The following is a 144,179-nucleotide window of genomic DNA, read 5'->3' as shown; positions in this document are numbered from 1 at the left end:
TGCAGATTCCAAACGAGGTTTGGAACACACGCCGGCATCTCCATCTTGGCTTTTTCTAGAAATTGGTCCATTTCATTTTTTGGAGCCATAATTCAATGGGGGAGCCCACTACTATATATATATATATATATATATATATATATATATATAGGCAGTAAAAACAGTGGCTCAGTACCCCAGATAATGTCCCATTAGACGAAACGCGTCGGGAAGGATAGATGATGCCACTGTTACTGCCTCTTTGTAAAGCGCTTGAATTTTCATCACAAATGTGAGTGTTATTCCCTTTTTAATAAAAGAGCTGAGTTTTTAATAGAATTACGCTATGTGCCCTTCTATTTCTTTCCTCTTTGGCAATTAAATCAAGGATTTCTGGAGTCCACTGCTGTGGAATGCTGTCATTTTCTAAGCTCGATTGACCCAGTGGGTACATTCCCATCTGTGTCCAATCGTTTTGGTAAGCCTCTTTATTTATCCACGGTGGAGGATCATCACCTACTGAATAATAACATACCACGTTCCCACTGGTTGATTCACTCCACTAGTTTTCTTCTTGGAGCTACTTTGGACTTTATATGATTGTGGACTCTTTATAATTTAGTTCCTTTTTGACACTTTTTTCAGATTTTTGATTGTCACATTATTATATGTCACATTATTATATGCAATATAAGTTTTGATTATATTTTGTAATTATGTTGGTCACTATTGATAAGTGATTTTATATGAGCGCTGCACTTGTTTACTTTCAGGCCAGCAGCACTGCATGGAGGGGCCGCAAGAGAAGGTTCGGGGGGGCACTAAAGGGGGGTGCAGGGGGGTTCATATAACTATTTTTAGGCTGTGCCTGCCGTGCAATTGAAGAGGCAGAGGAGAAAAGCTGGCATCAGAGCCACAGAGGATTGGTGTTTGGGGGGGGGGGGGGGGGGCAGGGGGAATACATTGCAGCTTCGGGAAAAAAATGTAAACAAACAAATGTGTGAAACGATAGAAATTAAAAAATAAAGAAAAAATTGCTAGATCAAGAGCTGATCTTGGTCAGTGACAGGATTATTGTTAGGGTCAAGATCAAACGCTTAGATTGTAAGGGCCTTTAGGGCAGGGACTGATGTGAATGTATAATAAAAGGATATAAAGCGCTGCATAAATTACGTACCTGTATGAGAATAAGAAAGGTGGGACGTCAAATGAGGCTATTGATTTGTGGGGGTAATATAATTAGAAAATTTATTTAATTGGCATATTGAGTCTGACAATACATAACAATGATGCACATAGTAGAAAAGGTTTAAAATGTATACACACACATACATGGTATTGACCTCATGAACACATTACATATACATATCAAAGGGACGGCATAAAAAATTGACAAGAGATTTAATATGGCTAAAATTAATTATTGCAAATTCATATATGTACATGTCATCTAAATGGCACTATGCAGTGTAATGAATGGTAAGAAACACAGTATGATCATTTGGTTGTAGATAATGTTGATTCCTATTCCAAACTCAATTCCTATCAGTAGGAATGAGAATGCATCCTAAAATCCAGACGCATTTCGTGGATAATGCTATTCTTCAGGGGCATATGTATGCGACTCTATATAAGACAACAAAACATGAGTAGACCAGTATGAGCAAATGTTATACCCCCTCAATAGAGAGAATGTGTACAAGAAAAAAAGGAGAGAGTTACTCACTGTACTTACATCTGGAAAATGGGGGACGAGGAATCAGAAGTTGTCCCAAATGTCTGTACCAGGAGCTGTGGAAGGAGGCCGCAGGAGAGCGACCGGGTGCACAAAATATCATCCCCAAGGAAAACGAAAGGCAAAAATACAGGTGGTGATTAGGGATGAGCATAACACCCCCCCCCCCCCGCACCAGAACTTTCGAACGGACCTAAAATTCGTGCAAACTTTAGAATCCCATTGAAGTCTATGGGACTCGAATGTTCATAATAAAAAGTGCTAATTGTAATGGCTAATATGCAAGATATTGTCCTAAAAAGGGGTTGGGGACCTGGCTCCTGCCCCAGGGGACATGGGTCAATGCCTAAAATGTTTTTAAAAACTGCAGTTTTTAAGGAGCACTGATTTTAATGACGATTAAAGTGAAAAAAAAAGTGAAATATTCCTTTAAATATCGTGCCTGGGGGGGTGTCTATAGTATGCCTGTGAAGTGCCACGTGTTTCCCGTGTTTAGAACAGTCCCTGCACAAAATTACATTTAACGGAAAAAAGTAATTTAAAACTGCTTGCGGTTTTAATGTAATATCTGGTTCCGGCAATATGGATGAAAATCATTGAGAAAAATGGCATAGGTAGCCCCCCCTGCCCATTACCAGCCCCTTTGGATCTTGTACAGATATTAAGGGGAACCCCGTACCCATATTAAAAAAGGAAAGGCGTGGGGCCCCCAGGCCCTATATACTCAGAACAGGAGTATACAGGCGGTGCAAACAAGACAGGGACTGTGTAGGTTTGTTGTGTTAAGTAGAATCTGTTTGTAATTTTGAACTGGTACATTTTTAAAGTGTAGCTCCAGTCAAAAAATCTATTTTTAAGCTTTTTGGAAAACATAGGGAAGGGTTATCACCCCTGTATAATTTGTTTGGCCGTCCGTCTTTTTTCATCTCACTTCCTGTTGTTTCCTTCCATTTGCAAGTAGGAGACGTTTGTAAGTTGGATGTTTGAAAGTAGGGGCCTGCCCTATAGGCTCTGCAGAAATTTGTGCCTAAGGTGTTGGTGTTGCCACAACACTGTAAGCCCTCAAAGTGACTCTTGGTAGGCGCTGGAGAGCCCTGCTGTGAACAATTATATCAAGAATTGTAATACATGCCATTGTTGAACAGTGGTAGAAAAATAGGGCCTTTGGTGGTTGTGGTGCTGGTGCCACAACACTGTAAGTCCTCACAGTTACTCTCGGTGGGCGCAGGAACAAGCCCTGCTGTGAAATATTATATCAATAATTGTAATTACATGTCCCTGTTAAACAGAGGCTGAAAAATTGGGCCTTAGGCACTGTTTGCTGTTGCCACAACACTGCAACCTCTCCCAGATACTCTAGTCGGAGTGCAGGAATGAGCCCTGCTGCAAAGCATTGCATCAAAAATTGTAATTACACGCCCCTGTTAAACAGGGGCTGAAAAATTGGGCTGGTGGTGTCACCCAAATATCAGCGGAGGAGGAAAAGGATAGACAGTCAACATAACAGGACAGTCACTCAGCATCAGCATAGGCAGTCTTGAAGGGATGTGATATTTAAAAAAAAAATTATTCGGTTACATCAGGTTCAGGTGCTTGGTAGCTGGTGGTGATCCAAGACTGATTCATCTTTATGAAGGTCAGTCGATCAACCAAGTCGGTGAACAGGCGCACCCTGTGATCGGTTACAAAGCCACTAGCAACACTGAAGGTGCATTCCGAAAGAACGCTGGATGCAGGACAGGCCAGTAGCTCAATTGCATACTGTGCAAGCTCTGGCCAGTGATCCATCCTCAAGACCCAGTAAGCCAAAGGATTTTCGGTGGGAAAGGTGTCCAAGTCTGACCTTGCTCCTAGGTATTCTTGCACCATGTAAATCAGACGCTGGAAATGGTTGCTGGAGGCTGCGGACTATAAAATTGTCTGAACGCATCGGTCAGACGGCCACCTTCTCCACCGCTCCTTCTGACTGATGCCTCAGCAACATGTTGTTCTGGACCAGGAGTCTGTATCCTCCCAGTCTCTGTGAACGCATTGCACCGACCTTTCTGCAAGGCCTCCCAGAGATGTCACATCCTCTGCTCCCTCTGCACGGCAAGATATCCGCAACCTTACCCTTGTACCGTGGATCAAGGAGATCCCTCTCCTTGATCCGAAGAATACGAGGATCCTTCTGCAGGATTTGCAGGATCAGGGAGGCCATGCAGCGTAGGTGAGCTGAGGCATTCGGTCCGGAGTCCTCTGGGTCACTAAGGACAACATGATCCTCAGCCACCTCCTCCCAGCCACGTACAAGTCCACGGGTTTCTCTGGACTGTAAATCATCCCTACAAGACTGCTGCTGCTGATGCTGAGTGCCAGGCTCCCCCTCCATGCTGACACAATCCTTCTCCTCCTCCTCCTCTTCCTGTGTGATGGGTGGGACAGCAGGAACACTGTCTGGATAAAGGGGGCCTTGAGAGGCAAGGAAGTCCTCCTCTTCCTGTCTCTGTTCTGCCTCAAGTGCCCTGTCCATTATTCCACGCAGCGTATGCTCCAACAGGTGGACAAGAAGTACAGTGTCACTGATGCATGCACTGTCACTGCTCACCATCCTTGTGGCCTCCTCAAACGGTGACAGGACAGTGCATGCATCCCTGATCATGCCCCACTGGCGTGGTGAGAAAAAACTGAGCTCCCCTGACCCTGTCCTGGTCCAGTAGTCGCACAGGTACTCTGCTTGATGGCCCTCTGCTGCGTGTGCAGCTGCTGCAGCATGGCCAACGTTGAGTTCCACCTGGTGGGCATGTCACATATAAGGCGGTTCTTGGGCAGGTTCAACTCCTTTTGGAGCTCAGCCAGCTGAGCACAGGCATTAAATGATCTGTGGAAATGCACACAGACTTTCCTGGCCTGCTTCAGGACATCCTGTAAGCCCGGGTACCTGCCCAAGAACCGCTGCACCACCAGGTTAAGGACGTGAGCCACACAGGGCACATGGGTCAGTTGTCCCTGTCGGAGGGCGGAGAGGAGGTTGGTGCCATTGTCGCAAACCACCAATCCTGGCTTAAGCTGGTGTGGCGTCAACCACCTCTCGTCCTGCCCCTGCAGAGCTGACAAAATATCTGCCCCAGTGTGGCTCCTGTCCCCCAAACAAACCAGCGCAAGCACGGCATGGCATCATTTTGCCTGCGTACTTGCGTAGCCCCTTGAACGCCTACAGAGCACCACTGGTTCCGAGGACAGAGCACTGGAAGAGGCCATGGAGGAAGAAGAGGAGGGGGTGGAGGAGAGAGGTGTGTCACAACCACTAGTAGCATTTTAGAGGTGTGGTGGTGGAACAACCTCCAACACTACTGTACCTTGTCCTGCATCCTTCCCAGCTGCCAGAAGCGTGACCCAATGGGCCGTGAAAGACAGGTAACGTCCTTGTCCATGCCTGCTGAACCATGAGTCAGTGGTAATATGCACCTTACCGCTGACTGCCTTGTCCAGCGAGGCAAGGACATTGCCTTCCACATGCTGGTAGAGAGCCGGAATCGCCTTCCGTGAGAAAAAGTGGCGTTTAGGGACCTGCCATTGAGGAACCGCACATTGCACAAACTCATGGAAGGGGGCAGAGTCTACCAACTGAAAAGGTAGCAGTTGAAGTGCTAGCAATTTAGCCAAGCTAGCATTCATGCTGGGCATGTGGATGGCTGGGAGTGAACTTCTTTCTACGGTCCAGCAGCTGGGGCAGGGACATTTGCCTGCTACAATCGGACGTGGGTGTACTGCTAATTCTACACCTTCATTCCTCTCAGTGCAGGTTTCAGAGAGAACTGAAGGTCTAGTGGGGTTGGAGATCCCAGCTGATGAGGAGCAAGGAGAGGTCCGCTTTGTTCTTTGGTGTGGGTCTTTGAGGTACGCTTGCCAACGAGCTGCATGGCAGGTCAACATGTGGTGCCCAAGTGGCTGATGTTTTTGGCCACGCGAGATACGCTTGAGACATATGTTGCAACTAGCAGTGGTGCGATCTGATGCACTCGTCTCAAAAAAGGCCCACACCAAAGAACTTTTAGAATAACGCGCAGAGGCAGCGCCCTGCACAGGCGGAGCTCTGCCCCTAAGCTGGCCCCCGGAGGGCATCCTGCCTCGTTGGACATGTGTCTCCTCCTCCTCTCTCCTACCAGGCACCCACGTGGAGTCAGTGCCCTCATCATCCCCTCCCTCTTCATCGCTGGAGCAAACCTGGCAGTATGCTGCAGCTTGTGGAACATGACTGCCAGATTGCTGTCCTTCTTGAGCATCCCCTCTCTCTGCACTAACGCTACTGCCTTCCTCTAGCTGAGTATCATCATCAGAGCCTACAAAACACTGGGCATCCTCCTGGAGCATGTACCCAACACTGTGCTCAAAGAGTTTAGGGGTGGGTCTAGGGAAGGAGTCACTGATGATGACATTGAGACGAGGGAAGACGATGCGTTAGCAGCTGCTTTGCTAGTACCCTGAGCCTGGGTGAGAGAGGATGAGGATAGTGAAGGGGGCTTGGTCACCCACTCTACCAAGTCTTCTGCATGATGCAGCTCAACACATCCAGCTGCCGAAAATAAGGACAAGCGTGTCCCATGGCCACGTGCTGATGATGACGATGCACCGCGTCCACGACCAGCACTGTTGTCTCTAGACACAGAGCCTGCTTGCCCTCTTTTATCGGCTCGTGCCTGTCTGCCTCTCCTTGTTGGCCTTCCAGACATGGTAATGGCCTGAAGGGAGATGGGAAAACCAGCAATTGGGTAGTGTATATTGTGCTGGAGGCACACAACACCCACTAACTCCTGCAGATGCCTTTATTATAGAACAGGAATTAAAGGGTAGATACCGGTGTATACTGTGCTGTGCTGGAGGCACACAACACCAACTAATTCCTGCAGATGGCAGATTGCTCAATTAGAGAAGAGCTATATAGGTGGATAATGGTGTATACTGCGGTCAGGGCACACAGACAACACCCACAATCTCCTACAGCTGACTGAAAGCTCTATTATAGAAGAGCAATATAGCTAGCTATATAGGTGGATATAATGGTGCATACTGCGGTCAGGGCACGCAGACAACACCCACAATCTCCTACAACTGGCTGAAAGCTCTATTACAGAAGAGCAATATAGCTAGCTATATAGGTGGATATAATGGTGTATACTACGGTCAGGGCACGCAGACAACACCCACAATCTCCTACAGCTGACTGAAAGGTCTATTACAGAAGAGCGATATAGCTAGTTATATAGGTGGATATAATGGTGTATACTGCGGTCAGGGCACGCAGACAACACCCACAATCTCCTACAGCTGACTGAAAGTTCTATTACAGAATTGCGATATAGCTAGCTATATAGGTGGATATAATGGTGTATACTGCGGTCAGGGCACGCAGACAACACCCACAATCTCCTACAGCTGACTGAAAGCTCTATTACAGAAGAGCGATATAGCTAGCTATATAGGTGGATATAATGGTGTATACTGCGGTCAGGGCACGCAGACAACACCCACAATCTCCCACAGCTGACTGAAGGTCTATTACAGAAGAGCAATATAGCTAGCTATATAGGTGGATATAATGGTGTATACTGCGGTCAGGGCACGCAGACAACACCCACAATCTCCTACAGCTGACTGAAAGCTCTATTACAGAAGAGCAATATAGCTAGCTATATAGGTGGATATAATGGTGTATACTGCGGTCAGGGCACGCAGACAACACCCACAATCTCCTACAACTGACTGAAAGCTCTATTACAGAAGAGCAATATAGCTACGGTAGCTATATAGGTGGATATAATGGTGTATACTGCGGTCAGGGCACGCAGACAACACCCACAATTTCCTGCAGATTGCTAAAAGCTCAATTACAGAAGAGCAAGAACGCTAAATCGGCCGATAACGAACGGTGTATACTGTGTTGAAGGTACACAGAGAACACCCACTAACTCTTACAGACGCCAACACACTACACAAGGCCGCCGCGCTGGCGGCCTTATATAGTGTGGGGTGTGTACTACACAGCGTGAGCTAAGATTGGCCACAGGCATCCCGTGACCAATCACGGCTCTCCTCGCTGCCAGTGCTGTGATTTGCCAAGCATGAGGAGTCACAGTGCATGCTTGGCCAATCATGAGCTAGCAATGCACTGCGATGGCGCAGTGCATTGTGGGCCGTGAGTGGCACACGAATTTGGCGCAAACGGCTCATAACGTTCAGTATTTGCCGAACAGCCGACATTCGAGTCGAACGTATGTTCGACTCGAACATCAAGCTCATCCCTACCTACAACCTTTGGAATTACTTTAGCCTGGGTCCATACTGCTGCGGTTCAGACACAGCATGCAATTTGCACAGGAATCGAAGTTACATGCGGTGTCTCTGGGGTGCGATTGAGCCATGAATTTGTATGGCTCAAATGGCACCGCAATCGCACCAAACTGGTGCAGGACCCTTTTTTTATTGCCACCAGAATCGGATTGCACGGGTGTTGGATTCTTCAAAACGTTTGTGGGGTTTTGTTAACACTCCACAGTTGGTTTGCATAGAAGGGATGCGATTTAGATGCCGTGCCGAATCCGCAGGAAATTTTCTGTGAATTCGCAGCACATCTAGGGTGAACCTAGGCTTAATTGAACAAGACAAAGTTAGAAGGTGATTGGCTACCATGCATAGCTGCACCACATTTTGAGTGCTCCAAATTAGTAAATCTTCCCTATGCTAGCATTCATTTGCCTAATGTTCCAATTTAAGGAGGAAATGAAGATCTTAATTCAGTCCAGCACTTGGTGTAGCTGTAGCTTGTCCCTCCCGTTCCTCGAGCAATAAGTCTCATTGAGCAGTGAATGGCTTTGCTGGTCATGTCTACCAGGAAGAATACGCTGAATCATGTTCCATAGACAGAAAGAAAGAAACACATGAAGCTTTTATTACACAGCTTAGACTGCTGCGTGTGGAATGTTTACAGGGGGCCTCGTGCAAGAAAAAAAAATAAAAAAAATAAGTATCTTTGGAGCTCAATGCCAAAAATAGTATTGTGTACTGTGAGGCCACTGGGCAGATTTTATAATGAAAGGAGCATTGCGTTTTGGAAAGTCAGATAGAGGACCCCAGAAATTCACAGATAGTCATGACCAAGGTACCTCGGATGTAATGAAAAATCCCTTATACCACTAACTGCTAAACAACCCCCACCCCTTTTACCCCAACTAAAAATTACCAAAAAAACATGACACAAATGGAGTAAAATTGGCCATCTCAGCCCCTTTATTAAAAACAATAACAAACATTCCTTAACCACTTCAGCCCCGGAAGGATTTTCCCCCTTCCTGACCAGAGCACTTTTTGCGATTTGGCACTGCGTTGCTTTAACTGACAACTATGCGGTCGTTCAACCTTGTATCCAAACAAAACTGACGTCCTTTTTTTCTCAGAAATAGAGCTTTCTTTTGGTGGTACTTGATCACCTCTGCGGTTTTTTATTTTTTGCGCTATAAACAAAAAAAGAGCGACAATTCTGAAAAAAAGGCATTATTTTTTACTTTTTGCTACAATAAATATCCCCCAAAAATTTAATTAAAACAAATTTTCCCTCAGTTTAGGCCAATACGTATTCTTCTACATATTTTTGGTAAAAAAAAAAAAAAATCGCAATAAGCGTATATAGATTGGTTTGCGCTAAATTTATAGTGTCTACAAAATAGGGTATAGTTTTATAGCATTTTTATTTATTTTTTTATTAATAATGGTGGCGATCTGCAATTTTTATCATGACTGCGACATTATGGTGGACACATCGGACAATTCTGACACATTTTTGGGACCATTGGCATTAATACAGCGATCAGTGCAATAAAAATACATTGATTACGGTAAAAATGTCACTGGCGAGGAAGAGGTTAACACTAGGGGGCAATCAAGGGGGTAATTGTGTTCCCTAATGTGTGTTCTAACTGAAGGAGGGAGGGGACTGAATAGGGGAGATGACAGATCGCTTTTCATACTCTGTATGAACAGACGATCTGTCACTTCTCCCCCTCAGAGAACTGGGAGCGCTGTGTTTACACACAGAACTTCCGATTCTCGCCATTTTACGAGCGATCGGGAGATCAGCATTACAGTGCAGCAAAGGATGAAATAAAACTGAAAACAAGATTTTTATTTAAAAATAGCAATTGTTTATGATATAGTGTTTTAGCAAACTTAAAGTGGTTGTAAAGGCATAGCATGCAAAACCTCCTGCATGCAGCTCCCCCCTATACTTACCGAAGCCCGATCTCAATCCAGGGATGTGCAAGAGAGCAAAAGCTCTGAGGCTCTCGCCCTCCTCATTGGCTCATAGACAGCCAGTGACGAGGGAGCGGGGGGTGGGACAGAGCCACCACTCTTTGTCTCTTATGGACACACAGAGCGGGCCTTAGGAGCGAGCATGCATGAGTGGAGATGGGGTGCCCAGACTGTTGGAAGGGGGACCCAAAAAGGGGAGGTTGCTCTGTGCAAAACCAAGTATAACATGTTTGTTATTTTAATTTAAAAAATATAGCTTTTACAATCACTTTAATATAATTTAGTGTTCATATTTACAGGACTTTACAATGTAAAGTCCAAACATATAATTTATTGTGGCTTTCCAGTCCTTGGACTGGCTGAATAGGTACACTTTAAAGAGTTATTAAACCCTAACATTTTAATATCTGTGACAGCAGCTGACCTCAGTACTTTCCTCCTTAAACTGAATTTCAGACTTTTGTTTGAATGGTTACATTGGTTCAGCTTGGACAATGTAACTATGAATATGTCATACCAGTGGGATCCCTCTAGATCAGGGGTATCCAAACTTTTCAAACAAATAGCCAGTTAACTGTCCTCAGGCTTTAGCCCTTGTACACATGGTCGGAGATTCCGTCAGAATGTGTCCGATCGGAGCGTTTTGTCGGATATTCCGACTGTGTGTGGTCTGCATCGGACTGTTTCCGTCGGAATATCCGTCGGACCAAATTTTCCAACTTGCCGGAAATATTTTCCGTCAAAATGCTCCGATCAGACATACTCCGATCATGTGTAGCCTACTCCGACGGACGTGCACACAGGCTCACAATCCAATTCGGACACGGAAGCGCTCGTTTAGGTAAAACTACTGCTCGTAATCGATATAGCACATTCGTCACGCTGCAATGTTAAAAATTCTTTCATGAAGCGCATTCTCTTGTTCTTTACAATGCTGCAAGAAGGAACTTCTTTTGATGCTCATAGTCACACACACTTCTTCTGAACGTATTTCATGACTCTTTTTTAACCATTTCGGCAATACAATTTTTGAATTCGTCACATCTACACAATTTTATTTATTTTTTTTTTTTTTGGCTGCATTTTTTTATTTTATTTCCCTAAACATCTAATTTTTTGACAGTTTGCTCATCTTTCCATTTTTTGGGGTGTGTTTTGTGTGTAAACTTACCACAACAACCTTATTATATTTTTTAGATTTTCTTTTTTAATCTACAGGAGGTTGTTTAGTGTTGGTACCCCTTGTTATTCATTTCACTTTTTTTTGGGGAAATGTACCTGCCTGCTCACAACTAAACTGGCCTTTTGGAAGGAAAACACATACGCAAGTATTTCATCAAACAAAAAATACCTTTATTTAGGTCTCAATAAAATAAAAAGCGGAACGCAGCGCTGGAGAAACTTGTTACTTTGGTGCAGCCTTTGGCCCCCAGGGCAGACATGAACTAATTCAAAAAAAGAAAAATTGATGGCCTGAGGAGTACATATCTCAGGGAGAGAAGTCTGGTCCAGAAGACCTAGAGATCAGGATAATCAGATGCCATCTATGTCCCCAGGATGTGGTTCTTCAAGAGGCTGCATCTTCTGGCAGACCAGACTGAACCCAGGCCATCACTCTCTCGTCTTCCTTAGGCACTTCCCACCAGGCATCCTTCGAGGCTGTGGCTGGGCTCCTGTAGTTGGGGCAGGAGGAGGAGAAGGAGGGCGTTGGTCGACCTCCTGGCTGCCACTTGCCACAGCCTCCCCCCGACTGAGGTCTTCCTGTGTATGAAAATGGGACATAGTTTTACTTTTTTGCTCATCAATCACACCATTTTTAGCTCATGACTGTTGCAAATTGAATGTTACCAAATAGACCAGACTATCATTCTGAGCCCAGCATTTTTTATTCTCTTCCCAATCATTTTTGGTCACTACTGTCTATTGATATGTAAACCACTTTGTTAAATCACAACTTACTGATCAATAAGAACATCTAGTTAACATCATTAAATGTACCATAAGAAATATGTTCAACAGTGCAATACCTGTCTCAAGCTGGGCCCCTCCACATGTTGCTGCTTGGAAGGCCCAGGTTGGTCGTTGGAAGCCTCAGCTGGGGGTGAAGGATGCCTTGAAGGAAGACTGAAGAGTGGTGGCCTGGGTACCCCCTGGTCTACCAGAAAATGCAGCCTCTGGAAGAAAACCATCCTGGGGTAATAAACTGCATCTGGATCTCCTGATCTCAAGGACTCCAGGTGCTTCTTTCTCTGGCCCCAATTTTCCTATTCACATAGGCCATGTCTGCCATGTGGACCATGATCCGCACCAAAGAGAGAAGTTTCTCCAGCGCTGCCTTCCTCTTTCTTCTGTCGTAATAAAACTGGTTGTTGATCTGCTACAGGCAGGGCATCTCCTTGTACAGTTCGAGGAATAACCCCATAAAATTGGGGTTTTGGAATGGATCCATCTTATCTGCAAGACACAACACAAACCCTAAAATACTAATAATGCCATGAAAAACCCTCCTAATCTTGTCCCAACATCGGCCTAGATAGAAGCAGTCTAGTCTAGTGATGCACCAAGTTCAAAATGTTACCTTTGTTTGCACGATCGTCGCGTCCGCGCCTTACTCTGTTCCCAGATCGTACGGACGACACACGCGTGTTGCGTTTTATATACAGTGCGCATGCGTGAAACTCCGCCCGCCCCTGACATTCTTTCTAGACTATTCCCCGCCCCTTCGGTTTCGGTGCAGTGGGGAGAGCACATGGCGGAGAGAACGCAGGTGCGCAATCACAGTTCCACTAACGAGGAGGAGGGTGAGGAAAGCCGGAGCCTGAAACGTCCCGATCCAGGAAGAGAAGATTTAAGGCCTCAAATATGTCTTTTGGAGAGATGTTGGAGATGGTGGACATATTGAACAGGACTGACTATGATGGGAAGTATGGACCTTACCCAAACCCAAATATCAGAAAGGCCAAGATCATGACTAAAGTTGTGAAGAGTCTTCAAAAGAATTTTGGGGTGTGCCGATCCAAGGATCAAATGAGGAAACGCTGGTCAGACCTGAAATGGAGGGAGCACGATCAGTACAGAAGGATCAAGCGAGTTCTTCAAAAAAGTAAGTAGTTGTCGTGTGTTCATATTATTATTATTGCTTGCATACTGCTCCATGTGCTTTGATTTCATGTTGTGCATTTTGAAATGGCCACTTTCAAGTTCATGGTTTCATTAGTTCGTAGGAAACATCGTTCTGCAGGGAAGTATTCTAGCTGAACAAAGTGTCCATAATAATGTTCTCACCTTAGAGCTCAGCCCAAAAAATCTTTTCATGTGACAACACTGAAGAAATTACACTTTGCTACAATATAAAGTAGCGAGTATACAGCTTGTATAACAGTGTAAATTTCCTGTCCCCTCAAAATAACTCAACACACAGCCATTAATGTCTAAACCGCTGGTAACAAAAGTGAGTACACCCCTAAGTGAAAATGTTCAAATTGGGCTCAAAGTGTCAATATTTTGTGTGGTCACCATTATTTTTCAGCGCTGCCTTAATAGGGCATGTGGTCTGGTATGGTTCAGGAGGGGCGGCATGCTCAGATAAGGGTCTGATATGGATTATGGGGGGGGGGGGACCTCACACTGTTTTTTTTATTTTGGCTTGGGGGGTCCCTCCGAATCCATACTAGACCCGAAGGACCTGGTATGGACCTGGGGGAGGTAACCCCGCACCTTTTTTTTTTTTGCATATTGTTTTGCTGGCAATTTTTTTTTTTTTTTATTCAGCTTTCAGCGGGGAACCCCACTGACAGCTGAGGACTCATCAGTTGTTAGGGACATGGCAGCTGGCTTCCCGGACCCCTCCTTAGAAACCAGCTTTATACAGTGTGTTTTACGGTGCTTTTAAAGAGAACATTTTTTTTAAATGCACAATGCATGAAAACTGCATGTAAAAACGCATAAAAAATGTGGGTTTAAAAACGCAAAATGCACTGAAAAACATGCATGAAAAACGCATTAAACACAGCCACATAGATGTGAACCTAGACTTATGCTCACAGCCGATTTTTACAGGTACAAATGGATGTGCACATAGACCCAGAAGCACAGGTTCTGCATCGTGGTCCATGCACCTGTCAAACTCAGTCCATACAGCCGATGCACACACATTCACTTTCTATGGGCTGCAGGCATACAGCTCAGTGGTAATAAGCAAATGGCTCTGCACATTGTACAGGGTGAATGAGCCCTTTAATTTTAACAAGCCGTATTAAAAAGACTCTATTCCTTTTTTAAGTTTATTTTTTATTTTTATAAAACACACATCCATTTTCTAATACACTCATGTGAACCTGCCCTTTAAGCACCCTTGGGTTCCAGTGTGTGGAGATTAAAGCGGAGGTCCACCCTAAAGTGGACCTTCCGCTCATCGGAACCCTCCCCCCCTCCGGCGCCACAATTGGCACCTTTCAGGGGGGAGGGGGGTGCAGATACCTGTACAGTACAGGTATCTGCACCCACTTCCGGGATAGCTCTCTGCGGAAAGGGGCGTAGATTACGCCCCTTTCCGCAAGTGCCCGCCCCTTTCCGCAAGTGCCCCGCTGCCTGCTGGGAAACACACAGATCCCAGAGGCAGCGGGGACCGTCCTTATTGCGCAGCGCGACTCACGCATGCGCAGTAGGGAACCGGGAAATGAAGCCGAAAGGCTCCATTTCCTGATTCCCATACCCAAGATGACGGCGGCAGCACCCGAGAGACGATCTAGAGATCGGCTTCGGGTGCCGACATCGTGGGCGCGCTGGACAGGTAAGTGTCACTATTTTAAAAGTCAGCAGCTGCAGTATTTGTAGCTGCTGGCTTTTAAAAAAAAAAAAAACGCGAAGTCCCGGCGGACTCCCGCTTTAACACACATCTTAAAGTGGTGTTGCCACCAAAAAATAAAAAATAGTTTACAATTCTTAAAAAAAAAAAATAATTGGAAAAAAACATTTTTTTACTCACCTCTAAATGCCTGTTGCTAGGGGGTCCCTTGTAGTCTGCCTTCTTCAATGCCCGGGCTGGTGACATCCCTTCCCCTCGCGCCGCACAGTCATCTGGGACCTGTTACGTGTCCCAGATGACTGTGCGGCATATCACGGCGCCCTGCGCTGCTCGTGCATGTGCAGTTGGTGCCCGGCTGTGGCCTCATAGTAAGAATGATGGCGCCGCAAGCGGAGCGGGGAGTGGGGGGGGGCTTTGTTCGCCGCATCGCTGGACCCTGGGACAGGTAACTGTCCGATTATTAAAAGTCAGTAGCTGCAGTATTTGTAGATGCTGACTTTTTTTTTTTTTTTAGGGGGCACCCCACTTTAAAGTGCATGTAAATGCGATTCATGAAATTTGACCTAGGCATATCTAGCTGAAGTGTTTACTTATCTCTCTCCAAGGCCCCTTTCACACTGGGGTGGGAGCGACGTCGGCGGTAAAGCGGCACTATTTTTACCGCCGCTTTACCGTCATTTTAGCGGCGGTATGTGGCCACTAGCGGAGCAGTTTTAACCCCCGCTAGTGGCCGAAAAAGGGTTAAAACCGCCCGCAAAGCGTTGCTGCCCCATTGATTTCAATGGGTAGGAGAGGTTTAGGAGCGGTGAATACACCGCTCCTTCACCGCCCCAAAGATGCGGCTAGCAGGACTTTTTTCACCATCCTGCTAGCGCACTGCTCCAATGTGAAAGCCCTCCGGCTTTCACACTGGAGTGAAAGGGGCCAGATTTTTTCATGCGCTATATAGGTGCTATTTTTAGTGCTGTATCGCCTGAAAAACGCCCCAGTGTGAAAGGGGCCTAAGTCCCGAGTCTTTCTGCTTCTCCATTCTTCTGTTATCAACATGATAACTTCTGACAAGTTCTCTGACAACCAAGATAAAACCAGCCTGAAATTTTGTGTCAAGGTGGGTGCTACAAATAGTTTGGCAGAGAGCTGGTTTATTCACAGCACAGCTCTGCACATTCCTTCCTTCTTCTGCCTATGTGGAGTGGAGGTGTGTGCCTTTCCTCCAATCAGCTGCCACACAGTGTATGCCAAGAATTGATTCCCAGTGCTGAACAGAAAGAGAAAATCTCTAACACAATTTTCACTTTCCAAAGAATATAGCAAGTATATACATGTAAAACTTATGTAGGGGGATTTGTTTCATCCCTGTGTATCATCTGATTCTGATTCTGTTCACTTCACTGGGTCTATGTGAGGGTTTACCACCACTAAGTTCACATCTATGCGCTGCGATAATCCATGCACCAAAGTAGCACCAAAGAAGTGCATATGCCTTAAGTTATCATGCATTGTGACATGCTGCAAGGTGTGACGAGGTACTGTTAAGAATGAATGGCACCACAGTGCATCAACGTGAAAAACCTACGTCTCCATGGGCTGTGGGAATGCACAGAAGGAGCTGAAATATAACAAGTTTTGCAAATTCTTGGTAATAGCTTGCTGTATACACCACTTATATCAGACTAACTGCTGCTAATCAAGGCCTTTGTAGTCTGGATTAAAGCGGAGTTCCGACATTTTATATATATATATATATATATATATATATATATATATATATATATTATATTTCATAAGTTAATAACATTACCATTTAACACTCACGTTTTTTGAGCAATTCGTCCAACGATGTCACGTTTAATAGAAAAAAAGAACGTATATACTGTAACTGCTTGCTGGCCGTTGTCATATTGCTTGTGGGCATGTGAAGCCCACAAGTATTTATTTCCGGGATACGGTGCAGCTGAGCGAGCAGCATGCACCGCCCTGTTCTTGCGCATGCGCAGTATTGCGCCGTAAAGTATACATGTTACCATAACAACGAGCGGCGTTGTCGGATGTGCCTGCCCTGTTTTTATGGCAACCTAGCCCTCGGCACAGCCCACTGACTCCTGGAAAATGATGACACACATCTCCCAGGAGCAGGCAAGGGAAGTGACGTAAGGAGCCGAGGTGAGGAAGGGGAAGATTTCAAGGGACCACATAGCAACAGGCAAGAAAAGGTAAGTAAAAAAAAAAAAGTTTCTCCAAATGTTTTTTTTTAACCACTTCCGCCCGCCGTATGCAGAATGGCATCCGGGAAGTGGTTCTGTTATCCTGACTGGGCGTCATATGACGTCCAGCAGGATAACATGCCGGCGATCGCGAGTGCGCCATGTCAGTCTGACACCCCGCATCTCTGATCATGATAAGAAGCCTCTGTCGGAGGCCTCTGACGTGATCAGCTGTGACAAATCACAGCTGATCATTGCGAGAACCAGGAAGTTCCGGTAACGCCATTCCTCAGTTTGCGCTGACTGGGAGAGCCGATCAGCAGCTCTCGCTGTCGGGGGGGGGGGGGTGTCTTTGCTGATAATCAGCACATTGATTATGAGTACAGACCCTTCAAATGTAACAATCACCTGCCAATCAGTGCCCAGAAGTGCCCCAACAATAAAGTGTGCCAGTGCCCACCACAGTGCCAATCACTGCCCAGCAGTAACACCTGTCAATACATATCAGTACCTAATCATCAGTGCCACCTGTCAGTGCCAATCAGTACTGCCTATCAGTGCCGCCTGTCAGTGCCCATCAGTGACGCCTGTCAGTGCCCATCAGTGACGCCTGTCAGTGCCCATCAGTGACGCCTGTCAGTGCCCATCAGTGACGCCTGTCAGTGCCCATCAGTGCTGCATATCAGTGCCGCCTATTGGTGCCCATCAGTGCTGCATATCATTGCCGCCTATCAGTGCCCATCAATTCTACATATCAGTGCCTCCTCATCAGTGCCAACTCATCAGTGCCGCCTCATCAGTGCCTGTTAGTTAGTGAAAATTTTATGAAATTTTTTTTTATGAAAAAGACCAAAACTTTTTTCAAAAGTTTTGGCCTTTTTAGTTTGTTTAGTAAAAAATAAAAACCACAGAGGTGATCAAATACCACCAAAAGAAAGCTCTATTTGTGGGAAGAAAATTATAAAAATTTAGTTTGGGTACAGTGTTGCATGACCGTGCAATTGTCATTCAAAGTGTGACAGTGCTGAAAGCTGAAAATTGTCATGGGCAGGAAGGGGCGTAAGTGCCTGGTATTGAAGTGGTTAATATTATTTCCTGCACAGGTATGATTTTTTTTTTTTTTTATGGGTGGAACTCCAGGGAGCATTTTGGCAAGGCTGCAGTCAACTGAGCTGGGATGAGCAGTGCAGCTGCAGTAAGTCAGATATTAAATAGCAGATTAGCAAGGATGTTGTAGGAACAACCTGAAATGGCAGACATGGATACACTAGTGGATATGTCAGAGACAGGTATACCTCCAAATCAGTGGCCTTTTACAGAGAAGAAGGATTCAATTGGACTTCCTGCTCCTATTGAACATCAGAAAGAAAGGAGGATCACTGACATGGGTAGATAACTTTGATACTTCTACAATTTTTGATAAATCAAATGCCGATGTTACATTAGCTCATCACATTAAACGGTTTGTACGCTGCAGATTTATGGTGTGACAAAGGAAGAGCGCTGTATCTCTATTTAATGCTAATCTGATATAAACTTGAGTAAACATTTAAGCAAATCATGGTTAGGGATGAGATCAGGCGTGTTTGCATGCTCCATGTGCAGAGCCTGCCAGGAAGTCGGCACAGCGCTGCGCTAATCACAGGCAGTGAGACATTTCCCGATCTCTGCAGCCGCACATTGGGGGAATGTCTCACTGCCTGTGATTAGTGCAGCGCTGCGCCGACTTCCTGACGGGCTCTGCATGTGGAGCATGCAAACACGCCTGAGCTCACCCTTAATCAAGGTGTGTATCAATACTTGGGACCTTACCTTAGCAAGGCCCCATTCACACTTGCAGGCAGTCTGAGTCCAGGGCTGATCGGTCTCAGGCAATCGCTCTATGATTAGTTGCAGGAGCTGTCAGCCTCCCATCGCTTTCAATGGGGCTGCTGCCTGTCGCTAGGGATGAGCTCCAGCGTGTTTGCACACTCCACGTGCAGAGCCTGCTAGGAAGTCGGCACGGCCCTGCGCTGATCACAGGCAATGAGACATTTTCCCGATCTCTGCAGCTGCACATCGGGAAAATTCTCATTGCCTGTGATAAGTGCAGCGCTGTACCGACTTCCTGGTGGGCTCTGCATGTGGAGTGTGCGAACACGCCAGAGCTCATCCCTACCTGACGCTAATCTAACCCCCACTGGGTCTCTCGCATGTAATCGCTAACGACTCCTTTTGCAAGTGTGAATAGGGCCTTAAAGGGGCTGTAAAGGTAAAAAAAAATTTTCACCTTAATGCATTCTACCTGCGGGAGGAAGCAGAGACAGCCGCCGAGGGACCCCAGAAGAGCAGGTTTGGGGCCACTCTGTGCAAAACGAGCTGCACAGTGGAGGTAAGTATAACATGTTTGTTAATTAAAAAATAAATAAAATAAATTTAAAGCGGAGGTCCACCCTAAAATGGACCTCCGCTCATCGGAATCCCCCCCCCCCCTCCGGCGCCACAATTGGCACCTTTCAGGGGGGAGGGGGGTGCAGTTACCTGGATAATCCAGGTAACTGCACCCACTTCCGGGATAGCTGTCTGCAGAAAGGGGCGTAGATTACGCCCCTTTCCGCAACTGCCCGCCCCTTTGCGCAAGTGCCCCGCTGCCTGATCCCAGAGGCAGCGGGGACCGTCCGGATTGCGCCGTGCGGCTCGCGCATGCGCAGTAGGGAACCGGGAAATGAAGCCGAAAGGTTCCATTTCCTGATTCCCATACCCAAGATGGCGGCGGCAGGACCCGACAGACGACCTAGCGATCGGCTTCGGGTGCCGACATCGCGGGCGCGCTGGACAGGTAAGTGTCACTATTTTAAAAGTCAGCAGCTGCAGTATTTGTAGCTGCTGGCTTTTAAAAAAAAAAAAAAAAAACGCGGAGTCCCGGTGGACCCCCGCTTTAACTTTACAATCCCTTTAAGCCTAGCACACACAGGCTGAATGTCGGGCGGCATCAGCCTGTTCAAAAGAAACCGGCTGACGTTTGGCCTGTGTGAACTGTAGCTGGTCTGACAAAAGTCGGGCATTCGACTGACTTCTGTTGAAGGGGTATGACCAAAAAAGGTCTGCCGATTGGCATTCGATCAGCACTCTCAGCCAATGGCTGAGAGTACTGACTGGTGTGTTCTGACAGAACACAATAGCTCAGCAGGGGAAGATTGCTATACTAGCAACGTGTTGTTAGTACAGCAGCTCCTCCGCACGTAACTTTACTGGAATGCATTAATAATGCACTGGAACCTACCTACATGCATCATATACTCACAGGACCCCAGTACAGTTAAAAAAAGAAGAAAGAAAGCATCTGGAAAGCGTCAAAAATGCGTATGAAGGAACAGATCTGGAGGTTGTTTATGTAGTGTGAACTAGCCCTATTAGTGTGTACCTGGCTTTACTCTTTAAGTAACCTACAGGGCATTTAAACTCCCCTCCTGCCCGGACCAATTTTCAGGTTTTGCCGCTCTCACACTTTGACAATTACTCAGTCATGCAACACTGTATCCAAATGAATTTTTTGTCCACCTTTCTTTTTTTTTCCCCACAAATAGAGCTTTCTTTTGGTGGTATTTGATCACCTGTGGGTTTTTTATTTTTTGCGCTATAAATGAAAGACAAAATTTTTAAAAAACAAAACAAACGCGTTTTTATTTGTTTCCGTGATAAAATTTAGCAAATTATTTTTCTTCATACATTTTGGCCACAATTTATACTGCTACATATCTTTGGTAAAAATAACCCAAATTAGTGGATATTATTTGGTCTTTGTGAAAGTTAGAGAGTCTATAACCTGTTGTGCAAATCATAAAAAATTGATCACACCGGATGTACTGGTAGCCTATCACATTTCTTGCGACCCAAACCAGGAAAGTACAAATATCCCCCAAATGACCCCTTTTTTGAAAGTAGACATTCCAAGGTATTCGGTAAGAGGCATGCTGAGCTTTTTGATATAGTCGATGAAGGTGCCTGCATTGGTGTTAATATTAGTTTTGTTTAGGGGTTGGTAGCCTCATCCTCGTTAATTATGTCACAGAAAAAGGCAGGAGAATTAACACAGATTACTCCTAGTGTGTTGCCGTGTCATACCAGTGGAATTGAGGACTGTCTTGATACCACAGATAGAACAAATTGAGATAAAAATTACAACAATTTTATTTAGAAAAAAAATTCAACATTAAAAACAGTTAACTACTTTCTGACCGCCGGCTGTCAAATAACGGCCAGGCGGGGGACCTATTGTGGCGGGAGGCCGTCATATGACGGCCTCCCGTTTAAACAGGGAATGCGCGCGATCGTGCATGCGCATTCCCTGTTTCTTCTGTGGCGGCGTGTCACGGAGATACTGCTCGCCACCGAAGGGGGTGAACAGCCATTGGTTATGGCTGTTTACCACGTGATCACAGATGGTCCCACCCCCACTGTGCATGGCGCATGCGTGCGATCGCAAGTGTGCTGCGTGTGCACGTCCGTGGCGGCGTGTTCCCCGGGAGCACTGCTCGTCACCAACGCTGGTAAACAGCCATTGGCCGGCTGTTTACCCACGTGATCGGCTGTGATCCTTTCACAGCCGATCACTTAAATGTAAACAAACCGCTGTAACGAGATGTTATCGGGTTCTCCTCCTCACACACCGATCGTGTGTGAGGTGGAGATTGCGCCTACAGTGTACACCAATCACACTGATTGCCCCCCCCCCCCCAATAAAGAGGACCTGTCACTACCCCTCATAGTACCTGTCAATCACAGTCCATCAGAGTACCTGTCACAGTCCATCAGAGTATTTGAGTACCTGTCACCAGGCCATCAGAGTACCCGAGTACCTGTTTGCAGCCCATGTCTCATAGAATATACGTTGGGGTGTTTGCTTTCCAAAATGGAGTAATTTTGTGGGTAATTTCACTGTCCTGGTGGATCAGGACCTTCAAAAGTGTGATGGGTAGGAATGAAACGAGATGTGTCATTTATGCTCCTAGAACGCCTGAACGTACTACTTCAATGTTCGGCCTCTCTATGTGACCAGGCTGTGTAAAAGTCCTACACATGTGGTATCGCCATACTCGGGAGGAGTAGCAAAATGTGTTTTGGGGTGTAATTTTTGCTATATACATGCTATGTGTTAGAAATATCTTATAAATTGACAACTTTGTGTTAAAAAAAAAATGCGTTTTCATTTTTTTCCACTTGTTCCAAAAACTTGAACCGTTCAAAAGACTCATTATGCCTCACAGATTATACGTTGGGGTGTTTGCTTTCCAAAATGGGGTCATTTTATGGGAAATTATATTGTCCTGGTACTCCAGGGCCTTCAAAATTGTAATAGGTGGTTGAGAAATGAGAGGTGTCATTTTTGCTCGTAGAACGTCTGAAGGTACTACATCAATGTTGGTGCTCTGTATGTGGCTGGGCTGTGTAAAAGCCTCACACATATGGTATCGCCGTGCTCGGGAAGAGTAGCAGAATGTATTTTGGGGTGTAATTTGTTGTATGCATATGCTGTGTGTGAGAAATGACCTGATAATATGACAATTTTGTAAATAACCATGGTACTTACTTAATACCTTGGAATGTCTACTTTGTAAAAAGGGGTCATTTGGGGGGTATTTGTACTTTCCTGACTTGTTAGTGTCTCAAGAAATGAGATACACCTGATGTACTGAAGGACTGATCAGATGTGATAAATTTTCAGCGATTGGCACCATAGTTTGTAGACTCTATAACTTTCACAAAGACCAAATAATATACACTAATGTGGGTTATTTTTACCAAAGTTATGTAGCAGTATAAATTTTGGCCAAAATGTATGAAATTACTAATTAGCAAAAATTTATGACAGAAACAAAGAAAAAGGAATTTTTTTTTTCACAAAATTTACGTTTTATTTATAGCACAAAAAATAAAAAACCCACTAGTGATTAAATCCCATTAAAAGAGAGCTCTATTTGTGTGGAAAAAAGGACGCAAGTTTCATATGGGTACAGTGTTGCATGACTGAGTAATTGTCATTCAAACTGTGAGAGCGCTGAAAATTGGTCTGGTCAGGAAGGGGGTGTAAGTGCACTGTATTGAGGTGGTTAATAACCAGCCATTATGCAATTTATTGGAAAGACGAAATTGTATTATTGTGTCCAGCCCCCTATTTTAAAGGAGCCAGTGATCCAAAAATGTATGCCCAAGTTGATGACAATTTTTTCTCAAGTCATCTTCCAGGACGGCACACCTGCGAGATGAGAGGCTCTTCCCTACAGGAAACACAATCAATCGACAGCTGTTTTAAGTCCCCACCCTTCCCCTTGATCCTCAGTTTTTGATTGTGTTTCCCCCTACACAGCGAAACTGTTTGTTTTTTTCCAAATGACCCGAAGCCTGGGGCTGGTGGTCTCCCCCTGGGAGCCGGACCACAAGCTTGGGAAGCCTCTGGGTCTGGTAGGATATTCTTGTCCTTCCTGGGGGGTTCCCCTATCTTTTCCTCAGGGGGGGCAGCAGAAATTGGAAGAGCCCCGCTGAGAGCTGAAGGACCCTGGGTACAGTGGTGTACCCAGAATTTCAGGGGCCATTATCCTGTCTCCCCCTCCTTACCTGTACAGGTGGCTGTTCAGACGGGGGTGCTGGCCATCGGTTCTTTCCAGGGGGATCGTGTCCCCGACTCCTGGGTCCCCGGTAGCTGGCGTGGGCTGCCGGAGAGGGCGTGTCAACAAGCACCCGCGTCATTTTCAAACTTCGGGAAAATGGCGGCGGCGTTCTTACCCAGGAGGGAAGGCTGAGAGTCAGTAGGAGCAGGCGCCCACATCCTCCTTTCGCTAGAGCGAGGAGGCACCAGTTTACTACGGTGGATGTCTGCCTTAACCACCTCAGATGGGAATGAGGAACGGAAGGCATTGCCCCCCCCCCCCCATGTATATAGACTGACTGGTACAGTGCAGGACACAGCCTAACCTGGCACCTCCCTATGGGGACAGCAGTTGGGGGGGGGGGGGGGGAGCTTTTTGGCGGCTATCCTCCTTGCGTGTGGACCATAAGGATGGAAAAGCAAGCCCGCTGGCTGTGGCAAAAAGAGGAAGACGACAGCGGTGAGTACTTTCCTTTTGCCTTGGGAATTTAGCTGCAAAATCCCCAATTCCAGCCAGAGGGTTTCTGGGCATTTGAGATCTCCCCTGGGGTCTGGATTCAAATAGCCCTTAAGCTTCTGCTAAAATCACCAGCTGCAGCTCCCTCTTACATCAGAGAAGTTGTATGGTGGACAGGTGGTGCAGAGGAACGAGTGTGCCTAAACCACCTCAGATGGGAAAGAGGTAGGTAGGCCATTGCTCCCCCTTCCCTGTGTATATACTGACTGGTGCAGTGCAGAACCTGGGGTCGGGATACAAATAGCGCAGACGCCACTGCTAAAACCACCAGCCACAGCTCCCTCTTACAGCAGAGACACTGTGGTTATCGCAAGCAGTAGGTTGCCAGCCTCTCCCTACATGCCCAGTTGTGGTACATTAGTAGGGATGAATATAGCATACAGAGGGGACCTGGTAGTACAGGCCAGGTATACCACTGAACAAGTTATTAATTGGGCAGTGGTTGGTGGATTCAGAAGCTCCCCTGGTCAGCAGGTGCACTAGGTTACCTGCCCTATTAACCCAGCTGCTAGGAATCTGAAGTTGCTTCACAATGTTTAAAAGCTGACCTAACATTCAAGGATGGGCAGAGACCAAGCTACTGTGTGGCACAGTAGGGGTTCCCTTGTGACAGATCCTCCTTTTGGGGGTTGCTTGCTATAGTTAACTTTCATAAGCTCCAACCTCCCAGTCCACCTTTACACTGTGGTTATATTATAGTGTAGGAGGTAAGAAGAAACTTTTTTTTTATTGGTTTGGGCTACAATCCACTCAGTGGCAGATCTAAAGGCGATTCACCATAGATCGCTTCCTACATCCTTTTAATTGAGGATTTTCTGTGCAAACCTATGCAAGAGCTACATAATTGCTTGTTTGAAGCCTGCAAATGGCTATTTACCCCCCAGGCTAAATTGGTACCCACCTCTTCTAGAGGCTGTCTTAAATTGGTCTCTAGGGCTGGGCTCATTGAGACTTTAGTTGCTAATCAGCACCACCTGGGTTTGAGCTGGCTAGCGTTTGCTCAGTCTATGGAGGTAAGGTAGGACAACAACTAGTAATAGTAGGGTGTCCAACTATTTTAGGATTTGTTCCTTCACTGGTGGTGAGGTTTAGTATCTACAGCCCAGGCTATGCCTATGAAATAAATTGCCTGTTGGTTATTTCATAAAGGGATAGACCATGACTCCTCATTGGCTGCACACCAGTAGATCTCAGTAGTGAAAGTTTGTCCTTGCTGGGATGTTTTTGTGGCACAGCAGAAATACACATTGAGATTTGTGACATCTCTGCTCATAAGGGCTATATTGCTGTACAGCAGAAATGCACTGCACTGAAGCTTGTTTGCTGTCCTTTATATCCTAAAGGTACTGCTTTGTTTGGCTACAGATCAGAAAAATACAACAGTGAAGGTGGTCTGTACTTTCTGGTTTTGTGCTGCACAGCAGAAATGCACATCATTGAGTCTGGTGACATCTCTGCTCATAATGGTTATATTGCTGCACATCAGACATACACAAGATTGAGGTCTGTCTGTGGGGCTTTGTGTCCTGTTTTACTGCCTTGTTGGTTACTTATCAGAAAGGCAGCAGTGAAGTCTGATGGTCCTGATTTGAGTGATGTTGTGCTGATTCAGACAGTGCTATTAACGGCAATGGCTGCCGAGTTTAAACATGCGATTTGACATGTTGAGTCGCATGACAAATCATTTCAATATGGATGTGCTATCTCTATTCAGTGTTTTATTGTTGCACATCAGACATATACAGGATTAAGGTCTGTGAGGTTTTGTGTCCTGTATTACTGCCTTATCAGAAAGGCAGCAGTGAAAATTGATGGTTCGAATTTGTTGGGCTACATAGCAGAAATACAAATTGAACCCCTGCCAGGTGTAGTACATATACTGCCTTTGGTAATCCGTGTAGCACCACAAAGTGGTGTTGTGCTGATTTTAGCCATGCGATTTGACATGTTGAGTCGCAAGGCCAAATCGCTTCAATATGGATGTGCTATCTCTATTCAGAATTGTTATATTGTTGCACATCAGACATATACAAGATTGAAGGTTGTCTGTCCTTTATGTCTTGCATATACTGCCTTATTGGCTGCATATCAGAAAGGACACAGCAGTGAACGTTGCTTGTCTTTTTTCTGATTTTGTTTTTGCTGCTCAGCTGAGAGACACATTGAGGATGGTGGCATCTCTGCTCAGTATTGGTATATTGCTACACATCAGACATACACAAAGATTGAATGTTTGTGTCCTGTATGTCCTATATTTACTGCCTTATCGTTTGTATATCAGGTACAGCAGTGAGTAGTGTTTCTCATGGATCTACCTTTCTGCATCTTAGGGATACACAGCAGGGGTTTGTTGGCTGCAATCCTCCAGGGAGTCACAGCATTGGGGACCCCTTACTTGTTCGACCTGAAAATTGCTATTTTTTTCCCTGCGACCTGTGTAATTTTGAGGTCTGTGGATCCAGGAATCAGGGACTGCTGGAGTCGCACAGACACAAATGGTACCCATTGGAAGCCATAGTATATGACTTCTCGTGCGTCTTGCAGTCCCAAGTCGCAGGTTGGGTCGCACGGGTGTGGGAACCCTAAATGTATCTGTCCCTTCTGATTGAGGTTTTGCTACACAGCAGGAATACTCATCATGGCGTTATTGTTTTATTTTGCAGCAGACCAGAAAGATTGCAGCTGTAAAGGCTGTCTGTCTTTTTCCTCAGTGTCTGCTTTTATGTTGTTGCACAGCAGAAATACTCAAGATTGAAGCTTGTTGGTGCTTTCTGTTTCAGAAAAACACAATGCTGCAGGTTGCTTGTGTCCTTTCTCAGTGTTGGTTCTATCTGAACTACATTACAGAAGGGCATGACAGAAAGGATTGTCTTGTGTTCCATATTTTACCCTGTGGCATAGCAGAAATGCACAACACGGGAGTTGGTGCTCATATTGATCTTATAACTGTATTTGGTGGTTTGTCAGAAATCCACAACATAGAAGTTTGGATCTTTCTGTCTTTATGTTTATAGCCTTGTTTTGCTGTACATAGGTAAAACACAACAGTAAAGGGGGTTCCTGTCCTGTGTGTGTGTGTGTGTGTGTGTGTGTGTGTATATAGTCACCTGGTTGTGTCCAGGATGGGAAATGTGTGCCCTAGATTCAGGCTTTATGCAGACTTTTACAATTAGAGGGGAAGAGTTAATGAGCCCAGCTGAAGTAAGTGGGCTCATTAAGACCTCTACAAAAAACCCCAGCATGCTTAGGGAGATGCTCCATCCTGGAACCAGTTTTGTGTTTGTATAGACTGGGGAGTGTGATACCTGTTCTGTGCGGTGAGTTAACGCCTGTGTGGCAAACCTCTACAACAGAGACAGGGACTGGTGCAGCACAAGGCTGCACTCAGTTGTTAGACAGGGAGTCTAAGTGTGTAATTAGAGGTCAAGCTGACCAGGATTTATTTTCATGTTTTATTTTGGTTTGGCTGTTATATGTTTCACTGCATGTAGCATAAATAAACTGCATCTTTTGTTTTTTTGCACCTACAACGCTGTCTGCTGTGCCTAATTTTGTGTTGTGAACCCATCCAGGGGGTCACTCATACCCGCTGCCGAGCTAACCCCCTCACTATATATATATATATATATATATATATATATATATATATATATATATATATATATATATATATATATATATATATATATATATATATATATATATATATATATATATTATATCGCAGTTATGACCTAGCTAGCTGCACCAAAGAAATACGCAGCATTTAGGGTTTGCTTGTGTCTTAATGTTTTTACGTCTTGGCAGCACATCAGAAAACCAGACTGTGAGGACTGTTTGTCTACATTGAGGTTCAGATTTGGGTCTCTTCCCATATTTGATATATTGGTTTAGCTAGTCACACTTAGGCACACAACATTGTTGTCTATGCTTGTGTCCTTTCTGTCTAAATCTATTGTGCCGTGCCCACAATCTATGATCATTCTATTTGTGATATTAATAATACATGTATCACCTTTTTGTATTTCAGCCTTCTTCTTTTCCATGGAGGGGCCAGGAGTTCGGGCTGCAGATGCCACATGTCAGAAAACCTCGACCCCCCTTACATTCAGGGATGCCAGAACCATTTCCTAGGGTTGAAGCCCTGTAGGGTTATGGGACACTGGAGGAAGGGGATAATGAATCGCCCTGTTTAGTAAGAACTTGGAGAGTTCTGTTCAGAGGAGTATTAGGGCCTGAGGATGAAGTATAAAGATGTATACCGATCGAATAGGTTTCGGCTCGGTGCATGGCCTTCATTTCGCCCTTTTAGCAAAACTAGACGTAGCAATATGGGTAGTCTACTCCTGCTAGGGACTTTAATCTCCTGAAGTAGGCTCTCAGGCGTAAGTAAGGACATAGTTTGGGCATGCCTTAAATCCAGGGTTCAAGCTTCTGTTAATCTATTTCCCTTAAGTAGGCTTTCCTTTAGTCTTTTGCTGACATAAAGATAAAAAGGAACAAAAAAAAAATTGTCTGTCGGGGCCCCCCCTTTTTTGCAGTTTTATTTCCCTCAACAAGGTAGTGTTAAGACAGGCCCTCTTATTGATTAATGTAGTGTCCTTGTCTTACACAGGTCTCTTATTTATCTTTTTAGTGGTTTTAAGTAGCACCTACAGTCACAATAGGCCATGGTTCTTAGATGTGTGAGATAGGCAACATTGCTAACCTACAAGTTTAACATGTTTTCTGATTCCATCTTTAAGAGCCCATTTCACCTAGATACTGGATCCAAAGCGGAAAAGGCAGGGACATCTGTGGAGCAGACCTGCAGATCAGCCGTTTGATCCAGCTAAGATGCCTTCATCAAGCATATGGAGTGGAGGTAAAGCTCACTGCAGAACCAAGGTTCGCCAAGAGGGTCTTGCAGTGGCCCCACCCTAAGGTAGGCCTGAGGTACTTGTTTATCCTCTCAGGTGTGCCGTCCTGGAAGATGACTTGAGAAAGGTACCAGTTACTTACCGGTAACTGTCTTTCTGGGAAATCTTCCAGGACGGCAGGCCTACTTCCCGCCCGTTGGAGGAGGGAAAATTCTAGAACACTAGAAGGTGAGTACCTATGAGGAATGATTTCCCTTGTGAACCTGGTTCAGGAGTTACTTCTCTACAAACTGAGGATCAAGGGGAAGGGTGGGGACTTAAAACAGCTGTCGATTGATTGTGTTTCCTGTAGGGAGGAGCCTCTCATCTCTCAGGTGTGCCGTCCTGGAAGATTTCCCAGAAAGACACTTACCGGTAAGTAACTGGTACCTTTCTCAACTATTTTTGCGACTCATTCGCTTCTTCGGGAGATCTCAGGGCGCATCTGGAGTTAAAAAGATAACCTCTCATGATTAGAAATATACAAAACTGAGTTACAGTAAAAATTTACACTATTCAATATGAGGAGCATTATTTGTGATGGTAACAATTGATAAATGAAAACATGGCTTACCAACGGGGTCTCCAAGAGCGCATAAGGTACGGGTGGCTCCCTAACATAGAAAGGGTTTGCCACCCCAGGGGCGGACACGGGAGGCGCATTTAAAGAGCAGAGTAGGCTGTAAGAACATAATAATATATATATATATGAACGTCCACAACTATGGGTTCCACCCACATGTGTGGCAAATATATACATTTAGGTCACAACGGCCGTTGAGGGAGGTTAACCAGGTGAGAGGGGAAGGAAGGAGGGGAGAAGTGGGGGGGGGGGGGAGGAGAACAGGGAGTTGGAGAAGGGGGGGGGGGGGAAGAAAGGAAGGAGGGATAGGAGAAAAGGGGGAGGGGAAGAGGGAGAAAGAAGGGGGAAGGAGGAGGAAAGAGTATCAGGTATTGAAATAAGATTGCAAAGAAAAATGTATAAGTAATTTATAAATAACCATAATAATCCAAAGTGCTATAATCATAATTAAGGGGAATGGTGAGAAAAAAAGTTAAAATGAAGGGGGACTGAAATCGCAGTGTTAAGATAAGAAACACCTACCCTGATCGGCAGTAGTGACTAACATAAGTTAACCAATCCAAGAGGACCGTTCCGATAATCCACACCAAGTCAGCAAGGACAGTTAGGCAATGATAGCCCTATTAAGGTTGTTAGTACAGAATCTTCGAGTTAGTAACTTTATCTCTCAGCTATCCTTATGGGGCATAGAGAGTGTAATGATAGAAGTATATCCATGTCAGAAGGCGCCTTTACCTATGTCTGTGGAGATCGCTTGCGTGGTCCCCCGGTTGGGAACCTACTCTGAACGGGCAGTCTGAAAGATGCCCTTTTAGAGCCTCCAACATGGCGTACGTCACCCACTAATGGCGGTGACGTCGCCGGGTCCGCTGCTCCTAGTGTGCATGTCTCAAAAATTGACTGCGCGCACCAGCTTCTGGTAACCATGGGAACATCCCTGGGCTGGAAGCCCAGACGGGTCCTCCCCTAATCAGGGGGAGGAACTCCGTTCTGATGGAGAGGCGCATGTCCGCCCCTGGGAGATTAACTCCTAGTGCCTGTGAGCTGCTAGTGGACAATCCGATGTTGGCCATGCCAGGTGAATTTATACAAATACATTTCTTAAACAGATACAATGTTTACAAGGAATAGTATGGTATTCTAGGTAATAATTCACAAAGTATTAACTAAAATCTCACCAAGGGTACTGAAGGAGTAATCTATGACAAATCAAAAACGAATTAAAAATAGCAAAACAAATAAAGCACAGTTCCACAGATTGGGCATAGCGGCCTTTATAATCGGGCACTTTTAATCCCCGCTAATGCCTGAAAAGGGGTTAAATGCACCCGCAAAGCGCTGCTGCCCATTGACTTCAATGTGCTGGGGCGCTGTTGGAGTGGTGTATACACCGCTCCTACAGCACCTCAAAGATGCAGCTTGCAGGACCTTTTTTGGCATCCTGCCAGTGCACCGATTCAGTGTGAAAGCACTTTCACACTGGAGTGAGAGGAGAGGCTCTTTATAGGCACTATTTTTAGTGCTAGAGTGCCTATAAAGCACCTCAGTGTGAAAGCAGCCTTACTTGCCTTTGTCTCTTCTGCATTAAAGTTACCTACCTTCCTGTCTGCCACTGTACATGCGCAGCTCACTGTATAAATTCGGAAATACTGAAGCTGATGGAACTCCCACGCATTTGCGGGAGTGATGTCTTTCCCGGGCTGGCGATCGAGACCTGGAAGCCAGCCACTCATGTCATCCTGGAGCTCCCCACCAGCCACTAACACATCGTTAGATCCCAGGTGAGTATAGTTTTGCTTTAAAATATAACAAAGTCCTCATTCACATTGAAGCGATTTGTTGTGCAAAGCCACAGCCTATTCCAGGCAATGGCACAGTTCCAATTGGTGCGATGCTGACTTTGTGGGAGCACACTGGTTTTGCAAAAGTATTTCCTGCACTACTTTTGCCTGTTTCGGGTGCGACTTTCATAAACACCTGTGCATGAAACCGCACAGTTCAGATAAAGTGGCAAGATTTCAAAGTCGACTTCAATGTGAATGAGGGCAAAAGCCAAAACGTTTTTTTGTTTAGGAAAGAGTGCTGAGGAATTAGAACCCCTGTCAGGTTTGTATTGCTATCTGTGCTCCATTTTAAGGAGATTCACCCTATCTATTTGTCCTGTTTACTATTATCATGGAAAGTAAAATTAAATCCTAGATTTTGAGTTGTCCCCCAAAAAGTAATAGAGAGGAAATCTCTTGGAGAAACACTCTGTCACTGGCACCCCCACACCTCTGGCCACATACGGTACTGCAAAGACCAAGCAGTGGCTGTGGAACGGATTATCCTGCGTTTCCATTATTTCCTATGGGGGAAACTCGCTTTGATATACGAGTGCTTTGCATTACAAGCATTCTTCTGGAACGAATTATGCTCGTAATCCAAGGTATTACTGTGTGTATCTATATATAGATCTAATTATATTTCTCGAATAGTCTTCCAGGGCAGCATCCGAGAGAGAGGCTCCTCCCTGAGACAGGAAACTCATTAGTCCACTATTATACATTTTTTAGCCTTGCCTGCATGCCTCAGTAGTTTTGTGTTTGCTTCGGACCCACAGGAGCTGCAAAACGTTTATTATTTTTCAAGTCTCTGTGCTTTTTGCAGGAGACTCCCTGTACATAATCCCATTCAGCCCAGCGGGCCTTTGGAGGGCGAGCAGGGGCAGCAATTTGAGCAAATCGCTCTGCCTGAGGTTTCACCCCTACATAGGGGTCTGCAACAATTCCCCCCCCCCCCAGCTGAAACTGATGCCATTGCCTTTTTCCCCCGGATGCCGCTCTCTCCACTGGTGGAGGCCACGTGTCTCCCCCTGCCAGCCCACCTGACCACCATACTACCGCGAACAGCACTCTCTACCGCTGGTCCACCCGCCTGCCTGCCGCCACACCACCCCGAACGGCGGCCGCTGCACTCTGCAGTCTTTCCCGGCTTATCTTCCGCATGGGGGCTCCACAGCATGTACCTTTTTACAGCCATTTTTGCGAAGGCTGAAAGCATTCTAAGAAAAACAATAGATTGGGGCACTTCTGGTGACGTCGCTCCTGGTAGGTGACACGAATTTAAAAAAAAAGACAAAAATCAGCGGAAGTCCCACTCCCTAATGGAAAGCCAGGAAGGAGGACACCAGCAGAAGTGCCATGTGCAGGTATGTCCGCCAACCTGCATGGGTTCAGCTGGGGGTGGGGTCGGAGCTCAGGCAGGAAGCGGTTAAAGAGGTCCCTCTATGCAGAGGACCTTGATGGCTAACCATGTCTGACGCTTCTCCACTCGGCCCTGCAGATCCTGCAAGCCAGGACAGCTCCAAGGTAAGCCAGAGTACTCTCTTTTCCTCACTACAAACTTGTCTATTTACATACAGTTTGGCAAACCGCCTACCTCACAGGGCCCTTTGTGCTTGATTTCGGGCAAGGACCCCAGAGGAAAGAAAAGTGGCAACAAAGCATGCGCTTCTTGCTGCCACCGTTTTTCCTCCTGACTGGAAAAAAACCTTTATGCCAAAAATGCATAGACAAGATGGTGGCCAAAGAATTGCAAGGTTACCTTCAAAGACCTGCTCAGCTCTTTCAAAAAAAAAATAAAGAGCACCACTCTGCTTAGCAATTGAGAAATTAGACACTGGCAAGTGCTAGTCAAACCAGTACCTCATATACCAGCGGGACATGTGTGGGGAGCAGGCAGAGCGGCAAAAGCAAGAAGAAGATTCTGAGGAAGGCCTATGCTCAGACTGAGGAAGAAGATCCGGCATCAGAGGGTAACTTGTTCCCCTCAGAAGATAGGGACAGTCTTCTAAAAGCTATAGCATATACGTAGAGAGCAAAAAGCTGCAGAGCTTACCCTACATGACAAAATGTATAAAGGACTGCAGCCCATGAAACCTAGAAAGTTTCCTGAACAGCTCTTTAAAGACATTGTCAAAAAAGAGTGGTAAGAACCAGAGAAAAAAACTCTTGCAGATATCCATTTGCAGAGGCAAATGCCAAGGCCTGGGCTAAATGCCCCAAGTAGATGACTCTTTAGCAAGAAATGCAAACAAATCCGACTTGGCTTTTGACGATGTGGGTACCTTAAGCGACCCCCATGGATAAGAAAATAGAAGCCCTTCTGAAGAGGGCCTGGGAAGAAGGGGTGGCAAACCTGAATCCAGCGATGGCTTCCACCTACATAGGTTGGTCACTTTCCAGTAATTCTTGTAGCTGGGTCAACCAAACAAGAGAAGAATTAATAAGCACCATCCCCACACTGACCAGAGTGGCAGCTTTTCTAGTGGATGCCTCTGATGAAACCATGAGAGTATCTTCAAGGGCCACAGCTCTAGTGAACTCAACCTGAAGAACCTTGTGGCTGAAGTCATGGGAAGATTATATCTCTTCCAAGCACAGACTATGTGGAATCCCATTCACAGGAGATCTGCTATTCAGGCCTGACCTAGAAAAGGTGCTAGACAGGACCGCAGCAAAAAACAAGGGGTTCCCCCAAACCAAAAAGAAGCTGGGGAAGGTGCCCTTTCGGCAATTCTAAAAATACAACAAGCCTGGAGCAAAAAAGCACTGGGGACAGCAAAACAGAAATTCATCCTCAAGCCTCCTAACCCAAAGAACAAAAAACAATGACAGTTTTCGGGTGGGGGGTGGGCTAGCATCTTTTGTCCACCAGTGGAGGAAGGCATCGGGAAAAGGATTCATCCACTGCACCATAGTGGAAGGCCGCGCAATAGAATTTTCCGGCCGCCCCCAACCCAAGTACTTAGTAACCATTCTATCAAAGGACAAAGATCGGGCAAAGGCCTTTCTAAAGTCCCTGGAAAACCTACTAAATCGGTAAGTGATTCACCATGTCTCTCCAGAAAGAGGAGAAAACGGGATTCTATTTGCATATCGTTGCAAAAAAAAAACGTCAGGCAAGCTAAGGCTCATACTGAACCTCAAGCCACTCAACAGAAGAATAAAATGCAAAAAATTCAGGACGGAGTCTATCTATTCAGTCAGAAATATTCTACCACAAGGAACATTCATGGCCACTATAGACCTACAGGATGCCTACCTACATGTCATCAAAAATTCCTGAGGTTTGCAATTCGGGAACCTGCAACCACTCCACACCTCCAATATATGACTCTCCCTCTCGGCATCTCTTCTGGGCCCAGGATCTTCTCAAACAAAATGGCAGAAGCTCTATAGGGCTTAAATCAACAAGGCGTGATATCATACATAGACTACCTACTGTTCTTTGTGGATTAAGCAAAGACCCTAGAGACCGACCTGCACACAAGTATGTCCTATCTAAAAAAACAAAAAAAAAAAAAACCTGGGGTGGATAGTAAATACAGAAATCACAGCTGACCCCAAGCCAGAGAGTAGTGAACTTGGGCTATGTACTGGACTCCAGATTAACCAACAGAGGCAAAAAAAGAAAAAAATCACACAGTCAATAGCCTCTCTAATGTGGACCAACTCTATCACGATCAGGCAAGGAATGGCAGTGCTAGGACGGATGCCGTCTTCAATCCCAGCCATCTCCTGGGAGCAGATTCACAAGAGAACTATACTGAATTATAGTGTGTCACAGTGGGATGGCAACCACTCATCCCTAGACACATCCATTGCTGTTCCGAATGAGGTCAGACGCTCCAGTGGTGGCTCAATCCGCTCCGATACATCGAAGGGTGGAGATGGGCTCAATCAAACCCTGTCAGGATTACCACAGATGCCAGCACCCTAGGTTGGGGAGCAAATGGGAAATGGCACTCCAAATGGTCTCAAGCCTCCTTGCACATGAGGGAGCTAAAAGCCGTGGAAGAGGCACTAAAAGCCTTCTAACCAGTGATACAGGGGAGAGACCTAAGGGTTCAATCAGACAATGGCATGACAGAGGAATGCCTAAACAGGCAAGGGGGAACAACATCCCAAAGCTTGATGAGGCTGATGGAAGCAATTCTGCTGTGGGCAGAAACAAACGCAAGATCAAGATCGGGCATCCACCTGAAAGGAAGTTCTTTTCACTAGATTCCCACAGATGGTAACAGCGGAATAGATGCATTCAGCCAAAGCTGGGGGAGGCAGTTGTATTATGCATTCCCTCCAACCTGCCATAATGCCAAGAGTGATTCAAATAAGGCAGAGGCAGCAACAGTGATACTTGTAGCACCGTACTGGCCCCAAAGAGCATGGTTCAGCCACTTGAAGAACCTCAGCATCCAGCCACAGCTGACACTGCCAGAGATCTTGCAGATCTCTTATCACAGGGACCAGTCAACCATCCGAACCAGACTCTTGAAGCTTTTGGCTTGGTTAGTGAAATACTACAAAACAAAGGGCTATCGGACAGTGTGATCAATGCCATCCTAGACACCAGGAAACCCGTGACTAGAGCAATCTATGAGAAAGCGAGGAAAGTTTGTCTCCTGGAATAAAAACGAACAGATTCTCAACAGAGGGATGATCCCGATGATTTTGGATTTCCTACAGGAAGGAGCAGACAAGAACATCTCTCGGAGCCCACTTAAGGTACAAGTGGCAGCACCCTCCTCCTTTTATGGACACCAGACTAGCAGAGGATCCGCTGATAAAGTGATTCCTATTCTCACTAAACAGAGTTAGACCTGCAAAAGTTTACAGAACTCCAACATGGGATATTTCCACAGTGCTCCGGGGGTTTCTCTATCTCCCCCATTCGAACCATTGGAAGACCGCTCAGACAAGAATCTTACTCTAAAAACTGCACTTCTAGTGGCCCTAGTATCGGCCAGAAGAGTGAGCAAAATCCAAGCGCTTTCCATGATGGAACCATACTGCCTGATGCAGATGAAGTAATCCTCTCATCAGACCTATCTTTTTTTACCAAAAGTCTCTTCAGCATTCCATAGGACCCAATATGTCATCCCATCGCTTCCAAAATCTATGGTCAGCAAGAAGAGAGATTCGTCCTCTGTGCAAGAGCCAATAAAGGAAAACGGGCATCGAAAAAGATGATCAGCAAATGGATAAGAATTGTCATACAGACGGTCTATGAGGCACAAAACTTCATCCATCCAAGTGGGATCGGCACACATGCAACCAGAGCCTAGGCAACTTCGGTCACAGAGAAAGTGGGGGGAAACTCCCGAGCAGATCTGCAGGGTGGTGACATGGTCGAGCTTCAGTACCTTCTGCAAGGCACTACCATATAGACCAGATGTCCGGCCAAGACCAGGCATTGGGTCGCAAGGTGCTCATTCTTTATCTCTACCCTAGTAAGTATTGCTTGATACATCCTCTTGGATGCTGCCCTGGAAGACGATTTGAGAAAACAGCCAGGTAACCTGTCTTTTTCTAAGAAGTCTTCCAGGGCAGCACTAGTTCCTATCCTAAAGAGATTAATACCAGGTATAGTGGGGAAGCTTTAGCTTACGGAGCGTTCCTTTGGTGCTTTAATATAACTGAGGCATGCAGGTAAGGCTAACAAATTTTATAATGGTGGACTAATGTGTTTCCTATTTTAGGGAAGAGGAGCCTATCTCTCTGCTGCTGCCCTGGAAGACTTCTTAGAAAAATAGTTATTAGGTACCTAACTCTGTTTTTATTAATTTCTTTTACTTATGTACATCTTGTTTATAGCTTCAGTGACGTTTTCCAGAAAAGTCTTGTTAGAAAAACTGCATTCAAAATATTCCCAGAAACCCTGGAATGAAACTATTAAGCTTGTCCGCTACTGTATGGTAAGAGCCCACCTTTCATTATAGTAATTTAAAGTGCACTACAATGGAATGAATTCACCAAAAGTTGAAAGTTGCGTAGGTGCCCATTAGAATTCCATTGGAATAATGCACCTTTTGCCAGTGCTCAAGCCCAATTCACATACCTATCAGACAGCTACATGAATCTGTCAGTGCTGGGCATTGAGGTACTCGACAGTCCTTTAATGCCGCCACACTCCTCACACTGACGCGTGATTGGCCGAGAATTTTTGTGGTGCAGTGGCCAGAGTTTGAGAGACCAGTTTTCTGCCAGACCTGCCTGGCAGTGGATTGACAGAGCATAGCAGCGGACGGGTCCATATTGGATATTCAGTCCGATATCCGGTCTTTTGACTTGCCTACTGCCATGCGCTGTCCATTAAAAGTAAAGTGGACCTTATGTGAAACTAGGCTCTCAGTGATGCAAGTCATTTCCAAAATATGGACAATACTGTATTTGGGTCACATACATGACATCTTCCTAGCATATGTATGCCCCACTCTGAGCACTGGCACAAATCCATACACCAGCTCAAAGCTGATCTTAACTACTAATCTGGTGGTAATGTTTTAAAACGTGGTCACTGCCATAGTGACAGGTTCTTAAAGTATGTATGCATGTGTTGCACCACTGCAGAATGCAACCGATTCATATTAAGGTACACTCTTAATTCGAATGCAGCTCACAGCAGGGGTTCAGTGCATCCTTGTTCTCTGTTTCAGGGAAAAATCAGGCCCATCATGCCTTGACCGGGAATCGATCCTGGGGCCTGGTGTTCTTGGGTTGGTACCCTACTGCCTGAGCCACTAGGGAACTTCTGTGTAGAGCCCTTGTTGTTCCCTGCTCCTAGATTGTGGACCCTGGCTCCACCCAGTGACCAGCTGTAGGCATTCACCTGATCTAGTGACCGCTAAAACATCACTTCCCCTTCCTGTCTTTGCCCTAGTATAGGTCCTGGTTGTTAACATGCTGCAGTTCTGGTTGCTGACGTCTGCCAGTTTTTTGACTACGCTTCTTGGACTACTCTGTTGGATTTTGCTTTGTTGTTGCCGACCTTTCCTCTTGGACTACTCCTTTTTGCATTTACACTGATCGTGGTTGCTGCCTGTTCCCGAAACCTTTTCCTGGTATACCCCCTGGATTACTGCCTTGGTTTGCTGACTTCACTCTCTACTAACTGTGAGTTGCTTGTTTGGTGCTCCTTGATATAGTCTGTTTGCACCTTCTATTGTGGTCCCTTGATACTGGCTGCAGGATCTTAACCGTCCATCCCACCTGATACTGGAACAACAAGACTACCGGTCAGGAAACCGGGGTGATGGTTGGAATCTCCCAGCAGACATGACATTACACTAGGGCCAGATGGACCACAGCGAGATGGTGCAGGCAGACGCTCTTCAGGGATAATTTTTGGGAGAGCAGGCCAGCTGTGTGCAATCATTGGAGTAGAAACTAGGTGATATCATGGCTATGTTATCCCCTTTGTCTACAGCACATGGGTCCAGTCATGCTGCACCTAGGGGCTGGGGCTAGGGAACCTGTTGTCGTGTCTAAACCCCTCCCGGTTCTCCCGCCCCTTCTGATTGCAGGGGGTTTCTCAACCACTGCTGGTTGCATTTTAGAAATCAACCTTTAGTGTTTTGTCTCTGCTCAAGCCAAGGTGACTTTTTATTACTATTCTCTTGCTAAAAGGGCAGATCATTGACCTGGATGTCACCATTTCTTCTTGAGAAAGCGAGTCTCCTGTACTTATTACTCCACTTTCATGAAGATATTTGATGTTAAAGCAAGGGTGTCTGTGGCTGAGTCCAGTATTCTCCATTTACATCAGGGTAAACACACGGTAGCATCCTATGCCATATAATTTCACACACTAGCAGCAGAGACCACCTGGGATAATTGCGCTCTAAAGGCTTCATTCCGCAGAGGGCTAGTGGAACGCATAAAGGACAAATTAACTTACTGTGAGATCCCAGTGGGCCTGGAGGATTTTATCAACTTGTGTATCCTGGTGGACACTCGTTTCTATGAACGTCGGTTAGAGAGAGGGCGCCAAAGACATTATAATCCTCACAGACTTGGTTATAAATCTCCTCCTTGGCAATCGCTAACCCTACTGTCTCTTCTCCTGTTGGGTCTGAGGAAGTACCCATGGATGTAGGGGCTATGTGTTTGCCCAATAGTGAATGTACCAAACGCAGGACCCTAGGCCTCTGTCTATATTGTGGGAAGCTGGGTCATGTCCTGCGGTTTTTGTCCGACTCACCTGGAAAAACTTCCGGGCTTAATGGGTCATCGAGGAGTCCTATTAAGCCATGCTATGGTGAATCTTCCACAGGAGAGACTCTTGGTTCCAATTTCCTTGTCCTGGAATGATCAGTGCTGTTCCGCAATAGCGTTTATAGATTCTGGTGGTGTGTTTCTAGATGCAGTGCTGGTTAAAAGACTTCAGATACCTACTGTTTCTGAAAACCTTCCGCTCTGTGTAACTACTCTTGGTGGAGACCCTCTTGGTGATGGACTTAGTACTCATGAATCTAAGCCTCTCTCTGTCCGTTTGAGTGCTCTGCATCTATAAGTTTTGTCATTTGACATCATCCTGTCTCCTAAACATCCAGTAATTCTTGGGTTCCCTTGGTTATGTAAATATAACCCATCTATTGACTGGTCCTCTGATCAAATTTCTGCCTGGAGCACCTCCTGTCATGTCCACTGTCTCCTAAAGGTAGCGTGTAATAAAGTGTTCGTTCATGAGGTGTCTATGGACCCTGAATTACCTGATGCCTTTGCTGAGTTTGCTGATGTATTTTCTGAAAAAAGGAGGGGCTCCCTCCACACGGCCCTTATGACACTGTTATTGAATTGCTTCCCGATTTCCCCACCTTCCTAAGGGGAGAACCTATCCTCTTAACCTTGCGGAGACAAAGGCAATGGAGGAATACATTGAAGACAGTCTAAAGAAGGGTTTCATTCGGCCTTCCTCCTCTCCTGTGGGGGAGAAAAAAGACCCTGTATTGACTTCAGAGACCTCAACTGCATTACTGTAAAAAATAAAAATAAAAAACGGAATCTGCTCCCTTTTTAATTACTGAGCTGTTTGGTAAAGATATTTGATCCCTGGACACAAACTAGACCTTCATTCTGCATATAATCCCATTAGGATCAAAGCAGGAGCCGAATGGAAGACAGCTTTTAATACTAGGAGGGGGAATTATGAGTGCCGTGTGATACCATTTGGACTTTGCAATGCCCCTGCCATATTCCAGGAGTTTGTGAATGTTTTCAGGGATCATCATTGCCATGTTCGCACTGCTCTCCAACGTTTAAAGCGGTGTTCTGCTTAAAAAAAAAAAAAAAAAAAAAGAGGGCAGATACAAATACTGCAGCTGCTGAATTTTAATAATCGGACACTTAACTTTCCCAGGGTCCAGCGATGCGGTAGATCGAAGCCCCGCTCGTCTCCCCCTCCGCTCGGCGGCACGGTCATTTTAACTGTGTGTGCGTCCGGCTGTGGCTTTAGCCGGGCATCCACTGTGCATGCGCGAGCCGTGCTGCGTGACTGACCCCTTACCATGTGATCAGCTGTCAGCCAATGACAGCTGATCACATGATCAAAACAAAAGCTTGGCAATTTAACAATATAGAAATTGCACAGATGATCAAATACCACCAAAAAAAATTCAAAAAATTTCATTTGGGTTCAGTGTTGTATGACCGAAATTGTCATTCAAAGTGCATCGGCACTGAAAATTAGTCTGGATAGGAGGGGGGATTAAGTGCCCAGTAAGCAAGTGGTTTTTTTTTTTTTTTTTTTTTTTTTTGGATGGAACTCCACTTTAAGAGATCGTAGGTCGTATGCCAAACTTTCCAAGTGCTCCTTTTGAACAATTGGAAATACCTTTTCTTAGGTGATATAATTTCCTCAGATGGATTCTAAGAAACTTAATGCCATCTTACAATGGCCCAGACTTTCCACTTCAAAGGAAATACAGCATTTCATTTGATTCTATTATGATCGAAAATTTATCAAGAACTTTTCCAAGATTCTGGCTCCCATCTCTGCCCTCACTAAAAAGGGACCAATTGCTCTCAGTGGTCTCCTGAAGCTTTGGAAGCTTTTGATCACCTAAAGTCTGCCTTTTACTTCGCTCCTGTTCTTCGCCATCCTCAGTCATCAGCTCACTATTTCTTGGAGGTTGATGCCTCTGAAGTAGGTGCTGGAGCAGCGTTATTCATACGAGAACCTATTTCCAACAAGCAGGGGCGGAGTGACAAATTATGGGGCCCCCAGGCAATAGATTATCGGGCCACACAGTATACAGACACACAATATACACACACTGAAAAAGGTACTGGAGAGGCGGGCAGCTATAATCTTGGGCTTTTTAAAAACAAAAACAAAAACAAAAAAAACAGATTTTTACATACTGTCCCTGGTTTTACTGAAGCTGGCAGCCCTGATGGTGCCCCTTAGTGGCATGGGGCCCTCAGGCAGTGCCCGAGTGCCCAAATGGTCAGTCCGCCCCTGCCAACAAGCTACATCCAGTCGCCTTTTTCTCCAAGAAATTCTCTGTCGCAGAACAAAACTATGACATGGGAATAGAGAACTTTTAGCTATAAAACTAGCATTCTCCTAATGGCGATATCTATTAGAAGGTACGGAACTTCCTTTTGTGGTTCAAACTGACCATAAGAATCTGATCTACTTGGAGAAAGCCCAAAGACTGAATTCCAGACAAGCCCAATGGGCATTATTCTTTACTCCGTTTAACTTTGTTGTAACATACATTACGGGTTCTAAGTAGACCAAGGTCGATACCCTCTCTCAGCAATTCCCTTGCGAGAATCTTCAAGCTCCCCATATCATATTCTTCCTCTGGAACAAATTATTATTGCTCAACTGGTTACTACTTTACAAAGAAACTTGTTGGCTGCTCAATCTCCGGCACCTTGTAATATTTCAGTTCCGTCTAATACGTTGTATGCTCCGTCAAGAATTTATGTTAAGAAGTTTTGCAATGATCCCATGAACTGAGGATATCTGGACATCCTGGTACCAAACATACTTCCTTACACCTGAAATCCCTGGTTTGGTGGCCTACCCTAAAGAGGGATGTAATGGCTTTTGTTAAAGCTTGTACTGTTTGTGAGGCCATCAAAAGGTCTTCTGCAACTGTTGATAAACCAAAAGAAAATGGAATACCCCGCTCTTAGACTAAAATTGTGAAAAATGTAATACTATTTAAGCTGCTCCCCCTCAAAGGGCAAAGACTGCCTTCGTGAGATGTGGGTTGTAAATAATAAGCGGGAGCTATTATAATAAACCTTAAGTGATGCCAATAAAGTGCTCTAGTGCTGCTTAATATCGCAGGTATCTTACAAATCAATACAAGCTTCAATATACATTGAATAAATGAAATCAATCAACTCAAAGTGTCCATATACATAAAAACTTGAAACTGAAGTGATGTAAATCCTGTGCCCTGTCACCGCTTAGAAGAAATTGCACGCGTCACACGGTGAATTCTGGTAAGTAGCCTACTCACCATGACCGCTTTATTTAAAAAGAAACGTCAGGTGAAGCTTTGGCAGGTTTAAGGAGCTGCCGACCTTGATGGAGAAACTCTGCTTAGGTGTTCCAGGATTAATGTTTCAATCCACGTTTGCTCAGGAAAAAATATAGAGAGAACTGGACCATGGCATAATATCTTTTTATTTAAAATGGCATAAAAACAAAAATGGCCTCTTACTTTAAAAGTGCCTTGCTTCGGCACTAGAGGGAATGAACGTATCAGACCGGGTGAGTTGGAAACTAGCCATGCCGTTTCCACTGCTCGAATTGGCGTGCGTTCTATCTCCTGGATCTCGGGAACCGAAAGTTCGGACCAAACAATGTGACCGGGATGCACCTTGACGTACGTTTCATCGTAAAGAAGCGTCGTCGGGACGCATCCTGGTCACCTGACAAATGATGTTTATATTTGGTCGGAAAGTATGTGAATGGCTAGGGTTGGACTGCATTATTGCCATCTTGTGGACAAATAGGATAATGCACCCAATATATACTAACATATACCAGCCTTTTCACAACGCACCCAGCTTGACCATTAGTATACCAAGTACACAAATGCATCTAAAATATAACTAACAATATATTTCTCTCATATATATTTAAACTAAAATACAAATAACTATGTTTCTCTTAAAATTATTTTTATAAAACTACTTGTACATATACCACCACATTATTATGTTACATAACCTCCTTTATATTTAATACCCATAATGACAATACTGGGGGGCACAATCAATCCTTTTTTAAAAAAACATTTAGGTCAACCCCAAATGGCTCACAGCAATCCCTAAGGGCCAATATATGAGGATTAGGAGGAATTGTGATAATGTAGAAGACTACGAAGTCCAATCCTCCATCCTCACAGATAAATTCATTGAAAAGGACTACTCACCGCAAGCTTTATTACAATGTCGTACACAGTCTCCTAACCACAAAAGGAAAAAAAAAACCTTCAGAGGGGATTTAGCGTTCCTAACTGGCTTTAACCGCTAATATAGGGAGGTAGAAAAGATCTTTAGACGGTTTTGGCCTATCCTCTTAAAAGATAAAGATTTGAAATTGATATTGCCCACGAAACCACAATTTATTTACAAGAGAGCCCCAGGTCTGTGAAATTAAATTGCACCAAATATACCAGACCCTCCTAAAATTATTATGTCTACATTTTTGGATTTGGAGGTATTCCATTATTGCACTAGGTGTAAAGCATATAAGATCACGAAGAGATACAAAAGGGAAAATAGAATGTTTCCAATCTGTGCGAACTAAGAAAAAAATTCAAAATGAAACCGCTAATCACATGCGATTCTGAAAATGTCACATATTTAATTCCATGTCTCAAACAATACGTAGGTAGAACCAGATGCAAGTTACGTATTAGTCAACGAACATCTAACAAACATCAAAAATGGGTTTGCAAAACATAGCCTTTCAAATCATTTTAAGATTTCATAATAGGGACCCCACTTTAGCCACTTTTTTTGGTATAGACAAGATAAAAAAAAAAATTGGAGAGGTACTAATTTTACGAAAGCGGTCTCACAAAATGAGACAAAATGGTTATACACTTTAGATACTTTGCAAACTGCTGGTTTAAACATGGATGTTGACCTAAATTTGTTTTTTTTTTTTTTTGTGTTTTTTTTTAAATGATTGGTTGTGCACCCTAGTATTGTCATTATGGGTATTAAATATAAAGGAGGTTATGTAACATAATGTGGTGGTATATGTATAAGTAGTTTTATAAAAAATAATTTTAAGAGAAACCTATTTGTATTTTAGTTTAAATATATTTGAGAGAAATATATTGTTAGTTATATTTTAGATGTATTTGTGTACTAGGTATACTAATGGTCAAGCTGGGTGCGTTGTAAAAAGGCTGATATGTCAGTATATATATTGGGTGCATTATCCCATTTGTCCACAAGATGGCGATAGGCTAGGGTTGAACTAACTGCATTTTCACAGACTTTCCGTCCAAATATAAACCTCATTTGTCAGGTGACTGGGACGCTTCCTGACGATGACATTACGAAATATACATGCGTCGAGGCGCATCACATCGTTTGGTCCGAACTTTCGGTTCCCAAGATCCAGGGAGTGGAACGCACGCCAATTCAAGCAGCAGAAGCAGCACGGCTAGTTTCCAACTCACCCGGTCTGATACGTTCATTCCCTCTAGTGCCGAAGCGAGGCTATTTTAAATAAAACGATATTATGCCATGGCCCCGTTCTCTATTTTTTCCTGAGCAAATGTGGATTGAAACATTACTCCTGGTACACCTAAGCAGAGTTTCTCCATCAAGGTCAGCAGCTCCTTAAACCTGCCAAAGCTTCACCTGACCTTTCTTTTTAAATAAAGGGGTCATGGTGATTCGTTGAGTAGGCTACTTACCAGAATTCACCAGGTGACATATTTGTGTAATTTGTCCTAAGCGGTGACGGGGCACAGGATTTACTTCACGTTTTTTATGTATATGGACGCTCTTTTTTTTTTTTTTTTTTGAGTTGATTGATTTAATTTATTCAATGTATATTGAAGCATGTATTGATTTGTAAGATGCCTGCGGTATTAAGCACTAGAGCTTTATTGGCATCACTTAAGGTTTATTATAATGGCGCCCCTTATTATTTACAACCCACTTCTGCAACTGTTACCTACTCCTCGTGGACCCATAATGGTATTTTATGCTATTATGGGTCCATAATATGTAGTATTGTGGACTTGCCTGCCTCCAGAGGGAATATCATCATCTGGGTTGTAGTGGACCAATTTTTAGAAGTTGACACACTTCATTCCTATGCCTGCCATACCTTCCGCCCCAAACTTGGCTCTAGCCTTTATTGAAAATGTCATAGGTTTATGCGGTATTCCTGGCGCTATTGTTAGCAACAGAGGCCCTCATTTCATATCTTCATTCTGGAAGGCTGTTTGCAAACATCTGGGTATCTAGAATTCCCTATCTTCTTGATACCACCCACAATCTTATGGCAAAACTGGGTGCACAAGATTTAGAGACCTATCTAAGGGCTTATGTTAATGCTGAACATGACAACTGGAGTGCGACGCTACCTCTAGCTGAATAGGTGCACAATTCACAATGGCACTTCTCTTTTAAAATGTTCTCCTCCCCCCCCCCCCCCCTTTTTTTTAGCTGCCTTTTTGGTATCAACCCAGAGTTTTCCCCTACCAATCATCTCTGGTAGAGGTACCCGCAGCAGCCAACATGGTGACCAGGTTAACTAAGCACTGGAGAGACATTCTGCTTCAGTCTGTTCAGATATAAAGGATATGTGAACCGTTGAAGATCTAGTGATCTATAAAACATCACTTCCCCTTCCTGTCTTTGCCCTATTATAGATCCTGTTTCCTGGTTGTTGTTTAACATTTTGTATTTCTGGTTCCTGACTTCTGCCCATTTCTAACTACGCTTCTTGGATTGCTCCCGTTTTTTGGATTTTGCTGATCATTGTTGCCGACCTTGCCGATTGGACTAATCCTTTTGGATTTACACTGATCGTGGTTGCTGACTCTGCCTGTTTCCGAGGCCTCTTCCTGTTATATCCAATGTGTTGCTGCCTTAGTTTGCTGACTCTCTACTAACTGTGATTTGCTTGTTTTGGGGTTCCTTGAAATCGCCTATTGGCACCTTCTATTGTGATCCCTTGATAATGGCTGCAGGATCTCAACCGTCCCTCCACCTGATACTGTGATAACAAGACTGCCGTTCTTGAAACCGGAGTGATGGTTGGAATCTCCTGGCAGATCTGACCAGGCCTGAATCTGAGCCAAAGACACACAGGACCCTTGTGCAATCCGCTCTGCAGCCACACCGGAGATGTGTGAACCGGCTCCGTTGAGAGCTGGTCAGTCTCCTGTCATGTGAATTGGATGTGGAGGGAGAGAAAAAAAAAAAAAAAACATGAACACAGTCGTGCTCAAAAGTTTGCGTTTCCTGGCAGGAATTGTGAAATGTTGGCATTAATATTGAAAATCTGACTGATCATGCCAAACTGTCTTTTTTTTATTTTATTTTTTTTTATTTAAGGATGGCAATCGCATGAAGACATTTATTATCACATAGATTTTTGGATCTGTGTCTGTACCGAGGCCAAACATTCCAGGGTATGTAAACTTTTAAACAGGGCCATTTGGGTGATTTCTGTTATTATGATTTAAAAGGGATCAAAAAAACTGTGATAATAAATGGCTTTATGTGATAGATGTGTTTTTTTTTTTTTTTTTTGTTTGGCATGATCAGTCAGATTTTCAATATTTCACAATTTATGCCAGGGTATTCAAACTTTTGAGTGTGTGTGTGTATATATATATATATATATATATATATATATATATATATATATATATATATATATATATATATATATATATATATATATATATATATATATATATATAACATGTGGTAAGGTGGCAATATTTATATCTGTAAATCAGACCTAAAATGCAGTTAGATGTCAGTGTAATTGGTTTCCTTTTTCTTGTTAGGAAAAACCTGCTGGAAATGCTCTAAAGAGCTCTACAGATCATGCGGTTTTAAGATGCGGAAACCTACTACAAGAAGCTGTAAAAGGTACTTAAATTGTGTGCCCTCTGGTTAGTGGGCGATTAGGAGTCACTTTTTTTTTTTTACTTAATCTATACTATACCATTCCTGCTAATCTCTTGTAATCTGTTTATTATTATGACTGTTCTTGCATTGCAGCAAAATCCCTTTCTACCTTACTGACCCGCATAGAAGCCATATCCAAGCAAAAGGGGTATGTGTACATACATGTAAACCATTTCACTTGTGTTTTTAGAGATGTACTAAATGTTTATGAAATGGACTGATGACTTTGTTCTCACACGAACGGTGGCCACACGATTCAATCCCAGTGGCGTAACTAGAACCCTCAGGGCCCTGATGCAAGAAACCATGAAGGGCCTCCATGACCCCCAGACAGGGCTCTTTCCTCCAAGCCCGGTGGCGGAACAGGGCCCGGTCATAAGTGGGTGGCTGCATATAAAGGAACCGATTTTTCTCCATTTTTTTTTTCCCCCTCCTCCTCCTCCCTCCCGCAGGTATTCAGCAGTTGCAGGAGGAAAATGGAGAGATTTGTTCCTCTATACCAGTGTTTCTCAATATTTTTTCAGTCAGGGCACCCTTGAAGTATAACCATAGATGAATGGGGCTGCACTGCAACCACTCTGCAACTGTGTGCATTGCATGCAGTTGCAGCATAGTGATGATGCATTTAGGGGTTAAAACAGGTGGTCAGGAGGCAACATTTTGTTGGTACTTTGAACAAGCAAGAAAAAGAAAATAGTTCTGATTGCACATGTATAAGGGGGTCAGGATTAAACACGCATACATAAGAAAAATAAAATAAATAAAAATAAATAAAAATAAAATATAAAATATATCTCTATCTCTCTCTCACTGTAGGGGGAGACAAAGAGCACAGCACACACTGTATTTTCACATTAGGTCTATCAGTGTGACCAGCTCGCCGAACAGTGCCGATTTTAATGTTCGGCTGAGGATCGGGCGCCCGGTCTCAGCTGCCCCAGCTGCTCGAGATATACAGGGGGCCCTTAAGGGGCCCCATGCAGCTTGGGGTCCTTGAGGGCCCCATGAGTACACACCTCACATTTTTGTAAATATTTTATATCTCTTCATGTGACAACATTGAAGAAATTACACTTTGCTACAGTGAGTGTACAGGTTGTATAAATTTGTTGTCCCCTCAAAATAACTCGACACACAGCCATTCGTGCTGGTTCACACGGGTAGCTTCAAAGTCATCCGACTCTTAAGCTGAGCTCTGATGGAGCGCGACTAGTCAAACGGCTAAGTCTCCACAGGTCGCCCCTGTGTGAACCGGCACTCTAAGTGACATCACAGAGCTGGTGGAGGTTGGAAACCTTGTGCTCCTCCACCTTCTGTTTGAGCTCAATAGGGGTTAGGTCTGGAGATATGCTTGGCCAGTCCATCACCTTTATCCTTGGCTTCTTTAGCAAGGCAGTGGTTGTCTTGGGGGTGTGTTTGGGGTCGTTATGTTGGAATACTGCCCTATGACCCAGCCTGGGAAGGGAGGGGGGATCATGCTCTGCTTCATTATATCACAGTACATATTGGCATTCATGGTTCCCTCAATGAACTGTAGCTCTCCAGTGCCGGCAACCCCAGACCATGACATTCCCAATACCATGCTTGATGGTAGGCAAGACACACTTGTCTTTGTACTCACCTGGTTGTTGCCACACACGCTTGGCACCATCTGAACCAAATCGGTTTATCTTGGTCTCATCAGACCATAGGACATGGTTACAGTAATCCATGTGCCTAGTCTGCTTGTCTTTAGCAAACTGTTTTTTTCAGGTTTTCTTGTGCATCTTTTAAAAGAGGCTTCCTTTATGGCATGACAGCCATGCAGACCAATTTGATGCAGCATGCGGTGTATGGTCTGATCACTGACAGGCTGACCCCACCCCTTCAACCTCTGCAGCAATGCTGGCAGCACTCATATGTCTCTTTCCCTAAGACAACACCTGGATATGACGCTGAGCGTATGCCCTCAACTTCTTTGGTTGACCATGGCGAGGGTTGTTCTGAATGCAATCTGTCTTGTTAAACCGCTGTATGGTCTTAGCCACCGTGCTGAAATTCAGTTTCAGGGTCTTAGCAATCTTCTTATAGTCTAGGCCAGTGATGGCGAACCTTGGCACCCCAGATGTTTTGGAACTATATTTCCCATGATGCTCATGCACTCTGCAGTGTAGTTGAGCATCATGGGAAATGTAGTTCCAAAACATCTGGGGTGCCAAGGTTCGCCATCACTGGTCTAGGCCATCTTTATGTAGAGCAACAATTCTTTTTTTCAGATCCTCAGAGTTCTTTGCCATGAAGTGCCATGTTGAACTTCCAGTGACCAGTATGAGAGTGAGAGCACTAACACCAAATTTAACATGCCTGCTCCCCATTCACACCTGAGACCTTGTAACACTAACGAGTCATGTGACACCGGGAAGGTAAAATGGCTAATTGGGCCCAATTTGGACATTTTCACTTAGGGGTGTACTCGTTGCCAGCGGTTTAGACTTTAACCAGTTGTCGACTGCCACCCACCAGTGTACGTAGGCAAAAGGGCCTCCCCGTGGGCAGAGGTGCGATTGTGCCCCTCACCCCCCCATGCCAGCGGGGGTCGTATTTGTTAGAGGACTAATCTGTTCTCGGGTCCTGGCCAATGTTTTCTGGCATGGGCCTGCTGATCGGTCCTAACGAATTAAATCCTTCCCCTGTCTGCGTAAGTGTAAACACAGACAGTGATGTCATCTCTCCTCATGGAGTCTTTTAGATTCCAGTGAGAGTAGAGAAGACTTCTTACCGTGAGTTACACAATGCTACACTAACACCAGTACATACAGGTACACTTGCCCCCCCCCCCCCCCCATTAACCCCTCCAGTCCCTGTCACTGTGTCACCAATTGGAGTTTTCAGATTTTTCACTGATGACTGCATCAGTGTCATTTGTGACTCTAATAAGTGTTAGGGCAGTTAGTAGTAGGCTCCGGTAGGTCTAGGGTACCCCCCTAAACCCCCCTAATAATGGTTTAACCCCTTTATTGCCCCTAGTTAACCCTTTCACCCCCTGTCGCCAGTGTCGCTAAAAAATCTTTTTTCTGATCGCTGTATTCGTGTCAGTAAGTGGATTTCTTGCACCATCGGGTACCCCATGAATTGCCTAATAAAGGGGTTTAACCCCCTGATTTCCCCCTAGTTAACCCTTTCATCCCCTGTCACCAGTGATCACTGTATTGGTGTTACAGATAACGCTGATTCGTTTTTTTTTTTTTTTTTTTTTTTTTTCCCATAGTGTCAGGGCACCCACGGTATATTACCCAATAAAGGTTTAATCCCCTGATCACCCGGCAGGTGATATCAGTTAGGTTTTAGCATCTATCAAGGTCTGCATCATTTGTGGAAGATTAGTCAGATTAGTGCCAGTAGCGCTAACACCCATGCACCTCCCTTAGTAGTATAGTGTCTGAAGGGGTCGATATATTTGATCTGATCAGAACTATATTCACATCCCCAAAAGTTTAGGGTTCCCAAAAATGCATCGTTGGCGAAATCAGCCCAGATACCTACTAGCACCTGCATTTTAGCCGCCCATCTCAAACCACCCAAGTGCAGTATCAATCGATCACTTCCACTTACAAAAACACAGCACACAACTGCAGCGTTCGCAGAGTCAGGCCTGATCCCTGCAAATGGTACTTTTTTTTTATTTTATTTTTTTTTTGGTAATGTTTTGAATCAGTCGCTGACAGTCAGGAGCTCTTTTTCCTGTGAGTCTCACTACTGTACCAGTAAATTTAGAGACTAAAATGTTAAATCGAAGGTACAGTAGTGAAAAGGGCTACATGTTTCTGAGCATGACAGGTAGTGAAGAGGAAGTTACTCATCTGCCAGATTCAGGCTCAGAATGCAATCCTATTGACAGCAGTGGCACCCTGACAGATACCTCAGACGATGGAGTTGTGGTCCCTGCCAAGGTCAGGCGTACCAGACCCCATTCTTTTGTGGTTGTTGAGATGCAAGAACCGCAGGGCTCTTGTATGGAGCAGAGAGCCGTTACTAGTGCCGTTCATCCTTCTGGTGAACTGGCAAGAACCAGCGGCCTAGTACACCTTGGTCGTAGTCAAACCAGCACTGCAGTATCATGTGGTGACAAGGTGAGTCCCATAAGTGCAGTTCAAGCTGGTGAGGTGGCTAGCGCAACTAGTTTTTCTGCAGCCACCAAGAAGACAAACACAGGCCCATAGTGCCCTTCCTGCTGCATCTGCCAAACCTAATTGGAAGCCCACCACTTCTGTAGCACTTCTGTAGCACCCGTACTTCCTCTATTCTCTGGCCAACCTGGAATTCAGGTGGAAACAGTTGATTTTACGTTGCTTAATTTTTATTTGCTGTTTTTCACGAAAGATCTCTCTAGATCTATTGTGGACCAAAGTAATTTTGTATGCTGGTCAAATTATCGCCGCTAATCCCCATTTGACCCTTGCCAGAGGATGGAAACCTATTACGGTTTCCGAATTTAAGACCTTTCTGGGCCTATCCTCCCTCATGGACATAACTAATGAGTGAGTTGTGGACATATTGGTCCACTGACCCAATTCATCATATGCCCGTGTTCTCTGCCTCCATGGCTAGGGCACAATACGAGCAGATCTTGCGGTTCATGTCGTTCTCGGGGTGGCCCTGGATACGATTGGCTCTACAAAATTCGGCCCCTTGTAAACCACTTCAACCAACAGTTTGTAGCTTTGTTTATTCCCCATCAAGTTGTCTGCATTGATGAGTCCCTGATTACATATTCTGGCTGCTTCTCTTTCAAACAGTATCTTACCATCAAGTGTGCCAGATATGGGGTCAAGATGTATAAGCTCTGTTACAGGGCCACAGGCTATACACATATGGTTTACGAGGGAAGAGCTAGTCACGTAGAGCTGGAAGAACTGCCCAGACTACATAGGGAGCACTGCTAAGATTGTGTGGGACTTGGTGTCACCCTTATTCGTAAAGGGGTACCACTTGTATGTGGACAATTTTTGCCACTTTTTAGTCACCTGCTTGATCATGGAATTGGCACATGTGGCACCGTGCAATCTAATCGCCTTGGCTTGTTGATTCCCTCCTTAGGCTGGGGCAGAGAGCCTGCTTGAAGTGTAGTAATAGGCTTGCTGTGAAGTGGAGGGATAATCTGAATGTTTTCGTTCTGTGCTCCCTTCCCACAGGCCTGAGAGTTAAAATTCCTATTGCGACTGGTGTTGTGGAAAAACCCCTCTGTGTCCACGAATATAACCTTTTAATATGGGAGGGGTAGACCTCAACAACCAGTTGTTGGCACAGTACCTAGTGGACCATAAGGCCAGACGCTGGTACAAAAAAATTGTCTGTAAACTTATTTCAATTGGCACTGCCGAATGCTTATGTGCTATACAAAGCTTCAGGATGAACTGGATCCTTCCTTAAATTCCAGGAAGAGATCATCACAGCCCTTCTGTTTCCATATGGTGCTGTGGCCCAACTTCCCAATCCAAATGCAGTAAGCCGGCTGCATGAGAGGCATTTTCCATATGTCCTCACCGGTACCCCTACCCAACGAGCCCCCCCCCCCCACAAAAAAATTTTTGTGTCCGTAGAAAGCGCAAATATTGGCGTCATGCTAATGCTATTATTGTCCATCCTGTCCTGACCATCCTTGGTCTTTGCATTGGTGAATGTTTTGAATGCTACCACACACTAGTGGAGTATTGGCATAGGGTATAGCACTGCACAGACTAGGACACACTTTCACAGGGTCTCCAAAGATGCCATCGCATTTTGGGAAACCCAAACCTGGAACCGAACCATTTAAAAGTGTAAAAAAAAGGGTCAAAGTAGTATTCCCTTTTTTTTTTTTTTTTCAGGTACGTCATTAAGCTGCAGCACGGATTTATTTATCTTGACAGCAACAGCGTTTGCTCCCACGATATGTAAATAAGCGACTCCAGTGCTGTAGAAGGTGATTTCACCATCACAGTTAAAAAAAAAAAAAAAAGAGCATTTATGTTGAAGCGGGGTGGAGGGGCGATTTGCCGCTAACATTAGGAGCGGATTGCCCCCATGCTTCAGCATATATTTTTTAGGCACGGATTACATAAAAAAAAAATGATTTTTACTATGTTTTATTGTATTTGCTTTGCAGGTACGGCATGTCTTGCAGTTATACTGTAATGTTACTTTGATTTATTAAATGAATGAGTGACTTGTTAACCATTATTTGCTTAGCAGGTACGCCATTCCGTAGCAGCACTGATTTATTTACAGCAACAGTTATGGCTCCCGCATTTTCCTTGGGGTGTCTATTTTCCAAAATTGGGTCATTTGTTTGGCGGGGGGGGGGTTTGTACAGCCCTGCTATTTTAGCACCTCAAGAAATTAGGTAGTCCTAAACTAAAAGCTGCGTAAATTCCAAACAGTGTACCCTAGTTTGTAGACGCTATAACTTTTGCGCAAACCATTAAGTATACACTTATTGACTTATTATTAATATAAAATAATTTTATATATCATATTAAAATTTTTAAACAAAAAATAAAAATCGCAGAGGCAATAAAATGCCATCAAAAGAAAGCTCTACTTGTGGGGGAAAGAAGGATGCATATTTTGTTTGGTAATTGCACGGTCATGCAATGCTGTACCTAGTTAAAGCAGCACAGTGCCGAATTGTAAAAAGTGCTCTGGTCATTGAGCAGCCAAATCCTCCGGGGTTGAAACGGTTAATACCTGTGTGCGTTATTTTACACTGTTATACAAGCAAATTTACACTGTTATACAAGCTGTATACACCCTATTTTATATTGTAGCAAAGTGTAATTTCTTCAGTGTTGTTGCATGAAAAGATGTAATAAAATATTTACAAAAATGTGAGGCGCGTACTCTTGTGCGATACTGGTAGATGGATGAGCTTGCTTTGTTAAAAAATAATTGAATAGTTTTTTCAGTTTGTGCTCCTCAGATGCAGTTATTCTCAGATATATAAGCAATTGTGACAGACCCCTGTACAAACATCAGACTTAAGACTGTTTGTTTATTGAAACCCAGGTACAAAGGGATATAAAACTTAACTCCCCCCCCCTCTTTTTGATATTGATTCAGGGCGGGGTAGACTGTCCAATCGGCAATAAGAGACGCACAGGTATTCAAACTTCTCATTAGTCAACCTTTGGGAGGGGCTGCTGGAGAAATCCCTCCCCTCTCCTCACCCCTCCCCTCTCACAGCTAATCCACATAGACATAAATCCCATAATACTTTGCTCTCAGAGCAGACACAAATAATAGAACATTATTTATCTTCATACATTTCTTAAAGAATATTACTCACAAACATTAATAACCCAAGCCTCACATATAGAATACTGGATAACACGGCTAAAGTGAAGTGCTGAGTCAAGTGTGGTTATATAGGGAGTCTGGTTAGGCATGCCCGACTAGAGTTCTCGGTCACCCTGTGCCTCTAGTAGACACAGGAAGTCTTGCACATGGGAGGTGTCGAGGGAGCTGGACAAGGAGTTTCCAGTGCTTTCAAAGGTAAGATGGGTTCCACAAGCGCCCTACCCAAAGTGAATCCAGTCACAAAATTATATATACAGTTCAAATAAAGTTATAACCATTAGTAAAACGTGCAATGCTCTGAAATGCATATCACATTGCAGCTCACTTCAGCCAAAAACAGACAGCTGACAATATGCTAAAATAGGGTGTTTAGCAAGCGGGCAGTGTGAACAGGCTCTAATTCTTCCATGATAATAAATTTATACAGCAGTGGCCCAGTTTTGAGAATGACACACATCTTAATTTTCACAAAGTCTGCTGCTTCAGTGTTTATTTTTGTCAGATGTTACTATGGTATACTCAAGTATAATACATTTCTGCAAAGAATCCATGTTTGCAGTGTTGACCCTTCTTTATCAAGACCTCTGCAATTCGCTCTGGCATGCTGTCAACTTCTGGGCCACATCCTAACTAATGGCAGCCCATTCTAGCATAATCAATGCTTGAAGTTTGTCAGTTTTGTGTGGTGTGTGTTTGCTTTGTTTTTTTTTGTTTGTTTTTTTAACACGCCTCTTGAGGATTGACCACAAGTTCTCAACAGGATTAAGGTCGGGGGGGGGGGGGGGGTTCCTGGCCATGGACCCACATTTTTGATGTTTTATTCCCCAAGCCACCCTGTTATCACTTTTGCCTTATGGAAAAGTGATCACCATGCTGGAGAAGGCCACCTAACTGTTCTTGGATGGTTAGGAGAAGTTGCTCTCAGGGGATGCCTTTGTATCCTCCTTTATTCATGGCTGTGTTCTTAGGCAAAATTGTGCGTGAGCCCACTTCCTGGCTGAGAAGCAAACCCACACATGAATTGTCACAGAATGCTTTAATTTTGGCATGACACAGGACTGATGGCAGCGTTCACCTCTTCTTCCAGACAAGTTTTATTCCTGGATGCCCCAAACAATCTGAAAGGAAATTCATCAGAGAAAATAACTTTATCCCAGCCCTCAGCAGTCCAATCCCTGTACCTTTTGCAGTCTGTCCCTGATGTTTTTCCTGTAGAGAAGTGGCTTCTTTGCTGCCCATCTTGACACCAGGCCATCCTCAAAGTCTTCGCCTCACTATGCTTGCAGATGTACTCACACCTGCCTGCTGTCATTCCTGAGCAAGCTCTGCACTGGAGGTGCCCCGGACCCACAGCTGAATCAACTGTAGGGGATAATCCTGGCACTTGCTGGACTTTCTGCTGTGCACTGAAGCCTTCTTCACAACAATTGAACCTCTCTCCTTGAAGTCCTTGACCCAATAAATGGTTGCTTTAGGTGCAATCTTAGTAGCAGCAACAATATCCTTGCCTGTGATTGTAAATCCCTTTTTTTATTTTTATTTTTTGCAAAGAAGTGTGCATGTGTTTCCTTGCAAGTAACCATGGTTAACAGAGGAAGAACGATGATTTCAAGAACCACCCTCCTTTTATTGATCTAAAACCTTGTCAAACTGTTACATGTGCCAGTATAAATTAAAAAAATATAATAAAAATATCCATCCAATTGAAGCAATGTATCTTATTGTGATTGTCCAAACAACGTATCCAATATTCCAGTGCAATTTATTACTGTGTATATAAGTGTCCAAAATCAAGATGCAATATTCCTGAATCTTCACAAATCACAAAAGATGATATTTCCCAAGGCATCTTTCAGGACAGCACCTGAGAGATAGTGACTCCTCCCTCGAACTTAGGAAACACCTTCTTCCTCCAAACTCTAAAGGGAGGCACCTCCCTACCAAACCTCAGTTATTGTGATTCCTCCGGCCTGGAGGGAACATCTTTTGGGAGGGAGTCAAGGTCTCTTGGGTGCTCCTGAGGGACAAGGCTCCCCCCCCCCCCCCTTTCTTTTATTTTTATTTTTTATTTTTTTTTCCCTCTTCCTCTAGGGACCCGATGTCCTCCCGACCTACCCAGGCCTCGGCAGCGGTAGCAATCGGGCTCCTGGTGCTCGGAGAGAGCCGAAGATTCGGTGGCCCCGCATTGGTCCTAGGAGCGCCGCCATGTTTTTCAGCGGTCGCACTGGAAGTGACAAAGCGGGTCACTGAGTTGGCGAAAACGTTGTTTCCGGCATGGACGCAGGGGGGGAGGAGGGAGGACAGGAGCTGGTGCCTATTTCCGGTCCGGTGCAGAGGAACTATGGGAGTCCGGAGGCAGCATGTGAATCCACAGGTGGAATACTGCACACCTACTATGGAGGAGTCGGCGTCTGCAGCAGTGGGGACAGGCACCAGCAAAGTCCAGGTAGGAGGCAGCGATTTAAAGTCTGCCTTTTTCTCCTATATCTGGCTTTTGGTCCACAGACCTGTCTTTTGAAGACATGGGGGTTATAAAAGATCCAATGGACAAACGCATGGATCTTTTGCTCAAGAGATCATGGCAATCAGTTATGAGCAATTTAAAGCCAGCAATGGCCACAACACGTGTAGCCAGGAATTTGGAATACTGGGTTAACCAGCTAAAATCGCATATAGCGGCAGATTCCCCTAAACAGAAAATCTTAGATTCCTTTCCTACCCTGATCGCTGCAGTTGCTTATATTGCAGATGCCTCAGCTAGGTCAGCAGCTTTAACTAATGCTGCAAGAAGAGCTTTATGGCTTAAAACCTGGCCAGGTGATTCAGTATCAAAGAGCAAGCTGTGTGGGATTCCCTTTTCAGGTGACCTTCTTTTCAGCCCTGACCTCGATAATATTCTTGACAGGACGGCCAACAAAAAGAGATCCTTCCCGGTCAAAAAGAAAAAGCAAGTTTTCGACCTAAAAAAAAAAAAAAACTCAGGATTAAGACAGCAAGTTTCAGGGGAGAAGGAAAAATTGGTTCACTCCGAAAGGTAAAGGCGGAATTCTCTTCCATCCTCCTACACAGGCCGAGAAATCTCAATGACTTGTCCCTGCGGGTGGGCGGAAGACTGCAAGATTTTCTTCCGCAGTGGTCAGGGATAACTTCAAATCTGTTTGTTCTGATCACTCTCTCGCAGGGCTACACACTCGAGTTTACCAAAAGCCCCCCAAAAAGGTTTTTAATAACAAACACCCTACAGGACTCAGTAAGGGCCCTGGCCATGAAGTCCTCTCTCGAGGAACTGATGCAGCAGGGTGTAGTAGTCCAAGTACCACTAGAGGAGCGGCAGGAGGGATTTTATTCACATGTCCTCCTGGTAAAAAAAAGCCGACAGGAAAATTTTGATTTTAAACAAATCAATCAAGTACAGAAGGTTCAAGATGGACTCTATTTTCTCAGTCAGGAATCTTCTGATGCCAGGTTGCTTCATGGCGTCAGTAGATTTGAAGGACGCATGTCTGCATATCCCAATCTCGCCCCAGTCTCAGAGGTTCCTCGGGCTGGCAGTGAGGTTGGGGGGGGGGGGGGGGCATGGTTCATCATCTTCAGTTCAGAGCTTTACCCTTCAGTCTGTCACCGAATTTTTACCAAGGTAACGGTAGAAGCGTTGGCTCTGCTGCGTCTTCGGGGAATCGATTATTCCTTATTTAGACAATCTGCTATTTTTTTTTCTCCCCATCAAGCGAAGAATTGCAGATCAATTTAGGCAGAGCACGCAACCATTTGGAGGCTCTGGGGTAGATTTTGGACCTCCAAAAGTCTTCCCTAAACCAGGAATCCCATGAGATTCGGTTTTTAGGGGTATCTAATCAATTCTATGGATCAAAGGATCTTTCTTCATTTTAGACAAGGACAGGATTCACGGTGCAGTGTCAATGCTGCAGACCAGCCAGCGTCTGACAGTAAGACAAGTTATGTCAGCTAAGGGTGTTCTGACCTCAACAATGCCGGCTGTCCAGTGGGCAAGGCTGCATTTCAGGTGTCTGCAGGCTTTTCTTCTGAGATCTTGGGATCACACAGTGGTATCCCTAGAGACAGAGGTAAGAGTGCCAACCCAGGTGAAAAGGTCACTGGTGGTGGAAGAGACAGTTTGCCCTATCGGAGGGGTTAGTCTGGGCTTTTCTGGTCAAGAAAAGACTAACAACCGATGCCAGTTCCTGGGGGTGGGGAGCCCACCTAGGAAAGTCTTTCATTCAGGGAACCTGGTCCAAAGAAGAGGCCATAAGGTCCTCAAACTGGAGAGGGCTCAAGGCGATAGCCTTAGCTCTGGAGTCTTCTGCTCAGGATCTTCAGTCCCAGCGTGTTCAGGTCCTAACAGACAATGCCACGGCTGTGGCCTATTTAAACAGGCAGGGGGGTACAAGGAGCAGGTTGCTGCAAGTACTAGCCCTGGAAATCCTTTGGTGGGCAGAAAGGCATTTGTTGTCGCTATCAGCAGTCCACCTAAAAGGGGACCTGAACAGGGTGGCGGATTTCCTAAAGCAGGAACCCTACTCGGGAAGCAGAATGGTCTATGAACCCAGAGGTTTTCGCAATGATTGCCGAGAAGTGGGGGCAACCAGAGGTAGACCTGTTTGCCTTAAGAGAGAACGCCCAGGTTCCCCAGTTCTTCTCCCTGAACAATTGCGACGGGTCACTGGGGACAGATGCACTAGCATATCTATGGGAATTCCGTCTTTGTTACGCTTTTCCCCCCCCCATTTCAGTTAATTCCTTAAATTTTAAGGAAATTTCAGAAGGAAAAAGTACCAGTCATACTAATCGCGCCCTTTTGGCCAAAAAGGGCCTGGTTATTAGACCGTTCTAAGACTGACAGTCAAGCCTTCTTGGCATTTGCCCCTCAGGCACAATCTGTTGTCACAAGGCCTGGTAAATCATCCAGGAGTGGCCAGCCTGGCACTCACAGCTGGGTTTCTGAGAAGCAGCTCCTTTAGGAGCAAGGGTTTTTCCAGCCTTTTGATCTCAACTCTCTTGTCAAGTAGAAAAACGGTTACAAGGGTCATTTACTCTAAAGCCGCGTACACACGGGCGGACTGTCTGGCCTACTTAGTCTGCCGAAACACATTTCAGCGGACAGTCCGCTCGTGTGTGGGCTTCAGCGGACTTTTTCAGCGTGCAGTCTGGCGGACTAAGTATTTCGGAATTTCCGTAATACTGTCCGTCGGACTCGCATTTGGGCGGACAATCCGCCCGTGTGTGCCAGTCCGCCGTACTTTTGAAATGAGTGGACTTTTCCCGCCCGGAGAAAAGTCCGCTGATTTCGAGCGGGTATCCAGGTAGGCGGGGCCCGCGAAGGAGACGTCGCTGACCCCGCCGCCTGGAATGGACTTAAAGGGGAACCCCAACGCCGAAAAAAATCGGCGTGGGGTCCCCCTAAGTCCACAACAGACCCTTGTCCGAGCACGCTACCCGGCCTGCCAGGAAAGGGGGGCGAGCGAGCGCCCCCCCCCCCCTCCTGAGCCGTACCAGGCCGCGTGCCCTCAACATGGGGGGGTGCCTTGGGGAAGGGGGGGGCGCGCGGCCCCCCACCCCAAAGCACCTTGTCCCCATGTTGATGAGGACAAGGGCCTCTTCCCGACAACCCTGGCCGTTGGTTGTCGGGGTCTGCGGGCGGGGGGCTTATCGGTATCCGGGAGCCCCCTTTAATAAGGGGGCCCCCGGATACCGGCCCCCCACCCTATGTGAATGAGTATGGGGTACAATGTACCCCTACCCATTCACCTGTAAAATAAAAGTACCAAAAAAAACACAACACGCAAGATAAAATACTTTATTGCACAGCTCCGGGGGTCTTCCGTCCTTCGGGGGTCTTCTCGCCGGACTCCTCCGCTATCTTCTTGTAGCTCTTTTGCTAGCGGAGGAGTCCGGCTTTCTTCCTTGCCGCTGGGCTCTTCTCCCAACTTCGAGGGTCTTGTCCCCCTCTTCGGTTCTTCTGCCGGGCCACCGTGCCTTCTTATAGCTCTTTTACAGGCGGTGGCCCAGTCTTCGTCTTCTTCTTCTTTGTCTTCGTCTTCTTCTTTCTCTCCGGCCGGAATGCCAGGGACGCACTGCGCGGCCACTTATATAGGGACAATGGGGCGGTGTCACATGGGTTGGTCACATGGGGACTATGACATCGTAAGGGGGCGGGGTCACCATGTGACACCAACCCATGTGACATAAAGCCATGTGACACCGCCCCATTGTCCCTATATAAGTGGCCGCGCAGTGTGTCCCTGGCATTCCGGCTGGAGAGATCGTCGAGGCAACATCTCCTGGAGAAGAAGAAGAAGAACGGAAGGCGACAGCGGCGACAGAAGACCGGGCCACCGCCTGTAAAAGAGCTATAAGAAGGCGCGATGGCCCGGCAGAAGAACCGAAGAGGGGGACAAGACCCCCGAAGTCGGGAGAAGAGGCCGGCGGCGAGGAAGAAAGCCGGACTCCTCCGCTAGCAAAAGAGCTACAAGAAGATAGCGGAGGAGTCCGGCGAGAAGACCCCCGAAGACAGAAGACCCCCGGAGCTGTGCAATAAAGTATTTTATCTCGTGTGTTGTGTTTTTTTTGGGTACTTTTATTTTACAGGTGAATGGGTAGGGGTACATTGTACCCCATACTCATTCACATAGGGTGGGGGGGCCGGTATCCGGGGGCCCCCTTATTAAAGGGGGCTCCCGGATTCCGATAAGCCCCCCGCCCGCAGACCCCGACAACCAACGCTCGCTCGCCCCCCTTTCCTGGCCGGCCGGGTAGCGTGCTTGGACAAGGGTCTGTTGTGGACTTGGGGGGGGGGGGGGGGGACCCACGCCGCTTTTTTTCGGCGTTGGGGTTCCCCTTTTAAGTCTATTCCAGGCGGCGGGGTCAGCGACGTCTCCTTCGCGGGCCCCGTCTACCTGGAGACGCGCTCGAAATGAGCGGACTTTCCTCCGCTTGTGGGCGAGTCCGTTCATTTCAAAAGTAGGGCGGATAGTATGGCGGACTTAGTACGCCGTATTAGTCCGCTCAAAAAGTGCCGTGTGTGGGCAAGTCCGTTCATTCGAAAGTATGACGGACTGTCCGTCGGATTGTCTGACGGACTAAGTTGGCCAGTTAGTCCGCCCCGTGTGTACGCGGCTTAAGATTTGGAAGGTTTATAACACATGGTGTATTTCATCTGCCCAGGACCCAGGGAGCCTTGTTTCCATCCTAGAGTTTTTACAAGATGGAGCAGACAAGGGACTAGCAGTTGGTATTCTGAAGGTGCAGGTGGCAGCACTAATGCCGCATACACACGACCAGACTTTTCGAGGGACTAGGTCCGGCGGTCTTTCCGACGGACTTTCGGTGGAGTTCTGAGGGACTTTCCGAATGAACGGACTTGGCCACACACAATCAAACCAAAGTCTGATGGATTCGAACGTGATCGTACGACTGGACTAGAATAAGGAAGTCCATAGCCAGTAGCCAATAGCTGCCCTAGCATCGGCTAGCATAAACACGAATGGATTCATCGGTCTGGCGGAGTTCCGGTGGAAAAATGTAAAACATGTTCTATTTCTAAAGTCCGCCGGATTTTTGGCAAGCAAAGGTCCGATGGAGCCCACACAAGATCGAATTGTCCGATTTGGACTCGTTCCGTCTGACCTTTGCTGTCAAAAAGTCCGGTCGTGTGTACGCGGCATAACAGTTTTTTTAGAAAGATCTGTGGCCTCAGATCTGCTGGTAATCAGATTTTCTAGAGCTCTTAGGAGGTCTAGACCAGCACCTTCTTAAGGTTTTTCCTAAATGGGATCTGTCGGTAGTCCTGCAGTCTCTAACAAAGGGTCCTTTTGTCTTTTACGTTAAAGACCGTTTTTCTGATTGCCATTGTCTCTGCAGGCAGGATCAGTGAGCTAAATGCTCTATCTATTAAGGAAGCTTATCTGTCTATTTTTCCAGATAGTCATTCTTAGAACAGATGCTAAATTCTTACCAAAGGTAGCTTCAGTACAGAACCGTACTCAGGACATAATACTTCCAACCTTCTGCGTTAACCCAGGAGAGAAGGAGACCCTTTCCCACATGTTGGATGTCAGGAGGACACTGTTACTTAGAAAGGACAAAGCTCTTCAGACATTCAGATTCACTGTTTTGTACTTTTTTCAGGTAATAGGGTTACCAAGCTTATAAAGTTTCTTTAGCAAGATGGCTGAAATGATCCATCTCAGAGGCATATTCCCAGGCAGGGTTATCCCCACCAGCAGGGATTTGTGCACACTCAACCAGGGCTCTGGCGTCTACATGGACAGAGAGAGCTGGTGCCACCCCTGAACAGATCTGCAAGGCGGCGACATGGTCAAGTTTTCACACATTTGTGAAACATTATAGGCTGGACCTTACATCTGCCAGCGATCAGGCGTTTGGCAGGAAGGTCCTGCAAGCTGTTGTCCCGCCCTAAGGGGTAAGTCTCTGTTATCCTCTCAGGTGCTGTCCTGAAAGACTCCTTGGGAAAAAACAATTTAGACTTATCGGTAACTTGTTTTCCAGAAGTCTTTCAGGACAGCAACATCCCGCCCTATTGTATTTTATTATGCTACGCTTTGACTAACGTATGTGTTTATGTGTTCCAGCTGGGGCCGGAGGTTCTCTGCTACAACTGAGGTTTGGTAGGGAGGTGCCTCCCTTTAAAGTTTGGAGGAAGGTGTTTCCTAAGTTCGAGGGAGGAGTCGCTATCTCTCAGGTGCTGTCCTGAAAGACTTCTGGAAAACAAGTTACCGGTAAGTCTAAATTGTGTGTAGTGTTTTTTTTTTTTGTTTGTTTTTTTTCTTATACATCATAGGACACAGAGCCTTAAGTATTTACTTAGTGGGTTATAGCTACCTTCAGGTGTTGACACTGGCACACCCAATACAGGAAGTTGACTCCCCTATATAACCCCTCCTCCTTCCAGGAGTACCTCTGTTTTTTTCGCCAGTGTCTAAAGGTGTTGGCACGAGTGAAGATGTGCTCTGCGGAGCTCCAGGAGGGATCCATGCTGGATTTAAAAAGCCTCCACAACCAGATCCATCCCGCCACTGCAGCTCCAGGATAGTACTCGGGCCTCGCATAGAAGAACAAGGTTTTGCCTGTAACGCTCCTCTTTGAGGGCTGGACCCTAAGAACCAGGACTCATTTTGGTCTTGCTACATTACCTAAAGCTGTCTTGAGGGGTGCTATACATGGTCCAAAGGAGTGGAACCCCTATTAAAAGGGCCCAGTCTTTGAAGGTTTAACTGCGCTGCCTGCCGTGATGGGTGAAGTTTGGATCTGTCCATTTACGGCAGTATCCTGCAGCGAGGAAAAGGTAAGAGGAAAGCATAGGAACTGCAAAGTCCACCTATGGCTTTTCTTTCAATTATATTGTAAAATGCTTTAAAAACTCCTCTAGAGGGAGCAAGTGTATAGACCCTGTTTAAATCTGTGCTAATGCAGTGTTTGTCTCAGCAGCTTGAGGGGGGGGGGTCTCCCCCCCCCCCCCCCCCCCCCACAATGAGTGGAAAGGGATACATGTTATGTTTAAACAAGCATACATCTGAAAAGCTGATAAAAAGGTTGTGTGAATACCTTTTCCCTGCCTCCCCTCTGAGGTGACTCTTGCTAAAGCACAGGAAAGGGTGTGACGCACAGACAATCAGTTTCACACCTGAAAAAGCTTAAAGCTGATACTCTGGGAAACAGACAGTGTCTATCAGAGCAGCTGAAGCAAGGCTGCCACAGGACACAGAAGCGCTGGTGCACATGAGGGGTTTACACAGGCATTTTTAGTACAGGAAAAACTTATTGTTTAGCATTAGATCATTCTATGCTACCACAGTTTTTTTTATTTTTTATTTTTTTTCCTACTATTGTTCAAATGGAACAGTTCTTAAGGCCCATACACACGATCAGACTTTTTGACAACAAACATGCAAATTAGCTGTTTTGGAGCAACATCCGACCGTGAGTACGCTCCATCGGACAAACTTTTTTGGTTTTCATCTGACTTTTGTTGGCTGTGCGAACGGACAAACTTTCTGGCAACAAAAGTCCGATGGAGCAAAGTCTGATCGTGTGTACAGAAAACCATAGGATTTTTGTACAAAGTACAAACGCACATGCTCAGAACCAATGCAAAAGATCAGACAACAATACAGACGTTGACCAAAGGTGGTGGTAAAGAGCAGAAAAACCATGTGATTTGGTGAAAGTTGGCTGAAAAAGTCCTGCTGTGTGTATGCAATACAAGTTCAGGGCCGATGCCCTTTGTACAAACTTTCCTGTGGATTTTTGTACAAAGTCCTATCGTGTGTATGAGGCTTTAGAGTAACTTTGCTTTTTTGTGCTTTGCCCTATGGCTTCAAGGCTTACTACTAAGGCACCAAAACCACCCCCAGGCACTGGTAACTCCAGACATGTCTCCATTTGTCATCCTCTGCGGAGATAACTGAAATGGCAAGCCAGGGTGAGTAATTGGAAGCAATTGGTGGTGCAACTGCTTCTCACACTTCAGCCCCTGTATACGTGACTGAAGATGCATTTTCCACTGCCCTGCAAGGCTTAGAAGGAAGATTAGCGGCTTTAATCGCATCCTTCATTTAAAGGGGATAAGAAGTGTGCTAGATCCCTCTCTCTCCCACTCCAAACCCCTTACCAGGGGAACAGTGGAGACAGGATGAGGTATTGCCCTCAAACGATCTGGAAAAACAAACCAATTACTCCTCTGTGGAGGAAACAAAAGTTGGAGTTTCAGCTTCACAATCTGAGGTACAAATCTTTACGGACATGGTTCACTCCACTTTCATGCTACCCCTAACAGTCACCTGAAAGTCTGGTTTCTTCTTTGGGTTCCTTGAAACTTTCACAACCAGTGCATGCGTTTCCAGTCCACACATTACTAGAGAAGCTTATTTATACCAAATGGAATCATCCGGATAAGCATTTTCTCCCTCCAAAGAGCTTCTCAGTTCTTTATCCTATGGAGGAAAAATTCACCCAAAAATGGAAAGTTCCAGCAGTAGATTCTGCGATTTCCAGTGTGAATAAAAGTTGTTCGGTGGACAATGCATGAATGCTAAAGGATCCAACAGATAAAAAGTTGGAATTCCTGTTAAAATCCCCCCTTTTTTTTTTTTTTTTTTTCTTTAGCAGGTACTGTTGCTCAGCCTGCAATTGCAGCTATAGGCACCTGTTAGTCCTTTAAAAGACCAGTTCACAGAGGTCCTTAACAAGCTCCCTGCACAACAGGCCAGTGAGTTGGCCGATTTACTAAAAGCATTATGTTTTGCCATAGATGCCATAAAGCAGTGGTCATCAACCCTGTCCCCAGGACCCAATAACAGGCCAGGTTTGCAAGATAACTGAAATACATCCCAGGTGATATAATTTGCTGCTCAGTGATTGCAGTATTCTAGTCTGCTTCTCCCCAAGGTAATACATAAAACCTGGCCTGTTAGTGGGCCCTGAGAACAGGGTTTATGACCACTGCCATAAAGGATTCTATTCACCAGGCGTCTCGCCTTGCACTTGTGCTAGTACACATGCGTAGGACCCTTTGGCTAAAGGATTGGTCTACCGAAGCACCCTGCAAGAACCTACTGACTAGTTTGGCATTTCATGGGAGCGATGATTTGGATAAATACATCCAGACAATTTCCAGTGGAAAAAAGTACTCTTTTGCCAGTCAAAGGAAAGTGTAAACACCCTTCATTTAAACGTACTTTCTCTCCTGCGCCAAGCACATCCGCCTCTAGGCAGTGGCAACGGCTTCCACCGTCAGATTCCAGAGGAAAATCGCAGGGGCAGGCCCAGGCTCAAAGGAAGACCTGGAGCCGCAAATCTACAAAGCAGAATACTAAGAAATCTTCATGAAGAGGTGTCTTCCCCTCTCCAGGGGGGGGGGGGGGAAGACTTCTGCATTTCGCAGAAGTCTGGCAGTGTCAGGAAGGGCATGCCAGCACCCAAGATGGCTGCAGAAGAAGATGACCTGTTACCTCTGCCCCTGTCAGGTTGCCATTGGTGCGCACACACCATGTGATAGCTTTTGCCGCCCAAACAGGCTATTTAAACGCCAGTTTCCAGACTCTGTGCTGTCTGCTCTACAGCGTTCCCTGTGTAACCTACAATTACTTGCCTGCCTTCTGTTCCTGTTGTGACCCGGCTTGCTTCCTGATGTTCCTGCATCCGACCCTGGCTTGTCCCCCACTCCACACCTGCCTGCTCCTTCTGCCACTCCGCTGCCAGCCTGTTGACGACCCGGCCTGTAATCTTATTCCGCTTCTGCTTCAGCCCCTGTTCCTGACGTGCCCGTGTTGTATGACACGGCCTGCCTGTACTTGCCTTCTCTTCAGCCTTGAGGGTGCCACCATCCCTTCTGCTGCATCTGCACTCATGCCTGTGGGGACCGGTTGTCTACTTGTTCCAGCTACCTGCCTACCACTGCTCTGGGATTCCTACAGACACCTCTACAGCCCGGCCGAGTGCTCCGAGCCAGCTCCAGGTTCAGCGATCCCGCCAGGCACTGGTGTGACTCTGCATCTTGGTGCTTCCTGTCAGCTCTATCGGGCTCCAAGTCAGAGTTGTAAGAGGCCGTCCTCTGCACATCAGGCTCCATCACCAGGTACGTGACAGGCAGAGGGAAACTCAGGACAGATGGGCTCTAGGATACAAACTAGAGTTTCGGGAGTTTCCATCATCTCACTTTTTGAGATCAAACATTCCCAAGGATCCAGGAAAAAGACTATCCCTGTTTCAAGCAGTAGACTGATTTATTGACTCAGTAATCATACAGATCCCCACAGAAGAACAAGGTTTTGGTTTCTATTCAAACCTGTAAAAATACTCTCATTTCGATTGGAGTCGATCAGGTCAGTGGTCTCCATTCTACAAGGCTGAGAACTTGTGGCATCCATCAACATCAGGGACGTATATCTGCATGTCCCTATATTTCCCGCTCTCCAAAAGTTTATGCGATTTTGAAGTGGAACAACAGCACTTTCAGCCACAGCTCCATGGGTATTGACAAAAATGCTGGCCCCACCTCTAGCCAAATCCTTCAATTCGCCTTTGCATGTGGTTGCTAGGAAGGATGGTAGCTTAATTTGAATTTAGTCAACTTTGTGTCCAGAACAAGAGATCCACTCGCATATGGAACAGATGCGCTGGTTACTCCGTGGGATCAGTTTTCACTGATCTATGCTTTTCCCCCATTTCAGTTGCTGCCTCGACGACTTTGCAGGATCAAGCTGGAAAGAAAGCCGGTAATTCTGGTAGCAACAGCATGGCCCAGAAGGTCATGGTATGCAGTGATCATAAAGATGACAGTGGAGGGTCCTTGGCCTTTTCCACTAAGGCCAGACCTGCTATTGCAGGGGCTGATATTCCATCCTACTTTACGAATGCTAAATTTAACAGCTTGGCTATTGAACCCCACATTCTGAAGAAGCGTGTGCTTTCCAGGTCTGTTATCTCCATTTTAATCAATGCAAGGAAACCAGTTTCCAGAGCTGTATATTATAGAGTTTGAAAAGCTTACGTTTCCTGGTGTGAATCCAAGGATTAGCGCCCGCAGAGATATATTGTAGGCAGAATCCTTGCCTTTCTACAATTGGGTGTAGAGATGAAGTTGGCCCTAAGTACTATTAAGGGCCAAGTCTCATCCTTATCGGTTTTATTTCAAAGACCGCTTGCTACGCATTCTTTAGTCAACGGTTTTATGCAAGGGGGGATGTGGATTAATCTGCCAGTTAAATCGCCTTTAACCCCTGGGGACTTTTGTCAGTGTTACAAAAACCACCATTTGAACCATTACAGAATGTTCCCTTAGTCCTGCTGACTAGGAATCTGATATTTTTGGTTGCTATATCCTCAGCAAGGAGGGTTTCAGAATTGGCTGCTCTTTCTTGTAAAGAGCCATATTTGATTATTCATGAGGACAGAGTGGTGTTGCGCCCTCGTCCAGGCTTTTTACCAAAAGTGGTTTCAGGCTTTCATCTGAATGAAGATATTGTCCTGCCATCGTTTTTCCCAAAACCATGTTCCAGGGAAGAAAAATCACTACATTGTCTTCATGTAGTGAGAGCAGTGAAAATCTATTTAAAGAAATCTTCTCAGATTCGTAAGACTGATATCATCTTATTTATTCTACGTCCTCAAAAAATGGACAGGCAGCGTCAAAATCCACTTTTCCTGGAGTGGATTCGGCAAGTTATAATTCAAACTTCTGATTTAAGGGGTAAGGTTCCCCCTATTCAAGTTAAGGCACACTCTACCTTTTTGGGAAGTGCGTCACCAGGCCTCCTTTGCTCAGATCTACAAGGCCACAACTTGGTCTTCGGTCCATACATTCACAAAATTTTACCAAGTGGATGTATGAAGGAATGAGAATATCCACTTCGGGCGCAGTGTGCTGCAGGCAGCAGTATAAGTCCTCACGGTCTGGGGGTGCCCTATGGGTTGTCTCCCTCCTCTCAAATAGCATTGCTATGGGACGTCCCCCTAAGTAATACGATAAAGAAAATAGGATTTTTATAACGGCTTACCTGTAAAAATCCTTTTCTTGGAGTACATCATAGGACACAGAGGTCCCGCCCCTCTTCTTCTTTTATGGGGTTTAAGTATATTGCTTGGCTACAAAAACTGAAGTACTCCTGGAAGGAGGAGGGGTTATATAAGGGAGTCAACTTCCTGTATTGGGTGTGCCAGTGTCAACTGTCCTATGATGTACTCCAAGAAAAGGATTTTACAGGTAAGACTTTATAAAAATCCTATTATTAACACACATACTTTAAGCACAATGGTACATTATTCTTCTAGGGTACTATATGTTTTACTGTAAGTATGTGAAACTAAATTTCTTTATAGGCCATTTAAAAATGATAATCTATCAATCCACTTGACCATGCTACACTCATCTCACTTTACTTGTATGGCATAGTTTTTCTCGGCAATATCCTTCTGCAAGTATATGAATTTAATGCATCCATACTGTGTGTGATCTTTGTCTACTACAAAATATAGGTTGGAGTCTCACCTTGGTCCTAATGGAAGAATTTGCTATATCACATCAGAAATGTTTTATATAGAAGTTCAAGTGAAGAGAAATGGACATGTGGGATATGTCAAACTGGCTCACCATGGTGAATCTCCTACTGTAAGCATGGATTTTAATCTGTAAAACACTCTTGTTGTCCTTCCCATTCCAGTTTGTCAAGGAATTGTGTAAATAAATGAGCTCAGGGGATATGCTGTTTAGATGGAACTTTATATTGCTTCCCCCATTGGTCCCTTCATCTGGGCTCATATATATTTTTAGGGAGAGAAGTGTGGTCATGTAAGAATGCCTTGATCCCCACCCCCCCCACCCCCCCTTCAGGGCTGTTGCGTATTATTTGATCAAACCCAGGCATGCACTGGCCATTGGGACTACAGGGAGTTTCCCGGTGGGCCGATGGCTCAGTGGGCCGGTTTCAGTGACAAAGTAATGGCTGCACGGCTCGCCCTCAACTTCACGCAGTGATGTGAGAAAGATGAGAAAAATACAGAGGATAATAAGTGAAATAATATGAGGTTAGTGAGGACTACTTATGTTATGCTACTTATGTTTTTTTGCACAATTACGTATAGTTTTATATACTGATTTTGTGCTTTGCAAAATTAAAGTGGGCTGGCCTGGATGAAGTCCAGGGCCAAATTTTTGTCCCAGTCCAGGCCTGATCAAACCTTAATCCAACATAACCATGAATGGTTATGTTGGATCAAGGTTTCAAAAACCAGGATGGCAGGATGCCAGCTTTGGCTGCATAGGCATAAATTGCAGAAGAATGTTTAGAGTGAAGTAGAATACACACAAAATGAGAAAATACATGCATGTGTCTTTCTCTCTATCATCTTGCTAATCCAAGTCACAGACATCAATTAAGAGGATTCTAATACTATCTTTGCATGTATTTCTTTATTCTATTCTGTACCCACATACGTCTCCATGAAATGTGTGTTGAGCTTCTGGATGAGCAACAAAAATAAGAACTTCACTGAAGTAGTGTAAGCTGCCCTGGTCATGTCTTGGCTTATAAAAATACAGTGCTCCCGTTGCCTATCTAACCTGGTGCTGTTGTGATTAAGTAAAAAGGCTACAGGTGTGCTTGTCTCTAAGAATGATGAATAAAATTGCAGTTACAAAGAGCATTCTGTAACTCTGGATAGAGCAAATGTATTTTTTTTTTTATTTTTTTTTTTTTATTGAAGTGGTCAATGGTTCAAACCTATTGCTGTCTTTGTCTGTGCTGGGTAAAATTATTTTTTTTATCCAAATTAATAGTAGGTTAGAACCTCTTGCAGGCAATTTTCTCACTGGGTAGATTTCCTGACTTCCTATTTTGAGACTAGGCCAGGAAGTGATGGGAAACCCAGTAGGGGCACAGACGGCATTAAAACCTGACAGGGTCTAACTTCCCACTCTATCCAAAAACAAAAAGGGCTCTGGCTGGATTTCTACAAATCTGAATCCTACTTCAAATATTTTCTTTTATTTCAGGTCTGCAAAGAACTTCTGTTGCTGCTCCGGTAACAATACAATAAGATATTTATGTTGTATTTTTCCTATCATGCACAATAAAGTCTTAAATGAGATATATATTTACTAGCCTTCCATTTTATACATTTTGGATTTAACCTGATTAAAGATTTCTATTTACTGCCATAACTTGTTCTTGTGGCTTTTTAGAGGTTTTGGTGATAGATTTTTTTTTTTTACGTCACGTGGACTGTTCGTCAGAAAATTAAGTCCTGCTAAATCCCTTCAGACTGGTCCCTTTTGCAGGTATAGCTACAGGCTATACTTATACTGTTCAAAATCCAGTAATACACTATCTAACTCTCTGCTTTGCACCTGCTCAGTTGCGTTCTATTTTTGTTGGCACTGTAACAATTTTGTAGCGGCCGATCTGCTGACAGCCTGAAGACTTACTGCTGTTTAGGGGCTCTGGGCTTCAGCAAAATGGCAGCCTCCAATAAGAAACTGGAACAATGCTGGAGGCAATTTACAGCATTGTGGACTGTATGTTCCTTGTTAAGGAACATTTCTTTTTTATTTAGTTGTTTTGGGTAAAGTTCCACTTTCAGCATAAGCATCCTAAAAGCTCAGATTATATAACTTATTTGCATATATTGAAAATAAATATGTATTTACTTTTTTTTAGATCAAAAGATTTTGAGGGCTTTGGGAGAAGTTTGGAAGGGCTTTTACATCTGTACAATATTCCTGGTAACAGGTAAGAAGACCCCCTAAATTTTACAGAGATCTGAATGTAACTCTGCTACAGAGATAAGATTGGTGGCACTGGTGTTGGGATAGACAAACCTTTTCTTTGCAGGTAGAACTTTAAAGAGTAAGTTATTTTCATGAAAAGGTGAACCGACTCCAAATGTCCCTGCCAGCCCTCTGGTGCCGACGTAGCAACCCATATACTGAAATACACAACTCTGTCCATCATCATGCTGACAATTGTAAACACTCATTGGACAGTGTGAGCACGTGACCACGCTGATGAATGATGTCCAGTACCGCACAGGAGAGAGGAGGCTCCATCTCCGGAGGCAGGAAATGCAAAAGTTAAATCTTTATAGGGCGGTCACTATCCCTCTTACAAGTGCAATGGTGCAATGCTGCAGGAGGATGACGGACCCTCGGAAGCAGTACATAGTGGCTGTGGTGCTGGCTTGGCTCAGGTAGGTAAACACAGGGGCAACTTAGTCTATGCGCCTGGGGAGGGGGGACAGGGGATTTCCCCAGGGACCCCTCTTAGGTATACTTGATCTGGACTAAGGGGCCTTGGGAATCTGGTGATAGCTGGTAGGGGATCACACGGGTGTCGGTGGTGGTGCTCCCAGCTAAGTGGGGCTTTGACAACTTTTTTTTTTTTTTTTCTGCTCTCCTTTTCCAGGCTCAGCCCAAAGAAACGGAGAGGTCGGGGGTGCCTGTCTTGCACGGCTAAGTTTTAGGCCCCTTTGCAAGCCCTGTATAGACATATTGGTGTATAAAGAGGCAACAGGGGCATGTAAGGACTTTCGGTGTGAAGAAAGTGATGAGGGCAATTAAGTCTATGCTGTCGAGCCTTGGGACCCGTAAACAGCCAGCAGAAATACCCCTTGTTTCAGCCCCAGAGGAGGGTGACTAAACAGGGGAGGAAGATCTGGATAGCCTAGAGAAGCTGTGTGAAGCAGCCTTGTCCAAAGAGATTCCTGGAACAAGGGACCATTTTACCTAGATACAGGCTCTCACTCGAGGAGTTGAATGCTTTGCTGGGTGTGACTTATGAAACACTGGATATTAAAGAACAGGTTTCTTTGTCCTTCCATGATCAAATGTACCAGACCCATAAAGAGGATCAAGGCAGGGTATTCCCGGTACACGGCGCATTATCAGACGCGATCAAAAAGGAGTGGGTGGAGCCTGGGAAAAAGCTGTTTTCCCAAAAGCTTAAAAAGGTTCCCCCTTTAGCGAGGACCCCTCCTGATGTGGAACAAAATTCCGAAATCAGACAGTCGACAAACCTTGCGTTTGAAGACATGAGGGTCCTTAAGGAACCATGGACAAAAGAATGGCGGTCTTATTGAAAAGATCATGGAAAGTAGCTGTGGTCATTGCTGGCTTTAAGTTAGTCATAACAGTGGTGGCCTGCAATTTGGAAATCTGGTTAGACCAACTGCAGGCCCATCGAGGAGGGACTTCACGGAGGGAAATCCTGGATTCCCTACCAATGCTGTAAAAGGCTGTGGGTTATTTGGCAGATGCCTCAGTGGAATCTGTCAAGCTCTCTGCTAAAGCTAAAGCTAAAGCTGCAGCCCTGGTAAATTTCTTCTCATCGGGCTCCATTGTTGAAATCCTGGTCGGGTGATCCAGTCTCAAAAATAAGACTGTCTGTAGTATCCCATTCGGGCAGGACCTAGAGAAGGCCTTAGACCGAACCGCTGACAGGAAGAAAAGGCTTTTTCTGACTAAAATTCAAAAAGGTCTCGGAAAACGTTTTTCCCGCCACCAAAGTACCAGCCACTAAAACTGTGAGGGAGGGGTAAACGGGTTGGTTTTTTTTTTTTTTTTTTTTCTTTCCCCTCTCCTAAGAACCCTGAAATCTCAATAACTTGGTCCCTGTGGGAGGGAGATTGGGGCAGTTCCTCCTACAGAGGGAAAAGATGAACCCAAATGGGTTCATACTGAGGATAATCAGGGAGGGCTATCTGATTCCGTTCAAGGGCACTCCACACACAAGGACATTTTATATCCTCCCTTTCCCAAGGATCCTCTGAAGGCGACAGCCCTTCTGTCTCCAATTGGCAAACTGGTATACCAGCGGGTCCCCGGGACCGCGGCAAGAAATAAACCAGGGTTTCTATTCGTTCGTTTTCCTGGTGCGGAACCCACTTGGCAAATTCCACCTAATTTTGAATTTGAAGTCCCTGAACAAATGGGTGGTCTACAAGAAGCAATTCTCCCCCCAAATTGCTTTTATGGCTTCCTTCAAATTGAGGGACGTTTGTTTGCACATCCCGATCCACACAGAATCACAAAAATGTTTGAGGGTGGCAATCAAGTGGGGGAAGAAGGTCGGCCATCTTCAGTTCAGGGCTCTGCCAGTCCTCATCCCCCATGATTTTTATGAAAGTCCTGGCGCACTAGCCCCCCTGAGACTAAAGGGGGATCTTAGTCATCCCATACCTGGGCGACCTTTTATTTTTTGCCCCCTCCTCGTCCCCAATTACAAGGGGACCTGTGGGTTGCCATTCCTTTTCTGGAAGACCTGAGGTGGTTGATTAAACGGGGAAAAAAAAATCTAACCTGACCCTGGCACAGGACCTGCTTTACCAAGAGTACAGGATAAACTTGGTAACACAAAGTATATCTCACGGAGGAGAAGGTAGGAAAAGTAAAGGCTACAGAGGCTTATTTTCAAAGCAATCTGCCGGTGTCCATCCGGACAGCCATGTCGGGTCCAGGTCTCTTGGCAGAAACTATCCCAGCAGTTCCGTGGGCAAGGGACCATTTCAGGATATCCTGAGAAGTTGGGACGGGAGACAGTCACAAGACAAGACCTTCCACCTATCTCCAAAGACCAAGAGGTCTCTGTGGTGGTGGCGGGATGAGATGGAGCCTCTTGCGAAGTCTTCAGTGGTCCTTTCCAGTGTCCATCCATATCACCATGGATGCCAGTGCTTGGGGATGGGGGGCCCACTGGGGGTCAGCAGTGGCTCAAAGGCCCTGGTCCAAAACAGAGTCCCAAAGATCAGCCAATTGGAGGGATTTGCAGGTGATTTGGGAGGCTCATGTCAGAAATCATCCGATTGAGACAGAAATGCAGTTAAAAATCACTTAATAATAATGTTATTATTATTATTATTGATAGTAAAAGTTAAACTGAGCATGGACCTGAGTGGCAAGAATTTTGTCACCCAAAGGAGAAGTGAGACCATAGCCAGGATACAATCAGGAGGCATTGCAGGAACTGATTCCATACTGGAAGTGAAGGAAAATTGTCATGACAAAGCGTCAGCCCTTGCATTCTTTGTACCAGGTAAGAATGAGACATTGTAATTTGAAACATGACAAAAGAGCCAATCATGCCCTTCTGGGAGAGAAGCATTTAGCCTCCAACCAGAATGCGAGATTCTTATGGTCAGTAAGAATGAGAACCAGCACAGTGGTACCTTCGAGGAGATGCCTCCATTCTTTAAGGGCTAAAATGATCGCTAACGACTCTGTCACAAATCTTCTGATTGCATTCTGCAGGTGAGAATTTCTTGGAAAAGTAGCCACAAGGATGCATAGCCCTCTGAGGTAGGATGTTGAGACAGAAGGGTGCCAACTCCAGTCTCAGAAGCATCAACCTCAAGGATAAAGGGTAACTTGGGTCAGGATGTGCCAACACAGGAGCAGAAACAAAAGCAGCCTTGAGGCCTTATTGGACTCCGTAGACCAACACTGTGGGTTACCGTCCTTTCTGGTCATATCAGTCAGGGGCTTGACCAGAGATGAGAAGTTACAAATAAACTTTTGAGAATAATTGGCAAAGCCAAGAAAACGTTGCAGAGGACATATACATGGGTCGGGGCCACTGTAGATACAAGCAAACCCAAGGATAAATCAAGGAAAAAAAACAAGCTTTACTTACCACCAGCCCACAGACAACCAAATAACCTGTCTAACAGTATGCGTTAAAAACAGGGGTTTAGTCTGCACACATTTGAAAATGCATGCGTAAGCCACAGAGCCCCGCCAAGGCACCCCAGTATCTGTGGTACCTAACACTAACTTATAAGGGGCCACTGTAGGACTGCTGAAAGTTTCTCTGGGTCCATCGAAAAAATGTCAGTGGAAATGAGAGAACCCAGGAATTTAACCTGTTCATGATGGAACTTGCAGTTCTCCAATTTACAATAGAGATTATCGCTCGGCTTCTGAAGCATGCAACAGACATCTGTGTGGTGGCTCTCTAGGGACTTTGAAAAAATTAGAATATCGTTGAGATAAACCAACACACATGGCTGTAACAAATCTTGGAGGACATCGTTGATAAATTCCTTGAAAACAGCCGGAGCGCTGCAAAGGCCAAATGGCATTACGAGGTACTAATAATGGCATAATACAAAAATATAAAAAGCTGCGCCAACCCTCTAACCAAAAAAAGAAGAAATAAAATTATATGTATAAATAATTAATATATAAATAATTATAATTAAATAGAACACCTCAAGTGCATATAAATCAGAAAATGCATAAAAAATGACAATGCAAAAAAAATCCATTCATAGAAAGTTCATAAATGTGTCCATATGATCAGCAATTGTTTTCTTAAATGGAGACACCACAGTGATTGAACACACTCAGAATGCGCACAAGTGCCCGTCACCGTATAGTGAGTGCGCTTACCAGAGGGTATATAGGTTGGAGCGTTGTAATTAGATGGTAGATCACACCAAAATAATCCTCCTTATGATGGGTCCGCTCTCCTCATCACAACAGCACTCCCAAGAGAATATTCTATTCCATGGTCCCAAAAATGGTACTCAGTAGCCCCCAGGGAAAAGAAGGAACTGACATAGCGTAATATGTTGAGACAATTTATTATAGATAAAAAGTAGCGCACTTACATGTAAGTCGAATGTATACAGCATGTGTAAAAACATAAAAAGCCGGCCGGCAAACAGGAGCCCGTCCTCCTCTCCTACAACGTGGTGGCGTCACTGCGTGCCTTCCCAGACGCGTTTCGTCATACCTGACGTTGTCAATGGGGAACGGGCAGCGCAGTGACGCTCCACCTAATATAGCTAATACTACACCCAAGCCTCGTTCTGAGATGCAAGACATTTTGACTGATGGCAAATAGCCCTAAAACGTATGCGGACTGTCTCATACTACCATATGCAGCGAACCCGCATATGATATGAACCAATATGGCGCATGGGCAATAACTTTATCCCACAAAACGTTCCAAATGATAAAATCCAGGATAAGGATAAAAAATAAAATAAAAATAAAAAAAATATATGTGTGTATTAATACCCTAATAGTAAGGGATAGGCAGTGCACCCTCCATACGTTGCCTCGCATAGCACGCAGAAAACAAAAAGATTCAACGCGAGTGCGGCATAAACAGCATCTAATCCTAAAAATAATGAATGTAAAAAAAAAAAAAAAATTTTTTTTTATCCATATTTAATGTCACATAAATATAATGTGTGCATTAAGGATGATTCAAAATGTATACCTGAAAAGTTTTTTATGAGATTGTGTACTTAACCTGAAACTTTAATAACCCTTCACTAGTATGTAAAAGGAAACATGGGGAGTGAAAAATATTCTATGCATATAAATCTAACAAATAGCCCAATCTAATGGTCGCATAAAATTAATATCTTTATCTATGCCAAATTAGAATAAAAGCTATGTAAATATATATATATATATAATATATATATTCTATAGACCAGTCCAGCATCTCAAAACCAGCAGGGCCAAAGAAAATTAATATACATATAAAAAACAAATCTGTCCCACAGACCTCAACCTCAACAAGTAATATTGAGACTTGCATATATTAGGTAATGTACAGGGATTTGAAAAATTAAGAGTTATCAATAAAAGCATTGACATCGGTATCAATATTGAGCCCAAACGGGGCATAGGTTTTTAGGCGATGGATCCAGGACATCTCGAGTTTTGAAATTTCTCTCACTAAAGAACTACCCCGCCAGTGAGGTTTATATTTATCGATTCCTAAGAAAAGAGTCTTAGAGGGGTCTTTATTGTGAAACCTCAAGTAGTGCTTAGACACTGAGTGGTTAGGGAAACCAGTAATAATATTAGTTATGTGTTCATTAAGTCTCACTTGTAAAGGGCGCTTTGTGCATCCCACATATTGCAGCCCGCAAGGGCACTGCAACATGTAGACCACTCCAGTGGTGGCACATGTAATACATGGCTTAATACTAAAGTCCAATCCTGTGGCCGTACTCTGAAAGGTGGTAGTCCGTCTCTGAAGACAAGAATTCAAAGAGCAGACCCTACACTTTCTGCATTTATAAAACCCAGTAAGTTGATCAAAAAAAACCCTACCTCTGGCCGGAGGGTCAAAGACATTCGGTGCTAGACGGTTTCGTACTGATGGTGCACCTCTAAACACTACTTGAGGTTTCTCACTCACCACATTTTTCAATGTGGCATCGCTACCAACGATGTGCCAGTGTTTATTTATCAGTCTTTTTACACTCTTCTGTTGAAGTGAATATGTAGTTATGAAGGGGACTTTTCCCTGCATGTCGTTTACACGTGGGCCCCTCTCCACCAACTAATAATGGCATGTTCTGGTATTAAACACAGTTTTCCATTCGTCACCCTCCTTGATCCTCACAAGATTGTATTCTCCTCTCAAATCCAGCTTCGTGAAAACCATTGCTCCCTTGAGGCAGTCAAATAACTATGTAATCAACAGAATTGGATAAGCATTCTTAATTGTGAAACGATTAAGACCCCTATAATCAATACAAGGTCTCAGTTCACCACTCTTCTTCACAAAGAAGAAACCAGCACCAGCAGGAGATGACAGTGGATGAATTCTCAAGAGTGCGTCTGCAGTCATCCACAAATTTGACCCCTCAGTCTCGCCCCATTGCTGGCGTTGTGGGCTTGACGTCGGGTCGCTGTTCCACATCTTTTGGTAATGTCCCCTGATACATCCCTTTTGGATAGAGGTGGGATCGTTGATGACCGGGGTGTCCCTTCCGATCGATCCCTTACACTGCTTGCTGGGCCTTCCTATCCCAGGCCTACCTAAAAATACAAACCGGCTGATCTATATTCTATTAGCTGCTAAGAGGCTTATGCCGTTATGCTGGTTATCGGGCACAACCCCTCCCTGGCCTAGATTTCTTCAACTGTTGTCCGAGATATGGAGAATGGAGTACCTGACGGCCTCGGTGCATGACTTGGTTCCCCAGTTTGATAAAGTTTGGGAACCATGGGATCGGTCGGAGTATGTGGCTCCCCACTCTGTACACCCTTACTGATCGCAGCTGCCGGTTGTAACCCCTCCCCCCCCCCCCCCCCTTCCCGGCATCTATTCCCATCTTTCTACCTCCCATTTACCTTCTTGTTCTACTAGCCCAGGTAACCCCCCCCCGAGACTCACCAAGATGATTATATGGATGTTTTGTTGCTTTGTCTCTCTCTGGCCTCCAGCCCACTGTCATACGGATTTGCTTTTGCCTTTCATAAACTGTAGGTTACTCACTTTACCTGTTATAGTTATGCAGTTCACCTTTGTGCCTGCATATGTGGACATTAATCTTTAACTTCTGTAGTTAACGTTTATGTTATCTATACTCACTTCTGCCTATTGATTATTTCAGTGCTTGATTATCCACTTAACGATCAGTGCACGATGATGTACGTCCTATTTTTGAAGGGGGATATCTCGGTAACGGCAGCAATAAAAAAAAATTGGGCTAAGTTTACTGTTATCTTATTTTTTTTTAATTCAAAAAAGTGAATTTTTTCCAAAAAAAGTGCGCTTGTAAGACCGCTGCGCAAATACGGTGTGAAAAAAAGTATTTCAATGACCGTCATTTTATTCTCTAGGGTGTTAGAAAAAAAAAAACAATATAAAATGTTTGGGGTTCTAAGTAATTTTCTAGCAAAAAAAATCTGTTTTAAACATGTAAACACCAAATCTGAAAAAGAGGCCTGGTCCTTAAGTGGTTAATTGTATTTGCTCTGAAATTTTAATAAAAAATACAATAAAAAAAAGTGCGTCTGCAACATACTTCTCCATGGCCTTATCACGGCCACAAGGGAGTATGGCACCAGGTTGAAGGTCAATTGCGCAATCATATGACCAGTGTGGAGGCAAACTACCAGCTTGACCTTTGTCAAAGACATTGCTAAAATCACTGTACTCCTCCTGCAGGGAGGAGAGTGAAGAGGTGCATAGGACCTTAGCGACATTCTGGAAACATGACTTGCTGCATTGTGGTGACCAGGAGAGAACCTCAGCACAAAGCCAATTAAAAGAGGGGCTGTGCCTCTGTAACCAAGGATAACCAATAACCAGTGGAAACTTAGGTGAGGAAATAATTTGGAATTGGATTATCTCCATAATGAAGAGCCCCTACGGCCATGGACAACAGAACAGTCTCATGAGTCACATGGGCAGGCTGTAAAGGTCTCCCATCAAAAGCCTCAATGGCAAGTGGAGTGTCACGAAGCTGCAGTGGAATCGAGTGGTTACAAAGGCAGCATCAATGAACAGGCCTGCAGCCCCAGAGTCTATTCGAGCCTGCATCTCGATGGATGACTCGGATCAAGAAAGGAAAACTGGGACCGGAGGCTTATCCTTCTGGATAACTGGGGACGTAACAACGCCACCTAAGGTCTGTCCTCTACAAGACCTCAAGGTTCGGGCATTACCTGGATGACGAGACTTCAAAAAGTGACCTGCCTGGCCACAAAGGCACAACCTCTCCCTCCTCCTAAAGGTCCTCTCATCTGCAGAGAGACGCGTGAAGCCCAAGTACATGGGTTCATCTTCGCTGACCAACTCTGAACCAGGAGGAATGGGAGGTGAGGGAGGCAAGGGTGGGACTGTAAAGCTTGGAGACAAATGTACAGGAGGCTTCCGTAAGTGCTCATTTAAAAGAGTCCTTTCTCTGAGTCTGGAGTCAATGAGGATGGCAAACGTGATAAACTTCTCCAGCTCAGTGGGTATATCTAGGGCTGCTATCTCCTCTTTGATGGTATCCGAGAGACCATGAGAAAAAGCAGCCATGAGGGTCTCATTTGTTCCATGTAACCTCTGCTGCCAGAGTACGGAATTCAATGGGGTAAGCGACAACCGTTTTCGTACTATTTGATCGACATGAGTCACTTGGCAACAGAAGCTGAGCATGTTGGAATGTCAAATACCATTTTTTTAAAGGAAGCCACAAACTCTGGGTAGCTCAGGACAATGGGTTTTTGCATCTCCCACAGAGGGGTTACCAAGGCCAAGGCTCTCTCAGAAAACGGAGATGTCATAAAACCTACTTTGCTTCTGTCCGTGGTAAACGACTGGGGCAGCATCTCAAAGTATATCTCAACCTGATTGATAAAACCTCTCCATTGAAATGGATTGCCCCCAAATCGCTGGGGAAGCAGAGCAGAACCAGGCATATCTGTTAGAGGTAATACTCGAGGGGCGGGTGCCTGCACAGATACTGGAGCAGCAGCAGGGATGGCCTGCAACACAGGTTGTACCGGAGCAGCCACAGTGGGAGATTACGTGATCCATACGGTGATCCTGCTCATCCAACCTGGAAAAAATATTACCAACAAGTGGACTGACTGCATCTGCTGAATTCATGGCCTTTGCCTACTGTCAGAAACCATGAATCAGACCGAGACAGAAGTTCAGTTAAAATCACGCTTGTTTAATAATAATTAAAGGTAAATCGAGCAACGTAGTAAAATCATAGCCAGAGTTTGGTAACCGGAACGGACAAGCCAGGACGCCAGGGAGCCAGAGATCAGCATACTCCAGGACAGGCCAGGAAATCGGGAAAACAGAGAATCTGTGTAGTGGAACAGCAAGTACAATCAGGAACCAAAAGGGACATCAGCCAAGCGAGTCTTCAACAGGTATACAAGAGAGAATCTCTGGATGTGTTGGCAAAGGCAGAGAGGAACGGAACTGAACAGCTTAAGTAACCAGCAGGACTGACAAACAGGATATCATCATCAGGTGAGTCCCAGAGGAAAAGATTGGAGCTGGCAATTAACCGATAGCTGAGCGGCCTGCTTTGAGAAGGAAGGGCTGAGCCCAGTTCTGAGGGCATTCGCCAAGGAGATGAGAAATCACCACAAGCAGGTCCCCTCAGACAGCGTAGTGGCAGTCTCTTATATCAACATACAGGGGGGACTTCAACTGGCGAGTGTCATTTTTGCACAGGCCGAGTTGAATCTGTGTTCAATCTCTGCAGTCCACCTCAAGAGAGTGGACAATTGGCTGGTGTCACCAGGTGCGCAAATCAGAATGGTCACTGAACGGGGACATATTCCAGCTAGTGACAGAAGTGGGGCCTTCCATAAATGGATTTGTTCGCCAACCAGTCAAATTCCAAGGTTCCAATGTACTTTTCGTTGGAAAGAGACGAGGACCAAGGGAATAGATGCCCTGGATCAGAAGTGGACATTTCGCCTGTGCTATACCTTTCCTCCATTCAAACTTATTCCCCTGGTCCTGAGGAAGTTTTGACAAGAACACTCGTCGATGATTCTAGTGGTCCCATACTGACCAGTGGCCACAGAGGTCTTGCTCGGGCGCCATGCTGTTACACCTGGCGTCAGAGCTTGCTGTCTGAGGAAAGCCTCCTCAAGTCTAAGGAGCTCTCAGACAGGGTTGTGAGTATGATCCTATCCAGCAGGAAGAAGGTGACTCAGGCAATTTTATATTAAGTTTTGGAAAGTGTTTTGTTCATGGTTGGACACCAGGAAAGTGTCTGCAGGTATTCCAGCCATCTTGGAATTTTTACAAGACAGAGCAGACCAAGGGTCGTTCATTAGTACCTTAAAAGTTTAGGTGGCGGCCTTGTTTGTGTTTTTGGAGCAACCCCTGGCGTTGGACCCTCTAGTAAGTAGCTTCTTTAAGGGATTAGCCAGAATTGGGCCCATTCCATTCAGGATTCTGGCAAAATGGGATTTGGCAATTGTATTGCAGGGTTGGCTAAAAGGTTTGGAAGAGGAGGATCTGTCCTTCTTTTTTTTTTTTTTTTTTTTAAAGTGGGCTACTCTCAAAACTACTTTTTTAGTGGCGATTTTTGACAGCCAGCTGCATTAGCGAGCTGCAAGCACTTTCTTTTTAAGGAGCGTTCCCTGCAGATTTTTGAGGGCAGATTGATAAATGCATATGGACCCGTGGTACTTGGTGAAAGTGGCCTCTAAATTCTCAGGAGATCGTTTTTTTTTTTTGCCATCTTTCTGCATGTCTCCAACTAAACTTAAAGAAGCAAAATACCACCAACTGGACGTGAGGGCCTGTGTCTTGCTTTTTTTGGAATTATCCTCTTCGTTTTGCATTCTGGTGAAAAACCTGGGGTAGTTTGGGCTGCGTATTATGGTATAGGGACCTCTACACCAGCAGCACTGGGCATCATGGTTGCTACTTTTAGCAGGGTTTGGAGGGGTGGCCAGGATATTTGGATTTAGGCCACCTTTTCACTGTTCATGAACTTGCCCTTTGTAAGTTTACATTTCTAAATATGTATATGGAGGGCAGGGATATTTCTTTACTACTTCTTTATTGGCAATGCTACACAGCAGTTACACTTTGTGATAACATTTTCTCCTTCCAAGACCTATTGGTCTCTTTCTGATTAAAAAAAAAAAAATATTGCAGCATAAGATGTAATTGGTTTTGTGTCAAATTATTGGACCGTGCTGCATAAACATCTTAAGGTAGATGTAACATTAACTAGGGCTGGTGCAGATGGGATTTTAAGATCAGTTATTGCATGGCAAATGCTTCTACAGTGCATCACACACACTTGTGTACACTAACCATGTTTTTGCTGAAAATGTACTACAGTTTCCCAGTGTGTTTTATATTAGACCCTGTCTATAATCAAATGCCTTAGAAAAGTGAGATGCTGGATTCTTTCCAATCTCTGACACTCCATGACATTTTCCAAACTGAATTTTATATACGAGATCCAATTTTAAAGCTGACTTGCATGTAAACAGCTACAGTATCTCCCCAAAAGTGAGTACACCGCTCACATTTCTGTAAATAAATTTTCATATGACAACACTGAATAAATGACACTTTTCTACAATGTAAAGTAGTGAGTATACAGCTTGTATAACAGTGTAAATTTGCTCTCCCCTTTAAAATAACTCAACACACAGCAATTAATGTCTAAACCGCTGGCAACAAAACTGAGTACACCCCTAAGTAAAAAAAAATCAGAATTTGTCCCAATTAGCCATTTTCCCTCACCGGTGTCATGTGATTTGTTAGTGTTACAAGGTCTCAGGTGTGCATGGGGAGCAGGTGTGTTAAATTTGGTGTTATCACACTCTCGTACTGGTCACTAGAAGTTCAAATGGCACCTTGTGGCAAAAAACAGAGGATATGAAAAAAAAAATTGTTGCTCTACCTAAAGATGACGAACCTTGGCACTTTGGCAGACGTTTTGGAACTACATTTCCCATGATGCTCAGCTACACTGCAGAGTACATGAGAATCAAATGTAGTTCCAAAACATCTGGGCTACCAAGGTTCGCCATCACTGGCCTAGGCTATAAGAAAACTGCTAATCCCCTGAAACTGAGCTGCAACACGGTGGCCATACAGCAGTTTAACAGGACAGGCTCCACTCAGAACAGGCCTCGTCATGGTCGATCAAAGAAGTTGCGTGCACATGCGCAGCGTCAAATCCAGAGGTTGTCTTTTGGAAAATAGACCTATGAATGCTGCCAGCATTGCTGCAGAGGTTGAAAGGGTGGGGGGTCAGCCTGTCAGTGCTCAGACCATACGCTGCACAATGCATCAAATTGGTCTGCATGGCTGTTGTCCCAGAAGGCAGCCTCTTCTAAAGATGATGCACAAAGGGTTTGCTGAAGACAAGCAGACTAAGGAAATGGATTACTGGAAGCATGTCCTGTGGTCTGATGAGACCAAGATGAACCTTATTTGGTTCAGATGTCAAGCGTGTGTGGCAGTACCCAGGTGAGGGGTACAAAGATGTGTGCCTTGCCTACAGTCGAGCATGGTGGTGGGAGTGTCATGGTCTGGGGCTGCATGAGTGCTGCCGACATTGGGAAGCTACAGTTCATTGAGGGAGCCATGAATCCCACCATTTACTGTGACATACTAAAACAGACCATGATTCTCTCCCTTTGGAGACTGGGCCGCAGGGCAGTATTCCAACATAATGACCCCAAACACACCTCTAAGACTACCCTCAGCTTCTTTAGCAAGGCAGTGCCAGACCTAAACCCTATTGAGCATCTGTGGGGCATCCTCAAACGGAAGGTGGAGGAGCGTAAGATCTCTAAAATCCACCAGCTCCGAGATGTTATCATGGAGGACTGGAAGAGTATTCCAGTAGCAACCTGTGAGATTCTGGTGAACTCCATGCCCAAGAGGGTTAAGGCAGTGCTGGAAAATAATGGTGACCACACAAAATATTGACACTTTGGGCCCAATTTGGACTTTATTTTAGGGGTGTACTCAGTTTTGTTTCCATTGGTTAAGACATTGACTGTGTTGAGTTATTTTGAGGGGACAGCAAATTTACACTGCACAAGCTGCACACTCACTACATTTACATTGAAGAAATGACACTTTGCTACAGTGTTGTCACATGAAAAGATAAAATATTTACAAAAATGTGAGGAGTGTACTCACTTTTGTGAGATACCGTAACTACAGAACAAATGCATATGGGAGCTGTTTCACATGCCAACGTTTTAGTATTTCTATCTGAGATTTACACAGCAGAAAAAGTACTTATTAGTTATAGAATGTATAAGGGCCTGTGTCAACTATATTCTTATGACATCAGTTTGAGACACTACTGGGATCACTCAGAATTAATTGACAGGTGCATTTGACCCACAATTTAGACAATTTTTGCTATCCCATAGACCTGTATGTGCATGCAAAATCCACTTGAAACAAAGACCCATCAACACAGGCCCTAAGGCAGTGATGGCGAACCTTGGCACCCCAGATGTTTTGGAACTACATTTCCCATAATGATCAATTACACTGCAGAGTGCATGAGCATCTTGGGAAATGTAGTTCCAAAACATCTGGGGTGCCAAGGTTTGCCATCACTGCCCTAAGGAATATAGTAGTGTTCTCTCCCCCTCCCAACCTGCTGATTGGAGTGTGAAGGAGCAGCAAGAGACTGATGAGGTAATCAGTGTGTGCTTCTCCTATCAGTATTCCTGCTCAGCACATCTGCATGCAGCACACCTGACTGCCTCCCAGTCCTGCCCCTACCTTTTCAATCCAGTCCAGAGTCCTGCTGTACTGTGTATTGCCCAAGGCTGAAACCAGGTCAAATTGCAATAAATGTATTACTGTACACCTAGTAACACATTTGTGCCTTTTTTTTATTTTTATTAATTTTTGTATTTTATTTATTTTTGTTTGCATTTACCTTTTTTAATGCAGCACAAAAATAGAATCATTCTGTCTTACTGGAAATGCTACAAGTGGCACTTCCAGTTGATGATTCTGCAATAGTATATTCACAGATATGTCCTATAACTAATTTTGTATTTTTTTTTTTTCTTCCTGAAGTGAAATCAAAGCTAAAGTCTATATTGCTCTATGCAGCTTAGAAGCAGATCTGAACGCTGTATATAATCTGTGCAGGTATTCCAGTAATTCATTGTTGGGTTTACTTATTTTGTGCTTTAGAATTCTCCTTTCGATGGTGATAAACAGACTGTGGATATTTGCCTATGTTCTCACTACCAAGTCTATTAAATGTGAATTTATTTGAAGCTGGGTACTAGAAGAATAATATAGGCACTTTTCTGTGTATGTTATGTTGGCAGCTGGATATTTGATAGCTATTTTACATGGCTGTTGTATATTCTAAATTGCTTGTAAAGCTGCTTTTGTGCCAACTCATTGTTTCGGCACTAGGGTTTAGGATTTTTTTTTTCATACGGTACATGTGAGCAAAATATAAGAGGATGTCACTAAACATATGCAGTCTGCATTTTTCTGGGCTTTTTTAAAATCCCTATTTTCTTATTTGATATGTGCCTATTAAACATGCATCCAATATCCAGTACTATATGGAAAGAAATTCTTGTATTTAAGAAATGTTCACATAAAGTCCAAGGTGCAGGCAAAAAACAAGGATAAGGATCTTGCAGTTCCTAAGCGAACCTGGGACTGATCCAATCCATAGGCATGTAAAATAAATAAATAAAATTTGAGAAAGCCGTGAGAGCAAGGCCCTGTTTGCTCCTACTGACATTTTTGCTGTTCGTGTTCTGTGGTCCACGTTGGACAGCTACAGATGCCGCCGGTTCCATCTGTGTGGTTATTGATTCATGCCCTTGCACCATCCTAGGTCTATCCTTGTGGCCCCTCACCTGCACCTCATGCTAGATACAGTACATTTGAACAGAAGTGTGCTATTAGCTGGAATAAAGCTGTACTTTAACTGATCCTTGTGCCCTGCTTTCTTTTTTTTTTTTTTTTTTTTTTTTTTTTTTTATTTAAAGAATGCAGATTATACAAACATATAAAAAAACGACATGACAATCAGCTGGAACTTACAATAATGAATCATGAGAGCTCACACCAGTCCAAATATACTGTTAAGAATAAATTGATGAAGTCTATCCAAACATACTGAAGGAGTGATGCGATTAGCCGTTATCAACTATATGTGTCCAAGAGCTCCAGTCTAACCAACAATGCTATCTACTGAGCAGGAGGGAATATCTAGGTACCCAAAACATGTTGCACATATATCTGTGCTGCATTCGTATTCTGGGCGATCACGTGTAGTAGGGCACCCCCCAAAGGGAGGACTATCGTGTCCCAGGTTACTTAATGAAATTGACTGGAGCAAGTCCCTGTCGTTTTAGGTTATGGAGCTCGCACCCATGAGGCTGGGGGCGGCACCAAGCTGAGGTATCGCATTCAGGAGGATTTTCATTTTTATGGGGAGGAAAGATGAACGACACCCATGGTGTCACGAGAGAAAAGAGGGGGTAGCTTATAAGAAAGAATAAGGATGGGGAGGGAGGAGGGGGGGAGGATAAGGTGAGGCCCCGGCGAGGCCGCCGACCCAAGGCCCCATTGCCCCTAAGGGACTGTCTGTTCATGTGAAAGATTTGTAGCCATCTGAATATCGAAACAGATCCCAGTGTGACCACCGCGCACTATGTTCCTCCTCTCTTTCCCCTATAGCCGCCGTTAGACGTTCCATACGCTGTATATCGCTAATCCTGGCAAACCACTGCATCACTGTCGGAGGGGACCTCTGCTTCCACATACTGGGAATACATGCCCTGGCCGCATTGAGAAGGTGCTTCAGCAAAGATTTACGATAGCGCCTACTGGACATTGGGGCCAAATTCAATAGTATTGCCGCTGGGTTGTCTTTCAGATCAATATCAGTGAGTTTATGGATGATTCCTAGTACCTGACTCCAGAAGTGCGTCAGCACTGCGCACTCCCAGAAGATGTGTAGAATCGTGCCACTCTGAGTTCCACATCTCCAACATAGGGGGCTGTGTCCTGGGAATATCGACGCTAGCACCGAAGGGGTCCTGTACCAGCGCGTCAGCACTTTGTAGGAGATTTCTTGGTATTTGCTGCATAAAGAGGACTTATGCGCAAAAAATAGGATTCTACTCTTCTGGTCATCAGTAAACTGGACATTAAGATCCCTCTCCCATTTCCTCAGGTATGGGGGATCATCTAGGGAAGCGCTGGTCTGCAAAATATTGTATGAGTAGGAAAGGGATTTCCGGACCGGTTCCTCTCCCATACACAGATCTTCAAAAGGTGTGCGTGGTCTGCGAAAGCCTGCCGCATCCGGCAGGGATCTGAGAAAGCTGTAAAAGTTTCCATCTTCCTAGCGCGGTCAAGCCCAAGCCAGGGTACATGTTTGAGAGGTCGTTCCAATCTGAAGGTCCGGAAAATGAGGAGGCCCTAACGATGCTCTGCTCTGGTCTGATCCGAAAAGTCCTGTCAGAGAGCCCTGGCAAGAATTTCGGATGTCCGATTATGGGTGCCATCGGAGAGGGAAAGCTGGGCGTCTTGGTAAATCTAAAATATCTGTGAAGTTCCTGTAGAGTGGTTTCTATTAATGGGTGGGAAGGGAAGGAACTAAGAGGCCCCCCTCCACTCCATGGCAAACCTTCAAGAGGTGCTAGTACCGATTCCTGTTCCAGACTGACCCAAAGCTTATGTGATTTATGCCGGCACCAGTCCACTGCCCTGTTCATATGAACTGCTGTGCAATATAGCGCAGGGTCAGGGAGACCCATCCCCCCTCTAAGTTTGGGTCGGTGCAACAGGGAGCTTTTAAGCCGCGCAGGCTTGCCTTGCCAGATATATTTGGTCATTATCGAGCGCATTTTATGGAAAAAAGTCCGTGGTAGCCTCACTGGCAGTGCTTGTAATAGATAAAGCAACCGTGGTATGATATTCATCTTCAGTACGTTGCTTCTACCAAACCAGGAGATTGCTAGGTTCTTCCACCTCTCTAAGTCTGAGGAAAAGGTGGTCAGAAGTGGCTGAAAATTAAGTTGATAGACAAGGTGCAGCTCCGATGGGATTTTGGTGCCTAAATATTTAATCGCCTGGGGAGACCACCGGAAGGGAAAGTTGCTGCCAAGAGAAGCCCGGGAGCTGGGGGGTAGGGAGACATTTAGTGCCTCAGATTTCTGGAAATTAATTTTGAAATCTGAGAGCGTCCCGTAGTAGCGTATTTCCGACATCAAAACTGGTAATGAGGTGTGGGGATTGGCGACATAGAATAGCAGATCGTCTGCGTATGCCGCAACTTTGTGGTGGTAAGTGCTCGTTTCGAGTCCTCTTATGTCTGGGTTGAGCCTAATATGTTGTAGCAGGGGTTCTAGGGAGATTATGAACAGGAGTGGCGAGAGTGGGCAACCCTGCCTCGTTCCGTTACTGATCTTAAATGGGTTGGAGGCAACCCCATTCACTCTGACCGATGCGGAAGGGCAAGAATAAATGGCTGAAACCCAGGACAGAATGGAGGCTGGCATTCCCATGCGTCGTAGGGTGGCCAACAGAAAAGTCCAGTTGACCCTATCGAACGCCTTTTCAGCGTCTGTCGATAGTAGGATCAAAGGTACATTAAGGTGTTTGGCCCTAGCTACCACATCAATCGTCCTAATTGTGTTGTCTCGCGCTTCCCTGTTACGGATGAAGCCGACCTGATCTAAAGGGATTATACGTTGGAGGACAGACCCTAATCGTTCCGCCAATATTTTAGTAAATAACTTCAGATCGCAATTTAGTAGAGAAATAGGCCTGTAACTGGCGCATAGAAGCGGGTCTTTCTCAGGTTTTGGGATAACCGATATGCTGGCTTGCAGCAGGTCTGGTGGCATAGTATGATCATCCAGTATTGCGTTAAAGGCTGTGATGAAGTGGGTCGCCAGTTGAGTCTGGAAGTGTTTGTAGTAGGCGTTGGTAAAGCCATCTGGACCTGGTGCCTTTCCCTTCGGAGCCCCGGCTATAGCTTTTGACAGTTCCTCCACAGTTATAGGCCGCAAAAGCAATTCCACCTCTTCCTCATTAAGCGAGGGCAAGTCTGCCGCTGCCAGATAAGTCTCAATAGCATCCACACTACCCTGGGGACGGTCTCCTACGGGATGGGAATGTAAGTTATAGAGTGTTTCGTAAAAAACCCGGAAGGCCTCCGCCATTTCCGCCGAGTCATGAATTTTATGTCCCGTGGCGGTGGATAGGGTCGGTATATAGGAAAGGTTACGCTGGGTTCGTATGGCGTTCGCTAGGGCTCTACTACATTTATCCCCGAATTCGTAAAACGTTCTGCGTACCTTTTAAAAGGTTGTTCCTGGAGTGGAACAGAGAGTGTTCTCTAATCTTCTCACGGAGGTTAATTACCTCTACTTCGAGGTCCCTATCTGGGCGGTGCTTATGGCGTTTTTCGCATTCGTGTAGCTTTGCCAGCAACTCGGACAATGTTTTCTCCCTGGCTACTTTGAGTCTATGTCCATGTTTTATGAACATGCCCCTTATATAACATTTATGCGCCGACCAGATTGAAAGGGGGTTCGAGACCGAGTCCTTATTACTCTCAAAGAAGAGTCCAAGTTCCCGTACAATGTCCGCTCCGACCTCTGGGTCACGCAGAAGGGACTCATTTAGGCGCCACGTAGCCGTTTTAGTTGGTGGACGTTGTGTATTCAAGGTAATGGAAATCGGGGCATGGTCTGAGAGCGCAATATGCCCAATCTGAGCTCCCATGACCAAAGGGATCGTATCATGGGAGATCAGGAAAAGGTCGATCCTGGAGTAGGAGCCATGCACCGGAGAGAAGAAGGTGTAGTCCCTCTCCTGTGGATGGAGAACACGCCAGATGTCAACTAGCCGATAAGAATGCAGTAGATCCCTAATGCGGTCTCGGACCCTCAGGGAGAGGGCAGAAGAGCCCGTCGATGAGTCCCTCCTGGGGTCAATAGTGAAGTTGAGATCACCTCCCAACACCAGCGTTCCTTCCGTGAAGGAGGCCAAAGCAGCCAGGCAAATGTCAAGAGCTGCCAGTTGGTCCACATTCGGCAGGTAGAGGTTTGCGAAGGTATAAGTATGCGACTGCAGTGTACCCTTAACAAAAAGGTATCTGCCTTCCAGATCAGCATGGACGTCCTTCAGCTGCCAGGGCAAAGTGTTGGCCATGAGTATACTCGTGCCCTTTGATTTTGAGGAGGATGAAGCACTGTGGTACGCCACTGGGAAACGCTTATTGGTAAGTTTGGGAATCTTGTCTGCCCGAAAATGGGTCTCTTGCAAAAAGACCACTTGCGGTCTCTGTCTCCAGAGATCCGCCAGGCAACTGGTGCATTTCTCTGGGACATTCAGTCCCTTCACATTCCATGACACAATTTTCAGAGACATCCCAGGCAGGTCAGGGGGGGGGGCGCCGGGACTCGCCGTTGGCTCGGAAGAAAAGTAGGGTTCAGGGGAAGGAAGGGAGCAGATGGGGTAGGGGGGCTAGAAAGAGAAGGAGGAAAAAGGCTTAGAGGGATTACAAGACTGGGAGGACAGAACAAACAGGAGTGAAGGGGGAAGTTGGGAGAAAACTAGATCTCCAATCGGAGAACGACTGCCTCTGTTGGCAGCAAAGGCCTAGTGGGGGAAACGGTAGGGCACCTCGGGAGCCAGACCCCCGGAGCACGGGGCTCTGCCAGGTACTCCTTGCTGTCAGCGATCTCAGCAGAAACCACTGTGAAGTACTCAGCTACCCAACAAAAATAAAATAAGAAACGAAAAGAGCAGCATTTGAAAACAATACAGAACGTAACATGAACCTTAAAACCTCAAATTAACTTATTTCTTTAAATGGCAATATAACTATGACAATCAGCAACCAACTTAGTGCACCAGCAACCGCATTATCAAGAGGGGAGATCGTCCAACCCTCCGGGCCAGGGCCTCCTGATACCAAGTCGTGTCCCCATGACCCGCCCCTAATGCCCAACCGAGGAAGTACCTACGGGGACCTCCCCCATGTTCCCAGACCAAGCTGTTATAATAGCCATTGCCCCGTGCCCTGCTTTCTTTGCCTCTACTCCTTCCTTCCTTCCTTCCTTCCTTCCTTTTTTTTTATTTTTTATCTTTTTTAACATATGAGAAATTGGAGATGGGGGATGCAGGTGCTGCAAAGAGGTGTATTTTTCTAGCTTCACTAATCTTTAGAGTGTGTGTGTGTGTGTGTGTTTGTTTTTTGTTTTTTAGCATCCTGATGGTGGTCTACACCATCCATAATCGGCTTTGTATGTAAATCCATAAACTCTATTAAAATTATTTTTTTAATAGTCAAATAATGTTGATGACAAAAGTCATGAAGTCTACACGTTGGCATAGTATATCTCAGTCCAACTAAATTGTATAATGTTCAAAGAGCCAGAAGAAACTGATCCTTGAATATAGCAAACATGATCTAAAAGTTTCTACTAGGTATTTCTATAAAATGTCTACTGGGAAAGTCAGTATGCTGCATTATCCACCTTACCGTGGTGGTGGTCTGTGTGTGGGGTTGTGTGTTTTTTTTTTTTTTTTGTTTTTTCGTTTTTTTGTTTTTGTACGAGGACCCTACAATAATCCATCCAACATTTTTATATTTTTACTAGACCTGGAAGTGATGAGGATAGGACGGCAGCGATCCTGCATGGAAAAATTGGTTATCTTTCTCCCCGATGTGGAGGTAAGGCGTAAATATACATTTACATTTTTCCTTGTCACAGCAGTGATGCCTTCCTATAAGTCTATGTACAGATCTGTCATTGTGGCTGTTGCGTTTTTTAGGCACGTTTTGCGGTGCATTTTCTGCATTTTTAAGCCCACGTTTTGATGCATTTTTTTTTCACGCAGCTTTCATGCATTTTGTGCTTTGTTGTTGTGGTGTGTGTGTGTGTGTGTGTGTGTGTGTGTGTGTGTGTGTTTTTTTTTTTTTTTTCTCCCCCTTTAAAAACACAAAAACACTGTATATAGCTGGTTGCTAAAAAGCAGGCTGGGATTCTGGCCACCGTGTCCATAATTTACCGATGAGTCTTCAGCTGTCAGCGGGTTCCCCGCTGACAGCTGAATGTAAAAAAAAAAAAAAAAAGTCTTGATTTCCTTGTGTCGGCACCTGCTGCTTTCTTAAAAAATGACTACTATGCAGGAATTTTGGCTCCAAACTTGTATTTGGACTGAACTGGGAGTTTATCCCTAATCTCAGACTGATGTCCAACTGAATCGATGCAAGCTCGAAGCCCAGACCATGGACATGAGCATTTAGAGTGTTTCTAGAGATTAGATAAGGGACCTGATTTGACTGATCACAATGTGTGCGTGTTTTTTTTTTTTTATAGTTATTTATTTTTTGGGATGCAGTTTAATATGCTAGTCAGGAAATGGGAGTAGAATGGCGTAGGATAGATTATTCTTGTTCGTTATTGACCCCCCCCCCCCCCACATGGTGAGATCAGGGGTGTGCAGACATGTATGCTTGTTTATTTGTATGTGCACACATTGAGGGGGAAAAAGCTCTTTTCATGCTGGGATTGGACCCGACCTTCACTCTATAGCAAAAGCCAGCAATAGTCCCTTTTACTCTTGCGTCCCCCAACATCAGGTTTAAGAATGAACAAGGTTTTCAGCATATACCATATGTATGGATCTATGGTATATTAATTTTGTTTATTTACATGCTCATTTACATGTCTGATTTTGCAATTCTTTGTTAAAAACATGGCTTTTGTTTTCTTACTTTTAAGTCAAAAAAGCAAGTTGAATGAAAAAAAATGACTTTATTTCCTCCATACACACACTTGATCTGGATGATGGAATCCTCCCCGCTGAGCTAGTGTATTGTGACAGCGGGAAGTGAAAGTAATGTGCAGGGGGTTACTAGTTGGGCCTGTTGTGAAATTTTTAGAAAAATTAACGATTTTCTAATCACTGATGGGAGAATCATGCGAGAAATGTAATCGAAAAAGAAATGCACAAGAGAAAAAATTCCCGGAAAGAAAAGAAGATTCCCAGCCACAAAAATTATTTTCTGTAGCAACAGGAGGTGAAATTGAAGGCTTGGTTGGTAGAATTTTGAAATCAATAGTGGCACGATTGGATCACAAAACGCGTGAAATTTCTGAACATTCTTTCAAAACTCAACCATGTATGGCCAGCCTAAGGATATGGGTTACGGTACTTCTTTGATTTACTTCATTTATTTTATGCTCTCTTCCTATATGCTTATATTTTGAAATTCTATGCAAGAAAGTTTTTAAAGTTTACATATCGCCTGACTTTTTTTTTTTTTTTTCTTTGCTACTAAAAATATTTCTGACAGGAACACCAATGAATATCGAGTACTATATTTCACCAGATCAAGTTTTGGAAGAAAAACTTAAACCAGGTAAAGACTGACTGTGATCCATATACAGTATTTCCATAAGCCAGCGAGTAAATGTAAGTAAACATTTACTAATCGAGAAAATATATGCAGGGGTAGGGAATAAATGGTAAACATTTTCTACTGCATCAGGCTTACAGAGGGACACAGGCAGCCAGGAGGAGTCAGAATGGCACAGCGGCTTCGTCCTTTGCATAAGGAGGGCATAGCACTGTACCGGGGCCTAAGTTGGCTGTCCTGTAATTATAAGTGTTGGCAAATGCGGCTGAGGTAAATCTGCCATCTAACTACACCTACAGTGCCTTGAAAAAGTATTCATACCCCTTGACATTTTCCACATTTTGTCATGTTACAACCAAAAACGTAAATATTTTATTGGGATATTATGTGATAGACCAACACAAAGTGGCACATAATTGTGAAGTGGAAGGAAAATGAGAAATCGTTTTTCCAACAAATATCTGAATAGTGTGGTGTGCCTTTGTATTCAGTTCCCTTTTACTCTGATACCCCTAACCCCTATCTAGTTGAACCAGTTGCATACAGAAGTCGCCTAATTAGTAAATAGAGTCCACCTGTGTGTAATTTGATCTCAATATAAATACAGCTGTTCTGTGATGCCCTCGAGAACCTTAGTGAACAAACCACATCATAAAGGGCAAGGAACAACCAAGACAGGTCAGGGATAAATGTTGTGGAGAAGTTTAAAGCCAGGTTAGGTTATTTAAAAAAAATTAAGAATATCCCAAGCTTTGAACATCTCATGGAGCACTGTTCAATCCATCATCCGAAAATGGAGAGTATGGCACAACTGCAAACCTACCATGTCATGGCCGTCCACCTAAACTGACAGGTTGGGCAAAGAAAACCTCATTCAGAGAAGCAGTCAAGAGGCCCATGGTAACTCTGGAGGTCACAGCTCTTGTGGGAGAATCTGTCCCCAGGACAACTATTAGTCATGCACTCCACAAATCTGGCCTTTATGGAAAGGTGGCAAGAAAAAAGCTATTGTTGAAAGAAATCCATAAGAACTCCCATTTGCATTTTGCAAAAAGCCATGTGGAGAACACAAACATGTGGAAGAAGGTGCTCTGGTCAGATGAGATCAAAACTGAACATTTTAGCTTTAACGCAAAACGCTATGTGGTGGAAAACTGGCATTGTGTCAGAAACCATGAAATCAGACCGAGACAGAAGTACAGTTAAATCGCACTAGTTTTAATAATAAAAGAAAATAGAATAAACATGGCCAATAGTATAATAGCCGGAATGGCTAGTCAGCCAAGCCAGAAGGTCAGGGATCAGTGTAGTGAAACGGCAAGCAGGATTTGTAGCCAGAAGGGATGTCAGCCAAGGAAGTCTTTAAACAGGAACACAGGAGATTAGTCTTTGTGACGTTGACCAAGGCAAAGGCAGAGATCCTCTAGGCTGGATGGCTTAAGTAGGCAGGACTGACGAGCAGGATATCGTCAACAGCTGAGTAACTGTAGAGACACACTGGCAATTAGTAGTCAGCTGAGTGGCCAGCTCAGAAGGAAGGGCTGAGCCCAGCCCTGACATGCTGCATATTGCCCTCAACACTGTGAAACATGGTGGGGGAGTATCGTGTTGTGGAGATTTTTTTTTTTTCCCAGCAGGGACAGGGAAGCTGGTCAGTTGACGGAAAGATGGATGGAGCCAAATACAGGGTAATCTTAGAAGAAACCCAGTGTGCAAAAGGCTTGAGACTGGGGCAGAGGTTCACCTTCGAGCAGGACAATGACCACTTAAACTTACTGAAAACCGTTTATCATTTTCTGTCCACTTTATAATTATGTGCCAGTTTGTGTTGGTCTATCACCTAAAAATCCAAATAAAATTTATGTTTTTGGTTGTAATGTACCTTGACAAAATGTAGAAAATTTCAAGGGGTGTGAATACTTTTTCAAGGCACTGTAAGTAGTCCCACTGCTTGGTATCTGCTAATGCTAACAACCTAGAGCCAGGTAGGGATATAATCAAACCATATTTAATAGGATATAGAAATCTCTATGGCAGCTGGTCTCTGTACTAGTGTTTTTCAAGCCCTTATATTTGCTGTGACCACTACTTTGAATCCCCCATCCTTGAATTTATTTTTTGGAGAGTACAGCAGAAAAAGAGAGAGACATAATATCCGATTTATGATTTAAAGGGGTTGTAAAGGTTTTTTTTTTTTTTAAATAACAAACATGGGGCCCTGATCCTCCTATTTCTTGGGGTCCCTCATCGGCGCCCCTGGCTCCTCCTCCTCTTCTCGAGTTCCCACACGGAGACCAGCATTCCCTTGGGGGCACTCGTGCGGGCGCTTCTGAGTTGTGCTGCTGTGTCCATTGATACAGCAGGACTCTGCCCCCTTCATGTCACTGGCTTTGACAGAAGCGGGAGCCAATGCTCCTGCTATCATCATTCCAGCCAATGAGGACCAGAGACAGCGGCTGGAGCTGTTCTGCTCATCCCCATCACTGGAAAGATTGGGTTCAGGTAAGTAAAAGGGGGGCTCTGGGGGGGGCTGCTGCACTACAAAAGATTTTTCACCTTAATGTATAGAATGCATTGGGGTGAAAAACCTTGAGGGTTTACACCTTTTTTTTTTTTTTTTTTTTTATATTATGTTCTGTTTAGGCTCTCGTGTGGTTGGAACAAATGCATCTGTAACAGTTGTGGGGACAAAGAACTGGTATAATCTCCCAGTCACTCCATCACTCAAAGAGGATTCACAAGAAAGTGGCAGGTATTATTAAATATTAAATGGTTAACTTCTTATAAACATATCTTTTTTTAAGGCAGATATCTCACAATGTAATAAAAACAACCTAATTGCCTAAATCTAATTTTAATGGTGGCTCTAATGAAAGAAATTAGATGTACCTTTTAGGGGCGTATTATGAAATCAGTGGGCCTGTTTGTGAGATGAAAAGTAGCGTAGAGCGCCACAGCGAAATGTGGGCGTGGTATAGCGCAAAATATTGGGTATGGCTTAAAGGGAGTGTGGTTTAATAGTCTGGGATCACTTGCATAGTGCAGAATGTGGTAATGTTAAATAAGGAATGTACAGTGCGGAGTGGACAGCGGTGGGTAGACAGGAGAGGAATACAGAGTGTACGGCGTGGTTAGAAAATGTAGGTGAGGAGTGTGTAGTATAGTGCTTTTTTATCTTTCTCGCAGTGTGTGTGTGTGTGTGTGTGTGTGTGTGTGTGTGTGTGTGTATATATATATATATATATATATATATATATATATAATAAAAATATATATATATATAAAAATATACACACATTTGTATTATATTTTTTTTTTTAAGGGCTGGCTCACAAAAGAACGTGGTGCAGGAAAACTGCATTCCATGTGGGTTTTGTGCACTGCCGATGAGCACACTGCCTTTGCGGTCTGGTGCAAATGTATTGGTAACAGGACCCCGAATGCAGATTGCAAATGCAGTACATTTGTGGGCACCATATTGCATGGTTCCGCAGTACCATGCTGTTTACTGCAGCATGCTTTTAAAAGTAATACGTGCATTACTTTTTCTGCATTCTGGGTGTGATTTGCAGCCTATTGAAATGGATGGGCTGTCAAAATGCACCACACGGGGAAAACGGGAGAAAGGCACCGAAGTGTGTGCCGCATTACCGTGTGATCCAGGAGTGAATTGGCCCCAAGTTTTCTTCAAAACTGCCTTACTTTTTAATTAACCTTGCTAAGTTGGCTCCCAAAAATTGTGCGTCTTGCCTGGTGATCTTTGATTTCTCCCATGTTGTTCAGGTAGATCTTCACCACTCTCGGGTTGCTTACCTCTGCTTTAAATGGTCTCTGTCTGGTTCAGTAGGTTACACAATCATGGGGAAGACTGCTGACTTGACAGCTGTCCAAAAGACAGTCATTGACACCCTCCACAAAGAGGGTAAGTCACAAAAGGTCATTGGTAAAAAAGCTGGCTGTTCACCGAGTGCTGTATCCAAGCATATGAATGAAAAGTTTGAGTGGAAGGAAAAAGGTGCACAAGCAACAAGGATAACCGCAGCCTTGAGAGGATTATGAAGCAAAGGCCACAAAAAAATACACGAAAATTTTGAAAAAAAAAACATGTTTTACTTTTTTGCTATAATAAATATCCCCCCCTCCCCCCAAAAAAATTGAAAACAAATTTCTTCATCAGTTTAGGCTAATATGTATTCTTCTACATATTTTTGGTAAAAAAAAATTGCAATAAGCGTATATTGATTGGTTTGCGCAAAAGTTATAGCGTCTACAAAATGGGGGATAGATTTATGGCATTTTTACTATAATTTTTTTTTTTTTTTTTTTACTAGTAATGCAGGCAATCTATGATTTTTAGCGTGACTGCGACATTTCGGTGGACAGATCGGACACTTTTGACAGTTTTGAGACCATTGACACTTATACAGTGATCAGTGCTATAAAAAAGCACTGATTACTGTGTAAATGTCACTGGCAGGGAAGGGGTTAATACTAGGGCACAATTAAGGGGTTAAATGTGCTCCCTGGGAGGTGTTTCTAACTGTGGGAGGATGGAACTGACTGAAGTAGGAGAGAGATTGCTGTTCCTTGCTTAACAGCAGATCTGTCTCTTCTCCCCTGTCAGAACTGGCATCTATCTGTTTACATTGACAAATCCTCGTTCAGGCTCTCTGTGGAGCAATGGGGGGTGGCCGACGGGCATCATGTGGGTACAGTGTTGCATGCCAGAGTAATTTGGCTTTCAAAGTGCGACAACGCTGAAAGCTGAAAATTGGCCTGGACTGGAAGGGGGTGAAAGCGTCTGGACTTGAAGTGTTTAAAATTCCCATGTAACATCCAGATAGAATTGATGTAAATGATGACTGCGGGGTTGAAGCTAAACATGCACCCTTGGAAACTGAGCACAGAACCTAAAAGTTACAGCAAATCCATTCTGTTTCTGGAGCCAATTTGACATAATGTGTCATTTATACAGCACACATTAATGATGTCTACTAACAGGAATAGGAATGCCAAACATGGATTTAGCTCCCATGAGCACATTTTGTGCTTTCATTGTAGAATAATACAGGTGGTGAATATGTATGCATCGTATCTTGTTCTCTTGAATGTCCCATGGGTACACTTTCCATTTATATATAGTATTTTGTAACGGTAGCCAGCTATGGGCAATGATCTTCTGCAATATAACAAAGCACAAAAAGCAATATATAAAATGTACAGTTTTTTTTTTTAAATCCCATACTGTGTTTGTTTTTTTTATTTCCATTTTTTTACAGCCTCCATGGATTGTCAACTTTCACAAAAGAGTCCACCATGGCATTGCCTGCCTGTTTCTTCTTAACATTTGCACACCCAGAGCCAATATTGTTGTCTTTAATCCAGAAGATTCAAAATATTACTGGTATTTCGTTTTTAAGACTATATTCTATGTTTCATCTGACAGGTTTAATAGAGGTGTGGTATCATGTGCTGAAGTTGTCAGCTGATTAAGTCCTAGGTTCACTTCTATGTGGCTGTGCTTTTCAGGCATGTTTTTCAGTGCATTTTGCGTTTTTTTAAATAAAAATGTATTTATCGTACATCATGGGACAAGATGTTGGTCACGAGTGAAGATGTGCTCTGAGGATCTCCACTGGAGGGATCCATGCTGGATTTAAATAGCCAAAGTGCCACTAAGGCCTAAAAGGATGGTACCTGGGGCCTTGTATCTGAAGCACAAGGTTTTGCCTGTAACGCCTTTCTTTGTAGGGCTGAACCCCAGGAACCCAGGGCTTTGGTCTTGCTACATTACCTAGCTTTCCTGGTGGGGTGCTTTACAGGTTGAAGGGAGTTGGAACCCGATATCTAGGGACCTGGTCCTTGAAGTTTTGCTAAAAGTAGCCCGCTGTGATGGGTGAATGTTGGATTGTCTGTTAATTCCGCAAATCCTGCAGTGGGGATAATCTAAGGGAAGAAGCTTGGGTATTAAAAACACCTATGTATTCTTCCATTAGGGAAAATTTTTTGTCATGCCTTAATTCTCCAATAGAGGGCGTCTATGCACATACCTTACTCTGTCTTCACTGTGAAGCTCAGTCTGGTTGCAGCAGCGTGTGCAGGGAGATTTTTATCAAGGTAAAATAAATCTGCAAGATGTTTTCTTTCTCCCCCCTGAAGGGGGGAGTGTGGAGGTCCCACTGTTACTGCTACTATTGTACTGCTGTTATGCTGTTACTGTTAGCCTGCTGCTAAACAAGTCTCTGCCTCCCCCGCTTGTAGACCCGAAAATGCCATGCACAAGCATGGGAACATTTTAAAAATGAAATGCTTAAAGATCTAACAGATATAAAAAGTTGGAATCCCTGTTTAAAATATACTTTTTCCTTGGCAGGTGCAGTTGCTGCAATAGGCGTCTGTCAGTCACTAAATTACCAATTTAAACAGGCCCTTGGTGAGATTCTTGCACAACAAGCTAGGGAATTGGCTGAACTACCAAAAGCATTATGCTTTGCCATAGATGCCATTAAAGACTCTATTCACCAGGCGTCCCTTCCTTATGCTTGAGCATATGCGTAGAATTCTGTGGTTAAAAAATTGGTCATCTGAAGCACCATGTAAAAACCTCCTAACTGGGTTCCCTTTTCATGGGGAGCGACTATTTGGAGAAGACTTGGACAAATATATCCAAACCATTTCTGGTGGCAAAAATACTCTTTTGCCAGTCAAAGGAAAGTATAAACAACCTTCATTTAAATGGGCTTTTTCCCCTGTGCCAGGGATTTCTGCCTCTAGGCAGTGGCGACGGCCTCCACCGTCAGACTCTAAAGGAAAACCTCAGGGTCAGACCCAGGCTCAAAGAAATTCCTGGGGTCGGAAACCTACAAATCGGAATCCTAAAGCCTCATCATGAAGAGGCAACCCCCCTCACCAAGATGGGGGGGGGGGGGGGGGAAGGCTTCTGCAGTTTTCAGAAGTCTGGAAAGAGGAAATTCAGGACAGATGGGTCATCTCCATGGTAATGCTGGGGTACAAGCTGGAATTTCAGGGCTTTTCACTGTCTCGCTTCCTGAGGTCAAGCCTTCCCAAAGATCCCGAGAAAAGACAAACTCTGTTTCAGGCACTAGACCGATTAATATCTCAAGGGATGATCATACAGATTCCCACAAAAGAGTAAGGTCTGGGATTTTATTCAAATCTTTTTATGGTACCAAAACCAAATGGAGATGTCGGACCCATTCTAGATCTAAAAAAATCTAAATCCGCTCCTTTCGCATGGAAACAATCGGGTCAGTAGTTTTTGTCCTCCTAGGAGAACTTCTGGCATTAATCGATATCAGGGATGCATATCTGCATGTCCCTATATTTCCTGCTCACCAAAAGTTTCTTCGGTTCGAATTAGAACATTTTCAGTTTGTAGCCCTGCCCTTCGGGCTAGCCACAGCACCCCGGATGTTCAAAAAAGTGCTGGCCCCACCTTTAGCCAGGTTAAGGGCACAGGGCACAGGGCATAATAGTCGTAGCATACCTACATTATCTATTACTAATCAGTCGGTGGCTCGTTTGGAGCAAAGCGTATGCACTACAACCAATTTGGAAGTTTGGGTTGGATGCGAGAAATCTTCTTTAATATCACTAAAAAGAGTACCCAGGTCTGATCATAGACACAGCCTAGGAAAAGGTCTTTTTCCCTCAGGTAAAAATTAACTCCATAAGAGAGCTGGTGCGGATGGCCAGGTCAAAAGGCAATCCCTCCATTCGCCTTTGCATGAGGTTGGTAGGAACCATGGTGGCTTCATTCAAAGCAGTTCCCTATGCCCAGTTTCATTCAAGACTGTTGCAAAACAGTATCTTGTCTGCTTGGAACAAAAGAATTCAAGCTTTAGACTTGCCAATGCAGCTGGGGCCAAGAATGTCCCAAAGCCTCACTTGGTGGTTTCCAACCTAGAATCTGAAAGGAAAATCCTTCAGATCAGTCATCTAGAAAGTTGTAACTACGGATGCCAGCCTTTCAGGCTGGGGAGCAGTACTAGAAAAGACAACTGTCCAGGGACAGTGGTCAAGAACCTGAAAGAACCTTGCCCATAAATATCCTAGAGATTCGGGTAGTGCGTCTGGCTCTAAAGGCCTGAACTTTCAGGTTACGGGATTGTCCTGTCAGGATTTAACCCGACAGTGCCACAGCTGTGGCCTATATCAATCACCAAGGGGGCACCAAAAGTCTCTCAGCACAGAGAGCGGTGAACCATGTTCTAACTTGGGCAGAAAGGAATGTCCCGTACCTATTGGTAGTCTTCATTCAGAGAGTAGACAATTGGCAGGCGGACTACTTGAGTCACCAGCAGTTATTCCCAGGGGAATGGACTCTTCACCCCAATATATTTCGGACTGTGCCAAAGATGGGGGACTCCAGACATAGATCTTGTAGCATCCAGGTTTAACATGAAGTTGGTCAACTTTGTGGCCAGATCAAGGGATCCATTCTAATGCGGAACTGATGCATTGGTGACCCCGTGGGATCAGTTCTCACTAATCTATGCATTCCCCCCTATTCAGTTACTGCCACTGCTTCTTTGCAGGATCAAGCTGGAAAGCAAGCCGGTAATTCTGGTGGCACCAGCATGGCCCAGAAGGTCATGGCATACAAAAATTGTAAAGATGGCAGTGGAGGGCCCATTGTTCTTCCCACTATGGCCAGATCTGCTCTCTCAGGGGCCAATATTCCATCCTTCCTTACAGTCTCTAAATTCAACAGCTTGGCTGTTGAAACCCACATTCTGAAGAAATGTGGGCTTTCCGAGTAAGTTATCTCTACCTTAATAGAAGAAAGCCAGCCTCCAGAACTATATATTAGAGTCTGGAGGGCTTATGTTTCCTAGTGGCAGCGTCAAAATACACTGTCACTAAGTAGATTCGGCAAGTGATAATTCAAACGTATTATTTAAGGGGTAAGATGCCCCCTTTTCACGTTAAGGCGCACTCTACCAGGGCGGTTAGTGTTTCTTGGGAAGTGCGTCATCAGGCCTCCATGGTTCAGATCTGTAAGGCTGCAACTTGGTCTTAAATTTTATCAGCTGGATGTAAGGAGGTATGAAGACATCGCCTTTTTGAGCACAGTGTGCTGCAGGCAGCAGCATAGGTCTTCAAGTTTGGGGGTACCTTCCGGGTTGTGTCTCCCCTCCCCTCAAGTAGCATTGCTATGGGACATCCCATTAAGTAATTACTTAAGGCCCCGTGTCCCATTATGTACGATGTTATGTAAGAAAATAGGATTACCTGTAAGATCCTTTTCTTGGAGTACATCATGGGACACCGAGGTCCCTCCCCATTTTTTTTTTTTTTTGGAATTTAATACTGGAGCGGTGCGCTTGCAGGACGGTCAAAAAATCCTACAAGCCCCATCTTTGCAGCGCTATAGGAGCGGTGAATACCGCTTCCCATTAAACAATGGGGCAGCGTCTTAAACCCACCGGCAAAGCAGCGGCACTTTGCATGCTGTTTTAACCCTTTTTTGGCCGCTAGCGGGGGTTAAAACCGCACCACTAGCAGCCAACTTCATCTCTACACCCAATTGTAGAAAGGCAAGGATTCTGCCTATAATATATCTCCGAGGGTGCTAACCCTTAGATTCACACCAGGAAACGTAAGCTTTCCAAACTCTATAATATACAGCTCTGGAAACCTGGTTTCTTTGCATTGATTAAAGTGGAGATAACAACAGACTTGGAAAGCCCACGCTTCTTCAGAATGTGGGTTTCAATAGACAAGCTGTTAAATTTAGCATTTGTAAAGTAGGATGGAATATTGGCCCCTGCAATAGCAGGTCTGGCCTTAGTGGGAGAGGCCAAGGACCCTCCACTGCCATCTTTACGACACCATCACCGTGATGGAGGGCACTGACGCGGCACCAGCACCGCGATGGAGGGCACTGACGCGGCACCAGCACCGTGATGGAGGGCACTGACTGCAGCACTGATACCAGCAACTCGCTGCGGGACCCAAAAATATGACACCACTCAACATCTTCAAACAGGAGTGTACGGGCATATAGTACGGTGTGCTTTTTTTGTACAAGGAAGTGAGCCAGGGAGAAAAAAGGTCCGTGTGCTCGATTAAATAAATAGTTTATAGAGTTACGCATACATTGGTCTACTGGTCACATGTGTTGAATTCCTCCGAGATCCATGCCTCATTCATTTTTATAAATGTCAGGTAGTCAACACTGTCGTGAGCTAGTTGAGTGCGCTTATCGGTCACGATCCCCCCTGCTGCGCTGAACGTCCTTTCGATTAGGACACTGGATGAGGGGCAAGCCAACAGTTCTATTGCAAATTGGGCAAGCTCTGGCCAGAGGTTAAGCCTGCCCACCCAGTAGTCCAGGGGTTCATCACTCCTCAGAGCGTCCACATCGGCCGTTAAACCGATGTAGTAGGACACCTGTTGGTCTAGGCGTTCCCTGATGCTGGATCCAGATGACACCTGTCGATGGGTCGGCTGAAATAATGACCTCATATCGGAAGTCACCAACACATCTTCAAACCACCCTCTTCTTGCAGGCGCTGTTGGATTGATACCCACAACTCTTTTTCTCTGGGAGTGGGAATTCCTCCTCTGCCAGTGCACGCAAAAGCAGAATGCAGCAGTTGTCGAAGCAAGGTCTGTAAGTGCTCCATTCTGACAGCCCTCTGTGATGGTGGTAACATTTCTGCCATTTTGTGTTTGTACCGGGGGTCTAAGTACGTTGCCACCCAGTACTGGTCCTTGACCCTTATGCTTTTTATACGGGGGGTCCCTGTTAAAACACTGGAGCATGAAGGCCCCCATTTGCACTAAACTGGAAGCGGTATGGTGGCCTGGCTCCTGCTCATCATCCAGGATAATGTTGTCCTCCTCGTTCTCCTCTCCCCATCCACTCACAACAGGGATCCCAGAAAGGTTTAAAGCATGCTCTTCTTGCTCCTCATCCGCTCCGGGACCATCCTCCTCGGACTCCTTCACACTCCTGTTGTTGACTTGTCTCAGAGTAGCCCCCCCCCCCCTGGAAATTCATCCAGCATTGCGACTTCCTCATCTTCCTGCTCCTGCTCCTCCGCGGCTTGATCAATGACACAAAGCAATGCACGCTCCATAAAGAAGGCATTAGGTACCATGTCGCTGATGGCGCCATGGCTGCAACTGACCAGTTTGGTGATCTCATCAAATGGCCGCAGAAGTCTGCATGCGTCGCATTAGCAGCTACTGGCGCGCTGAAAAAAAACCAAGCTCCCCAGAACCTGTTCTGCCGCAGAGTTCGTACAGGTAGTCGTTAACTGCACGTTTCTGCTGAAGCAGCCTATCAAGCATATAGAAGGTTGAGTTCCATCGCGTAGGGCAATCGCAAATAAGACGTCTGACCGGCAGATTGTGTCTCCGCTGAATGTCAGCAAGGCGAGCCATGGCCGTGTAAGATCTTCTGAAATGGGCCGAGATTTTCCTTGCCTGCTGCAAGATGTCCTGGACCCCAGGGTATTTGACAACGAATCGCTGCACGACCAAGTTTAAGACGTGTGCCATGCATGGCACGTGCGTAATTTTGCCCTGTTTCAATGTGCTAAGCAGATTGGCACCGTTGTCACACACCACTTTACCAACTGTCAAATTGAGCAGTGTTGGCCACTGATCTGCCTGTGAACGCAAAGCTGAAAGGAGTGCAGGGCCCGTGTGGCTCTTGGCTTCACCAGCACAACAGACGCAGCACAGCATGGCAACGTCTCACCTGGCATGTCGAATAGGTTCTGGGGAGCTTGGGCGGCGCAGCGGAAGAGACGCTAACAGCGGAAAAGGAGGAATCAGCCGAGGAGGAGAGGGAGGAGGATGGAGTAGGAGGAGAAGAGCCAGGCCTGCATGCAATCCGTGGTAGTAAAACCAAATCTACATGGGTGCCACGGGTTACATGCTTGACGGCCGTCCAGAAGGTTTACCCAGTGGGCAGTAAAAGTGATATACCTTCCCTGCCCATGTTTGCTAGACCACGTGTCTGTGGTCAGATGTATCTTGGCAACGACACTGTGTGCCAGAGATACATTCACTTGCCGCTGAACATGACCATATAGCTCTGGGATGCCCTTCTGTGAGAAATACTTCCTTCCTGGGTCCTTCCATTGTGGTGGTCCAATGGCCAAAATTTTTCAAAAGGCCTCCGAGTCCACCAGTTTATATGGCAGTAGTTAGCGGGCTATCAGTTCTGACAAGCCAGCCGTCAACCGTTGGGCAAGAGGGTTATCCGGCGTCGGCCTTTTTTTACACTCGAACATTTGGCCCACGGAAGCCTGCCTTTTTCCAGAAAAATGTGAGGATGGCATGATTGAAGGTGGAGTGGAGGACAATTGTGAGGAGAGAGGAGAAGTAGAAGATGAGGCTGGATGGTGAGAGCCTGGAGTGTGGTTTTGTGGGTTCCGTTGCTCCCACTGGGCTCAGTGATGGCAGCTCATGTGCCTTCTTAAGGCGGTCGTCCCTAGGTGAGTGTTGGGCTTACCGCGACTTATGCGTTGACTGCAAAGATTGCAGATGGCAACACTATCGTCATTAGCGGACACCTTAAAAAAAGCCCACACTGCGGAGCCATGTGTCGGCGTCCTGGGAGCGCCAGATGTGACCGTACATGGTTGATGCCTCGCTCCTGATACATTAGAAGTCTGCTTTGTCCCTCCTGTGCAATGTAAGTTCAGCCTGCTTCTCCTCCCTATCTGCTGGTCCATATCTCCCTCTGAACTCCCCTCCTCTTCCTCTCTTGTGCGCAAACATGTGACATCACTAGACACGTCATCGTCAACGTCACCTTCCCCGCCGCTATAATTAGAGATCTCGGAGTAGGCAGCAACAGCGGGGACCAACCTCCTCCTTGGGCTGAGCTGGGTACTGTCGTCAGACTGCTGAGTGGTGGTTGTTGCTACCTCCTCTTCCTGATCCAATGCCAAGAGTGGCTGTGCATTGGAAATGTCTTGATATGGATCGGAAAATAATTCCTGTGACTCAAGCGGAAGGTATATGGTCGTAGAGGTGGTCTTGGTGGTAGTGTCTTTGCTGGTGCAGATGGAGAGGATGAGGAGGGTGCAGAAGAGTAAGGCTGAGTGAGCCACTCAACCAAGTCTGGTGCGTCTTTGAAGTAATCGCACGCACCTTCTGCAATTTGCCACTTTGGCTCAAGTCTGTTGCTCCTGCTCTACCCCTACCACCCCTGCGGAAGGGCCTGCCTCTTCCTCTGCCTGTCATTTTTTTAAATGACTCTGTGACAAATCTCTAGAGAAGTGCAGTATGTATGTGGAAGAAGGTATATAAACACCTCGCTTCAATCTGTCGTTTTTGGGGGCCACTGGTCTATAACACCAGTTATAATACTTTTTTTTTTCTTTTTTTATTGCGCTTGTCACTCTTTGTAGTATCACTGCAGAACCACTCAGCAGTCACAATGCTGCACAGTGGAAATGCACTATACTATGCTTTCTATATGTGCAAGTATTTTATACGTGTATTACACACCTATATACTGCACACCAAATAGTACACCTATACCAGTCCTTAAAAGGACCTTTGTGGACCTAATAGTAATAGCTAGTGATTTAAACTGACTGTCCCTGCTCCACACAGCATCCTGTCCCTACACTGACAAGACAGCTGCACAATCGGTCAGCAGTGCACTCAGCAATCACCAGCACAGCACTCAGCAGCAGTGCACCGAGCCCTATATGCTGTACTACACCTATACCGGTCCTTAAAATGACTTTTGTGGACCTAATAGCTAGTGATTTGTGTCACTACAGTCTCTCCCTGCTCCACACAGCGTCCTGTCCCTACACTAACATAAGACAGAATGTAAAATGGCCGCCGGATCAGGTCTATTTATAAGGTAGGTGGAATGTCCAATGGTCCATGTGCTGGAATGTCTCAGTTGGCTGTCCTGTACCCCATGATGGATGTGCCATCATGGGTCAAAGTTCTTTTACAATGTAAACGCATATGTCCGCTGGGCGAACAGCGCCAGAAGTCAGCCGGTTTGGCGAATCGCGAACATGCAAAATTTGCCGCGAACCGCAAGGCCATCTCTATTTATACTTTTGACTGGCAAAAGACTACTTTTTCCACTGGAAATTGTCTGGATGTATTTATCCAAATCGTCCCCAAATAGTCACTCCCCATGAAATGGGAAACTAGACAGTAGGTTTTTTGCAGGGTGCTTCGGCAGACCAACCCTTTAGCCAAAGGGTCCTATGCATTTGTACTAGCACAAGTGCAAGGCGAGATGCCTGGTGAATAGAATCCTTTTCTAGCATCTATGGCAAAACATAATGCTTTTGGTAAATCGGGCAATTCACTGGCCTGTTGTGCAGGGAGCTCGTTAAAGGCCTCTGTGAACTGGTCTTTTAAGGACTGACAGATGCCTATAGCTGCAATTGCAGGCTGAGCAACAGTACCTGCTAAAGAACAAGGATTTTAACAGGAATTCCAACTTTTTTTTATCTGTTGGATCCTTTAGCATTTGTGCATTGTCCACTGGACAAGTTAAACTTTTATTCACACTGGAAATCGCAGCATCTACTACTGGAACTTTCCATTTTTTTTGGTGAATTTTTCCTCCATAGGATAGAGAACTGAGAATCTCTTTGGAGGTAGAAAATGCTTATCCGATTGATCCCATTCAGTATAAATAAGCTTCTTTAGTAATGTGTGGACTGGAAACGCATGCACTGGTTGTGAAGGTTTCAAAGGAACCCAAAGAAGAAACCAGACTTTCAGCTGACTCTGTTAGGGGTAGCATGAAAGTGGAGTGAACCATGTCCGCAAGGATTTGTACCTCAGATTGTGAAGCTGAAACTCCAACTGTTTTCTCCGCAAAGAGTAATCTGTTTGTTTTTTCCCGATCGTTTTAGGGTAATACCTCATCTTGTCCCCACTGTTCCCCTGGTAAGGGGTTTGGAGTGGGAGAAAGGGATCTAGCACGCTTCTTATTCCCTTTAATGGAGGATGTGATTAAAGCTGCTAATCTTCCTTCTAAGCCCTGCAGGGCAGAGGAAAATGCATCTTCAGTCACGTATACAGGGGCCGAAGTGTGAGATGCAGTTGTACCACCAATCGCTTCCAATGACTCACCCTGGCTTGACATGTCAGGTATCTCCGGAGAGGATGACAATGTGAAGGCATGTCTGGAGTTCCCAGCGCTTGGGGTTGTTTTGGTGCCTTAGTAGTAAGCTTTGAAGCCATTGTGCAAAGCAAAAAAAGGCAAAGGTACTCTAAGCCCTTGTACACACGGTCGGAGATTCTGACAAGCAAATCCATTCCGGACCAGATCCGGAAGTGATGTTGCATAAACACGGTCGGACTAAGTTGTCAGAAAATCCGATTGTACATAATGTAATGACGTTATTTCGTTACAACGGGATTACGTTCAGGCTAGTAGCCAATAGCTTTGGTCTAGGAATTTGATCTGAGCATGCGTGGCACTTTGTCCGTCGGAGTAGGCTACACATGATAGGAGTATGTCCGATCGGAGCATTTTGTCGGAAAATATTTCCGGCAAGTTGGTCCGATCGGATATTCCGACGGAAACAGTCCGATGCAAACCACACACAAAACGCTCCAATAGGAAACATTCCGACGGAATCTCCGACTGTGTGTACAAGGGCTAAAAACGGTTCTATTTATTTGAACAATTGTAGGAAAAAAAACAGTGGTAGCATAGAATGATCTAATGCTATACAATCTGTTTTTTTTTTTTTTTCCTGTACTGCAAATGCCTGTGTAAACCACTCACGTGCACCAGCGTTTCTCTGTCCTATGGCAGCCTTGCCTCAGCTGCTTTGATATACACTGTCTGTTTCCCAGAGTATCGGCTTTAAGCTTTTTCAGGTGTGTTAAACATAACATGTATCCCTATCCACTCAGTTTCCCAATTTAGGGGGAGAGGAGACCCCCCCCCCCCCCCCCTCCAGCTGCTGAGACACGCTGTATTAGCACAGATTTAAACGGGGTCTATACACTATATTACTCCCTCTGGAGGAGTTTTTAAGGCATTTTACAATATAATTGAAAGAAAAGTCATAGGTGGACTTTGCAGTTCCTATACTTTCCTCTTACCTTTTCTTTGCTGCAGGATACTGCCGTAAACGGACAGATCCAAACTTCACCCATCACGGCGGGCAGCGTGGTTAAACCCTCTTAATAGGGGTTCCACTCCTTTGGACCATGTATAGCACCCCTCAGGACAGCTTTAGGTAATGTAGCAAGGCCAAAATGAGTCCTGGTTCCTTGGGTCCAGCCCTCAGAGGAGCGTTACAGGCAAAACCTCGTTCTTCTATGCGAGGCCCGAGTACTATCCTGGAGCCGCAGTGGTGGGATGGATCCGGTGGTGGACATTTTTTAAATCCAGCATGTATCCCTCCTGGAGCTCCACAGAGCACATCTTCACTCGTGCCAACACCTTTAGATACTGGCGAAAAAACCCGAGGTACTCCTGGAAGGAGGAGGGGTTGTATAGGGGAGTCAACTTCCTGTATTGGGTGTGCCAGTGTCAACACCTGAAGGTAGCGATAACCCACTAAGTAAATACTTAAGGCTCTGTGTCCTATGATGTACGATAAAGAAATTAGGTCAGCAGTTAAAAATACTGCAGCTGCTGACTTTTAATATATAAGGACACTTACCTGCCCAGGGCGCCCGTGATGTCCTCACCCAAAGCCAATTTGTCCCTCGGCTCCCGGGTGGAGGGGCCGGCATCTTCATTAAGGGAATCAGGAAGTGAACACACACTGGTTCCCTACTGCGCATGTGCGAGTCGCGATCTCACTGGTCCCTGCTGTCTTTTGGGACCTGTGTGTTTCTCAGAAGACAGCGGGGGGGGGGGGGCGGGGAGATGGAGGGGCCAGACATGTTGTAGATAGCCGCGGATACTGCGGTGATCTATGCCCGGAAGTGGGAGCCAATACCTGGATTATACTGGAGGATTCCGAAAAGTGTAAGTTCCGTGTTTGGGTGGAATTCCGTTTTAAGAAGATGCTTGAGAACTTGTGTGGAGGCAAAGAGAGCTTGACCCATGTTCTTGAGGTTTAGACTGTTCCCTGAGCTGAGTGTCCGAAGTGTGCCTTGTAAAGAGGTCTTCAATTTAGAGGCATAAGAAAGTTGTAAAAACACCCTGCATAGAAAGCTAACCTGGACAGCATCCAGGGTCCCGGAAGATTATTCATTCGAGACGGAGCTGGATGGTGGTTTTAGAGAATGCTTTGGGGTTTTGGATGCCTGTGCCTTGCAAAGACTTGGGCTGCATTCACACCAGTGTTTAGTTTTTTTTTTTTTTTAGGCAGGTGTTTTTCTTCAGGTGAAAATTAAAGTAAACTGCGGTTGTGTAAACGTATTAAACGTGTGTATGGCAGCACCACTGACGTGAGATACGATCACATAAATAATGAATGTATAGCAAAAGTGTTGCGCTAAACAAAATGATAAATATGAATATACATATAATATATATATATATATATAAATGTAAAACAATGAGTCCACGTGTCTTCCAACTGACATCAGTGTAATGCACGAATGATTGTTCATTCAATTCCTCCACCTTGTGGTGATCACCACCATAACAAAGGATATACTCTTACCAGAGTGTATTGGCCACCTATTACGGGGTTTGGGGTCAAATTAAGGCTTGTGTATATTATATGTTCCATCCACGCTTACTGTTCCACATCAAAGAACAAGAGGAATTGTCCAGCAGTCACCTCTGAGCGGTACTACTCCGGTCCCGAAGCAAGATGTCCAGTGTAAAATCGTTAAAATTGGCTTTATTTAGGTAACGCATAGCATGCCATTACCGTATTTTTCGGACTATAAGGCGCACGTAAAAGCCTAAATTTTCTCCCAAAAACGACCGTGCGTCTTATAATCCGGTGCGCCTTATATATGACCTGTTGACATCGCTGGAGTTCTTTGTTAACAGTATCTGTCAGATGGGCGCGCATGGAGTCACAGATCAATAGGGATGGAGATTCGTGGAAAAAGCCACCCGGTCTCTTGACGTTAACCTTCGGACTATAAGGCGCACGTAAAAGCCTAAATTTTCTCACAAATCGACCGTGCGCCTTATAGTCCGATGCGCCTTATATATATGGAAATATCCATTTTATCAACCGGTCGTTGCTAGTGCGCCTTATAATCCGGTGCGCCTTATAGTCCGATGCGCCTTATATATGGAAATATCCATTTTATCAGCCGGTCGTTGCTAGTGCGCCTTATAATCCGGTGCGCCTTATAGTCCGAAAAATATGGTACATAGGTAACCTTCCTCAGTCCAAAAACAAGGACGTTGGTTCAATCCAAATGCGATGACAGGAGATAAACCTTTTACCCTTTCTACAGGTGACAAAGCACTCCGATGTGAACAGGTGCCAATGAAATGAAATGAATGGGATTTTGCTTGTTGCCCTTTTTTTGGCATCTTGGTATCTGAAAACGCTTGGGTGTGAATGCAGCCTTAAGGGATGGCAGTGGAATAAGTGGAGTACTCGAGTCCTGTGTGACATGAGTTTCAGAAGCATGAGCAGTGGACTGGAGCAGCGGTGGCTACGTGTTGTTTTTTTATTTTATTTATTTGTGTGTGTGTGTGTGTGTAAAATATGCTTTGCTTTTACTTTTAGGCATTCCAGTTTTTTCAGAAGAACAGGCACCACTGCACAAATTGCTTATTGATCTAAAACTTAAACAGCCAGAAGTCCACAGAGAAATCCAGTTTGTTGTGGTATGTTTTTTGCCTTTTTTTTATTTTTCTTTTTTTTGTTATTATATATTTTATTTATTTTTTTGCAGCCAAAACTTTTTTTGCTATTTGTTATTCTTATTATTGCCATTGTCCCCATTGTGGGTGTTTTAACTCACCCTGTAGTGGTGTGTGGTCTTAGAAGAGAATCCGAAGGCTAGTGCCAGCACAGGAAGTGACTAGAAATCTCAACAGGGATAAAACCAAAAAAATGGATAACGTTCTAGCACTTCCACTTCTTCTGTTCATACCCAAATAAAATAGTCTATCACTCCACTGTAAACAGATATATCATACAAGTAAGGTCTTTCAAGCCTGTATAATTACTGTATATATTTAGAAGTTTCCACTTCAGCAGACTGAAATATTTGTAATCCCTCAAGCTTTCGAAAAGCACTTATGTGCGAAGAAATGCTGTGCAGTAAGAATACTTTCAAAAACATATATTTCACTTGTTTATTTCTATCAGTTTAGAAAATGCAAAATGAGTGAACAGAAGTATTTTAATCAAATCCAATATCATTTGGTGTAACTACCATGTTGGCTTCAAACCAGCATCAATTAAATTCATTAAGTTCTTTTGAAGAGGCACAAAGAATTGGGCAAGTTTGAGGACCATAGATGCAGTTGGTCAAGGAGACTTAATGCAACAGGTGAAAGACACAACATGCTTACTTCCCTTTGATGTTGGAAGATGTCCAGCAGTGCCATCAGCACACAACTGACAGAAACCAGTGGGACCCAGTTACATCCATCTACTCTCCAGAGAAGTCTGGCCAGAAGTGGTTTTCATGGAAGAGCTGTGGACAAAAAGCCATACCTCCGACATGGAAACAAGTCAAAAGTTTAGATATTTGGCTAGAGAGGGGTACAATAATTATCTGCAGCCAACAGTGAAGCATGGTGGAGGTTCCTTGCAAGCTTGGGGCAGCATTTCTGCAAATGGAGTTGGAGATTTGGTCTGGATCAATGGTGTCCTCAATGTTGAGAAATACAGGCACGATGCTTATCCCTCGTGCAATACCATCAGGGAGTGTAATTGGCCCAAACTGTATTCGCAGCAGGACAAAGATCCCAAACAAACGGCCAATGTCATTAGGAACTATCTTCAGCGTAAAGGTGTCCTGAAAGTGATGGTTTGGCCCTTACAGAGCCCTGATCGAGTCTGTCTGGGATTATTTGATGAGACAAAAGGATCTGAGGCAGCCTATATCCACAGAAGATCTGCGAGATGTTGGGAACAATCTATCTGCCGAGTGCCTTCAAAAACTGCAAGTGCACCTAGAAGAATTGATGCTGTTTTGAAGACAAAGGGTGTCCACACTAAATAAAGAATTGATTTGGATTTATTTTCTGTTCATTTTCATCAATTAACAAAATAACTTATTTCATTTCACTGTCTAACATTTGCACAGTAGTGTGTGTGTTTGTTATATACAGTGTATATATATATACAGTGTGTGTGTGTGTATATATATATATATATATATATATATATATATATATATATATATATATATATATATATATATATATATATATATATATATATATATAATTATAAATGTGTGTATATATACATATTACACAAAAGTCATCTTGCTTTTGGTAAGCATTTTAATCCAATCAGGGTTCTGCACAGTTTTGTGTTGCTTTTCCTTCATGGACCAGTTAAAGGCCGGGAAGTGTCGTGGACCAGGCTGTATCGTATAGCTGCCAGCAGTGTCGTAACTAGAACCTTCAGGGCCCCGATGCAAGTAACAATGAAGGGCCCCCCTGAACCCCAGCCAGGGCCCTTCCCTCCAAGTCCGGCAGTGGAACTCCAGGGCGTGGTCACAGGTATGACCTTTGTGAGCCCTGTAGTTCCACCACTGGCATCAGTAGTTTTTTTATTATTTTTTTTAATTTTTAGGTGCCCCATTGGGGGACTGTCCCTAGGCAGGATGGGGTCCCCGTCCCCAGAAGAAATGAGGTCCTTTTCTCCAGGGCAGATGAAGTTACTGCCCCCAGGTGAGAAGGGGTCCCTGTCCCCACGTGAGAAGGGGCCCCTGTCCCCAGGGTGAGATGGAGGGGGTAAGTAATGGTTTGTGGGGGGTGGGGTCCTCTCACTCACCATGACCAAGCTGCAGGCCGCGCACTCATCCATGTTGGCCTGGGCTCCATCCAGTGTGCTGGACGGATGATCAGCATATCTCCCAGAAAGACCTTTCATCATCTGTGTATGACGGGGGAGGAGGGGGGCTGGCAGACAAGCCTGCAGTGTCCTCCGGGGAGCCGGCTCTCATAGGGCTGCACTGCATCTGTGTGCTTAAAGTTTGTTTACCCGGGAGAAGTATGCAGTGCAGAGTGGGCTGGGGGGGGGCGGGACTCTGGCTGGGGAGAACAGACATCGGACTGAGCGGCAATGCATGGAGCAGGAGAGGGGTATTCTGAGGAGCAAGCCGAGGACACAGGTCATGCGGGGAATGCACAACTAAAGAGCAGCCAGTGCGATAGTCGAGCATGGAGCTCTGCTAGTCACCCTCCACCTCCAGCCACCCGTGTGCATGGTGCACTGGTACCCCTAGCTGCCTATGCTGCTGCCGGCCATATGTAGAGGGGGCTGCATGGGCCCCCTGCAGCACAGGGCCCAGTTGCGGTCGTGACTGCTGCACCCCCTATAGTTACGCCCCTGGCTGCCAGGAGGTTCAAGACCTGGATGTGCTGATTGGCAAAGGTGTCCGCATCACAAGATTGGCTGAACAGATTACTGATTCTTTTTGGCAGGCAACTTTTTTTATTTATTTATATATATATATATATATATATATATATATATATATATATATATATATATATATATATATATATATACACACATACACACACAATGGGCATAGAAAAGAATCACTCTTTTTAAACTCGCATTTTGTTGCTTTGTAGTCTGAAATGAAGACGCGCGTTTTTTGTTTTATCCAGCTGTATTTACTCTGAAAGATAGAACACCAACTTGTCAGAAAGAAAAAAAATAAAATAATCAAGAACATCTAATGGTTTACTACTAAGGCCCAGCTCACACTGCCACGACTTCTGCAGCAACATCCCAGCATGATTTCAGCATGACTTGCATACAACTTATTTAACAGAAGTCAACGTAAGTTGTGCCGAAGTCGCACAAAGTAGTGCAGGGACCTTTCTCTAAGTCAGAGCGAATCAAGACGCTCCCATTAGAGCGGTTCGATTGCACTTATTGGGGATGAAAACTTGTCATGTGACATGCTCTTAAAAGTCAGAGTGCACGTCACACCAGTGTGAACTGGACCTAATACCTCAGAGGAAGAGGTTCTCCTTTGCCAACAACTAGTCATGAACTACAGAGAATAGCTGGATGTACAAACGCAATCCAACAGCCTTTTGATGTATTTGGCAAAGCTTGGCACCAAATGTGTGTCTCAAGTGTCCTGTTAAAGTGCAAATTTTATTTAAAAGGAAACCTTTTCTGATTTGTGTGTGTGTGTGTGTGTGTGTGTGTGTGTGTGTGTGTGTGTGTGTTTTTTCCTTCCACAGAAGAGACCAACTATTGCCAGCCTGTCCGGAGCTGTTCATGCACAACTTGGTGTACAATTTTGGTTTCTGATGAGATCAGTGCATTTCCATGCTTGGCTGGGAATGACTGTATCGCAGCCTGGCCAATCAAAATGGCCAAACATTAGAACCAGGAAGTGCACCAGCCAAAGATGTCAATGGCTGGTAAGGGATCCTGGGACACAACAGTGCTGGAGCAGAGGTGTGTGGGCACCTTTTTATATTGGTAAATACTAGCAATTGCAAGAGATGTCTAAGCTGTCAAGAACATTCTTCCTACACACACACACACACACACACACACACACACACACACACACACACACTCCTGGAGTGGGTTAGATGACTTTTCGGTGATATAGATCATTATTTGAATGTAAGTATTACGCAAATGAACTTCTTTCCTCATCAGTCTCTTCCAGGTTGTATGGACCATTGTTATGTACTGACCAATAGATGTGAGAATAAAAGTGCTGTGATGGGTGCACTGGTGATCAAAATACCTTTCACACACCCGAGTCATGTTCCACCTGTCCTGGATATTTTACGATGTCAAGCAGTGTACAGTACTTTGCTCAACAGCTGTTTATCTCATACAATAAACCCTAAAGGTAAGTAAGGACACCTGTCAGAGAAATATTAGGGCTGTTATTATTGAACTTCTTTTGAAAAGGAGGTATAGCAGACGACAAGATACAGTAGATGAATGAAAAGATGGTATTTGAAGGTCAAAACATGGTCATGTTTTCCCAGATGTGCGCAGATTGCATGAGGCCTATACAGAAATTTGCTTTAAACAAAATCAATCAGCGCTGAACAAAATAAAGAAAATTAAAATTAAATGCTAAAATACTGCAGCTAGAATACTATAGGTCAAAATACCAAATCCCACATAGAAAAATAAAGTAACAGTACAGCGCAGTTAAAAACTAACAAAATAAATATAAATATAACACGTATAGAAAAGTCTATAAATTAAATAAGCTAGGAGAAATAGATTTTCAAGAAGAATCCGCATGTGCAGTGTGTCTTCAATCAGCAAACACAGGTGATGATGTGATCCCCTCCACCAAAGAGCAAGATGGACTCTCACCTCAAATACTGGACCCCTGATAAATCAGACAGGTCAAAAACGCATGTTCCCATCAAGGGTTAATCACAACAATCAGCAAACAAAGTGGAAGTGCTCCGGAGGTGGATCCTTTTCATGTCCCAAATACCAGCATGATTCCGCATAAAAGCATAAAAGACAAGATCTAGTGCTCTCCGTTTATGAAGGATTTATTAAAAGAAATGCAAAATAAAGTGATACACTCACATGCTTTTGCACTGATCTCCAGTGCCGAGTAGTAAGCATAAATACAGGTACATTCAGATGTCCACGCACGGATCAGTGTTGCGGCTTGCGGGTGACGTCACGGCTTGAGTCACGTGGTCCGTACGCGTTGCGTCCCCGAAAGTAGGCGGGACTTCATCAGCGGCGACGGTGTGACGTCGGACAGACGCTTTTAAGCTAGCAACACTGATCTATGGCCAATGAAAAGAGCAAGTGTGCGCAAGTCAGCTACACTGGGCAATTACAACAAATGTGACCCCGGAAGCCCAATGCGCACACAATAAATGTCAATAGAGAGAGTAGGTACAAAATCAACTAAAAATTACCATTGCTAAAAATCACCGGAGGGACACAGAGAGAATGTAGTAATTGGTAATTATTAGTATGCCTCAAAGTTAAAGCATACAGAGTACATACTACACCTCCAGCTGCCCTTAAAAAGGGCTGTTTAAACACATATCCCACACCAGAAATTGCCATCTCTGCTGCCATCAATCAAGACAGTGAAGCAGGAACAGGAAATGCATCAGAAAGTGGGAGAGGACACAGATAATAAGACAGAAAAGGATGGTGCAATAACCAAAACAACCACAAGGTGGCAGTAAATTAACCAATTATATAAACATTAAAGCCTCCGGGACTCCGCGTTTTTTTTTTTTTTTTTTTTTTAAAGCCAGCAGCTACAAATACTGCAGCTGCTGACTTTTAAATAGTGACACTTACCTGTCCAGCGCGCCCGCGATGTCGGCACCCGAAGCCGATCGCTCGCTCGTGCCGCCGCCATCTTGGGTATGGGAATCAGGAAATGGAGCCTTTTGGCTTCATTTCCCTGTTCCCTACTGCGCATGCGCGAGCCGCGCGGCGCAATCCGGACGGTCCCCGCTGCCTCTGGGAGCTGTGTGTTTCCCAGCAGGCAGCGGGGCACTTGCTGAAGGGGGGCGGGCGCTTGCGGAAAGGGGCGTAACGTACGCCCCTTTCCGCAGAGAGCTAGCCCGGAAGTGGGTGCAGTTACCTGGATTATCCAGGTAACTGCACCCCCCTCCCCCCTGAAAGGTGCCGATTGTGGCGCCGGAGGGGGGGGGGATTCCGATGAGCGGAGGTCCATTTTAGGGTGGACCTCCGCTTTAACAGAAGTATGCCTTATATGATCTCCTACAAGTGTAACAGCACACTAGAAAAGTGACGACAGAAAGTCTGCCATTCTTCCTTTTTTTTTTTTTCTTTTTTTTTTTTCCTAAGTATAGATCTGTTTGTCCCAAGCATATTTGAAGCCATTTATTGTTGACAGGTCAGTACCTTGGATAACCCTACTATGGTTGCACAGATACCATTTTTGTTTACTGTCGAGTATGTGTACTGATGCCTTTTGCGGTGTGATTTGAGCCCATACAAAATGAATGCACTCAAATCGTACTGCAGAGAATCGCATACAATTTGAACAGGATTCTCCCACCGCTCTTGTGTTGGTTCCAATATAGAAAGACAAGGAAACGCCATCTAAGAGGTGCAGCAATGGGCAGTTGTGTTTTTTTTTATTTATTTTTTTATTTTTTTTCTCCACAAAATTGTCATATTGACAAGTTATTTCTAACACATGGCATAGGTAAACTTGGAATTACACTCCAAAATATATTCTGCTACTCCTCTTGAGTATGGCGATACCACATATGTGAAACTTTTCCACAGTCTGGCCACATACAGAGGCCCAACATGCAGGGAGCACAGTCGGGTGTTCTAGGGACATAAAGTACACATTGAAGTTTCCTGACTACCTATCACATTTTTGAAGGTCCTGGAGCATCTGGACAGTGGAATTGTCTTGAAAACTACCCCATTTTGGAAAGCAAAGACCCCAATGAAAACATTCTATGAGGCGTAATGAGTGTTTTGAAAGTGTTGTTTTGTTTTGGGATTTTTTTTTTACACAAAGTTGTTAATTTTTATAAGATATTTCTAAAACACAGCAAAATGTATGCCCCAAAATACATTCATCTACTCCTGAGTATGGCAATACCACATGTCAGACTTTTTTCTACAGCCTGACCACATACAGAGGCCCAACATTCAAGTAGTGCCGTCAGGTGTTCTAAAGGCATAAATTACACATTTCCTTTCCTGACTACCCATCACATTTTTGAAGGCTCCTGAGCCTTATTGTTAGGGTTCTGTCCTCCTAAGTTTCCATTTCAGAGCCACTGTTTCTACTGGCTCATACTCACTATCCAAGTCTGATGGAGAGAGTTCCCCACTATTCTTTTCCAACATACTGCAGTATATGGAAAGCCTCATTGTTGCTGAATTTATTTTATTTTTTTAGCCATGTTGAGAGATTAGGGGGACAGATGTGGCAGATGATCAGACAGATGTGCGCAATGTTTACTGGGGCAGATGTTTACTGGAACAGATGTTCACTGCGACACGTGCGCCAGATCACTGGGTTTGTACAGATGTTCACTGGGACAGATAATTTTACTGGGAGAGGTGTGTGACGGGTGTTTTCCACTATGTGGGGACACTGTGACAGGATGTTTCGGGGACACTAGCTGGGTGATCTGTGTGTAAAAAAAAAAAAAAAAAAACTGTAAAAAAACAGCTCGTACACGCTGATCCCTGGCTTTCAGCCCAGATCCACTCTCCTTCTCACTGACAGGCTTCATGTGAGGAGAGCCGATTGCCTGACAATGGCTCTGTGTCTTGAAGGGCCAATCACAGAGCTCTCCTGCTGATCGGAAATGCCGCGTGTTCGGGGACACGTTCACTCAGGACAAAACGCCCACCTGGCCATTTATATGCAGTGCCGGTTGGAGGAGGTTAAGAAATTTTATCACAACTTACATGTTAAAAGCACATAATATATCTTGCATGTCAAATCCAAAACCATGGCTGATTGCGGTGCTCACAGGGCTGAAAGAGATGTATAGGTGGTCCGCCAAGTTGACATCACTTCCGCCCTATACCCACAGGGGTCCCGGAACTTCCTACATCTCCTCCAGCCCTGTGAGCCGTGATTTTGGTTTTGACATGCAAGTATATATTATTGTACTTTTTAACATGTGAGATAACATTTATTAATAAACTGTTTGCTCATTGCTGCACTTCTTAGATGGACCTTCCCTGTTTTTTTTATACTGGGATAACACAGAAGCCGTGGGGGAGGCCACATGCGAATTACACCGCATTCCTGTTCAAACTGCATGATTCTTTGCAGTGCAATTCGCACCCATTAATTTTGTATGGGCTCAAATCGCACCGCAAAGGTATTGGTTTCGGGTATCGGGAGCATTTGTGCAAGTACTCGGTATCGGCACTGGTATTGGTGCAACCCTACTTTAAACTCCTATCTTATAAATGATTGTTTCAAGTCCAGAACAAAAACAGATGGCTGACCTGTAAATTTACTGCCCTCCTGGTTACCCTCCTGAATACTAAGATAGCTTGACAGGGCAGTACACAGGCCATGGCCATGATGCTAAGCTTTGAGGCTAGGGAAATTTTAATGCCTGGCAGCTGCTGTTATACCACCCTCTGAAAATGAATTCACAGTGGATTGCATTTCAGAGGGCTGTAACTTAGCATTGCCACCAGTGTAAAGGAGCCCAAAAAGTATTGAAGCCAAAGTATCTGCATAAAAGACAGATTCTTAGCTTCTTAAGAAGGCAAGGCATCAAGAAACGCCTAAAGACACAAACTTTTGCTAATCTGACTGTAAATGTACTGGTATACGTTTTCTTAAAATATATTACGAGAGGAATATTGTAGGCTGCTATTGCTCACTGTCTCATGCAAATACTATTTGCCTGGCTGTCTTCAGTAGGGATGAGCCGAACACCCCCCGGTTCGGTTCGTACCAGAACTTTCGAACGGACCCCACGTTCGTTACGAACGTTAGAACCCCATTGAAGTCTATGGGACTCGAACGTTCGAAATGGAAAGTGCTAATTTTAACTAGTGATGGACGAACGGTTCGCCCGGCGGTCGTTTCGCGGCGAATTTCGGTCGTTCGCGGTCCGCTCGTTCGCTCGCCTTTTCCCGTCGTTCGCCCCGGCGGACTTGCGTGTTTAATGTGTAAAAGAACTTTAACCTTTGATGACACGTTTATCATGTGGTACAGGACAGCCAATTGAGACATGACAGCACATGGACACTTGGACATTCCCCCTAACCTATAAATACACCCGACCCGGTGGCCATTTTACATTCTTTCTTCTGCTACTGTAGGGAAAGGTTGCTGTGTGGAGTAGGGAGAGATAAAACGCTAGCTATTTGGTACACAAAAGTTCTTTTCAGGACTGGTATAGGTGTTAGGTGTTTATAGGTTTGCTGTGCTACTGATTCTTGCAGCAGCCTGAGTGTCTTTTGTCAGTTTAGAGAAAGGGAAAGGACGGTGTGTGCTACAGGGACAGCCAGATTAGTCTTTCATCATCATCATCATCATCATCATCATCATTAGCTGTTACTATCAGATCCATAAAAGAGCTGTTCCAGTAACCACTAATCGTTCCAGGCTACTCTTTTTTGCCACTTTGTATAGGGACAGGAAGGAAGCAGTGTTGTCAGGCAGTGAGGGTCAGTTTAAAGACTTGCTGTTACTATTAGTTCCACAAAGGTTCTTTTCAGGACTGGTATCAGTGGTACGGTAATAGGCTTGTACACGTATAATATTCTTTCTTCCAAATATAGAAGGAATATTAGACTTGACTGCTGCCCTTCTGCTGCAGTCTGCTAAACATTCACAACTCACTTGTTCCACAAAGCTCTTTATCAGGACTGGTAACTTGGTCTGTCTAGGGTGCTACGGTACATAGGCTTGAGTGCGGTACAGTCTGCTGTTCTGTAAGGACCACTATCGGTCCACAATAGATAGGGTTGAGGTGCACTACTGCTGACTGCTGCCCTATACTGCAGCAGTCCTTCATCGGTATAGGGACTGACATACAGTCTGCTAAACACTAACACACAACCTGCTTGGTCCACAAAAGTTCTTATAAGGACTGGTAACTTGGTATAGGGTGCTACGGTACATAGGCTTGAGTGCGGTACAGTCTGCTGTTCTGTAAGGACCGCTATCGGTCCACATTAGATAGGGTTGAGGTGCACTACTGCTGACTGCTGCCCTATACTGCAGCAGTCCTTCATCGGTATAGGGACTAAGAGTTTTGTCACAGGGTGATTTAAAAAATGACAGGCAGAGGAAGAGGCAGGCCCTTCCGCAGGGGTGGTAGGGGTAGGGAAGGAGCAACAGCCTTGAGCCAAAGTGAGAAGTTGCAGAAGGTGCGTTCAATTACTTTAAAGGACGCACCAGACTTGGTTGAGTGGCTCACTCAGCCTTACTCTTCTGCACCCTCCTCATCCTCTCGATCTGCACCCTCTTCTTCACTCTCTGCTATGTGCACCCCCAAAGACACTACCACCAACAACACCACCACCACCACATACCTTCCGCTTGAGTCACAGGAATTATTTTCCGATCCATATCAAGACATTTCTGATGCGCAGCCACTCTTGGTATTGGATCAGGAAGAGGAGGTAGCAACAAGCGCTACTCAGGAATTCAACACATGTGACCAGTAGACCATGTATATGTCTATAAACAATTTTTTTAATCAAGCACACAGACCTTCTTTCTTCATTTGGCTCACTTCCTTGTCCCAAAAAAGCACACCGTACTATATGCCCCTACCCTCCTCTTTGAAGAGGTTGAGCGGTGTCATATTTCTACTGGGGCTGCTTATGATATCCCTGTGCTGTGCTGACTTCCTCCTGGGGGTTCTTATTATGAGGGGATCACACTATCCCTGTGCTGTGCTGACTTCCTCCTGGGGGTTCTTATTATGAGGGGATCACACCATCCCTGTGCTGTGCTGACTTCCTACTGGGGCTGCTTACGGTGCTGCTGTCAGTGCTGTATATCACGGTGCTGATGTCAGTGCTGTATGTCACGTTTCTGCTGTCAGTGCTGTATGTCACGGTGCTGCTGTCAGTGCTGTATATCACGGTGCTGATGTCAGTGCTGTATGTCACGCTTCTGCTGTCAGTGCTGTATGTCACGGTGCTGCTGTCAGTGCTGTATGTCACGGTGCTGCTGTCAGTGCTGTATGTCACGCTTCTGATGTCAGTGCTGTATGTCACGGTGCTGCTGTCAGTGCTGTATGTCACGCTTCTGATGTCAGTGCTGTATGTCACGGTGCTGCTGTCAGTGCTGTATGTCACGGTGCTGCTGTCAGTGCTGTATATCACGGTGCTGATGTCAGTGCTTAATGTCACGCTTCTGATGTCAGTACTCTCTATCACGGTGTTGCTGTCAATGCTGTATGTCACGGTGCTGGTGTTAATGCTTTATGTCACGCTGCTGATGTCAGTGTTCTGTATCAAGGTGCTGCTGTCAGATGACTCTATCACGGTGCTGGTGTCATTGCTGTATGTCACGCTGCTGGTGATCATCTCCTGCACCCTCTTCTTTGCCTACCCTGGTCCCTGACCTTCCCTCTCCTCCATTGCCTTCATGCGCTCCACAGTCCTGAATTGTCAGAACAATTTCCCAAATAAAAAAAGAATGCTAGTAGTTATTGATCCCAAATTCACCTCATACATGTATTATGTCATTGTCCAGGTGGTGGGACTACGTTTTCCCTCCCAATAATTACCACGTGGCTGCAAATTCGACATGAAGGTTTGAAACGTTCGCCTCCCATTGAAGTCAATGGAGCCCGCGGCGAACGTTCGGTTTCGCGAACGTTTGGTCCCGTTCGCGTTCGCGAAACGTCCCGTCGGAAGTTCGTCCATCACTAATTTTAACGGCTAATATGCAAGATACTGTCCTAAAAAGGGTTTGGGGACCTGCCTCCTGCCCCAGGGGACATGGGTCAATGCCTAAAATGTTTTTAAAAATGGCCGTTTTGGCGGGAGCACTGATTTTACTGACAATGAAAGTGAAAAAAAAAAGTGAAATATTCCTTTAAATATGGTGCCTGGGGGGTGTCTGTAGTATGCCTGTGAAGTGCCACGTGTTTCCCGTGTTTAGCACAGTCCCTGCACAAAATTACATTAAACGGAAATAACACCATTTAAAACTGCTTGCGGTTTTAATGTTATATCTGGTTCCTGCAATATGGTTGAAGATCATTGAGAAAAATGGCATGGGTAGCCCTCCCTGCCCATTACCAGCCTATTTGGGTCTTGTACGCATATTAAGGGGAACCCTGTACCCATATTAAAAAAAAGGAAATGCGTGTGGCCCCCAGGCCCTATATACTCAGAACAGCAGTATACAGGCGGTGCAAACAAGACAGGGACTGTGTAGGTTTGTTGTGTTAAGTTGAATCTGTTTGTAATTTTCAACTGGTACATTTTTAAAGTGTAGCTCCAGTCAAAAAAACTATTTTCAAGCTTTTTGGAAAACATAGGGAAGGGTTATCACCCCTGTATAATTTGTTTTGTCGTCCCATCTTTTTTCATCTCACTTGCTGCTGTCTCCTTGCGTTTGCAAGTAGGAGATGTTTGTAAGTTGGATGTTTGAAAGTAGGGGCCTGCCCTATATGCTCTGCAGAAATGGCGGAACAAGGTGTTGGTTTTGCCACAACATTGTAAGCCCTCAAAGTGACTCTTGGTGGGCGCTGGAGCGCCCTGCTGTGAACAATTATATCAAGAATTGTAATTACATGCCATTGTTGAACAGTGGTAGAAAAATTGACCTTTGGTGGTTGTGGTGCTGGTGCCACAACACTATAAGTCCTCACCGTTACTCTGGGTGGGCACAGGAAGGGGCCCTCCTGTGAAATATTATATCAAGAATTGTAATTACATGTACCTGTTAAACAAAATTTGGCCTTAGGCACTGCTGCTGGTGCCACCACACTGCAACCTCTTCCATATACTCTAGTTTTTTTGCTGGAATTAGCCCTGCTGCAAAGCATTGCATCAAAAATTGTACTTAAACGCCCCTGTTAAACAGGGGCAGAAAAATGGGCCTTAGGCTGAGGTGAATATCGCGGTGTATACTGCGGTCAGGGCACGCAGACAATAACCAGAAAACAGCAGAGATAAAGGGGTATATACAGATGTATACTGTGCTGTGCTGGAGGCACACACAACTTCCAATAACTCCTGCAGATGGCAATTGGGCTCAAATAGAGAACAGCTATGTAGGTGGATTATAGCGGTATGTACTGGGTACAGAGCACGCAGACAGCACGCACTATCTCCTAACACTACTGACTGCAAGCTCTATTATTAAAGATAGATCACTAGCTATATAGGTGGTGAATATAGTGGTGTATACTGCGGTCAGGGCATAGACAATAACCATTACACAAGAGCAAGATAGGAAATCAGCCAAAAACGATCGGTGTGTACTGTGTTGAAGGTACACAGAACACCCACTGCTTCAGATGCCAACACGCTACACGAGGCCGCCTCAATGGCGGCCTTATATAGTGTGGGGCGTGCACTACACAGCCTGAGCTATGATTGGCCACAGGCATCCTGCCTGTGGCCAATCATGGCTCTCCTCGCTGCTGGCGCTGCGATTGGCCAAGCATGCGGGGTCACAGTGCATGCTTGGCCAATCATGAGCCAGCAATGCACTGCGCCATCGCAGTGCATTGTGGGCCATGAGCGCCACACGAATTTTGACGCGAACGGACCAAGAGTTCGGATTTCGCCGAACGGACGAACAGCCAACGTTCGAGTCGAACGTACGTTCGACTCGAACACGAAGCTCATCCCTAGTCTTCAGTTTCAAAACTGAGTTATTGATTTAGAACATGTTTCTAAATAAGTCTGTGATGTGAAATGGAGAATAGAGCTCCATCTGCTGGCTCTAAAGGAAATAAAAAAAAATACTATGCAGTACTGTAGTTCATTTTTTACCTAATGACACTGAAAATCAATAAATGCTAAAGAATATAAGAAATTGAAGTAAGGGAAATCTTCTTGGCTTTGTTTAATCCTTTGACTGCCAATGGTGTGGCATGCCCCACAGGTCATGCCAAGCCAATCAAAGGGTAAAAACAAGCTTGCAGATTTATTTATTTATTTTTTCTGCAGGATCTGGGCTTTTCTGGTAGAAGTGATCTAGACCAGTGGATCTCAACCCTGTCCTCAAGTACCCCCCCCCCCCCCCCCCCCCCACAATAAGGCCATGTTTGCAGGTTTTCCTTTATCTTGCAGAGGTGCTTTAAATCAGTCAATGGTTTGGTATTTTGGACAGCTATTTTATCTAAGAGAAATTCCCAAAATATATACCGTTGTGGGTGTTCTTGAGTACAGGGTTGAGAACCACTAGTCTAGATGACTACAGAGCCACCTGATCACTTTTACTGGGCACAGTATGTGCATCCCCACTGGTCCACCCCTTGTGGTTCCAGGGCTCTTGTCCTCCCCTATCCGGGAGACGGGAACCACAACAAACCAAAGCATTATGACCACTATGTGCAGCGGGGTCTGGAGGGTTGGCCAGGTTATTTTGTGTTCACCTTTTATCATTTTTCATGAAAAGGTGAACTGGCCCTTTTAATGATGGCATGTTGGGCACTATGGACTCAGACTGGCAGGTACTGATCACCTGTGGGGAGTCCGCCATGAGCATCATCAGAGACGATGACGATTCAGCGGAGCCACTGGTTTGGGGCCCTCGGCTATAAGGTACTTTTTTTTTTTTTTTTTGCAGATCACAAAGGCATGCTTCACTTTGAGGTCTCCCTGCAAAAAGACTTGAACATCTGTATTTCATTTCAGAATCCCAGTGGTGGAAGTCTTTCATGTGGTATGTGTTTATATATCTATGGAAGACCAAAAAATGAAATGTCTTCTATATCTTTAAATGTTGCCATGTTGTAAAGTAAAACCTGTGTTTTACCTTCTGTATAAAATGTCATGCAATTGTTGCTGTTCATGCTGCCATGTTGTAAAGTAAACCTATTCAATTGTTCTGTGCAGTTGTGGTCGAAGTTTTGAGCTCAAGGAAATTAATGAGCACCCTGTATACCAGCTCCTCTGATCCTCCCTTACTTTGCAACAGTGAATTTATTGTGAAGATTCTGGAATGGTAAATATGAATATGTAATGTTTTTTTTATAGAGACAAAAAATGCAAAACTATATACATTAGTCATAAATGGATCTTACTCTAAGGTCTCGCGTACATGGACATATTGGGGCATGTAACCTAAAATACACCCATAGTTAACCTTTTGGGAGCCACAGGTGCATACAGCTGGCTGTACAAATGAAATATAGGATACAGAGACGTGTGGTGAGGCCAGTGGCTGGTGAGGCACTGGCTAGTATCAGAGCCAGATACAGACAGGTTACATACGCCACGAACATTAAAGCGAGAAAAGTAATTCTAGCAATAGATCTTCTCTGTAATTCTTAACATGTAACCTGTAAGAATTTTTAAAGCATGGCCTATGGAGGTTTTTAAGTACTGAATTTTGGCGCCATTCCACAAGTGTGCGAAATTTTAAAGCATGACATGTTGGGTATCCATTTACTCGGCATAACGTAGCATATAAAAAAAATCGGGCTAACTTTAGTGGGGGGTTTTTTTTTTTTTAATTCATGAAAGTTTCTTTCCAAAAAAAGCATTTGAAAAATTGCTGTGCCAATACCATGTGACATAAAGTTGCAATGACCACCATTTTATTCCCTAGTGTGTCTGCTAAAACAAAATTTATATATATATATATATATATATATATATATATATATATATATATATATATATATATATATATATATATATATATAGTGTTTGTTTGGGGGTTCTGAGTAATTTTTCTAATAAAAAAAATCATAATTTTTTAGATGTAGGAGAGAAGTGTCGGAATTGGCCTGGGTGGCAAGGGGTTAATTACCATAAGTAATATACAAATTATTATATATTTTTAAAGTAATTTACAGTTTCAAATACTGTACTCAAGCAGGTGGCAGGTGGCAAGTCAAGCAGGTGGCTTAACTGACAAATTACTGAAGTTTGAAGTTATAACTTCAAACCAGTAATTTTTACAGTAAATAAATAATGATTATCTTAGCACTGTGAGCTCATCTTTTCAGTCTGCTGCAAACAGTGTGCCAGCTTGTATTTAACCACTTAAGTCCCGGACCAATTTGCAGCCAAAGGACCAGGCCCCTTTTTGCGATTCGGCACTGCGTCGCTTTAACTGACAATTGCGTGGTCATGCGACGTGGCTCCCAAACAAAATTGGCGTACTTTTTTCCCACAAATTGAGCTTTCTTTTGGTGGTATTTGATCACCTCTGCGGTTTTTATTTTTTGCCCTATAAACAAAAATAGAGCGACAATTTTGAAAAATATGCAATGTTTTTTTCTTTTTGCTATAATATCCCCAAAAAATATATAAAACATTTTTCCTGAAAGGCTCCATGGCAGCATACGTGTGGGTAGCCCCGCCTCCACGATTACCCAATAGGACCCAACTCCCATAAATCTTTGCTCCCGGCTACTATCAGTGTTCCTTTTTTGTCCTCCCCAGTAGGACCAGATGGTTTCTTTCCTGGAAACAAAACTTCACGACGATCGATTGGCTGATTGACTGAGAATTTTTCCTCCGATAGGCCCTGACTGTTAAGCAGGGTATGGAGAGTATTTGCAGAGTAGCGCTGAAGAAAGGATTTCCTACCTGAGTGCGCACGGTCTGTGTCCCGTTGCTATGGGTGACCATTATCTGCTTGGAGGTATGGCGTGTGTGTTCCAGTCCGTTCGGCCAGGTGATCGTTGGTGGAGTGGTGAGCCTTTTATCTATCCATGGCAGCATTGTATTTGTGTGTATTTTTCTTGTTTGTCTTGCGGTCTCCTCCATGCCGTTTGCGTTCGCTTCCGCGTTCCAGCAAACCTCTCTCCTACTTCCGGGTTATGCAGGCGTTCTGCGCATGTGCGAACCCGGTATGAGACCGAGGCTTGGTTCCCGCGCATGCGCGCGAGCGCCTCGCGTCTGACGTCGGCGATGACGTCACGGGCGCCAAATTTAAAAGGCTTTGGAAGCTGTCAGAACCCTGGGAATGTTTGCAGTGGTCGCAGCGACTTCCCGGGGCTGTCAGTGCGGCGGTTTAAGGTAAGAGCATGTCCCTTAGGCTGGGGAAATGCTTTAAAAAAAAAAAAAAAAAATGTATTTTTATTTTTCTCTTTGGTTGCAGTGTTTCTTAAACTGTGGGTTTATTTTGAATATGGACGCCTTACTGCCTCCTAGTGGCCAGCCCGCTCATGTTAGGTAGGTCTTTAGTATTTGTTTTTTATATAATGGAGAGAGTGTTTGGCATAGGTAGGATTGACTGTGTATCTTTTTCTCTCTCTGTCTGTTTTTCCCTTACAGCCCTTCTGGGTCTGATCCACAGCCTAACACCTCTAGACGCAGTGGATCATCAAGATCACACCGCCATAAATCCTCCTCAAGATCTAGCCAGCATAGGTCAAGGTCTGAACAGCGTGATAAGAATTTTTCTCACCCCCCTGCTGCTCACTCCAGCAAGCATACGGAAAAATCATGCTGGGGGTGCAGGATGCCTGTTCCTTCAGACAAATCCTTATGCGATCATTGCTTCTCCAAAGCTGCAGATGAAAGGGATGGGGCAGACCAGCGTTTGGAGTCAATAGTAAGACGGGTTGTGAAGGAGTCTCTGCAGGAGAGAGACGCTCTACAGCTGTGTGAATCCCCGTCAGAATTATTGGCTCCTCCACCTGGAGAGAACCCATTGCAGGAGACATGGGAATCCTCTCAGCCAAGCCGCCTATCTGCTCCCATCTCAGACAGTGAATCTGACTGTGAGGATCTTGGTTTAGGATTTGACTATGGACTGGTGCCTTCATTGGTCAAAGCAGTGAGAGAGGCTCTGAAGTGGGAAGACCCTGTTACTTCCCCACCAAAGCAGAGAAAGTTCTTTAAACAGCTCAATAAGGAGCGACAATTTTTTCCCTTCCTTTCAGAGTTGGGTGACATTATTACCGAGGAATGGAGCAAGATGGATAAAAAGGGTTCCATGCAGTCAAAAATCCTGAAGTTATACCCTTTTAAAGAAGAGGATGTGAAGCACCTGGAGTCAGCACCACTGGTGGATGCAGCGCTCATGCGTTTGGTGAGATATGTAACCCTACCCTTAGAGGATACGGTATCCTTTAAAGATCCTTTGGAAAGGCGGATCGATTCAGACCTTAAAAGGATATATCTGACTTCTGGAATGGCTTGCAAACCAGTGCTTGCAATGGCAGCGGTATCCAAGGCCATAGAATCCTGGGCTGATTCTGTAGAAGAATTCCTGAGGGGTATTTCTATTGAATCAGCAAAAGACTCCCCTATTCAAGAAATCAGGATGGCGTCTGCCTTTTTGGGGGAGGCATCTATTGATGTTATCCGCCTGATATCTCGGGATATGTTAGCAGCAGTCTCAGCTCGCCGTGCGTTATGGCTCCGTCCATGGCTGGCGGATCCAGCATCCAAACAGGCCTGGTGCCGTATTCCCTTTGAGGGGTCATCTTTGTTTGGTAACAAGCTGGATACTGCCATATCCCGGGCTACAGGTGGGAAATCTGGGTTTCTTCCCCAGGACAGACGTCTTCATAATCAAAGGCGTCTATTTCATAGAAGACAAGGCCCTGATCGTGCCAGGGAGGCGCGGAGCTATAGACCTGGTCGAGAATTCTCAAGGTCATGGAGATCCAGGCAATCTTCTTTCAAAAATACCTCAAAAGGGGGTTCGTCCGGCAAGCAGGATTCCGCGAAATCCTTTTGAAATTGGGCCCGCTCAAACTTGTCAGGTGGGGGCTCGTCTTCTCCACTTCAGGCATGTTTGGGCGGCCTCAATTCGGGATTTTTGGACTGTAAAAACAATTTCCTCAGGTCACAAGTGGGGTTTTATCAGCGCCCCAAGGCTAAGATTTATTCCCACAAATCTTCCAGAATCAAAAGAGAAGAAACAAGTCCTATTGACCTACGTGAACTCTTTACTGGATCAAGGCGCAGCCGTTCCCGTTCCAGAAGAAGAACGTGGAGAGGGCATGTATTCCCCTTTGTTTCTGGTTCAAAAGAAAAACGGCACATGGAGGCCGGTAATAGATTTGACCCATCTCAATTCCTTCATTCGCAAAGAGAAGTTCAAGACGGAATCTCTGCTTACCATCCAGCAGTCCGTGTATCTGGGGGACTGGATGATATCAGTCGATTTGAAGGACGCTTACTTCCATGTTCCCGTGGCAAAGGAGTTTCAACAATGCCTACTGCAAAGCGGAGGTAATCAACATCTTCAATTTACATGTCTTCCCTTTGGGTTAACAACGTCCCCACGGGTCTTCTCCAAAGTTCTTTTGGCAGTTGTGGCCTTTCTCAGAGTCAAAGGTGTTCGTCTCCACCACTATCTCGACGACCTTCTTCTGCTATCCCAGAACAAAGATCAGCTTTTGGAGCACAAAGACCTAGTCATCTCCACTCTACAGGAGTTCGGGTGGCTTCTGAACTTAGAAAAGAGTCACCTAGATCCAACTCAGTCTCTAGTTTTCCTAGGGGCGCAGTTCAACACAGTGGAAGGTACTATCGCCCTTCCAGAAGAGAAGGTTGGAGTCGTACGAGACAGGATTCATGCAGCCCTTGCAGTATCCCATCTCTCGGCTCTCCAATGTCTGAGGGTGATTGGCACAATGTCAGCCACCATTCCCATGGTAAAGTGGGCCCAGTGGCACACTCGTCCCTTTCAGAAGGGGTTTCTACAACAGTGGGACTTATCCAGCCAGACACAGCGCATATTCCTCACTCCAGCCATGAGGACGTCTCTTCTTTGGTGGCTGCAGGGGAAGAACCTGCGCAACCACCATTCAATCATTCCCATCTCATGGGTCACGGTAACTTCAGATGCCAGCAACCGAGGATGGGGTGCTCACTGTCTTTCGGAGGTCGCTCAGGGCAGGTGGACATTTCCATCACAAAGAGTCGTCTCCAATGTTCTGGAGCTAAGAGCGGCCTTCCAGGCGCTTCGGTCGTTCCACCATCTGACAGCGAATGCCTCGGTCATGCTAAGGTTGGACAACACAACCGCGGTGGCTTACGTAAAGAAGCAAGGGGGAACTCGCAGCTGGTCCCTGTTACAGGAGACGGAGCCAATAATGAATTGGGCTCAGAAGAATTTGTCCAACCTTTCTGCAGTCTACATCCCAGGGGTGCAGAATGTTCAGGCGGACTTCCTATCGCGTGTCGAGTTGGACAACAACGAGTGGTCTCTACACGGGGAAGTATTCGATTGGCTCCTGACCTTAGGATTGTCCCTGGAAGTCGACTTGTTCGCTTCCCCGTGCAATCGGAAGCTTCCGAAATATTACTCAAGGTTCAGGGATCCTCAGGCATATGGGATAGATGCCCTCACAGAACATTTGAAGTTTCAGACAGCTTACGCCTTCCCTCCAGTTCCGGTGATCCTGCAATTCCTTCGGAGACTCAGGTCAGAGAAGGTGGAGATTCTCGCAGTGATTCCTTTCTGGCCCAACAGACCTTGGTTCCCTCTACTGCTGCTCCTCAGTTATCAAGAGCCAGTTCCCCTGCCTCTCAGGCCGGATTTGCTATCACAAGGCACAAGGTTACATCCATGCCCATCATGTCTGAACCTCAAGGTATGGTTTTTGAGAGGGAAAGGTTAGAAGCTCTTGGTTGTCCGGAAGAGGTCATTCCAACCCTTCTCGATTCCAGACGCGGGAGTACTAATAGGGTATATGAGCGCATATGGTCCAAGTTTTCAGCCCATATGTCCTCCAGAGAAAATTCTTGCAGTTCTCCAACAATACAAGACATACTAAGCTTTCTCCAAACAGGCCTTGATTTACCTCTAGCTATCAGTTCATTGAGAGTCCAAGTGTCGGCTATTTCAGCCTTTACGGGTATTTCCTGGGCAAACCATGCACTGGTACGACAATTCTTCAAGGGAGCTACCAGGCTCAGACCCCAAAGAAAACCAAGGTTTCCTAAATGGGACCTCCCTTTAGTGCTGGATTTTCTCTCAAACCTTGGAAAGGATTCTACGGAGCCTCTGTCCATAAGGGATCTCACTCTCAAGACCATCTTCTTGGTAGCTATAACCTCAGTCAAGAGTTTCCGAGATTAGGAATCTAGGTTCGGAGGAACCTTTTCTGACTTTCTTTCCGGATAGGGCAGTATTGATTCCCATGTTGGGATCGAATCCCAAAGTAACCTCGGTCTTCCATGAGAATCAGGAAATTATGCTTCCCACTTTCAAGAACTCAGAGAGTCAGGATGTTCATCCTCTGGACGTAGGACACGCGCTTAAACAATATTTGGAAGTCACAGCTCCTTTTAGACAAACAAAATTTCTTTTTGTTCTCCCTCATGGCAAGAATAAAGGATTGCGAGCTTCGGCTAGATCTATCTCTACCTGGATCGTCCAGATCATTCAGAGGGCATACAGAGCAAAGGGCTTGGCTCCTCCTGAGGCATTAACGGCTCATTCAACACGGAGTATTTCAACATCGTGGGCAGCTTCTCGCCATGTGGCGCCTGAAGTTATTTGCAGAGCAGCCTCTTGGTCTTCTATTAATACCTTTGTTTCTCATTACTGTGTAGAGCCAGCGGCTCTGTCTTCTGTTAATTTTGGTTTGCAAGTTTTGTCGGTTGACAATGCAAAATAAACTTTTGTTCTTTGCTCGACATTTTGCCCACCCGGGTGTGTTTGGCGAGTTATTTCCCACACGTATGCTGCCATGGAGCCTTTCAGGAAAACGGAAAATTTATATCAAATACTTACCGTAATTTTCCTTTCCTGATAGGCTCCATGGCAGCAGGAGTTCCCTCCCAAATGTCTGGAGTTGGCTAGTTACGGAACACTGATAGTAGCCGGGAGCAAAGATTTATGGGAGTTGGGTCCTATTGGGTAATCGTGGAGGCGGGGCTACCCACACGTATGCTGCCATGGAGCCTATCAGGAAAGGAAAATTACGGTAAGTATTTGATATAAATTTTCCGTTTTTTTTCCTCAGTTTAGGCCGATATGTATTCTACATAATTTTGGTAAAAAAAAAATCAAAAAAAATCACAATCAGCGATTGATTGGTTTGCACAAAAGTTGTAGCATTTACTAAATGGGGGATAGTTTTATCGCATTTCATTAATAATATATATATATATATATATATATATATATATATATATATATATATATATATTTTTTTTTTTTTAAGAGCCACATACAGGTACGTGATTGTGTCCAGCTGTGCCATTCTGCCGACGTAAATGTGCAGGATGCGGTCCTTAAGCGGTTAAACTGGCTGCTCTGTATGTAGCTTCTGACCTACTGCGCAAGGAGCCCTGTATCTCCGGAACCACCCCAAATTTGGGGTCTCTGTGGCCCCAGTTCGTCGAGCTACGGCCCTCAGTTTTTTTTTTTTTTTTTTTCTTCTATATTCATGGCAGGCGAGGCTCTGCCTCCCCTGACTTCACGTCCCTGATAGTTTGTCATAGGAATGGATATTTGTATCGTATCAGGAATTAAATTTAGCACCATTACAAAATCCTGTTTTCGGAAACAGGATAACTGGCATCAAGTTTAACTAAAAATATGCCTTTGCTGCAATAATACTCTTTAATCGAGGGGTTTCCAACTCAAATTCGTCGGGGGCAGCATCAGCAATATGGTTGTCCTCAAGGGGCCAGTTGTATATCTAAAAACTATCTATCTCAGTTCAGGGGTGTGTTGTGTACAAAGGGCAAGGCTTTGGAGCACGTCACGGATTGGGGTAAAGAGCCAATAAAAGTGGCCCTTTACCATGTGATCGATCCATCCAATTGAACAAGGTGATCACTGTCAACAAACCAGCATCATGTCCGGTTCTCTCCCCTCCTCACACCTATCGTGTGATGAGAGGGGGGGTGAGGCTGCAGCATATTAGGCTACTTGAGGATTTTTACTTTCTTCCAAGTGCAGAGCAGTGCCCAGGAGTGCCACATATGTGCTCGACAGTGCCACTAAAGTGCCCAATGGTGCCCATCAGTAACTGCTTATCAGTGCCACCCTATCAGTGGATCCTCATCAGTGCTGTAAAAATATTCAGAAAATGCGTAGAAAAATTTGGTTTTTAATTTTCTTTCCACATTTTCCAAAAAAAAGGTGACATGTTCAAAAGACTCATCATGCCTCCTAGAATAGACGGGGTGTTTTTGTTTTTGTTTTTTTCCCAAAATTGGGTCATTTTGTGAGTGCTTCCATTGTCCCGGTGCTCCATGGCCTTCAAAAGTAATTTCTGCTCCTAGAACAACTGATGGTGCTCCCTGCATGTTGGGCCTCTGTATGTGGCCAGGCTATAGAGCTGCACAATTCATCTCAAGAATTGTTATTGCAATCTTGACTAAAGTGTTTCACAATTCTTTCTATGCAAAGAATTCTCTCTGCTCTTCTAAAGCCACAGCAGTCAAAAGAAAGGAAGATGTAAACTGGGCAGTCTGCCAAGAATCAAAACATTCTTTATCAGTTGAACTTGAGTATAAACCTTGTATCAATTTGTCAATGGACTAGACTTCTGTGTACAAGTGAAAAAAGTTTAACTGCTTAAGCACTAAACATTTTTCTGACATGTTATTTATTTTCTAGAAAATTACTTAGAATTTCCAAACTATATATATATATATATATATATATATAATAATATAAATTTTGTTTTAGCAGACACACTAGGGAATAAAATGGTGGTCATTGCAACTTTGTCACATGGTATTGGCACAGCAATTTTTCAAATGCTTTTTTTGGAAAGAAACTTTCATGAATTAAAAAAAAAAAAAAAACCCCCACTAAAGTAAGCCCGATTTTTTTTTTTTTTTTTTTTTTTTTTTTTATATGCTACGTTATGCCGAGATATGGGTGGCACAGTGGTGTAGTGGTTAGCACTCTCACCTAGCAGAAAGGTTTGCTGGTTCAAATCCCAACCACGACACTACCTGCCTGGAGTTTGCATGTTCTCCCTGTGCCTGCATGGGTTGTTTCCTCCCACACTCCAAAGACATGCTGGTAGGTCAATTGGATCCTGTCTAAATTGTCCCTAGTATGTATGAATGTAAGTTAGGGACCTTGGATTGTAAGCTCCTTGAGGGTAGGGACTGATGTGAATGTACAATACATATGTAAAGCACTGCGTAAATTGATGGCGCTATATAAGTAACTGAAATATATATAATATAATTTTTTTTTTTTTTTTTTTAGTTGACACCCTAGAGCATAAAATGGTGGTTGTTGCAATATTTTATGTCACGCTGTATTTGCAAAAAATTGGAAAAAATCACTAATAAAAAAACACACACTAACCAGTAAAGTTAGCCTTTTTTTTTTTTTTTTGTATAATGTGAAAGATTTTACGTCTTGAGAATCGTGATCTTATTTTTGGGCAGAATCATGCAGCTCTACCAGGCTGTGTAAAAGTCTCACACATGTGGTATCGCCATACTCTGGAGGAGTAGCAGAATGTGTTTTGGCATGTAGTTGCAAGTATGTATATGCCATGTGAGAGAAATAACCCGTTAATATGACCATTTTGTGAAAAATAAAAATCCTAATTTTGCAAAGAATTGTGGGAAAAAAATCACCATGCCTCTTAGGCTGGGTTTACACTAATCCAGAGCGAATTGCAGCTCCAGTTTCCCTGCGAAGAGAAAAATTAATTCAGCGGTTCCTTTCCATCATAGCTGCGGATCAGCTAATAGAGGGGGGAGGTGTAGTGAGGAGGGGGCATTCATGTTCGTGCGAATCAGATGTGTGCCTGCAATTCACACCGTACTGCCTAGAAAACGCACACGTTTTTTATGCAGTGTGGATGCAACGCACATATGTGAACCAGACAGACCCATTGAAAAGAACATATTTTCAAATGTTCTGCAAATTGGATGCAGCATAAGCCACATGCAATTCGCATATGTGTGAACCCAGCAGAACTAGATACCTTGGAATGTCTACTACTTACTACTAAGTGTGTTTTCAGTCTTCTTAAATCTGTATCTTTCACTGAAATAATACCTGGTGATCCCACCATGAAGGTCCAGGGTGGCAAATCTGGTCCCCTGCACTTACCCTGTCATAGATGGCCATTTTAACACATTACACATTTTGCACTGTTACCATCGGGAAAGCAACTGAGAAATTCCATGCAGTTGCCACTGGGGGACATGTGCTGAGACAGGTAATGGCTGCAAAAAGGCTGACCTGTGCTATTTTTTGCCCATATTTTCTTTAGTTACCAAATTTCCTATACGGATGTGGCATTAGGAGTGCTTCCTTTTGTATTAACTAAATTAAGTTTTACATTTACTTTAATGCTTCAAAGAAATCGCCCAATAACCATTTTTGATTGCACACAATTACGAGAGAGAGAGAGATTTAAAGAGGAAACAAACCCTGATTGGTTTTACTTCCTCTTTGTTTCCCTGCAAAGATGAAGCATAATAGGCTACTATGCATCGCATAGTAGTCCATTATGTGTCACTTACCTGACACAGGAGCCAGTGATGTCACCGCTGTCCCCTCTTCCACGAAGCATCCATCTTCCTTCCTTATCGTGGCTCAGGCGCTGTGATTGGTCGGAGCTGCGATTAACGTCACTCCCGCGCATGCGCACGGAAGCCACCACTGACATGTTCTAGGAGCGCACTGAGCGAGCAGCAGCACACTCAGTGTGCCTGCGCAGTATACGCCGTAGACAGCGGTGCCGGTCTTTTGCAAATATCTCCTAAACTGTGTAGGTTTAGGAGATATTTCTTGCACCTACAGGTAAGCCTTAATCTAGGCTTACCTGTAGGTAAGTGGTCTGTAAGGGTTTACAACCACTTTAATGGCACTTCAAACGTAGTGCAGTCATTCGGCAAACTGCATTGCATGAAGCTTGTTGCCCACAAGAAGCTCCTCTTCCTTTTTTGGGTGATGAGCTTTGTGTGATGCAGATTGCCACATAATTCTGTCGCGTGACAATCACGGCAAAACCGCACCGTGTTTAAGGTTCCATTAAAAACGAAGGGCGCATGTATGTGCCATGAATACAGTGCGTTTTTTGGAATTGCGGCAGAATTGAGGCGATTTCAGCCTGTGACCCCCAAGTTGCCAGATGCGAACAGAGCCTTAATCTAGTGCAGGGGCAGTGACACTTCAGCAGTGGGCTGAGTGATCAGGAAGTGACAGCTGACTCCTAAATCCAAAATGATGGTTCAGGATTAAAAACTTTGGATGTGAGAAACGCAGCACTGAATTTCATGGATGGTTTTTAAAGTATATTGTTAATTTTATTTTATTTTTTTTTAAAGATTGAGCTATGCTTTAATCACTTCATCGGCTCCGGAAGATTTTACCCTTTTCATGACCAGGCCATTTTTACAGTGATCAGTGATACTATTCATTGTACTAATGACACTGGCTTGGAAGGGGTTAACATCTAGGACACTCAAGGGGTTAAATGTGTGCCTAACTGTGTAAAAAGCGCTGCCCCTTACACATTATCAGATTTTCTGCTGATTTTTTGTCTTCAGATTTACCAAAACCATGTAGTGCAAGGGCCTGCCTGATTTGCATACAAATTGGAACTCTTATGCCCCGTACACACGAGCGGACTTTTCGACATCCAAACTCCGACGGACTGAGTCCGGCGGACTATCCGATCGTGTGTGGGCTGCAACGGACTTTAGCGAAGCTAAAGTCTGACGGACTTTAGAAATGAAGCATGCTTTAAATTTTCCCGACGGAACTCCGCCGGACCCGGTCCCCTTTGAAAAATCCGCTCGTGTGTGTGCTACTCCGACGGACTAAAACCGACGCTAGGGCAGCTATTGGCTACTGTCTAGGAACTTCCTACGTCGAATCCAGTCGTACGTCATCACGTTCGACTCCGTCGGAGTTTGGTGTGATGGTGTGTGGTCAAGTCCGTTCGGTCGAAAAGTCCGCCAGAACTCCGTCGGAACTCCGGCGGAACTCCGGCGGAACTCCTTTGGAGGTCTGTCAGACTTAATCCCTCTCGTGTGTACGGGGCATTAAGGTTTGACCTCATATTATATGGTTTTGGTAAATCTGAAGACCAAAATCATCAGAAAATCTGATCTCTGCAAGCAGAGATCTTTCCCTCTGTACATTGCCCCGTGTTGATTACATTCGCAGCCTAGAGCTCTGTGTTGACAGACAGCCAATCAACAAGTCCTAGCCATGAATCATTGGCTGGGACTTGCTGATGGGCTCCCACTCTGTACAATCACAGTGGATGCCGGCGGTGGGGGGGACACGCATGCACACGCTTTACATCCAGAAGTGACATACGGGTATGTCGCTTTGCCTGTATGGGCTGCTTGTCCACAAGTAGTTAGTGGTTCCAAAGGCAGAATGTTTGTTTGTTTTTTGTGTTTGTTTTTTTTTTTTTTTTTTTACACCTTTTTAAAGTGGAGTTGCCCCCCAAAAAATAAAACTACTTAAAATTCTTAAAAAAAATCAAAAAAAAATAATTGGCAAAAAAAAAAATTTTTACTCACCTCTAAATACCGGTTGCTAGGGGGTCCCTCGTAGTCTGCCTTCTTCATTGCCTGGGCTGGTGACATCACTTCCCCTCGCGCCGCACATTCACCTGGGACCTGTCACGTGTCCCAGGTGACTGTACGGCGTATCACGGCGCCCTGCGCCGCTCGCGCATGCGCAGTGGGTGCCCGGCTGTGAAGCCACAGCCGGGTGCCCACAGTATGCATGACGGCGCCGCGAGCGGAGCGGGGAGCGAGGGGGGGGCTTCGTTCCCCCGCATCGCTGGAACCCGGGACAGGTAAGTGTCCTATTATTAAAAGCCAGCAGCTGCAGTATTTGTAGCTGCTGACTTTTAATTTTTTTTTTAGGGGGTACCCCACTTTAATGTTTTTTTATGCACACTGTCTGTGCCTACCCCCCTTACACAAAAATAAATAAATAAATCTAGGGAGTGGGAGCGGGGGCAGGGCTGAGCCACATTGTGTCTTTAGACACACACAGCCCAGCTCGGGATTGAGCCTGCACGCAAGGGACCCCAGAAGATGTTCAGAGGCGCTCTGTGCAATAGTATTGCACAGGGCAAACAAGTATAACTGGTTTGTTATTTTAATTAACAAAAAAAAAAAATTGCTTTTACAATTACTTTAATCCTAAAACTCTTCTTCTATTCTTCAGTTGTATGTCAATTCCCATCACTATGAGAACCATCTTCAAGAAGGCGTACAAAGAGGAAGTAGCTGAAACAATGGAATCTTCATGCTCAAAAGGTGATGAAGGTGTATCTTCCCCAAATTTAGGTGAAATCCATTCTGAAGCTTTAAGTGATCCTGTGGGCAACAAAGAACTAGAAAAGCAATCCACTCATGGCAAAAATGTTGTTCTTTGCTCAGACTATGACCTCAATGAGGAGCTGTTCCCTGAAACCAATGGTGCTATTAATTCTGTTGATTCACATGAGTGTAGCCCATGTCCTGCTCAAGAAACTAATTCTAGCTTTACTGAAGAAGCCTATTATAACATTACTGAAGTCAGTTCTACTGGTGTAGAAGAACCAAATTCTAGCCTTGCTGAAGAGTCCTGCTCAAGCCTTACAGAGGATCAGAACTCTATTACTGTACAGGAGCTCAGTCCTATAATGGCAGAAGTCCCCAGTCCTAATATGGCTGAGGTTTCAAGCTCTAGTATCACAGGCGAGCTAAGCTCGAGCATAGCAGAAGAACTCAGCATGAGTGTATCAGGTTATGTTATACCTCGATCTGTTCCAGAACAGGAAATTGATGAAAGCTACTGAGAAAAGTCTGTCTCGTTACCTGCCGATGTTAAAATACAATAATGCATAAAAAAAATCCATGTTTTGTGGTTTTATTGGCACATATGGGTAACCAGGCCTTAGCATTTTACAAATAATACAAATGGCAACCAGCCCAACCTATAACTGGCCTATGAAGCAAGAAACCCATGGAATGGTGATGCATGTCAATAAAATAAAAATTCCCAGCTCACTTGCCAGCCTACAACAAACCGAATTGTCCTGTCTAACAGTTTGCTAAAAGCAAGGGGTTTCATTTGCACACATTTGTAAATAAATGTGTAAGCTGCAGAGCCCACGTGTAAATTTGAGAGTGTCTTGAGTTTGAGCACATAAAAAATTGATAGATTAAGGGCATGTATGTGTGGAGGGAGTCCACTCCTCCGCAAAGGCACAGGGACACACTCGACACCCAGTATAAGCTCAATGGCAGCGAAGATATCCAGTGCTCCCCTCACCAATTACCAACAGTACAAACAAATGGCAACCACCCCAACTTATAACTGGCCTATGCAGCAAGGAGCACACGGCAGGCTGGCTGGTAAGCTGGCAATTTTTTTATTTTTTTTGACGTGCGTCAACCTTTCCATGTGCTCCTTCCTATAAAGGTCAGTTCTAGGTTGGTGTGGTAATGGCTTCTCCATTACATGGTGGACGAGGGGTTGTAGTTTAAAGTGCATCTGGAAAGGCCGATAACCTTGTTTGATATTTCAGTTCAATTCACAGTAAGTTACAGAAACTCAATAGCTGACAGACCAACTGGTATTTTTCCACACTTGAAGCAATGTACATGGCCAGAAATAAAACAAATACAGCAACCATATCTAATGTAATCAATATTCCACATTTTTTGTGTCAACTGCACAGGGGTCTTTGGCTAGATACAGCAGAGCAATCCTCAATGGATATTTTCTGGGCATGTTCAGGGCTTGTAGCAGTCTTTGTATTCCTGTATTAAGGATTACACTAGGGGCCCGTTTACACCAAAACGTGGTGCAGGACAGGCGCGTTTTTGCGTAATTTTCCTGCACTATATTCAAATGCACTGCCCTTATCTGTGTGCACGTGCCAATATAATGTTAACAGTACAACAAATGCAGATCACAAATGCAGTGCACTTGTGTGCATCAAATCACATGGGACTGCAGTCCCATGCGATTTGGTGTGTTTTTTTACTTTAAAAAAAAAACGTATAAATACATGCACTACTTTTTCTGCATTTCGGTACCATTTGCAGCCCATTCACATGAATTGGCTCTAAAATCGCACTGCATGGGAATGTGCAATCCCAGTGTGAACCAGCCCTTAAGAGTCTATTTATAAAGCAGTGAAGGTTATTTTCACCAAGCAATTTCTGGTGCGGAATCAACCACTGTAATAATATGCACGAACCCGAAAGGTTCACCTGCAGAGAATGTTTGTTAAAAATCAGATTCGCTGCTTCGTAAAAAATACCCCTACTATTGTTATATTTCCTGATTTAAATTTAGAAAAAGAAACTGGTCTGTGCTGCATTGTTACTGGAATCAATATGAAAGTCACATTTCAGTTATGGGTGCAGGGATGTAGTTTGGTAAAACAAAAAACAAATAATACAGCATCAGCCCTTCTGTTTCATTTAAAAAAAGAGCACAAGTTCACTTATT

General features: G+C 44.7%; 1 protein-coding gene across 1 annotated transcript; it reads left to right on the top strand.

The window, feature by feature from the left end:
* Positions 1 to 37,252: 37,252 nt before the first annotated feature.
* LOC143998041 (mediator of RNA polymerase II transcription subunit 1-like) lies at positions 37,253 to 142,745 on the top strand. The gene is made up of 16 exons (XM_077493819.1): positions 37,253 to 37,372; positions 47,477 to 47,561; positions 47,694 to 47,748; positions 69,927 to 70,059; positions 71,443 to 71,471; positions 72,107 to 72,178; positions 86,744 to 86,818; positions 93,322 to 93,395; positions 95,025 to 95,090; positions 97,731 to 97,839; positions 100,367 to 100,491; positions 113,732 to 113,832; positions 117,827 to 118,025; positions 128,418 to 128,513; positions 128,687 to 128,795; positions 141,900 to 142,745. The coding sequence occupies exons 1-16, from the start codon at positions 37,253 to 37,255 to the stop codon at positions 142,513 to 142,515; spliced, it is 2,064 nt and encodes a 687-aa protein (XP_077349945.1). The 3' UTR covers positions 142,516 to 142,745.
* The last annotated feature ends 1,434 nt before the right edge of the window (positions 142,746 to 144,179 follow it).

The sequence above is a fragment of the Lithobates pipiens genome, unplaced genomic scaffold (assembly GCF_037356315.1).
Source record: "Lithobates pipiens isolate NorthernLeopardFrog02 unplaced genomic scaffold, aLitPip1_a1.2 Scaffold_19, whole genome shotgun sequence".
NCBI lineage: Eukaryota > Metazoa > Chordata > Amphibia > Anura > Ranidae > Lithobates > Lithobates pipiens.
Note: the sequence above shows the minus strand (reverse complement) of the source record. Positions and strands in the feature narration are given on the sequence as shown.

Excerpts from the sequence above, each read along its gene's own strand:
- LOC143998041 (XM_077493819.1), top strand. The coding sequence starts at position 37,253 with ATGTACATCTTGTTTATAGCTTCAGTGACGTTTTCCAGAAAAGTCTTG. Across the intron at positions 72,179-86,743 it reads TACAATATTCCTGGTAACAG|TGAAATCAAAGCTAAAGTCT; the intron begins GTAAGAAGACCC and ends TTCTTCCTGAAG. Across the intron at positions 118,026-128,417 it reads TCATACAATAAACCCTAAAG|ATCACAAAGGCATGCTTCAC; the intron begins GTAAGTAAGGAC and ends TTTTTTTTGCAG.